The sequence below is a fragment of the Cimex lectularius genome, unplaced genomic scaffold (genome assembly GCF_000648675.2).
Source record: "Cimex lectularius strain Harlan isolate CLEC.00 unplaced genomic scaffold, Clec_2.1 scaffold14, whole genome shotgun sequence".
Classification (NCBI taxonomy): domain Eukaryota; kingdom Metazoa; phylum Arthropoda; class Insecta; order Hemiptera; family Cimicidae; genus Cimex; species Cimex lectularius.
Window position 1 is genome coordinate 2,512,027 of NW_019392637.1, and position 144,179 is coordinate 2,656,205.

A 144,179-nucleotide genomic window follows, 5' to 3' on the forward strand; every position below is an offset into this window, starting at 1 on the left:
TTAATATTCTTTGATTTTTTTACGGCGCAATAATTGTCAAAACGGAAATGTGAATGCGTTTTATATCGGAAATATGGTTTAGCATTCATTTATGCTGATATACAGGGTGTTGCAAGTAATTATTCCTAAATAACTTGATTAACTTAACCAGGATCAACAAGGACAGTTCCAGAATAAAATACTGTGTTTTCCATCGGTCGATAATCTAATTAAAAAAAAAAAAAAATCAAAGAATGAGAGGTTTTTATCTGTATGTATATGATGTACAGGGTATAGCAAGTAAATTCTTTTTGAAAAGCTTGATCAATTGAAAATCTGCAAGTGCACCCATCCAGGATGAAAGCAAGCTTTCTTTGATTATCTTAGAGCTTAATTATTGGCAAAATTGAAACAGCGAACGCATTTTTATATTAAATATATGGTTTTGCATTCATTTATGCCAATATGCAGGGTGCTGCAAGTAAATTTAAAAAAACTTAATTAACTCAAATCTCAGTCCTCATAGCTAAAGTAAAAATCAGCGTTTGTTAATTTTTTTACAAATTAATTTTTAGAAAATTTAAAAGTTTGTCGGTTTTAATTTTCTAAAATACGCTTTTTTATACGTTTATGTCGATATACAGGGTGTTGCAGATGAAATATTCTTAAAGCTTGATTAACTGGACTTTTTTACATCCAAGGTGAAAATCAGAAATAGTTAATTTTCTTAGGTCTTAATTATTAGAGAAGTTTAAAAATTACCTTTCCTTATTTTTTAAATTCATTTTTGTATGCAATTATACCAATGTACAGGGTGTTACGGGTAAATTCTTCCTAAAATGCTCGGTTAACTGGAAAATGTCACTTTCAGGATGACGTCCAATGTTTTTTGATTTTCTTTCGTCTTAATTTTTGTATAAATTTGCAAGATTTTCGGTTTACTTTATTGCAAATACGATTTTCTGTTTATCCCTGCCGATGTACAGGATGTTGCAAGTGAATTCATTCTGTAAAAGCTATATATCATACCAAAAAACCTTGTCAAATCTAGAGATTCCGTGTTCGGTTTAAAAAATATTCAGTTTTACCTCTTGATTATTAGAAATACTCGAAACTTTGACGGTTTATTAGACGATTAATACGATTTGGACAGTTATACTTGAGTATACAGGGTGTTGCCGATGAATTATTTCTAAATCAACTTGACTAACTGGAAGCTCTCACACCAGGGTGAAAATCAGTCTTTTTCGATTTTCTTCCGCATTAAAAATTGGCAAAATTAAAACGTTTACCGGTTTGCTTTATGGCAAATATGTTTTTGCATGAATTTACGTTAACATACAGAGTGATGCAAGTGAACTTTTACGACAAAGACCGATTCAAATCGACACCCGAGTCCTGGTTACTACGACAATTACTTAGTTATACCATGGTCTGACCTTATAAATTTTAGCCAGAAATGAGGTATGAAAGATTTACATTATAGCAAATACGGTTTTGTATTAATTTAGGCCGATATACAGAGTGTAGCAGGTGCAATCTTCCCATAAAGCCCCATAACTGGGCGTGAACTTTTCTGAAGACAAATCTGTTTTTTGTTGATTTTCTTGCGTCTTAATTATTGGTAAAAGTTAAAATATTATAAGTTTATCTTACACAAAATACGGTTTTGTATATATTTATACTATTATATAGGGTGTTGCAGGTGCATTTGTCCTATAAAACTTGTAATTATTCCGAATAACTCAAAATAACTAAATTTCTTCAAGTGATGGGAAAAAATTGCCAGTTTTTTGCAAATTTGTCTTACAAATATTGACTAAAATTTAAATATCGGGCGGGTTTCTGATGTTGGAAATAGTTTGGAACTTTTACTGGTATACAGCTGTTTTACTATGTAACCCTGTAACTACCTACGACGTCATTGTCTACCCAGGATTATACAACTGTTAAGAGCCAAAAAACTATGAATTGTTATTAACTATAAACCAAGGAGGATTAAAATTCCGAGGCAATTTGTTAATAAGGATTCTACCTGGGTTTCCTTGTGAGCTGGGCCCTTAATTGACAGTCTTGACAGTCGTTAAAGCGCTGAGTGACGCTTAAAAGGGCCAAACGATCGACTTCGCAGATAGCCAGGTCTTTCCTCCTAGGACTTTGTAAGTCTTCGAAGTTCGATGCTTGATTGGTCCTAGAATAAACCTGTGCGGGTGGGGGGCACCTGTTGCGCCTTCAAACTAGGAAAAACCGCATAAAAAAACCAGGAAGTACCCGAAGTCCCTTGTGTAAATATTGGTACCGTTGGCTTCGCTTTATTTGCCTCTCACACCTTCCGCCCCTGGGATAACAAACCAGGTCTAAAGGGCCCCGGGGGAGAAAGTCAAGTGCTTATTTTGAAGCCCGGGCCCTCGTCCTAATCCGCCCTTAATGGCGTGCTGTTTGGCACCTGGGCTGGAAGAAACATAGGCTGATCACAGAAATTTGTTACAGACTAGGATTGTGGGAGTGTGGAAGAAAAACGGACTTAAGATGTTATTATTTTTTTGTGCGCAAAACACAATACAAGACATTATTTCAATTAAAAAATTAATTTTTCAATAATGGATTAACAAATAAGCACTAGAAGCTGTACACGTTGTGACGTTTGATCAAATATTCAACCAATTAAATTGATTTTAATCCTTTCTTCAATAACAGCTAATTGACCTGTGAGGTCTAACGTTTAAAATGATATATCGCACTAGGTCATACGATGATGTTCATGTTGTCGCTACTTTTGATGTTACGTGCTTTCTGGGCCATAAAACAACTATTTGCCTATAATTAACGAAAAAATGAGCATATTCGCGTCTTATTATTTTTTATTGCTAGAAACTTCGAATCAAAGATTTTTTATTAAAATTAATACAATAATATAATAATAATTAATAATGCAATAGAACAATAAATTTTGTTACAGAAGTAAAAACAGTAAAACCTCCTAGAATTGTATTCTGAGAATATTCGAGTTTTTCTGTCTTGTAATATTTGATTTGTTTAGTACTTTCTTCTTCAGATATTGTGTTTTCTGCTACAAAAAAAACAGGTGTTTGTTAAAAACCAATGTATAAAGAAGTGAAAAATTTCGATTTTTGCTATTTTTTTCTTTTAGAAAATCTCAAAATGAAGGCATTTCCATAAAAGTAAAATTTATATTTTAACCTTAATAAAAACAATAAACTCCAGCACTTGTAATCTGAGAATATTCGATTCAATTTTTTTTCGGTTCTACATTATTTTAACCTGTCTTGAATACTGGATAATTAACCCCTTTTGTCTCAAGTTTCAAACGACATATCACACTTGGTGATACTGCTATGTTCATGTTGTCGTCATTTTTGCTGTTCTGGGCTTTCTGCTCCAAAGACAAGTATGTGCTCAAAATTAACCTATAAAAAAGTGAAAAAAATAATAATTGTTTTGAAAATCTCAAATTCATTACTATTTAATAAAAATGAAATTTACTTTATGACAGCAATAAAAGTAACAAATCTCCAAGATGTGTAATACGAAAATATTTGATATTTAACATTTTTCTGCCCTGCAATGTTTTATCTTTTCTTTAATATTGGAAATTGATCTCTTTTGCTCTCGTATAAAACGGCATGTCGCACTTAGTCATACGGTGAAGTTCATGTTGTCGTTACTTTTCACGTTTTGTGCTATCTGCATAAAAAAAATCAGGTATTTACCCAAAATCAATAGAAAAATGCGGTGTTTGTAATTTTTTAACCACGGAAATTTCAAATTAATTATTTTTTAAAATTTACTTTATGACAACAATAAAAATAATAAGCCTCTAGGAAGTGTAATCCGGGAATATTCGATTGGACATTTTTCTGTCCTAAAATGTTTTATACTTTCTTTAATATGGAAAAATTGATGTCTTTTGTCTACCGTTTAAAACGACATATTGTGCTTGGTAGAACAATGACGTTCATGTTGTTGTTACTTTTCACGTACTGTGCTTTCTGCATCAAAGATCAGGTATTTGCCCAAAATCAATAGAAAAAATTCGGTTTTTTTAAATATTTTATCCATAGAAATCTTAAATTCATTACTTTTTAATAAAATTAAATTTACTTTTTGACAGCAATAAAAATAATAAGCCTCCAGGAAGTGGAATCCGGGAATATTCGATTGACCATTTTCTGTGCTGTAATGTTTTATCCTTTGTTTAATGTTAGAAAATTGATCTCTTTTGTCTCCCGTTTAAAACGACATATCATGCTTGCTCGAACGATGATGTTCATGTGGTCATTACATTTGATGTTCTGTGCTTTTACCGATCATAGATGGGCTTGAACGATTAACGTTTTAGGCAATTTTTTAAGAAGAAAATGTTCAATTCTTAGATAGAGATAGCAATCGAACCCTTGCGGCGAATTAGGCCAAAAAGGCGGCCCGAGATGTGGGTGTAGAGGATAAAAAAGTTGTGTAGAGGATGACGACGCGGAATCCGCTCATTTTGCCGATCGCGATAAGGGGAAAAGGCGGCCCTTTTTTCTTCTCCACCTCCCGTAAAAGAAAAAAGCTTTCACGCTAAGCCCCCGAGCATCACCTGGGGGCTTGGATTCCACCGCGCGCTTTTCCGCAGGCGCAATTTACGCCCGACATCAACTGCCGAGCCCTCTCTCCCTTTGTTTCCCTTGAAACACTTTGATTATTGGGATGACGTGAAAGAGGGCTGTCAAGCGCGTCCCGGTTTCCGAGACCGGCGCGAATGACATCTCTCAGCCGAGAGAGAATGGGCCGAACAGAGAGATCTCCGGAGAGATAGGCCCGGGACAGATGTACTTTATCTTGAATCTATCACCGCCCCGCCGCCCCTCACCACGGTCCCACTACCCTCTTCAAGCCCCGGCCCCTTTATTTTACAAGGGTTGCAAGGACTTCAGTGTAAACACGGCCTTATCCGACTATCTACGGTGAGTGTTCGCTTTTTTTGAACGACGTTTCGTCGAACTGTCCCAGGCACGTCGGTTCGATGGATCGACAAAGCGAGACCACTCTGAGCACGTGAAGCATGAACAAAACAAAACAAACCTAAAGCGTAAAGCCCTAAAATGTAACATGGCATCTCAAAACAATGTCTGTATACTCCAAACCCGCCTCAAAAACATTTTAAATCTTCTTGTCTGCCAAAAACCCACACTAGATTATCCTCAAACAAATAAATAAACCATTAGTACAAGAAAAAGCCACAACACAACCATAATCCACTACTAAAACCATGTAACAAAACCAACGAAGACATCAATTACAATATTAATTTTAAAAACCCAACCTCACTAGTACAAAACCGACCGGACCTTAACCAAAGTTGTGGTATAGCAGAGTTAGATTGAAGCTATTCATTTTATGTGGAATTAAAATATTTCCAAAACCACTTGTCAATATACCGTCGTCTATGTTCATGCCAAATGATATCAGTATTTTATTGGCGATCCTTTTGGATAATTCGTATTCCAACGGAAAAATTTTCCTGAAACCTCCTGTTCATATACCATCGACTATGTCCATACTAAATGAATAGCAGTATTTTATTGTCGATCCTTTTGGTATACCAATTTGTCCATCTTATGGTACAAAAGGGTTAGGTTGAAAATTGTTCGTATTCCAACGGAAAAAAGTTTCCCGAAACCTCCTGCCCATATACCGTCGACTATGTCAATACTAAATGGATGCCGGTATTTTATTGTCGTTCCTTTTGGTATACAAATTTGTCCATCTTCTGGTACAAAAGGGTTAGGTTGAAAAATTTTCGTATTACAGCGGAAAAAAGTTTCCTGAAACCTCCTGTTCATATACCATCGACTATGTCCATACTAAATGAATTGCAGTATTTTATTGTCGTTCCTTTTGGTATACCAATTTGTCCATCTTCTGGTACAAAAGGGTTAGGTTGAAAATTGTTCGTATTCCAACGGAAAAAAGTTTCCCGAAACCTCCTTTCCATATACTGTCGACTATGTCCATACCAAATGGATATCAGTATTTTATTGTCGTTCCTTTTGGTATACCAATTTTTCCATCTTCTGGTACAAAAGGGTTAGGTTGAAAATTGTTCGTATTCCAACGGAAAAACGTTTCCCGAAACCTCCTGTCCATATACCGTCGACTATGTCCATACTAAATAGATGCCAGTATTTTATTGTCGTTCCTTTTGGTATACCAATCTGTCCATCTTCTGGTACAAAAGGGTTAGATTGAAAATTGTTCGTATTCCAACGGAAAAAAGTTTCCCGAAATATCCTGTTCATATACCATCGACTATGTCCATACTAAATGAATAGCAGTATTTTATTGTCGTTCCTTTTGGTATACCAATTTGTCCATCTTCTGGAACAAAAGGGTGAGGTTGAAAATTGTTCGTATTCTAACGGAAAAAGTTCCTCGAAACCTCCTGTCCATATACCGTCGACTAGTCCATACCAAATGGATGTCAGTATTTTATTGTCGTTCCTTTTGATATACCAATTTGTCCATCTTCTGGTACAAAAGGGTTAGGTTGAAAAATTTTCGTATTCCAGCGGAAAAAGGTTTCCTGAAACCTCCTGTTCATATACCATCGACTATGTCCATACTAAATGAATAGCAGTATTTTATTGTAGTTCCTTTTGGTATACCAATCTGTCCATCTTCTGGTACAAAAGGGTTAGGTTGAAAATTGTTCGTATTCCAACGGAAAAAAGTTCCTCGAAACCTCCTGTTCATAAATCATCGACTAAGTCCATACTAAATGAAAAGCAGTATTTTATTGTCGATCCTTTCGGTATACCAATTTGTCCATCTTCTGGTACAAAAGGGTAGGTTGAAAATTGTTCTATTCCAACGGAAAAAAGTTTCCTGAAACCTCCTGTTCATATACCATCGACTATGTCCATACTAAATGAATAGCATTATTTTATTGTCGATCCTTTTGGTATACCAATTTGTCCATCCGAATCCATAATTATCCATTGATTTCTGTGAATATTATCGATTCTTTTGGTATACTAATCAGTCCAGGTCGGGATTTGATAGCTTGGATAAAATAGTTATTGTACGATCGAATAGAAACTTGTGTAAACCTGTTGTCCATGTATTGGCGACTATGTCCGTACCAAATCGATTTCAGTGTATTATTGGTCATCCTTTTGGTATACCAACTGATCCTTATCAAAAGTTAGTTTTGAAATTGAAAGTGATCATAATCGTCCTTGCGACAGTTTTCGCAACTTCTTAATGACCGTATATGAACGGGTATGAAGTGCTTACCATATGGACATGTCTTGCTATAATCTTTCTGGTTCAGTTATAATGGGGTAATGTTGTTAGTTGTTTCTAGTTGATATTCATCCCATCTGGTATACAATCATGACTATATTTATGGAATGGTTGTAAAGCGGAGCCGACGGTCTCCGATACGGGAAACGTTAGCAGCGGGGGGGCAATTAACCGGTCGCTAATCTCCCGCAAAATACCCGTCGCCCCCCCAAATCCGCCGTTAATTGATTCGCCCAGATTGGCGCGAATTAACCGGGAAAATGGAGATTATCTTTCGGCCGGCTGTGTGCCTCGGATCGGGGGCCGTTTTATGGAAATAGCGCGGGGCGATAAATCCGGTCGGTAGTTTTTGACGTGGACATTTGTCATAATTAGCTTCTGCCGGGTGAGGAGGGGGGCAAATTGTTTCGATAAACCGGCCGGCGATTTACGCCCGGCTGTTTTATCGCGGGTGACAGCGAGCAGATACGAGCCCTAGATGCGCCAATTAGAAAAAGATTTATAGTTGTTGTCCTTTCTACGGCCGGCTTGAAAGTGAAACGGAAAACAACGAGTCAATAGCGTAAATTAGTAAACTATATACGCCGATACCCTATGACCCGAGCAGTCACACAATATCGTCCAAATAATGTTCCTTATCAAAAAAAACCGATATTTCCCTCGGTGATAAAATCAAATCAAGGAAGCATAGCAAATCAAGACGGTCCGACAAAGAAAACCACACTCCTAGTACGTAAAACTGGGAAGGTGTAGTACAGGTCATAAGAAGAAGGTTGAAATCAGATCATTCCACGGAACGATCAATTTCAAAATAATTCATCGATATATTTCATAATTTGATATAACGAAAAAAATTGTCTCTAAAACACAAATATCCTTTCGATATGAATTCGACGGTATGTGAACGGGAGGTTTCGGGACACTTTTATCCAGTGGGATATGAACATTTCTCTACCTAACCCTTTTATACCATAAGATGGACAAAAGGATCGACAATAAAATACTGATATCCATATGGGCAGCATATTTCAAGAAATTTTTATTTGATGTTACATGATCAGTTAACAAATAACGATCATTGTATATGAAAACTAAGACAAATTGGTATGCCAAAAGGATCGACAATAAAAATACTGATATCCATTTGTCAAGTCCAGTCGTCAGTACCTGGGCAAAAGATTTTGGGAACTTTTTTATTTGGTCGAATACGAACGTATTCGCTTTTACATTACAACGGGGAGAAGTTGGCGTATAAAAACCGGATCAACAATGAACCATATTTTGTTATTAGCGTTTTTTTCTAGACTTTTCTTATGTTGTTCTTTGGTTTTGAGCAGAGTTAAATTGTAATGTGTTTTTAGAGTTGTATAATTGACTTTGGTTGTATGCGTTCCGCCGTTCGACGGTCATGTGTGCCAACGGTTGCGCACGTTGGGGCGCGTTTTTCTCTCCGTGCCGTTGCTTTTTTGTCATCAAGGCTGTCTACTTTGTGCCTTGAAAGTCACGCTAGACAGTTTAAGATATATCTTGTGTAGATAACGCATGTTTCTTAAATGCTGTAAGTTTTTTTTTGCTTTTGGTTTGATTTTTGAATATTATACTTTTATTGTAATTGTTTTGTATGTACAGGGCAGATTGTGATTAAAACGGATTAAACGTTTCCATGAGCCGTGTTAATAGAGTCACTAATCCCCCCGCGACGAGGAGTGGGTATACAACCGTCGTCAAAGCACCATATTCGCCGTGGTGGGGCGGAGGGGGTGTGGCGCTGGGCGGAGCGCCTGTGCAGGGTCCCCCGTCATCATCGGTGGCCGGGGATCCAGCATTGATCGATGTCCTTTACATCGCAAACGTGGTCGACTCTGCTTTAACTCCTCACGGTGACTGGCTCTCCTTCGGGAGTGGGCGAGGGAGTGGAGTCAATCCTCGACGGTGGCCCGGCTGTTTTACGCCGAAACGGGTTAATCGAGATCGCGTAGATACACGGCGTGCTCAGTAGGGGTGGGTTTACGGCCGAAACGTAAACAAAACCGCTTTACGAACCCTCCGGCCCACGTTCGAAATAAATGCAACCCTTTATATCTCACGATCGAACAATTACAGACGTCAATCGATCACTTCTTTTATACAATTAATTTTCAAGGATTAGTGTCAATTGATTTACATAGGAAATTAATGAGTCAATAATTTTACTTTGGCAGATTTAATTTTTCCTGCGATTTTTGAATTAGAATTAATTGACTTTAATTTGACAGCAAAAGAACTCAACTCTACTAAAAAAAATATTGACTCCATAATTTTCATATTCTTCCCATCAAAATTGTTGTATTCCCTCTTCCAAGAATTATAGAAAATAACTGCCTAAAAAAATATTGACTCGATAATCATTCCAATATTACCTTCAAAATCAATTGACTCTATGCCGAGAATTACAGGGAATAAGACAACTCCCTAAAAAAATATTGTCTCGATAATCATTCTAGCCTTCCCTTTAATATCCATTGACTCTAATCCACAAACCAAGGCAAAAATATTGGCTCGATAATCATTCCAATCTTCCCCTTAAAATCAATTGATTCTAATCCAAGAATTACAGCGGGAAAAAACAACTACCTAAAAAATGTTGACTAGATAATCCTTCCAATTTTCACTTTAATATCAATTGACTCTAATCCAAAAGACAAGGCAAAAATATTGACTCGATAATCATTCTCATCTTCTCCTTAAAATCAATTGACTCTAATCCAAGAATTACAGCGGGGAAAAAGACAACTGCCTAAAAATATTGATTAGATAATCATTTTAATCTTCCCTTTAATATCAATTGACTCTAATCCAAAAATCAAGGCAAATATATTGGCTCGATAATCATGCTAATCTTCCCCTTAAAATCAATTGACTCTACAGCGGGGAAAAACAACTGCCTAAAAAATATTGACTAGATTATCATTCTAATCTTCCCTTTAATATCAGTTGACTGATCAATCCAAAAATATTTGCTCGACAATCACTTTAATCTTCCCCTTAAAATTTACTGACTCTAATCCACTAAAAGTGAATCTTGGGTTAAGTGAATTGATTTTGTCGTGAAGATTAGGGAGATTATCGAGTCAATATGTTGTTTTTCCCCCATAAGAATGAAAAGATCTTAATCGATAGTTAGTGGAATGTTGGATTATCCTCTTTATAGTTCTTATCTGTGAAGATTAAGATAACAGGTAATCACACGATTAAGCTCAATGCCAAATGGGTCGGTGGGTAAATTGACCGGCCCTGCGAGCCGCGCGTGTCAATTTGAGAATTTACGACCGGGTTCAGGTGTTCGTAGCAGGTAAAAGGACATGAACCACACACATGAGAAGATAGCGATGGGGTGGAAAAAAAGAAGCCACCTTCTCGTTTTAAATTTTTACAAGTCTACTCCGGTAGTTTCGGGGTCACCTGCCCACTTAGCCGAGGGACGGCAGTTCGAACAGCTCCGGTAATTTATTAATTTCCGTCTCGTCGCTACCTCGAATCCAGCGCCTCGTAGATAAGACAAAAGGCGAAACAAGATGACTGATAAGACGGTTACACGAGAGAGGGCGAGTGGGAAACACGCAGGCCTCCACCCGCCTTCAGAGGGTGGCCAGGATCCACTTACAACCCTCCAACAACCCTCCCTTTTCCGGATTTGAAAAACCGCCTCCGGCCTAAGGGGCATAGGTCCAAGTGATTTTTTTTAAATTCAATCTAAAACCATCTCAAGTCTTAATCCCTTTCGATAAAGTCCTGATATTTACTCACAACTTCAAAATATCAAAGCAGGAAGAAAGTGGGCAGAGGTTATCTGAAAGTAAAAGTAAATTTGGGGAAAAACATATACCAAAAAGAAAAAAATAACATATATAATGAAAGCTCAAACAAAAATAGAAGAAATTGCTGTTTTTTCTGCTTCTTAACAAGTGGGAGTTATAAGGAAAAAGAAGAATAAGAAGATGGAAAAAAACAGTTTAAAAAAAGAAAATTGGAAGAAATTGTTTTCCTGATTCTGAGGGAAGGTGGTTATAAGGACAAAGAAGAAGAAGAAGAAGATGGAAAACAACAAAAATACTGACTTTTATAAGGGTTTGAGTAGATACAAACATTCACTGAAAAAAAGAAGACGAGAAAGTTTAAAAAAAATTAAAATAGGAAGAAACTGTTTTTCTGATTCTGAGGGAAGGTGGTTAGAAGGAAAAAGAAGAATAAGAAGATGGAAAAAACACAGATTAAAAAAAAAATTAAAATAGGAAGAAATTGTTTTTCTGATTCCAAGGGAAGGTGGTTATAAAGAAAAAGAAGAAGTGGACAATTGAAAACAACAAAAAATACTGACTTTTTTAAGGGCTTGAGTACATAAAAATATTTACTTAAAAAAAGAAGACGAAAAGTAAAAAAAAAATTTAAAATAGGAAGAAACTGTTTTTCTGATTCTGAGGGAAGGTGGTTATAAGGAAAAAGAAGAAGAGGAAGATTGAAAACAACAAAAAATTCTGACTTTTTAAGGGTTTGAGTAGATACAAATATTTACTAAATAAAGAAGACGAAAAGGTTAAAAAAAATTAAAATAGGAAGAAACTGTTTTTCTGATTCTTAGAGAAGGTAGTTATAAGGAAAAAATGAATAAGAAAGTGGAAAAATACCCACTTTTTTAAAATTCTGACAAGATAAAAATATAAAAAAAGAAAAGAAAATTGAAGCAAATAAAAATAGCGGAAATTTTTGTTTCTGGGGCTTTGTGAGGAGGGGTATAAAGAAACAGAAGAACATGGACAAAACGTTAATTATTAGTGGAAGAACCTTTTTTTCTTGAACACAGATGATAAAAATATTTAAAAAATATTATTAAAAGTAGAAGAAATTGTTCTTTTGGGACTTGGGCGAGAGGTTTAAAAAAGACAAAAAGGAACATGATAAAAGCGTTAATTATTAGTAGAAGAAATTTTTATTCTAGATAGCACTTTTTATAAAAGACCAAAATATTAAAAAAGAAGATAAAAAATAATAAAAGGTAAAGAAACTATTAGTTTTCTACGACTGAAGAGGTGAAATGTTAGGAAAAAATGAAACTAAAGATTAGTTAAAAGTAGAAGAAACATGGATTTTCTGTGTTTTATCAGAGGGCAGAAAAATATTTATAAGAAACAAAAAGAAAGTTAAAAAAATTCAATTAAAGGTAGTAAAAACTATTTTTTCTGTTCCCTTACAGGAAAAATATGTAAGAAAAATAGAAGAAAAATGGAAGCAAAGGTAGAAGAAACGTATGAGTGTATTATTTTGTCAAAAAAAGAAAAGTTTATTCTTAACACCTCTCAAGATAATAGTTTTTTGTCTACGCTTGAATAATCTTTGTTGCCCTTTCCTTCTCATTTCATCGTAGAAAAAAAAACCAGTTTCTGCTAATTTTAATTAAACCTGCTATTTGTTTTGTTCTTTTTTTTATATATACTTTTCCACCTAAAATGTTTTTCTTCTACTTTTTATACAGGTATATTTTTTCATCTAAGACATCGAAAAATAACAGTTTCTAATATTTTTAATTGAGCCTTGTTATGGTTTTTCTTCTAGTTTTTTTAAAAATAATTTTGTCTTCTAAGACATGGAAAATCAACAGTTCCTTCTACTTATATTTAAGCCTTGTTATTCTTGTACTTTTTAAACACTTTTCCTTCTAAAATGACTTCCTTCTAGTTTTTATATTTTTTCGTCTAAGACTTGGAAAAACAACAGTTCCTTCTACTTTTAATTGATCCTATTTTTTCGTTTTTCTTCACTTTTCTCATATTTTTCCTACATTTGATTATTCTTGCCTTGTTATTCGTTTTTATTCTACTATTTATATAAACATTTCCTCCATAAACGTAGAAAAAGCACAATTTCTTCCATTTTTAATTAACATTTGTTTTTGTGTTTCTTCTACTTTTTATATATTCCTCCTCTGACGAAAAAAAAAAAAGGTTTTTCTGTTATTAATTAAGCCTACTTTTTACATACAATTTTCCCCTAAAGATGTAGAAAAGATACAGTTCCTTCTACTTTTAATTGTTCCTATTTTTCGTTTTTCTTCTAATTTGCACATAAACGTATCTTCAAAGGCGTAGAAAAAATACTGTTTCTTCTACTTTTAATTACGCCTACTTTTCGTTTTTCGTTTTTCTTCTATTTTCTATATATACATTTACATTTCCACTCAAGACGACGTAAAAGCAGAGTTTCTTCTATTTTTAATTAAGATTTTTGTTTTTCTTCTAATTTTATATACTTTTTCTAAAGACCTAGAAAACCCACAGTTCCTTCTACTTCTAATTAAACCAACTTTTCATTTTTCTACTAGTTTTTGTATAAACATTTCCTCTAAAGGCGGTGAAAAAGCACAGTTTCTTCTATTTTTAAATAACATTTTTGTTTTTCTTTTACTTTTTTATGCCTTTCTCCCCTCAGACTTAAAAAAACGACGGTTTCTTGTGATTTTAATTACGCCTATTTTTCCGTTTTTTTCTCTCTACTTTTTATACTTTTCCCTCTGAATCGAAAAAAAAAAAAAAAACACGTTTTGTTCAGCTTTTAATTACGCCTACTTTTTCGTTTTACTTCTACTTATACTCCAAAGATGTAGAAAAACTATTGTTTTTTCTATTTTTTATTAATTGGGTTTTTCTTCTCCTTTTTATATATTTTTCCCCCTCAGACATAAAAAAGACATTTTCATTTGTTTTAATTACGCTTACTTTTTCGTTTTTCTTCTACTTTTTATATACTTTTCCCCCCTCAGACATAAAAAAGACGTTTTCTTCTGTTTTTAATTACTTTACTTTTTCGTTTTTCTTCTACTTTTTATATACTTTTTCCTACTTAGACATAAAAAAAGACGTTTTCTTCTGTTTTTAATTATGCTTACTTTTTCGTTTTTCTTCTACTTTTTATATACTTTTTCCTACTTAGACATAAAAAAGACGTTTTCTTCTGTTTTTAATTATGCTTATTTTTTCGTTTTTCTTCTACTTGTTATATACTTTTTCCTACTTAGACATAAAAAAAAGACGTTTTCTTCTGTTTTTAATTACGCTTACATTTTCGCTTTTTTTTACATTTTATATACTTTTCCCCCCTCAGACATAAAAAAGACGTTTTCTTCTGTTTTTAATTACACTTACTTTTTCGTTTTTCTTCAACTTTTTATATACTTTTTCCCCCTTAGACATGAAACAAGACGTTTTCTTCTTTTTTTAATTACACGTACTTTTTCGTTTTTCTTCTACTTTTTATATACTTTTCCCCCTCAGACATAACAAAAAAAAGTTTTCTTCTGTTTTTAACTACGCTTACTTTTTCGTTTTTCTTCTACTTTTTATATACTTTTTCCCTTGAGTCGAAATAAACACAAAAAACGACGTTTTGTTCAGCTTTTAATTGCGCCTACTTTTTCGTTTTACTTTCACTTGTACCAAAGACGTAAAAAAAGTATTTTGTCTTCGATTTTTAATAAAATTAAACTTTGCTTTTCTTCTACTTTTTATATATATTTTTGAATATATTTTCCCTTCAGACCTAAAAAAACGACAGGTTCATTTGCTTTAAATTAAAGCCCCCTTTTATATGTACTTTTCTCTAAATGCTTAGAAAACCCACAGTTTCTTCTACTTTTAATTGATCCTATTTTCGTTTTTCTTCTACTTTTCATATACAATTATCCTCCAAAGATGTAGAAAAAGTATTACTTATTTCTTCAGTTTTTAGTTAAACTTTGTTATTGTTTTTCTTCTATATTTTATATATACATTACTTTAAAAGACGATGAAAAAGGACAGTTCGTTCCATTTTCAATTAACATTTTTGTTTTTCTTCTACTTCTTATATATTTCCCCTCCAGACGTAAAAAAACGAAGGTTTCTTCTGATTTCAATTATGCCTACTTTTTCGTTTTTCTTCTACTTTTTATGTATACTTTTCTCTAAAGACTTAGAAAACCCACAGTTTCAGGTTTTCTTCTACTTTTAATTGAGAATACTCTTATTTATTTTCTTTCCATATTGGGGTCGCGAACCGTTAATAAAAATAGAGAAAAAAATCGGTCCGCTCAGTCTCGCCATTCCCTCTTCAATCTTTCACATCCAAGAGCCATTTTAAGGGCCAAGAGATTAAAAGGAAATATCCTATAGATAATCTTGTTGCTGATCCCGAGCCAGGGAATGGTTTTTCGAGATCCGGCCTCAGAGATTCCGATCCTTTTTGAAGGCTTGGAGACTTGACAAAATCTCCGTCGTTTTATCTCGATCTGAGCCCAAGCGAGACGAGGCGGACCGCGTCGAAGAATTTAGAAATTTATATTTTACCTGCGGTTTTAAACGATACACATTTTAAGTAGGACCGTTTAAAAAGGTTTTGTTGTTATGATTAGTGTTTTTTTGTATGTAATGAGGAAGCTCTGCGGGGGCTCGAGTAGGACGGATGTTTCGCGGATCCTTGACCGGGGATTGGATGACGAAGGGAGAGATCCTTTTAGGGGTTAATCGCCCTCCGATTGGCCACGCCGGCGCGAGTGGGCGAGACTGAGCGGACCAATCACCGTCCCACCGGCTGGAACGCGATCCTAGCCGAGCCTTGCCGAGGGGTCCGCCAAGCCAGGCGAGGTGCTTTAGTCACGTCCAGGCCTCGTCGCGGGCAGGGTACAGGTTTCGTCCGTGTGGATTAGGTACACAAAAAGAAAAGAAGAACCAAAGGAGAAGAAGAAAGAAGAAACCCGTTCTTCCCCGATTTTCCGTTCCGTTTCTCTTGCCTACGCCGTGCGCGCCCGCGGAGGAGTGTACCGCGGTCCGACCGCGAGACGAGGGACACGGGCCGACCCCGAATTATGGAGCCCCATGTCGACAAATTTGACAAAGTGAACGGTGGTGTGCCATTCCAGTTTCATACTCAGGAGCCCAAGTCGTCAGAAAGGAAGTACGAGTCATATTCGAGGATAAAAGGTGAGTCGTTTTAGTCCAGTTCGATTTGAAATGCTCCCTTGAAAGTAGAAGAAATCACAAAGAGAAGAAAGAACGGGGTCTAGTTTGACAAGTTTTCTAGGAAAATAGAAGAAAACGGGCGAAAAAATTTGCATATTTTGAACATTAGAGATAACTCAAGAGGTCAAAAGTAGAAGAAATCGTTTTTCATCGCTATAGAGATATGTGATCGGGATGAGCTGAAAATAGAAGAAATTGTTTTTCTAGCAGAGATTTGTACTAAGAACGTGATATGTTTGAATGGGTTTAGTAAAAAAGTAGAAGAAAACGGACGAAAAAATTTGCATATGCTGAACAGAAGGGATAATTCAGTAGGTCATAAGTAGAAGAAATTATCGTTTTCCATCGCTATGGAGATATGTAATCGTGATCAGCTGAACGTAAAAGAAACTTATTCCTGGCAAAGATTTGTACAAAGAACGGGGTCGAATTTGACAAGTTTTCTAAGAAAGTAGAAGAAAACGAGCAAAAAAATTTCAATATTTTGAACATTAGAGATAATTTAATAGGTGAAAAGTAGAAGAAATTATCGTTTTCCATAGCTATAGAGATATGTAATCAGCATCAGCTCAAAGTAAAAGAAACTTTAATTCCTGGCAAAGATTGTACAAAGAACGGGGTCGAATTTGACAAGTTTTCTAAGAAAGTAGAAGAAAACGGGCGAAAAAATTTCAATATTTTGAACATTAGAGATAATTTAATAGGTGAAAAGTAGAAGAAATTATCGTTTTCCATAGCTATAGAGATATGTAATCACCATCAGCTCAAAGTAAAAGAAACTTTTATTCCTGGCAAAGATTTGTACAAAGAACCGGGTCGAATTTGACAAGTTTTCTAAGAAAGTAGAAGAAAACGGGCGAAAAAATTTCAATATTTTGAACATTAGATATAATTTAATAAGTCAAAAGAAGAAATTACCTTTTCCATCGCTATAGAGATATGTCATCGGTATCAGCTGAAAGTAGAAGAAACTGTTATTCTGGCAAAGATTTGTTCAAAGAACGGGGTCGATTTTGACAAGGTTTGGTAGAAAAGTAGAAGAAAAAGGGCGAAAAAATTTCCACATTTTGAACATTAGAGATAACTCAATAACTCAAATGTAGAAGAAATGATCGTTTTCCATCGCTGTAAAGATATGTGATCGGGATCAGCTGAAAGTAGAAGAAACTGTTATTCTGGAAAAAAAATTTTTAAAGAACGAGGTCTATTTGGACAAGATTTGGTGGAAAAGTAGAAGAAAACAGGCGAAAAAATTGCATACTTTGAATATTAGAGATAATTTAATAGATGAAAAGAAGAAATTATCGTTTTCCATCGCTATTGAGATATGTGACCGGAATCAGCTGAAAGTAGAAGAAACTGTTATTCCTGGCAATGATTTGTACAAAGAACGGGGTCGATTTTGACAAGGTTTAATAGAAAAGTAGAAGAAAAAGAGCGAAAAAAATGTGCATATGTTGAACATTAGAGATAACTCAATGAGTCAAAAGTAGAAGAATTATCTTTTCCATCGCTTTAGAGATATGTGATCGGGATGAGCTGAAACTAGAAGAAACTGTTATTCTAGCAATGATTTGTACAAAGAACGGTTTCGAGTTTGACAAGTTTTCTAGGAACATAGAAGAAATCGGGCGAAAAAATTTGCATATTTTGAATATTAGGGATAATTTAATAGATGAAAAGTAGAAGAAATTATCGTTTTCCATCGCTATAGATATATGTAATCGGGATCAGCTGAAAGTAGAAGAAACTGTTATTCCTGTCAAAGATTTGTTCAAAGAACGGGGTCGATTTTGACAAGGTTTGATAGAAAAGTAGAAGAAAAAGAGCGAAAAAAATTTACATATGTTGAACATTAGAGATAACTCAATGAGTCAAAAGTAAAAGAAATAATCGTTTTCCATCGCTATAGAGATATGTGTTCGGGATCAGCTGAAAGTAGAATAAATAATAAAAATGTGGAAGAACTCGGTTCAAATTCAACTATTTTTGGTCCTAAAAATAGGAAAATTTTTAATAATCAGGCTTATTTAAAAGTAGAAGAAACGGCCGCTTTTCATGATTTTACAGGCAAAAATATACACGATAGGTTTAAGATAATTTAATAGGAGAAGAGAATAGATTTGCGATTGTTTTCTTATTGTAAAAGTAGAAGAAACTTTTTTTTCATGATATTGCAGGAGGAAAAATAGAAGAACGCGAAAATATTTGATTGGGTTCAATTAAAAGTAGAATAAAGTTTTTTTTCATGATTTTGCGAACAAAAAGTATACAAGATGGAAGATTAGTTTTACAGGGTTTAGTTAAAAGTAGCAGAGAGTGGTTTTTTTAAGATATTCCCGAGAAAATGTAAAAAAGTACGGAAAATAATTTAATAAGGCTTTAATGAAAAGTAGAAGAAATTGTTGTTTTTCGGGATATAGCGGAAAGGTAATATAGAAGAAAGGGAAATTATGTGACAGGTGTGTTAATTGAAAGTAGAAGAAACGGTATTTTGCGGGAGGAAAATATAGAACATAACTTGATAAGGATTGGGTACAAATAGAAGAAACGGTTTTTTTATGGCATCATGAAACAGAAATTGTAGAAGAACTAGAGTATATTTGACATGGTTCAACTGGAAGTAGAAGCAAGGGGAAAATATATGATTTGATAGAGCTTAGTTTAAATAAGAAGAAGCCGCGGTTTGCGGAAGAACGAGAGAATATTTGACACGGTTCAATTAAACCGAAGAAAGAGAAGTGGATTTGCTAAGGTTTAGTAAAAAGTACAACAAACAATTTCATGATATTACGTTCGGAAAATATAGAAGAAAGGGAGAGTGTATGACAGCTTTCAATCCAAAGTAGAAGAAAGAGATTTTTTCACGACAGAGCGCAGAAAATGTAGAAGACAGAGAATAGGATTTGATAGGGCTTAGTTAAAAGCATAAAAAAACTCGCGGTTTCTCATGATTTTGCGGGCAGAAAAATATAGAAGAACGGGATTATTTGACAGGGCAAAAAGAAAAAAAAAAGTCTTGTTTTTTCATGACATTCCTGGCAGAAAATGTGTAAGAAAGGGAAGAGAATTTGCTAGAGCTTAGTAAAAGTAGAAGAAACCGCAAAGCTAAAAGTATAAGAAACTGGCAAACAATATGAAAAGAACAGGAGAAAGAATGGGACAAATAAGACTTAGGTTAAAAAGCAGAAAAAAATTCCGGAGCAGGTAAATGTGAAAGATCTCAAGTTTCAATCATTTTTTAGTCATAAAGATAGAAGAAACTGTTTACATAATTATACATAAGATTAGATTAGAATTTAATCGGGCTTATTTAAAAGTAGAAGAAACGGCCGCTTTTCATGATTTTGCAATTTGAATGAAAAGGTTTGTTAATATTTGGCAAGGTTTTGTTACGGTACAAGTAGAAGAATCTGTTTTTTTCTTCATGGTATTGCCGGCTGAAAAATAGAAGAAAATGAAATTATTTGGCAGGCTTCAATTTAAAGTAGAAGTAAGCGGATTTTTTCATTACATTACTGGCGGAAAAGGTAGAAGAAAGGGAAAATAATTTGATAGGGCTTAGTTAAAAGCAGAAGAAACTTTTGTTTGCTGTTATATTGCCGGTGAAAATATAGAAGAACGGGAGATATATTTAAAAGAAATTCTTTGTTCGTTTTTTTACTGATTTTACGGGCAAAAAGGTAAAAGAAGAGCTTATAATTGTAACCAGTCTTTCATACAAGTAGAAGAAAGTGTTTATTATATATATATGAGAGAGATGGAATAAAATAAGTCTTAATTAAAATTAGAAGAAACCCAGTTCTTTCTTGATATCATCGTGCAGAAAATGTAGAAGACCAGGACAAAATTTGATAGGGTTGTAATTAAAGTAGAAGAGAATGGTTTTATAATTAGCAGCAATTATACAGTCATTATGTATACAAGAATAGAAGAACAGATGATAATTTAATCTGGCTGCATTTAAAAGAAGAAAAAACTGTTTATTTTTCATATCGGAGGCAGAAATTATATAAGAACGGGACATTATGATGATGAGGGTTAGTTAAAATTGAACTGTTGTTTTTCATGATATTGCCGGAAGAAAATTTAGAAGAACGGGGTTGAATTTTAACAATGTTTATAGAAGGAGATTCATCTGAAAATGTTGTTGTTATAATTGGTACCAATTATACGTTCTTAATGAATACAACAATTGAAGAATAGAAGAGAATTTAATAAGTCTTTATTTAAAAGTAGAAGAAACGGTTTGTTTGCCATGATATTACGGGTAGAAAATATAGCATAAGGGATTTGATAGGGTTTCAAAGTAGAAGAAGCGGCTTTTTTCCTGATTTTTTTTCCGGAGAAGAAAATTCAGAAGAACGGGTTCGAATTTTAAACCCTGCTTAGATGTACAAGTAGAAGAAACTTGTTTTTGTATAATTAAACGGTAGTAATTTATTCAAGATTAGTATAGAATTTAATCGGGATGATTTTAAAAGTAGAAGAAACGGACGTTTGTTCGGGATTTTACAGGGCGAAAAATTATAGAAGAAAGTAAGATAATTTAATGGATCGACAGTAAAAGAAACTTTTTTTATTTCACCACGGGAGATTCTATAACCAGTTAAAAGTAGAAGATTTTTTTTTTGTACAAGAATGAAAGATAATTTAATAGAATCAGGCCAAAAGTAAAACAAATTTATTTTTTCCATGATTTCTTTGGATAGATTTTGGTTGGGTTCAGTTTAAAAGTAGAAGAAATTTTTTATTTGACGGTCAAAAAATATAAAAAAAGGAAGATAATTTTCGTAGGTATCAATTAAAAGAAACTTTGGCTTTTTTATGAAATCACTGTAGAGGATCTGGTGAGGCTTAGTTAAAAGTAGAAGAAATGTGTTTTTCATGCTATTGCGGGAAAATATAATAAGAACGGAAGAGTACTTTATACTCTAAAAAATAGAAGAAAGTTTTTGTTTTTAATATTTGAAATAAAAAGTACACAAGGTCAAGATTGAATTTAATAACAAAAGTAGAAGTATTGTTGATTTTTCATAATATTTCGGGTAGAAAAATATAGAACAAACAGGCTAGAATAGGATAGGGTCAAACATAATAATTATAAAATGTACAAGAACGGGCGGATGGTAATTTAGTAGAGTCCCGTCAAAAGTAGAAGAAACATTGGTTTTTCATTGTCTGAAAGGCAGAAAAAAAATAGAAGAAAACGATATGACTTGATAGGTTTAAAGTAAATGAGTCATTTTTTACTGATTTTTTTTCGGAGCAGAAACAGAAGAACCTGGTAGAATTTGAATCATGTTTGGATATTAAAGTAGAAGAAATTCCTTGTTTTTTACAATCAATTACACGGTCTTAACGTAATATAGAACATATGATAATTTAATCGGGCTCGTTTAAAATGAGAAGAAATTGCTGTTTGCTGGATATCCCGGGAGGGGATTCGATAGGCTCCGGTTAAAAGTAGAAGAAATTTTTTTAAAACACATTATTGATAAAATGTAAAAGAACGGTGAAATGGAAATTCAATAATGCTTAACTGAAACTGTTGAGGGAAGGGTAGAAAAAATAGAAGAAAAGGATATTATTTGGTGAGTTCAAAGTAAATGAGCCATTTTTCCTGACTTTTTTCGGAGCAGAAACAGAAGCACCTGGTTCTTTTTGAATCATGCTTATGATATAAAAGAAGAAGAAATTTCATTTTTTTTAAATCAATTATACGGTCATAATGTTATACAGAATGTATGATCATTTAATCGGGCTCATTTAAAAGTAGAAGAAACAGCTGTTTGTCCTGATATCCCGGGAGGAAATTTGATAGGCATCAGTTAAAGTTAGAAGAATTTTTTTTTTAAAGATGTTATTGGTAAAATGTGAAAGAAGTGCGAAATTGAAATTTGATAAGGCTTAATTACAATTAGAAGAAACTGTTGTTTTTTGTTGAGTGAAGTGTAGAAAAAATAGAAGAAAAGGATATTATTTGGTGAGGTTTAGTTCAAACTAAATGAGCCATTTTTTTTTTTTTCGGAGCAGAAACAGAAGAACTTGGTAGAATTTGAATCATGCTTGGATATAAAAGTAGAAGAAATTCTTTTTTCAAGGTATTATTGATAAAATGTAAAATAAGGGCGAAATGGGAATTTAATAAGGCTTAATTAAAATTGGAAGAAACTGTTGTTGTTCGTTGAGTGAAGGCTAGAAAAAATAGAAGAAAAAGATATTATTTGGTGAGGTTTAGTTCAAACTAAATGGGCCATTTTTTTTTATTTTTTCGGAGCAGAAACAGAAGAACTTGGTAGAATTTGAATCATGCTTGGATATAAAAGTAGAAGAATTTTTAAAAAAATTATGCGGTCATTATGTAATATATACTAGATGATAATTTAATCGGGCTCATTTAAAAGTAGAAGAAACTGCTGTTTGCCTTTGGAAGAAATTTGATAGGCATCAATTAAAAGTAGAAGAAATTCTTTTTTGAAGGTATTATTGATAAAATGTAAAATAAGGGCGAAATGGGAATTTAATAAGGATTAATTAAAATTGGAAGATACTGTTGTTTTTCGTTGAGTGAAGGCTAGAAAAAATAGAAGAAAAAGATATTATTTGGTGAGGTTTAGTTCAAAGGAAATGAGCCATTTTTTATTATTTTTTTCGGAGCAGAAAGAGAAGAACCTGGTAGAATTTGAATCATGCTTGGATATGTAAGTAAAAGAAATTTTTTCTCTTTTTTCAGTCAATTATAAGGACATAATGTAATATATGAGAATCTAATAATGCTTAATTAAAAGTAGAAGAAACTGTTCATTTCTTCATGTTATTGCGAGAATAAAATTTAGAAGAACGGGGTCAAATTTGATGTACAATTAGAAGAAAATGTTGTTTTAATAGTTAGTAGCAATTATAAGTCCATTACGTATTACAAAAATAGAAGAGTAGAAAATAATTTAATCGGAATTATTTAAAAGTAGAAGAAACGTTTTGTTTGCGATGATATTCTTTACGGAAAATATGTCGTATAGTCAAAGTAAATGTATAGAATGGGACAATAAGGTTTAGTTAAAATTTAGAAGAAACATCCGGAGGAGAAAAATCTGGAAGAACCGGGTTCGAATTTCAACCATGCTTAGTCATCCAAGTTGAAGAAACTGTTTATATAATTATACATAACGTCTACAAGATTAGAATATATTACGGCCTATTTAAAAGTAGAAGAAACGTCTGTCTTTCGCGATTTTACCGGAGAAAATTCTACAAGAAAGAAAGATATTTCAATAAGACAAAAGTAAAAGAAACTTTGTATTTTTTCACATCACAGAAAAGGATTTGATAGGGTTAAAAGTAGAAGAAAGTTGTTTTTTTTTTGTGATTTTACAGGCAAAATAAATTTACAACAATTTAATTGAATTACAAGAACGGAAGGTTATTAATAGTTTGGTTATAAACAGAAGAAACTTTGGTTTGCAATGATAATCAGAAGAAGTACAATTTAAAGAGGATTGGTTAAAAGAAAGAGAATTTTTTTATGATTTTACAGGCAACAAATAGAATTATGGGATTAATTTTCTTTTTATTTTTCTTAGATCAGATAAAAATAGAAGATATTTTTCTTGTTGCTGCTGTTTCTAATAACGGAAAATCCTATAGGGCTAAGTGAAAAGTAGAAGAAGAAACTTTGTTTTTTATCAAAACATTTTGGGCAAAGAATATAATAAGATAATTGGGTAGAGTTTAGTCAAAAGTAGAAGAAGCTGTCTTGATACTAAGGAAACAAACAAAAAAGTAGAAAAATAGAATGTAGAAGAAAATATTTTTCAATGTCTTATAAGAATTTTTGTTTAAGAAAAAGGTCGTCTTGATTAAAGTTAGAAAAAGCATGAAAATATTGTGAGAATTAATTTCAGATAAAAGTAGAAGAAACTTGTTTTTCATGATATTGCGGACAACACATATAGAAGAACGGAAGATGATTTGATGTAGGCTAGCAAAAAGTAGAAGGGATTTGTCAAAAGAAGAAGATCAGTCTGTCAGTCTGGACATTACAGGAACATAAAAAAGTAGAATGTAGAAGAAAATATTTTTCAATGTCTTATAAGAATTTTTGTTTAAAAAAACGTCTAAAATGTCTTGATTAAAATTAGAAGAAACATGAAAAAATTGTGGGAATTAATTTAAGATAAAAGTAGAAGAAACTTTTTGTTTTTTCACGATATTTCGGATAACACATATAGAAGACCAGGACATGATTTGATTTAGGCTAGTAAAATGTAGAAGGGATTTGTCAAAAGAAGAAGATCAGTCTGTCAGTCTGGACATTACAGGAACATAAAAAAGTAGAAGAACGGAATATAGAAGAAAATATTTGTCAATGTCTTATACGAATTTTTGTTTTAAAAAAACGTCTAAAAGGTCTAGATTAAAATTAGAAGAAACATGAAAAAAAATTGTGGGAATTAATTTAAGATAAAAGTAGAAGAAACTTTTTGTTTTTTCACGATATTTCGGATAACATATATAGAAGACCGGGACATGATTTGATTTAGGCTAGTAAAATGTAGAAGGGCTTTCGAAAGAAGAAAATCAGTCTGTCAGTCTTGACATTACAGGAACATAAAAAAAGTAGAATAACGGAAAAAAATTGTGAGAATTAATTTTAGATAAAAGTAGAAGAAAATGTTATTCACCGATGAAATGTATAAAAGGGATTTTTTCAACAAAACTTTTTCAACATTTCTGAGTTGGAAGTAAAAGAAACTCTTCTGTTTACCTCTTCGGTCGGCAGACAATTAGCTGAAAGTAGAAGAAACTGATTGTTTTACATGATATCTTCGTCGAAGACAAAAATCTTAACTTTTTTTTCATAAACGTAAAGGAAGCTTTTGATCGCAGGAAAGGTAGAACAAGGCTGTTAAAAGTAGAAGAAGATAACAAAAAGTGAAAAATCGAACTGAGTTCGTTGAAAATAGAAGAAAATCCTGTTTTTTCGTTCTAATAAAAAAGAAAAAATCGTTATATTTTGGATTTAAAAAAATAGAAGAATGGAAACGTTTTTAAGAAAGCTAAATTAAAAAGTAAAAGAAAGTTTGGTCCTTTCATTACGAATTAACAAATATAGAAGAACGAGGAAGAATTAAAAGTAGTTAGCCTTAGTTAAAAGTAGAAGAAACTATTGTTTTTGTAAGATTGTTTGATATGTGGAAGTTTATTCTACTTTTAACACTAACAAAAGAAGATAACTAAAGTGCTAAGTTGAAAAAAAAGTATATATGTAAGAAAGGGAAACAATTTAAGGGGTTTGTCCAAAGGTAGAAGATAATTCGGGTTTTCCCTTGAATTTCGAACCGACAAATCTAACAAGGCTTGACTGAAATTAAAAGAAACTTTGGTTTTCCCTTGTGCAAATGCACAATAATTGAACCGGGTTTGGTTGAAAGTAGAAGAAATGGTTGTTTCTCTTACTTTAGGCAGAAAAAACGTCGAATTTTGTTTGTAATTTTGGTCGGGGGAAAAATAGAAGAACGATAAAGAATCTAATTTTGGTGGAAAAAAAATATAGAAGAACCAAAAAAAGTAGAAGAAACTTTGGTTGCATCAATTTTGGAAAAACAAATGCAGAAGAAAGATAAATAATTAAACTGGGTACAATTAAAAATAGAATAATTCCGGGATTTTTCCTTTATATCCCCCCCCCAAAAAAAAGAGTTTTTTTCGCAAGAATTTCGGATTTTTCTTCTAGTTTTAGTTTTGTCTTAAATGCATTATTCTGCAGTTTTTCTTCTACTTACAGTTTTATCACAAGCATGCAAGATTTCCTTCTACTTCATTTTGTATAATAATTGCATTCTTCTTTTGGGGGTTTTTCGTTTTCCACTGCCATTTCTACCATAATTGATTTCTTCCACATATAGTTTTATTCTTCTACTTGCAATTTTTAATATAAATGCACTCTACTTCAAACATTTTTCTTCTATTTCCATTTTTTAACACTGCATTTTTTTCAAACAGACATTTCTTCTACTTCCATTTGAATCATAATCGATTTCTTCTACTTACAGTTTTGTCATAATTGATTTCTTCTGCCATATAGTCATTTTTCTGCAGTTATGCTTTTTCTTCTACTTTCATTTGTATCATAATCGATTTCTTCTAATTCCAGTTTTGTCATAATTGATTTCTTCTACTTGCATTTTTGTTATACCCGCGTTCTTCTACGTACGGTTATTTCTTCTATTTCTGTTTTGTCATAATTGCATTCTTCTGCAGGCGGAATTTTCTTCTATTTACTTTCTTTGCTATAAATTCTACAAACAAATATTTCTTCTACTCCCAGGCTTTTAATAACTGCATTCTTCTGCTGACGGTTTCTTTTCTTCTACTTCCATTTTGATTATTTTCGTAGATAGTTTTTCTTCTATTTTCAAGTTTTGTCATAAATTCATTCTTCTAAAGGCATTTTTTCTTCTACTTCCAGTTTTTTCATAAATTCATTTTTGTACAGGCATGTTTTTCTTCTACTTTCATGTTTTTAAAAATAATTTTATTTTTTTGCGGGCGGTATTTGTTTTTCCGCTTCCATTTCTTTCATAATTGGATTCCTCTTCAAATAGATTTTTCTTCGACTTTCATTTGTTCATAAATTGGATCATTCTGCAGTCATTTTTTTCGTCTACTTCCATTGTTCTCATAATTGATTTTATCTACAAACAGACATTTTTTTAACTTCCAGTTTTCTCATAAATCTATTCATTTTTTCTTATATATATATTTTTAAATAACTGCAATCTCTTGCCGGCAGTTTTTCTTTTTCTACTTCTATTTCTGCCATAATTGTTTCCTTCTAAACATGTTTTAATATTATTTCGATTTTGTCGTAACGGCATTCTTCTACATTTTTTCTTTTACTTCGTTCTTTATCATAATTGATTCGTTCAACCGTCAGACATTTCTTCTACTTACAGATTCATTCTTCTGCAGATAAATTTTTCTTCCACTTAAATTTTTTAATTAATTGTATTCTTATGGGGACTTTTTTCCTTTTTCCACTTTCAGTTTTTTCATAATTGATTTCTTCTGAGGTTAGTTTTTCTTTTACTTTGATTTTGTCATAATGGTATACTTTGGCAGATTTTTTCTTCTACTTTAATTTTTGTTATAATTGATTTCTTGTACTTCCAGTTTTGTCGTAAATTCATTCTTTGCAGGCAGTTTTTTCTCCTTCTACTTTATCATAATTGGATTATTTTTTAACCCTTTTTTTCGTGTACTTCTAATTGGCCAGAAAAGGATTTCTCCATAAACAGTTTTTTCCTATATCCAGTTTTGTTATAAATTCGTTGTTTTTATAGGAATATTTTTCTTCTACTTCTATTTTTGTTCATATAATTGCGTTCTTCTGTAAGCAGTTTTCTTCTACTTCCAGTTTTGTCAGTTTTTTGCAGCTTCCTTGTGGTTCAATTTTTTGTCATATGTGCGTTCTTTTAGACATGGTTTTTTTCTTCTACTTCCATTTTTGTTCATATAATTGCGTTCTTCTGTAGGCAGTTTTCTTCTACTTCCAGTTTTGTCATTTTTCTGCAGGTTCCTTGTGCTTCAATTTTTAGTCATATGTGAGTTCTTTTTTTTAGACATGGTTTTTTCTTCTATTTCCATTTTTGACACAGTTCCATTCTCTCACAAGCAGTTTGTCATCTGCTTCCAGTTTCGTCATAACTTCTCCTGCAGATGGTTTTTTCTTTCTACTTTTCCCCAAGCGTTTGTAATTTTTGTTTTTTACACACACACACAAACACGCTCGCGCGCGTCAACTGGACACCCCCATTGAGGTCAATTATCGTCGGGTGTCAATAATTGTCCTGCCTCCGTGCCGAAGTCAAGGGGGAAAATGAGAAATAGATTTCAATTGAAATCAAAAGTCGAATCGTAACACCGATAGGTAATTGTTATAAAACACCCGTTGGATTAATTAATTGGGTTAAACGGTCTCGTTGAAATTAACTTTCCAGTTTTTTGTTTTTATTTATTGTTTTAAATTAAAATTAATTTAATGATAATAATAGTTCATCACGGTTGCTTAACTAATTCCTCTACCACTTGTTTGTTTTGTTAGTTCAATTAATTATTCACCGACACTGAATGGTATATATATTTTTTTGTTTTAACTGTATCCTGATAAGGCAAAAGTTGAGATTTTTGAGGAAAAATCACCAGAGAACGCGAAAAATCGGTTTTTCGCTTGTGCTGAAAAGCACAGAAGATTGAATGAAACACAAAGTGAACCTGGTCAAATTTCAAAAATCGAGACGCCGTTTTAAGCTGATCCGATAAGGACTAATCGTCAAGCATTTAGGACAAGAAAAACGTTCATTTTATATATTAAAAATGGGCGAAAAAAAATCTCTATACTTTAGGCTTTCAATTGTACAAAACGTCAAAGGATGGTTATTTTGGGAAGGATTTGAGATAGGTGAAAGAGCGAGACGAGACGGACCGTGAATTTTTATAAACAAACGGCAGACAGAGAGAAAAAAAAGGGAAAACAAATTATCTCATAAACCAGTCAATTGAATAATAATGATAAGGCGCGGGGGGATTCCGTTACGTGTTTATTTCCATAAATTAATATTTAATCGGGAGATAATTAACAATTACATATCCACCTGCTTACCGGAGAAAAATTGGTCAGGCGACGGTTGCCTGGGAGAGGGGTAAAGGAGAGAATTAGCGAGAGATAGCGATGCCGCATATCGCCACTTCCAATTTGTTCCATCTCCGTATTTTTTCTTTATAGTTAGACCTTGTAATTTCTCTAAAAGAGTATGAAAAACCTTTTAAGAAAAAAAAATCCACGCGCGCATTCGAAAAAATCCCAACCCCGCCTCCAGCCCACGCCGTGCAGAAAGGCGCAGAACATGAAATGTATCGTGGACATGAACCGAGGGCTATTTGAAATTTCGAAACGCCGTTTTAAACGTGAGACGGCACACTGTAATTATCAACTATTAAAGAAAGGATAAACGATAAACCGGCTGGGGGAGGGGGATTGACTTTGTTGGAAAGTCCCCCCTCGGTCTGGGGGCCCCCTAAGGGACTTATGGGCTTTTAACGATAATATTTTTTTACAAAAAAGTTCTTTCTTCAGCAAATTGAAAATTAAAAGAAAAGAAAACAGGAATAATGGAAATTTTATTACAGTCTCTCTCTCTAACTCTCTTTCACTCTGTCTCTCTCTCTCTCTCTCTCTCTCTCTCTCTCTCTCTCTCTCTCTCTCTCTCTCTCTCTCTCTCTCTCTCTCTCTACCGCTTACTTTTTCCCTTTCAATCAGGAACAATTTTCAATTAGTCAGCCCTTTTACGGATGGAATTACGCCTTTTCCGGGTGAAAATCGTACATAGTTCGTTATTCAAAAACACAGAACATAAGGACAAGATAGAACATGAACATAGGAATTTCGGGGATCAGGTGGCACCGTTTTAAACGTGAGACGGCCCATGTTAATAATCAAAAGTGAAAGACAGGATTGGTGACGTTCTAAAGGGTTGATCAAAGTTTTTCAGGTAGTGATTCGTGATTTTTTAAGTCGTTTTTTCCATTTTGCTTTCTGGGGTTGGGTGTTTGGAAATTGCTCAGTGCTCTGTTTTTCCGGTTGGCTTTTCCCGCTCGTTTGGCTAATACCGTCACCGCTAGATCCTCGGTCGAGATAAAGTTTCGAAAATCTGGGCCGGAAAAATAGTTTTCACCTGAGCCCTCCCCCCAGTCTTGGACGGATTTAGAATCCTTTCACACCCCTCGAGCCGTTGCGGGGTTTTTCCAGCCGGGACGTAACCCCTTGGGCCCTTTCCCCGACCACCCCCCTGGTCGAAAAACGGAAACAAAGCCCCAAATTGGGAAAGTGGCAATTTCCCCCCGGTGGACGGAAATTTTCTCACACGGCTCGAACAAATTAATCCGGCCCGGTTTCCGAAGGGTTTCGGGGCAGAAAGTACAAATTTTCCCCGAGATTGTCGTAGTTAGTAGTTTTGTGAGGGAACACGACGAGGCTGCGCGGACCAGAAAGATACCCGTGGGTGATTAAAACGGAACGCCAAATCACGTGATGTTTCCCATTATAAAAAGCAGACCGAAACAAACACCGATATTAATCAAAGCAATTAGACACCAGGTATGTGTATGAATCTATACATGGAATAAATAATAATAATAGTTATTTTGTTTATGGATTTTTATTTAGGAAAGTCTCATGTTTAAAAAGACGTTTTGGTGTAGAAATCAAACGAGGTTCTTTTTGTCTTTTGTATGATGATTCTATGTTTTTTCCGCGAAAATTAACTTTAATATCGATATTTAACACGGATAATTATTGTTATTTGTTTCCTTGATTATTGTTTGTTATACTGGACTGTCTCAGGTTTAAAAATACTTTTTTACTTTTGAAATCTGACTAGGTTCTCGTAGTCGTGTTATTTGATGTTCTGTGCTTTTCTTTGAAAATCAAGTTTAATATCAATATTTAACATGGATAATTATATTTTTTTATTTTATTCTTTTTTACAAGGGTTCGCAACAGCGGAAGTTATATAAACCCTCAGGGTGCCGGTGTTTTTGAAAAAAAGCCCATTTGTAAGTATTTCGGGTTAGAATGCAGGGCTACTGGATTCGAACCCGGGACTTTTACCTTACAATGATGAGCGCCGTGTCAACGCTTAAACTTTAAGGCCATCGACGCACCATGGATTAATTGTTGTAATCTGTTTCTTTGATTATTGTTTGTTATTCTAGATTGTCTCATCTTTAAGAAGTTGGTTTTGGTTTTGATATTAGATGAGGTTCATTTTTGGTTTTATTTCATTTTCTGGGCTTTCTCTCGAAAAATCAAATTTTAAAACAGTTTTTTTCCATTTGTATAAATTGATTTGTTTCTTTGATTATTGTTTGTTATTTTGGACTGTCTCAGGTTTAAAAAGACATTTTTCATTTTGAAATCTGTCGAGTTTCATTTTGTCGTTTCATTTCATGCCTTGTGCTTTCTCCTGAAAAATCAAACTTACCATCAGTTTTTGACGTGTACAATTATTATAATTTGTTTATTTGAATACTGATTATTCCTCTGAACAGTCTGTCGTTTCAGATGGCGTTTTTAACTTTCAAATCTGACGAGTTTCTTGTAGTCGTTTTATTTGATATTCTATGTATGTTTTCCCTGCAAAACGGCCTTTTTATCAATTTTTAAGACGGATAACTATTTTTATTTATTTCATTGATTGCTGTTTGTTATTCTGGACTTTCTCATGTTAAAAAGTTATTTTTCATTTTGAAATCTGACGAAATTCATTTTTAATTTTATTTCATGTTCTGTGCTTTTTTATTCTAAAAAATAAATCTTTATAACGATTTTTTAAATGAGTTATTATTTTTATTTGTTTCTTTGATTATTCTTTGTTATTATGGACTGCACCAGGTTTTAGAAATTGTTTTTGGTTTGAAATCTGACTAGGTTCTCGTAGTAGTTTCATTTGTAATTCTGTGCTTTTTCCTTAAAAATCAAACATAACAACGATTGTTAACATGGATAATTGTGTTATTTGATTCTTTTATTATTGATTGTTATTCTGGATTGTCTCGTATTTAAAAAGTTGGTTTTGATATTCGAAGAGGTTCATTTTTCGTTTTATTTCATGTTCTGTGCTTTCTCTCGAAAAATCGAACCTTAAAACAGTTTTTCCCCATATATAATTTGATTTGTTTCTTTGATTATTGTTTGTTATTCTGGAATATCTCAAGTTTAAAAAGATGTTTTTCCTTTTGAAATCCGTTGAGGTTCGCTTAGTCGTTTTGTTCAATGTACTGCGACTCATGTTCCACATTGTCCAATCTCATCAATTTGTTTTAAATATTTTTTGTTTACAGAAATGATGGAGCTCTCCTCGGGGGCGGAGAGGACCTGGTACACGCCCGCGGAGCCTCTCAGGTCCGACGAACAGGGCGACGTCGGCATCCTCGAGACACCCCAGTACCACGGCGTACCGGCACCGTACTACCACCACATACCACACTACGCGCCCCAACAAAACAGTAAGTAGAACCAAAAAAATTAAAAAATGGTGAAATTTGAGAGAATTTGGCGGTTGTTTTGTTTGGACCCAGCTGATATGGCCACCAGCCGGGTTTGGCTAATCCGATTAGGGCTGATCCCACACCCTCTCTTCCGAGACTCGTCGTTTAGCTCACAGAGGAGGGTCCAACTAACCGCATTCACCCTCCATAACCCCCGAAATTTAATAACACTCACAGTAGATCAACGATCATTGATCATTAACCTATGATCAATTGGATCATGAATCTTAAAAGCTCGCAAAACAAATGATCCAAATTTTCTCCAAAAAATGGTGCCACCTTTAATTTTCCTACTGGTTTCAGACCGACTTCAATTGTTTTGTTATAAGCATTAGGACTAACAGAAGTACGTTGAAACATGACAGGTTTATTACGAAAATCACACCAGGTCGAGAATAAATTCGATGGACATTAAATTCAGACTATGACCTGTGTTTATTTAGCACGATTTTTTATTCCTTGCTGGCATTTTGTTTTGATTTTTGTATGTACCTAATGATGTTGCGTCAGGTCTGACGATAAGTACTCGAAAAATGGATGTGTAAGGATGTGGAGTGATTTGGTGACACTAGGTTATCTCCTTGAAAAATCCCTTGACCCTAAAAAAACATACTAATATATTTAGTACTAATACTAACAAGTTGCAACGTAATAGGTTCAATCTTGATTTTTTCCCTAAACCATGGATAAAATTGATTATTTACCCGTGCTATGTTTTCTGAGTGACAGTTTATCCTAGCCGACGGTTATAATTTTTGCCATGTTTCTTTTCTTTTATCAGATATGATGTTAGTGAGGATGATTCGTCAAGTCACGATAATTAATCGAAAAATCGCAATGTAAGGTTGAAAACAATTGTGAAGTGATTTGGTGACACTAGGTTATCTCCTTGTAAAATCCCTTGTCCTTGAAAAAACTTAGTAATATATTTAGTACTAATATTAACAAGTTGCAAAGCAATAGGTTCGATGGCCTGGCCTGCTGGGTTTCGATCTGGTCTCAACCTTCCTTCTGCAGTGTCATCACTCACCTTCAATTTCGAAGATAAACGGTATATTTTTTGAATATTTGCCGTGCGTTTTCTGGGCCAGATGTCTGCCCGATTCGGCCGGGGAGGATTCGATCCTTATCGCCCCGTCCTCGGGTTAAGCGGGCGTGACAAATCTGAAATTATAAACTGGCGAGATGGACCGCGGCTGCAATTCGGCCAATGTCTTTTTTTGTTGCGTTTCGGTTCTTCTTCGAGCTACCTTGGCCATGGAAATACACGGTTTGAAGTGCCCACTGGTAAGTCGAGGAGGACGCTCAATTAAAGTCCCCCGGAAAAAAATCATCTAGAAACGATATTTTTCTACTTAGCAAAGTGCCGGTGGGATAACAGAAATTATCCTTTTAATAAACCCCTTTAAGGATACCGCGTCCTGTCGACCTGGCGGGGGGTGGACCGGGTCGGGGCCCCTCTCAGGTGTTTGGGAACGTAGAATCATCCCGGGGCGAGACCGGTAATTTCGGGATTAGGGACCGTGGTAACGGCCACGGAAAGTTTGTGTTTATAGGAAAATAAAGAAAGGAGGAGGGAAGAAGGGGAAAAAAAGGCCCGAGAGAGCTATCCTTGTAATGACATGGTTACAGGCTCTCGGGGTTACTGTAATTTTCGGAATCCCCCTCCCCCCTCTTCCAGGTCCAAAAAATCGTTTTTGAAATTATAGTTTGTGTATGTAAAACAGCCCGGGCGGCTCTGCCCTTCGGGTGGCTTACCAACTCGGCCGGAACGACTCGCCGGTAGAAGACGAGAAATCTTCTTTCCCTCTGTAACAAAACCGAAATCAAATTTGCAGAATCTCCTTACAAAACACCCTATTTGTACCATTAAAAAAACCAGCTATAAAGAAACCCCAAAACTCCCAGCAAGTTAAGCCAAAAATTGTGACGGTACAAATTCTGTTTTTCACGATAAATATTTAAACAAACCTCTTAATATTAAACAAGATAGCTTTTGTCCCGTTTCATTCCGCCATGGACCACTTTGTGCTTTCGTACTGCGTTTTTTCCTAATTTTACATTCTTGTGCGTCTCACTCGAACAATTTTTATTTAATATCTCCTGTTCTACGCGAGACGGCTTAATATTTCAGATGTCGCGGTCAAGAAAAAAATAACGTAGCAAACTTTCTTAAATCCATGTTCATTTACCAGCAAAATTTACATGGACGACTTTTATCCATCCAAAAAAACATCAAGGTATTGAGTACTCTTACTTTCTCTAGCTTATCCAAAAATGTTAATAAATCGGACGAACTTTCTCATTTCTTTTGATCCAAAATGTAACGTAAATCTTTTTTAATCCATGTTCATCCAAAGCGCCCAAAATGTAAAAGAAGGACGACCTCTGTCCGTCCAAAACACGTCAAGACATTGAATAGTCGTACTTTTTCTCGCCATATCCAAAACTGTTTACAAAACGGCCATAATTTCCCATCTATTCTGTCCAAAATGGCGGGGAATCATGTCACAACCCATGTCTTTCCAAAACGTCCAAAATAGTAAGGTAGACGACTTTCTCTCATCCAAAAAATTCAAGACATTGAATAATAGCACTTTTTCTAGTTGTATGCAAAACTGTTCACAAATATCATGTACTTTCTCATCTCTGTCTGTCCAAAATGGCGGTGAAATCATTTCTCAATCCATGTTTATCCAAAACGATCAAAATTCACGAGGAGGCTGACCTCTGTCCATAAAAAAAGTCAAAGTAATCGTACTTTGTCACATCCTATCCTCAAAATATAAAATAAATATTTTCTCAATCCATGCCCATCCAAAATTTTCAAAATTTCAAGGAAGGGAGAATTCAGTCTATCCAAAAAACGATAAGACATTGAGCAACTTTACGTTTCGTCCAATCCAAAACTGTTCACAAATGGCTAATACCTTTTCATTTCATTTGGGACAAAATATAAGTTAAATCTTGTCTCAATCCATGCCTGGCCAAAACGACCAAAATGTACAAGAAGGGTGCCCTCTGTCCGTCCAGAAAACGACAAGACATGGTAAATCATACTTTGTCTCGTCCTTTCCAAAACCGTGCACAAATGGACCACACTTTCTCATTTCGTTTAGTCCAAAATGTAAGATGAATTTTTTCTTAATTCGTTTCTATCCACAACGACCAAAATTTGCAAGAAGGACGACTTGTCTATTGAAACGACGTGAAAACATTGAGTAATCGTACTTTGACTCGTCCTATCCAAAACCGATCACAAATCTCCCGTACTTTCTCATCTATCTCTCTGCCCAAAATGATCTTTTAGTAAATCTTTTCACGTCCAATGTCTATACAAATGTTAAAAGAGGCCAAAAAACGATTAACACGACCCATATTGCTCTAACCAAAAAGAAAAAAAATCTAAAAATCACACGTACTCTTTAATTTATTTTGGTCCACAATGGCGTGAAATTTTTTCTCATCCTTTGCTTATTAAAAATGATCTAAAAGTTATAGGATAGCCGACCTGGGTCACCTTTCATCTAATCATTATATTTCTCTCATCTTTCTCGATTCTAAACACGCCATCAATCCACAAATACTTTCACGTCCATGTCGCTACTATTTTTTAAAATAAAAAAACTCTTATAATCTCTAGATAAGAAGTTTATATTGTACAAACACATATTTTTGGTTAGGTCGATTTATGATAATGATCAAGCATGATTCTATGCTGTATTTTTTTTGTCCTGAGTGATAGTTTTCTATTAGTATTATGACGCTGGATATTATGAACTTTGTTCCATTCGATTATGCCTAGGTCCACTACGTGCTTTCCTTCTGCGTTTTTTCCTCATTTTACATTATTGTACGTCCTATGTGAACTGTTTTTATTTAATATCTTTTGTTCTAGTGGTGCTAGAAGGTCGGGGGGCGGCTTAAAGTTTTCCTCTCATCGGTCCGGACCCAAAAAACCCTATTTTGTGTCAAACGGCCAAAACAGATAGCTTTGAGATCCCAAACGGGAGATAGCCGGCCCTAATACATTAGTAGCGCTTTTTGAATGATCAAAAGAGGCGCCTTTCGCTATCGAATGGTCCTTTTTCAAAAGCGATGTAGGGCTCAATTTGGCCGAAAGCCCTTCACTCCCTTCTCGCAGAATTGAAAGGATGGGCCCAATAAAATGAGATAAGGGCCTTCAATGACACGCCCTGAATGCATATCAAGATGGACGGACAAAGTGTCAAACAGGAATAATCTTCTTGAAAGGATTTTTTTTAAAGGGGGGGGGGGTTGCGTGTAAAGCAAATGGATGAAAGTGTAAAGCCTCGTCAAGTCTGACCTCTGATCTGACAAAGTGTTTTCCATGACAATCGCAAGAGGAGAAGCTTTTTTTAAGTTTAATAAACCATCCATTTCGAACCAGTTCAAAACCAGAAAATTTTTATGGCAAAGTCTGTTTTGTGGTTTCAATTCTGATATGCCCATGGTATTTCCACAGCATGAGTCCGTCGTGCTTCGAAGTGCTTAAACAATACATTCTGTCGCATTGAATAGTCTAAATTGTTGAGGATTTTTCATGAATTACCGACGGTCATGAAAAACGAGCGGTGCCACCCTATAGACCGAAAATTTTGGCAACGGTTCTCAACCCTTTGGGTTAACTTTCCTGGCGGAACTTTTGTAAATGCTTATAGCCTTGATCGGCTTCTAATTACATACTGGACATATAAAAGTTTTTCATGAGTGTTCCATTGAAAATTTCATATGGACATGGATATTTCCAATGCCAAACTGGTTATTTTTGAATTTTTTCTCCTAGTGTAGTTTTTTTAAAAGTTCATATTTTTAAATGATATTTTTCTCATGATAGTTGGTCATAGAGCACAAGTGAGTCATCGTTTAAAAACGCACCGGTGTAGTAGGGAAAAAAAGGGACACACCGCGTGGATCAGAAGAAAAATTCCTATATCGATTCCTATTAGGACACGGTTTACTGGATTTCAAAAGGATTCACCGCCTACCAGGGCAAAAGGATTTATAAAAAACTAACCAGGATTAGAAGAGAAAAAACAACAACCTTATATCCCGACGATTTTTAAAACCTTATATGTATTGCATCGATTGGTCGAATAAATTGGATTTTTCGGTTTAATAATTTTATTTAAGGAAAAAATAGCCCAACTGGTTTTTCTTTCTTTTGTGGAAATCTTGGGAAACAGGGGTTGCGCAGCGAGGTGTCGAAACGGTCCCGCTAATGAGTCTCCCCGGTTTTTACTGCCGTGTGAATTTTATAATTGTGCGTTATTGCAACTCTCCGAAATGCCGAAACGTTCCGGGCCGGTTTTGAAAATGCATTGGGTTCGTGCGGTCTCGCCTTGATTGAATTTGACTCGGCCCAACTGCACTCCTTGTACAAAATCGGGGTTTTCTTTAGAATTTAAAAAGGTTTCAAAAAGGTTTTCTTTTTTGATATTGACTTTTGAAATTTTCTTTCGATTTAAGACAAAATGGTTTTTGTCCCGTTTCATTCCGCGTTGGACCACTTTGTGCTTTCGTACTGCGTTTTTTCCTAATCTTACATTCTTTTACCTCATGCTCAGACAGATTTTATTTAATATCTCCTGTTCTAGTTGTGCTAGAGAGGCGTGGGACGGCTTAAAATTTCTTTCTCGATGTCGCGGAAAAGAAAAAATACATATATACATACAGTGATACGTACATATATACAACAGATACAGTGATACATAAGCAGGGTGTTAAACATTTTTCGGTTTGATTTTTCGTTTGGGTCCGTTTGATTTTTTTGATATACCCTTGTATTCCCACGTAGTAAGGGTTTGAAAATTAAAAAAAACTCTTTTCTTTTCGGTTAGGAGGAAATGAAGTACCAACTGTTGTTTTATTCACCATCTCGGTCGAAAAATCCTCTCGTCCTCTTTCTCTCTCACTCTCCGCCTCCTCCACATTAATAATTACCCAGAATGTCCGCGATACGGATCTCGTTCCGGTGTGATTCCTATCTCAACAGGAAGCGGGCACATCCTCCCGCCATTTCGGTCTCTGGCCACTTCCTCCGGTGTTATTAGAGCGTCCAAGGTGCTCCCCCTCCATGGATTTTTCGTTGTTGTTTTTTTTCCTTTTTCTTTTTCTTAATTTTCCCTACTCGACCCGGTATCTCTTTCTTTCACCGGGGTGTACGAGCCGTTCCCAATGTACCGTTCTGTGGGAACAAAATGAAAGGGGAGTCCGTTCAAAAGTGGTGATTTTTCCTCTTAACGATCACAATCGGCTGTAGCTCAAACAAAATAAAAAACAGCGAAGCCAGGCTATAAACTCAACCCGACACCCCTCCCCCGAAAGAAAATCCATCAAATGCAACCTTTAAAAAACAAATTTATCAACCGAAACATTCTTTAATCAAGAAAAAATCAAATCCCCCTCGCCATTATTTTTTTTCAACTGATAACAGATCTGATAAACGCAAGTCTTGCGTGATTGATAAAGATCCGTCGGGTTGCGTTCCTGCGCCGAAAGCTCACGCACGGGAACGTTAAACGAGTGTCTCTTTGGCACGGAAGGCTAACGAAACAAAAAGACCAAAATATCCAAAAGTTTAACAATAGCCTTTAATATCCAATGGTTGGGTCGTTCTCTGGCATAACATTTTGTCAATCCAACATGGCAGCGTTAACTCGTACTTGCTCATTTGTTTTGCCCCAAAAGGTCGGGGAATCTTTTCACGATCCATCTCTATCCAAAACGTCCAAAAATTACGAGATGGTCTAGTTATTTCTGTCCAAAAAACGTCGGGACATTGAGTAATCGTACGTTGGCACCTCCTATCCGAAAACTGTTCACAAATCGAAGATAATTTTACATCTCGTTTGTCCAAAATGGTGTAAATTCTTTTCTCAATACATCTCTATCCAAAACGTCCAAAACTAAAAGATGCTCAAGTTATTCCCGTCAAAAAAAATGTCAGGACATTGAGTAATCGTATGCTGTAAAGTCCTATCCAAAATTGTTCACAAATCGGAGGTAATTTTACATCTCTTTTGTCCAAAATGGTGTAGAATCTTTTCTCAATACACCTCTATCCAAAACGTCCAAAACTACGAGATGGCCCTAGTTATTTCCGTCCAAAAAACGACAGAACGTTGAGTAATCGTATGCTGTAAAGTCCTATCCGAAAACGTTCACAAATCGGAGGTAGTTTTACAACTCTTTTGCCCAAAATGGTGTAGAATCTTTTCTCAATACATCTCCATCCAAAATGTTCAAAACTACGTGATGGCCCTAGTTATTTCCGTCCAAAAAACGACAGAACGTTGAGTAATCGTATGCTGTAAAGTCCTATCCGAAAACGTTCACAAATCGGAGGTAATTTTACATCTCTTTTGTCCAAAATGGTTTAGAATCTTTTCTCAATACATCTCCATCCAAAACGTCCAAAACTACGTGATGGCCCTAGTTATTTCCTTCCAAAAAACGTCAGCACATTGAGTAATCGTACGTTGTCGCCCCTTATCCGAAAATGTTCACAAATCGGAGGTAATTTTACATTTCTTTTGTCCAAAATGGTGTAAAATCTTTTCTCAATACGCCTCTATCCAAAACGTCCAAAAATTACGAGATGGTCTAGTTATTTCTGTCCAAAAAACGTCGGGACATTGAGTAATCGGACGTTGTCACCTCCTATCCGAAAACTGTTCACAAATCGGAAGTAATTTTACATGTCTTTTGTCCAAAATGTTGTAGATTCTTTTCTCAATACATCTCTATCCAAAACGTCCAAAAATACGAGATGCCCAGTTATTTCCGTCCAAAAAACGTCAGAACATTGAGTAATCGTACGCTGTAACGTCCTATCAAAAACTGTTCACAAACAGCACGTACATTTAATTTATTTTGATCTGCAATGAAGGGTAAATCTTTTTTACATCCTTGCCTATCCAAAATATCTAAAATTTACAAAATGGACGACCTGTGACTGTCCAAAAAACGTCAAGCCATTGAGCAATCGTACTTTGTGACGTCCTGTCCAAAATTGTTCACAAACAGCAAATACTTTTGATTGATTTTGGTCTAAAATGGAAGGTGAATCTTTTATACAAACGCCTATCAAAAACGTACAAAATTTACAAGAAGAACGACCTCTGTTTATCCACAAAACGTCGACTCTGAGTAATCGTATTTTGTCACATCTTATCCAAAAATATCTCACATATCGCACGTACTTTCTCATTTCTTACAGCGCAAAATAGCGTGCCAATCTTTGCCAAAATCATGTCCATCCAAAACTACAAAAATTTACAAGAAGGACGACCTCTGTTTATCCACAAAACGTCAAGACTCTGAGTAATCGTATTTTGTCACATCTTATCCAAAAATATCTCACATATCGCACCTACTTTCTCATTTCTTACAGCTCAAAATAGCATGGCAATCTTTGCTAAAATCATGTCCATCCAAAACTACAAAAATTTACAAAAAGGACTCTCTGTCTACTCTGTCTAACGAAAAAAAAATCAACACATAGATCAATTATACTTTGCCTCGTCTAATCCAAAACTTTTCACAAATGGTACGTTACTTTTGGTGCAAAATTTAAGATGGATCTTTTCCCGATTCATGTGTATCCAAAACATCCAAAACTTACTAGAAGGAGGAGTTCTATCCATCCAAAAAACGTCAAGACATTTAATGATCGTACTTGTTAACGTCCTATCCAAAACTATTCACAAATCGGATGTAATTTTACATCTCTTTTGTCCAAAATGGAGTTGAATCTTTTCTCAGTACATCTGTATCCAAAACGACCAAAATTTTCAAGAAGAACACCTCTCGTTATTGAAAAAACTTCAAGACATTGAGTAATCATACTTTTTCTCGTCCAATTGGCTCATACTTTCTCATTTTTTGGCTCAAAATAGCCTGGCAAACTTTCCTAAATCTATGTCCATCCAAAACGACCAAAATGTATAAGAAGGACGACTTCTAGTCGTCCAAAAACGTCAAGGCGTTGTATTGAATACTTATCTCCTTTTATCCACAACTGTTAACAAATCGCAGATACTTTCTCATTTTTTTTAGTCGAAATAAAATGAAAACCTTTTCACCATCCATGTCTGTCAAAAAGACAAAAAATTTCCAAAAGGACGAACTCTTTTCATCCAAAAACGCCTGTATTTTACACAACCGTCCGTACACCTTTTTCCATTCAAAACAGGCCACAAATCCAGGCGTACTTTCTCATGTATTTTCAACATAAATGACGGATATCTTTCTCAACTCTGTCCAACACCGACCTAAAATTCACTTCTTCCTTCCACGTGGTCCAAAATCGTCATTTCTGACTTTTGTCTATCCAAAATTGGCCACAAAAATGTAGAATATTTCTCAAATACGTTTGAGGTCTGGATGTCCTTACTTTTCAATCAAAACGACAAAAAATAACAATTTGAGAACGATGAGAAAGGTCTGTAATCTTAGAGATTTGAACGGTCGATTTGATCCTGTCAAGGGATGAGGCCGGGTGGCCAGTATCGACGGGAGTTAGGCCCAATCGAAACGAGATCCCTCGTGACGATTAATCTCCCTTTTGTTGTCGTTTTTCTTGTTTTCTAGTTTTTTATTTCATTTTACGACGGTAGACCGAGTGTAAACAGCAATTACGCTCGTTTGCCGTTGCTCCGGGCTTTAGGGTGGGAGAGGCGGTTCCAGGAGTGGGGTGGGCCATTCGATTTGTCGACCCGTGGCCCCCTCTTTTTCCACGCCCAGGCGATGGGCGATCCTCGGATCGGAGCTTTGCACGGCTTCGAATGCTTTACGCCATCGCTGCTTTTTAACCCTCTTTTAACCCTTGAAACAAAAATGTAAACAATAAAAAATATATATATACATAAGAAGACTAATTTTTAAACGAAGTATCTGGAAAATTTTCCACCTTTAATGTAATATTACGCTTCAACTTCAATAGATTTTCTTTTTTTCGGTATTATTTTATTTTCGCCCTGTCGTCTTCTTCACGATGGTTTTTTTCCTGTTCGATTTGGCTTAGGTTCACTGTGTGCCTTCGTTATGCGTTTAATCCTGATTTTGTATTCTTAACCTTCATTCCGACGTTTTTGTTGAATATCTCCCGTACTATTTGTCGTACGGGGACGCGCGGCGGCTTAAAAGTTTCGTCTCATCAGCGCGGTTTTGACAAAAATTGAACCCAACCAATATCATTATGGGAAAGTCTTAAAAAAAGAAAAAAAGTCAACCGGCTTGGCACTGGCATATCCAGGATTCCTCCTCGTCCACCCACGTTTCCCGGGCGCCTAGCGTTTCCTTCCGTTCGACTTTCCAGGAACCGCCGGCCACTGAGGTCGGCCCGGCTGCTACCTGTGTTCCACGGGACGTCTACCGAATAACAAAACCTCTAATGACGCGGAGAATGAATGGGCCCCGGGCTCATTGTCATTCACGGTCGAAAATGAGGAATGATTTTATAATGCCGGCTCACATCAATTTCCAGGATATTATGCCGGTTCGGTCACGGAATCGCCAAGTGGCTTTGGAAAAGGCGGGAATTTTTTTTTACTTCTTTGCAACCCTGTCCATCCCAGATTATTCACTCCTGATCAGTCCTGACAATATTTATCGAACCCATGATACTTATGCCGAAAATGTTTTTCTCCGGTTAATCGACAAGGAACCATATTAAAACACAAGCTAAATATTTAATATTATTTATTCCTGATAATTTCTTAAAATGTCCTTAATATTTTTGGCCTCCTCTTGTTTTATCTCGGAGAATTTTTAAACTGAAAGCTCATAGTATTATCATTTCTTAATATCATCTAATCTGGCGAGCAGCAAACTAACAGGAGCAGATGTTTTCGCAAGAGTAGTCGGCGGATAACAAGCGCCCGATAGATTTCTTAGGATTTATCAAGAGTAAAAAATATTGAATCCTTTGTCTTGTTTCGTAGGAGCTCAAGTTTTATTATGATTACTTATCGAATAACAGGAACAGGAGTGTTTTTTGATAGAGTACCAGGTGCTCGATAAATATTTTAAAATTGACCAGGAGGAAAAAATTTTGATTCTTTTGCCTTGATTCATAGGAGCTCACAGTATCATCATTTCTTAATATTGTCTAATCTGGCAAGTAGCAAACTAACAGGAGTAGATGTTTTCGCAGAGTAGTCGTCGGATATCAGGAACTCGATAGATTTTTCGGATTTATCAGGAGTAAAAATATTGAATCTTTTGCTTTGATTCGCAGGTGCTCGTGTTTGATGATGTTTTTTATCGAATAACAGGAGTAAGAGGTCTTTTGGCAAAAACATCAGGAGTCGGCGAGTATCAAAAGCTTGTTATATATCTTAGGATTGATCAGTAAAAAACAAAATTGAAACTTTTAGGTTTTCGCTAGAGTATCAGGAGCTCGATCAATATTTTAAAATTGATCAGGAGGAAATTTTTTTTAATCGCATGCTTTCATAGAAGCTCGAGTTTTAATACTTTTTTCGAATAACAGGAGCAAGAGGTTGTTTTAGCTAAAATATTAGGAGCCTGAGTTTTAATGTTGTTCCCTATCGAATAACAGGAGCAGGAGGTTTTTTTGTTAAAAAATATCAGGAGCTCGATAGTTCCAGCGATTTATCAGGAGTTAACTAAATTGAATCTTGAGCTTGACTTTGAAGTAGCTCCAGATTTAGTATGGTTTATTGTCGAATAACTGGAGCTTATGATTTGGTTAGAGTATCAGGAGCCGACGGATATTAGGAGCTCGATAAATATCAGGAGCTGGAAAATTCCAGCGATTTATCAGGAGTAAATAATATTGAATCTTTTGCCTTGATTCGTAAGAGCTCCAGTTTTATTATGATTCCTTATGGAATAACAGGAGGAAGAGGTTTTTGGCTAAAATATCAGGAGCCGACGAATATCCGGAGCGCGAGTTTTAATATTGTTCCCTATCGAATAACAGTACCAGGAGGTTTTTTGGTAAAAAATATATCAGGAGCCCGAAAGTCCCAGCGATTTATCAGGAGTAAATTAAATTGAATATTGAGCTTGACTTTGAGGTAGCTCGAGATTTAGTATGGTTTAGTGACGAATAACTGAAGCTTATGATTTGACTAGAGTATCAGGAGCCGACGAATATCAGGAGCTCGAAAACTCCAGCGATTTATCAGGAGTAAAGACTTAAATCTTTTGCCTTGATTCGTAGCAGCTCCAGTTTTATTATGATTGCTTACGGAATAACAGGAGGAAGAGGTTTTTGACTAAAATATCAGGTGCCGACGAATATCCAGAGAGCGAGTTTTAATATTGTTCCCTATCGAATAACAGGAGCATGAGGTTTTTTTTGTTAAAAAATATCATGAGCTCAAATAGTCCAACGATTTGCCAGGAGTAAATCAAATTGAATCTTGAACTTGAATTTGAAGTAACTCCAGATTTAGTATGTGTTATTATCGAATAACAGGAGCTTATGTTTTGGCCGACGGATATCAGGGGCTCGATTGATTTTTCGGGTTTATCAGGAGTAAAAAAATATTGAATATTTTGCTTTGAATCGCAGGTGCTCGAGTTTTGTTATGGTTTCTTATCGAATAACAGTAGAAAGAGGTTTTTGGTAAAAGTATCAGGAGACGACTGATATCAGGGTCTCGATGCGGGCAGTTATTGTTTGCGTAATTTAAAGTCCTCTACTCGTACTTGCCTTTTCTTTAAACGTATCCACCTACATGGCTAAATTTAATCCGCCGGTATGATCTTGACCCTCGTAATAAGAGCGGAAGGGCCCGGGGCAGATGGGTCGAAGATTGGTTCCACCTGCGGAAGCCGAGGCTGCAGGTGGATTCGGCGGGGCTTCACCTGCACGCGGGCTCGTCTCCGGGAAGAAGTTAAGACGGTGAAAAAAAAGCCCGAAGTAGCCTTCTGGACCGTTAATCGCTAATTAGGGTGGAGATGATCCTTCGCAAGGGAGAATCATCGCGTGGGATCGGGCCGTTCAAGGGTCCGTTTTGTCTCGCTCCCCCTCTCTTGGAAATCTGCTTTTAAGAGAGGCGTTGAAAGAAAATGCGTGCCCAAGAGGGGCCCGCTTTATCCGATCTTTATTGAAGATGACAAGAGAAAGGAGAAGATTCTGAACGGGCAATTAGTCTGCCCACATGTTTTACCATCTCGAACTAATTAAAAACAAAACATATTTTAAAAAAAGTGAGACCGAGGAAAAGAAGACTTCAAAAACTTTGGCGGATTTTGAAGGTGGGTTTCAAAATAACCCCTTCCTCAACAGTCAAGCTCGCGGGTTTCGAACCGGGCCGTAATTATCGATAGATTGAATCGATAAGGGCCGAAGACCGGGGCTCGATTGTAATGAATACGACTGGTAAACAAATTACAAGATTGGGATCTAATAGCATATGGTCCGACGGGGTGAACTACTGTAACGGCGTACCATAAGGCCGGGCCCTTTTCCTTTCAAATTAAAAAAAAAAAATCTAATAACAATAATCGAAGGATAGAAATAAAATAAATACGACAGTTTTTTTTAAATTTCCCGTTCATCGTACAAAATAAATCCTGATTCTCTGCTGTAAATTTTAATTTTTTTCTGTTTTGATTTGTAGGGTTTTATTGGTTTCATAGCCACGGAAATTATGCAGTTTGTCCCATTTGATTACGCATTGGTCCACGTTGTGCTTTCGTACTACGTTTTTTCTTAATGTTATATTTTTGTACGTCACACATGAACGGTTTTGAATTAATATCTCCTGTTGGAATTGAGCTATCGGGTCGCGAGGCGGCTTAAAATTTTTGTCTCTCCAGCCCGGTTAAGAAAAAATATGTAAAGACCTTCGGATTGTTAGAACAGCGTGAAATTCAGCAGAAAAGTAAGACATCAAATTTTCGTAAATCCGATACTGATCGGGAATAACGTTGAAAATTGTACGTAAAAGGGTTGTGAAGGGATGAAAAACACCCAGGGCTTTGGAGTGTCTATATATTTTGGAGATCGGCGGCTCGTGAATTCCAGCGCCTTGTCGGACATGGTGGAGGGGAAAAAGTCATGGAATTCCAGGGCCGGCCCGTGGAAATGCGGCGGATCTGTCACCGTGGTGCGTGCCTCGGATTCTAATCGGCGTGCGGCAAATTGTGTCTTTTTTTTAAAGTATTAAGTTTGACTGATTAGGCGGTCCGCTCGGTCTCGCTGGGTCGATTATTTTTTCCCGTTTTTAAATCCCACGACGTCTCTGGGCGTGGCGCGCTCGCGAGACGAAAAAAACCCTTTCCCACGAAAATAAAAATGACCAAAGAGAAGAGAGAGAGAGAGAAAAAAAAGGCACATATAGGAAAGAAGTTATAAAAGTCACCCGATGCATAATTCATGGGCTAATTAATCCGGTGATTTTTGCTTTCGTCGCCCCTCCCCGCACCCTCGGCCCCTATCAATTTTAAACTGTGAAATCTTCGTAGATCGGCCGTGTAATCGGCATTTTTCGCCCCGTTCGACCTGCCCCCATCAGCGATGATCACTGACACATTTAATGATCCTCGGGACCCGGCTTTTTTTTTCTTTCTCCTTATACCTCCTTGCCCCCCTTCCCATCTCCTACGTGACGCTATTAACCCCTGGGCGGATTGTAATGATCTCACCGGGCTGCTATTGCATACGAACCGACGTAATTACATCCCGGTATCAATGGATGGGTCCGTACGGTCTCGCCGGCGCGGCGGTCTTGGACGGAAGAGGACGGACGGCAACAACGCCGGATACAATACGCTATTCGTGTAAACAGTTCAACGAGGTTAAACCCTTTTGTATTGGCTTCAACATCTAACAATTGACCTGGGTCCGTCCGGCTACGCTTTTATCCATTCATAAGTAAACAAGAAAAGAGAGAATAAAATTAAAAGGAGAATTAACACATTCACCATCGTTACTATTTATAATTAATAGTAAGAATCAGGAGCAAACTCCATTTTTGACTGATAAACAACAAACGAACAACAGTAGTATCGGGAGCAAAAAACCAATTTTTATCGATAACTAAGAAACGGATCAAAAAGTTACAATACAATAGCTACAGGAGCTAAAGTTAATTTTAACCGATAAATGATAAAACTTTCAGCGATAGATGCCCAGTTTTATCAACAAATCATAAAGTATCAGTCCAAACTGGATGTATGCTCCTGATACTTGAGCTATTTATCTATATAAAATGGATATCAGCTCCTGACAATTTTTTTTTTAAATTCACAAATGGATATTCATGCCTGATCGTTTATTAATCTTAGATTAAAAGTGATATCTGCTCTTGATATTATTGTTGTTTATAAATAAAAAATGGATATCAGTCCCTGATGAGTTTTCTTATTTTTATTCAAGAATAGATCTTCATTTCTTATCGTTTATTATCCCCTAGATAAAAAGAGTCATCTGCTCTCGATACTAGTGTTCAAAAATCAAAAGTGGATATCAGTCCCAGATGAGTTTTATTATTTTTTATTCAAGAATACATGTTTAATTCTGATCGTTTATTATCCCTAGATAAAAAAAGGCATATCTGCTCTTGATACTATTGTTGTTTAAAAATCAAAAAATGTGANGGGGCATACCTGCTATTGATATTATTGTTGTTTAAAAATCAATATTGCTCTTGATATTATTTTTGATTATAAATCAAATGGTTATCAGCTCCTGATAATATTAGTTATTTTTTTATTCAATATGGATATTCAGGTCCAATCGTTTATTATTCCTAGATAAAAAAAGGCATATCTGCTCTCGATAATATTGTTGTTTATAAACCAAAAATGGACATCAGTCCCTGATAGGTTTTGTTATTTTTTTATTCAATAATAGATGTTTATTTCTGATCGTTTATTAATCCTAGATCAAAAAGGTCGTCTGCTCTCTATGCTATTGTTGTTTAAAAATCAAAAATGGATATCAGCTCCTGAGAATTTTTAGTTGTTCGTTTATACAAAAATTCATATCTGATCGTTCATCATCCCTAGATGAAATAGGAATATTTGCTCTTGATGATATTGTTGTTTATAAATCACAAAACAGTCCCTACTGAGTTTTGTTATTTTTTATTATTCAAGAATAGATGCTTATTTTTTATCCCCTAGATAAAAAAAGTCATCTGCTCCCGATACTATCGTTGTTCAAAAATCAAAAGTGGAAATCAGCTCCTGAGAATTTTTAGTTGTTTGTTTATCCAAAAATTCATGTCTGAACGTTCATTATCCCTAGATAAAATAGGAATATTTGCTCTTGATGATATTTTGTTTATAAATCACAAAACGGATATCAGTCCCTAATGAGTTTTGTTATTTTTTATTCAAGAATAGATGTTTATTTTTTATCCCCTAGATAAAAAGAGTCATCTGCTCCCGATACTATCGTTGTTCAAAAATCAAAAATGGAAATCAGCTCCTGAGAATTTTTAGTTGTTTGTTTATACAAAAATTCATATCTGATCGTTCATCATCCCTAGATAAAATAGCAATATCTGCTCTTGATATTATTGATGTTTATATATCAAAAATGGAAATCGGCTCCTGATGAGTTTTGTTATTTTTTTATTCAAGAATAGATATTTATTTCTGATCGTTTATCACTAGATAAGAAAGGAATAATATCTACTCTTTATATTATTGTTGTTCGTAAATCAAAAATGGATACCAGTTCCTGATAATATTGTTTTTTCCCTTCAGAAATGGATATTCAATAGTTTATTATCCCTAGATAAAAAAGGCATATCTGCTCTGGATATTATTGCTGTTTATAAATCAAAAATGGATATCAGTCCGTGGTGAATTTTTTTATTTTTTGATTCAATTATAGATGTTTATTTCTGATCGTTTATTATCCCTAGATCAAAAAGGTCATCTGCTCTCGATGCTATTGTTGTTTAAAACTCAAAAATGGAAATCAGCTCCTGAGAATTTTTAGTTATTTGTTTATTAAAAAATGGTTACTCATTTTCGATCGTGCATTATCCCCTAGATGAAAAAACAATATCTGCTCGATATTATTGGTTTTTTTTTATAAATAAGAAATGGATATCAGCTCCTGATAATATTGGTGACTTTTTGGATATCAGCTCGTGATATGTTTTGGTTATTTTTTTTTAATCCAAAATGGATACTCATGTCCAATCGTTTATTATCCCTACATAAAAAATACATATCTGCTCTTGATACTATTGTTGTTCAAAAATCAAAACTGGATATAAGTCCCTGATGAGTTTTGTTATTTTTTTATTCAAGAACACAATTATACATAAAACATTATACACACTTCTGATCGTTCATTATCCCTAGATAAAAAAGGAATATCTGCTCTTGATATTATTGCTGTTAAATAAATAAATCAGTAATTGACATCAACTCCTGATAATATTGGTCATTTTTTTGGATATCAGCTCCTGATAATATTGGTCATTTTTTTGGATAACAGTTCCTGATAATATTGGTCATTTTTTGGATATCAGTTCCTGAAGTTTTGGTCATTTTTTGGATATCAGCTCCTGATAATATTGGTCATTTTTTGGATATCAGTTCCTGAAGTTTTGGTCATTTTTTGGATATCAGCTCCTGATAAGTTTTTGTTATCTTTTAATGTTAATTATAAATGATTTTTCATTTCTGATCTTTTCTTATCCTCAGATGAAAAAGGAATAGCTTGTATATAAATCAAAAATAGATCCATCGATTAAAAGTGGATAGTAACTTTTGATACATTCTTTATTTATCAGTCAAAAATGGATATTTCGTCCAAATACTTTCTTATTCGTTGAACATAAACGGATGTCAGTTTCTAAAGATATTATTTATCAGTCAATAATTGACGTCACCTTCTGGCCATTTTTGTTACGTATTGTTCAGCATTGGGTAGATCTTTTTGTTATTTACCGATCAAAATAGATATTTGTTAGTATTCATTGGTGAAAAATGAATCCTTGTACAGCCATTTATACCATTCTAATTTAAAGGCAATATCGATCGTTTTTGAAGGTTTTTAATCTGTTTTTCTTCTTTGTCTCTGTAATCGTCGTGTGTGTGTCTGTGAGCTCATCTTTGCGGGACGAGCTTTTTGAACACTGCTCCGGCTGGCAGATAGAGCACAAAAGGCCCTCTCTTCACCGTGTGAACCTCGCCGGGACCGGCTTATCTTGATTTCTCTACGTACGCTAGGCAGCTGCTCATGAATAGGCAAATGTTCCTCCACCACCGGCCTCGAGGATTTTTCTTTCCCGGGGAAAAATGAGGAAAACCCCTTTTCGTCGTTCCGTTGCGATTGTTCCGGTGTGCAAGCGGGCCGAGTTCCTGTTGGGCCAGTTCCGTCTCGCTTCTTATCGATCCCCCCCGCCTAGGCGTGCGGTGCCGTTCTCCTCAGACCGCGTTTGTGAAATCCGTGTCAAGGGGAGTCGGGTCGGATTTTCCCGCGGGGTTTTGCGAAACTGGCGAGAAAACAACGCCTCTTGCAGAAATAACCATTTTTCTTTTCTTTTTCCCCTCCCTGGTCCGGAAGGAAGGAGGATTTTCACAATGGGAATGAAAAGATACTAAGAGACGGACTTGGCGGGCGGTTTCGGGCTGATTGCGATAAAATACCGCCCACCATTTGCTGTTGATTCAAGCTTGCCTTTCTTCGTCGAGTTTTCTACAACAAGAATACAATTTGAGTGTAAAAAAGCGAATTTTAGCGGGCCAGATATGATAATTTCAGATGAAACTTGGATTATTTGGCACAATTCTGGTTATTGGCAGAGTTTGGCCCTTTTTTGGTCCGTCCATTTACGCCTTTTGTTTTTCTATTTGCCGTGTATTACCTTGCTTACAAGTAGAATTCAACTCCTTAGTAAAACCGTGAAATTAAGGTAACCAGATATGTCAAATTTAGAAGAAACGCGGACCATTTGGTTCAATTCTGGTTATTGTCAGATTTTGACCATTTTTGGTCCATCCATCTACTCTTTTCGCCTTTCCATCGTACCTGTATTGTTTTACCAACATGTAGAATTTAATTCGATAGTAAAAAAAGTGAAATCAATGGGGCCAAATATGACAATTTCAGATGAAACTCGGATCATTTGGCACAATTCTGGTTAATGGCAGAGTTTGGCCATTTTTGGTCCGTGGCTTTTTGGTGGCTTTTTTTCCATCGTACCTGGATTATCTTAATTACAAGTAGAATTCAATTCCGTAGAAAAACAATGAAATTAAGCTAGTCAGGTATGTCAAATTTAGGAGAAAATCCTATCATTTGGCACAATCCTGGTTATTGTCATATTTTGACAATTTTTGGTCCTACTATTCATGATTTTTGTTTTTATATCGTACCTGTATTGTCGAATTCAATTCTGCAGTAAAAAAAGTGAAATGAAGGTGGCCTGATATGATAATTTCAGATGAAACTTGGATTATTTGGCACAATTCTGGTTATTGGCAGAGTTTGGCTCTTTTTTTGGTCCGTCTGTCCACGACTTTTGCTTTTCTTATCGTGCCTGAATTGTCTTAGCTAAAAGAAGAAGTCAATNGTGAAATTAAGCTAATCAGATATGTCAAATTTAGAAGAAACTCTTTTCATTTGGCGCAATTCTGGTTCTTGTCAGTTTGATAACTTTTGGTCCGTCCATCTACGCTTTTTATTTTTTTGTCATACCTGCATTGCCTTAACCACAGGTTGAAGACAATTTTATTTAAAACAAGTTTCAATAAACGGACCAGGATACAGGGGAATCATCGATCTCATGATGAGCTTCTTGTTATTGTCCGATTTTGATCATTTTTGATCCGTCTGTTCTCGCTCTTTTATTTAGTCAGAAGTGATTTGTAGTGTAAAAGAGCGAAAATAAGCGGATCGGACATGACAAACTTCGAAGAAACTCGGCTCATTTTAAATTTTAGTAATTCACACATTTTGACCATTTTTGGTTCGTTTACTCTTGTTTATTTCTTCCATAATTATATCTATAACAATATATTCCATAATTATATCTATTGTTCGCTGACCAATTAGAAGTCAATTAAAATTTAAAATAGCGAGAATAACCGAACCAGATATGACAAATTTACAACAAACTGGGCATGTTGGCAAAATTCTTGTTATTCTCAGATTTGGTTCATTTTTGGTACGTTTATCCTCGCTCTTTCTTCATCTGCCGTACCTGTAAGATCTGGCCAACGATTAAAAATCAATTCCAGTTTAAAATACGAAAATAGATAAAGCAAATAAATCCAAACCAATATAGATCAACTCAAACTTTCATCATTTAACCTTTCTTCTCATTCCAACTTAGCTGCCGCATGAGTGGACATGAACTAACCATCTTATCCTCTGTACAAATTCTTTAACGCTATACAGCGAGGCTAGAAGAACCAGATCTGGCAAATAAAAAAGAAATCACTATGGAAATCGACCTACTTTCACACATAGTCAATTTGATCATCTCTGATCATTCTAACCTCGCTGGTTGCCCTCAGAAACGTGACTAGTGCCAATCCCTTCTAGACACTTCTTCTTTAACCAAATACAGCGAGACTAGGCGGACCAGATCTAGCAAATAAAGAAGAAATCACTGAAGAAATCAACCTACTTTCATACACAGGTAATTTGATCATCTCTAGTCTTTCTAACCTCGCTGGTTGTCCTCAGAAACGTCACTATTGCCAATAACTTCTAGACACTTCTTTTTGCCCAAATACAACGAGACTAGAAGGACCAGATCTGGAAAATAAAGAAGAAATCACTGAGGAAATCGACCTAATTTCATACACAGTCAATTTGATCATCTCTGGTCATTCTAACCTCGCTGGTTGCTCTCAGAAACGTGACTAGTGCCAGTAACTTCTAGACACTTCTTCTTTGACCAAACACAGCCAGACTAGGCGGACCAGATCTGGCAAAGAAAAAGCAATTAGCTGTTGAATATCCACAGACTTCCATTACAAGCAATTTGACCATTTCTGGTCTTTCTAACCTCGCAGGTCGCCTTCAGAATTGTGATTAGTGGAATACCTTCTAGACGGGCAATTCTATTCTTTGGCCAAATACAGCGAGACTGGACGGACGAAATCTAGCAAATAAAGATGAAATCATTGAGGAAATCGACCTACTTTCATATATAGGCAATTTGATCATCATCTTACTAACTTCGCTGCTTATCCTCAGAACCGTGACTAGCGCCAATACCTTCTAGATACGTCTTCTTTGACCAAATACAATGAGATAGATTGACCAGATGTGGCAAATAAAAAAGAAATCATTCAGGAAATCCACCTCCATTCATACACAGGCAATTTGATCATCTCTGGTCACTCTACCTCACAGGTTGCCAATAGAAGTGTGACTTATGTCCATACCTTCTACACACGATTTCTTTGGCCAAATAAAGGGAGGCTAGAGTACAAGTCTGGCATTTAAAGAACAGCTTTTATTAGAATGTCCACCTACTTTTTGACACAAGCAGTACCTGCACCTCTTACAGTCCATCAACTTTTTTTAAGATTTTCAAGATGTGGGCATATTTTCCGCTTATCCTCCGGGTGTTTTGTGAAGGTACGGACAACAGATGACGCGTGGCCAGTTTCCGAGGGGTGGCGTGTTGCAGGGGGAAGGGTAAAAAACTAGTGGGAAAAATTTTCATGTCTTCTCCTGACTAAAACGTTATCTGTTTGTCCGCAGGTTCCAGTCGGTGCATGAGCCACAACCCCCTTCACCCCTGGCTGAGCAGCAAAAGGCACGAGGGAGGCTGGGGCGAGTCCAAGTCACCCCTGCAGGCCGCCGGCTCGGCCGGGGCCGGGGGTGCAGCCCCGTTCACCTTCCCCCCGACGCCCCCGACGGACGGGGTGCCGGAGCAGACAGGTCACGAGTACAACATGGCCGTCTTCCTCCACCCGGACTCCTCGTCCGCCGGGGTGCCGGACATGAAGCCGGTCATCTCCTCCCAACAAAAGCCCAGGGAAGGTTCGTATCTTTTAAAAAAGATGAGAAATTTCTCTTTTCAGGCCGCGCCATACTCCCAGCCACCATCCCCTTTGAACACTTGAAATTTGGTTTTCAGAAAAAACAGCCCAAATCCTCAAAATTTCACCTTTATTATTCGTTATTATTTCACCTTTTTTTAATTTATTTTTTTAGTTTTCATTTCTAAAATTTTATTTTATTTTATTTCTGTTCATTTTATTTTGCCCCTTTCCTTTTATTTACTTTTTTCTCCTAGCAGGTCACGGCTACTACAACCAGGAGTACAACCACTTCAATTCCTACCACCAACTGATGTTCTCGGAAAAGCAATATTCGAGTAAAGAACCCTCACAAGCGTCCACGTCACAGAATCGTGCCAAGTCGAGGACGAGCGCCGGTAAGAGACTATTAAGCGAGACACTAACCCAAGGAGAACACCGGCACTGGTGTTTTTTCAGCACGATTTGAGCACGTTTTGGGTGTTGGTTTTTTGGCTCATAACACGGCTTTATCTTGTCTAAACTGCTTGGTTTGACGGAACACTCCATGTCTCGGACGAGACGTAGATGTGGAAAACGTCCTAAGATCGTGGCGGTTTTCATCTAGAATCCACCAAATATATCAACCTTCCAATATGTAAATCGATAGCATAATGAATCATCTTTAACGAAATACCAAATTAAGTAGGATTAAGCTGGAATTAAAAAACAAATCTATATGGACATAAAATCCCTCTATACCTTGAGAATAATGAAATTTTGTTCGATCATGTCGTATACGTGTCCAGTTTGGCCAAATCCAGCCATATTCTCCAGATTGTTATAACAACCAAATACCTTTAATTACATAAAATTCGAAAATCCTGCATCTACAAGTTAATGGTAGAGGTGGTTTTGAATTTGGAAAGGGACATGGCGTTTTTTCCCTTTGGAAACGGTTTTCACTATGAACTCAGCAAATATTTTAATTTTTCAATTTGGAAATCGATAGCATAATATACATCTGTCAACCCAAAATATAAAATTGATAAGGGTTCAGCTAAAATTAAAGAAATATCCATATGGATATAAAATCCTTCTAAAACACAAGAATTTTTCGGTTGTGTTCGAATGTGTCATACACGTGCCCAGTTTGACCAAATACAGCCAAATTCTTCACGTTGTTATAACATCAAAATATCTTTATTTGACTAGAAATTGAGAATCCTCCATCGACAGTTTAAAGGTGGAGGTGGTTTTGAATTTAGACAAGGGCTATAACGGTTTTTCCGTTTGGAAATGGCTTTTACCAGGAACCCACGAAATATTTTAATTTCTCAAAGTGCATATCGATAACATAATAAATAATCGTCAACCCAATTCATAAAACTAATACGGGTTATGCTAAATTTAAATAAATATCCATATGGAGATCAAATCCCCTCATAACCCGCGAATCTTTCAATTTTGTTCGAATGTGACATACACGCGCCCAGTTTGACCCAATACAGCCAAATTCTCCAGGTTGTTATACCAACCCAATATCTTTATTTCTCTAGAAATGGAGAATCCTCCATCTACGGGTTAATAGTAGAGGTAGTTTTGAATTTGGTCAAGGGCCATGGCGTTTTTTACATTTGGAAACGGTTTTCACTATGAACTCAGCAAATATTTTAATTTTTCAATGTGCAAATCGATAACATAATAAATGCTCGACAACCCAATACATAAAATTGATAAGGGTTCCGATGAAATTAAAGAAATATCCATATGAACATAAAATCCTTCTAAAACAAAAACAAAAAAAAAATCGATTTAGTTCGAACGTATCATACAAGTGCCCAGTTTGACCAAATCCAGCCAAATTCTCCAGGTTGTTATATCAACCAATTATCTTTATTTGTCTAGAAATGGAGAATCCTCCATCTATGGGTTAATGGTAGAGGTTGTTTTAAATTTGGACAAGGGCCATGGCGTTTTTTTCATTTGAAAACGGTTTTTACCAGGAACCCACGAAATATTTTACGTTCTCGATGTTCCAATCGATAGCATAATAAACAACCGTCAACTCAATATATAAAATTGAAAAGAGTTCAACTAAAATTAATGAAATATCCATATGAACATAAAATCCTTCTAAAACACGAGAATTTTTAAATTTTGTTCGAATGAATGGTACAGGTGTCCAGTTTTCCGGCCAATTTCTCCAGAATATGTTATCAACGAAATATCTTTATTTGTCCAAAATGTGAGAATCCTACATACTCGAGTTAAAGGTGGATGGCAATTTGAATTTAGACAAGCATCTGAAGGTTATTCCCTTTGGGGAATGTTTTCACCCGAAACCCATCAAATATTACAACTTCCCAATAAGCCTATAGTTATATGAGCCGGTTATCTTGATAACTTTCAAAAGTTAACGACGGATGGAGGCTTTTAACGTCAAACTTTTATGACATTTTTTTCCAGAATGCCGTGTCGTTTCTTCATAATGGCATGTAAGACATTGCGGATCCTTCTTGTCTCCGAAAGGGGTTTCTTTTTTTGTTTCAATCCGAGAAAAACTGGTCGGACCAGTTTGTAAATTTACGGGCGGAAACGACTGGGTGTTTTATCGATTGCGAACAGGTGTCCGGGCTGATTGAACGTTCGAAACAGTTAGTGACACACGTAAACGACCGAGGGGGGTGGAGTAGGTGAAAAAACAAGGGACATGAACAACGACATGATTGAAGGGGGCACGTCTTAAACGTGCGTTTACCGACATTAGTCCCACGTGGTGGCTTTCACGTCTAAGTGCCCTCTTGCCGTTTGATTGTTTTTCGATCCGGGCACGTGTCCGCTCGGTCTCGCCCCTTGGGCCGTTTTCTAAATCCGTCTACGGTGGAAAACGAATATTTTCCCATGGGCCGAAGGACGTTCGTCTTTTTCTCTGTCTCCCTCGCACGCTCACAACGGTGAGAAACGCCCTTGACGCCCATGGGATCCTGCTCGGGGCACGGTCTTTTGAAACGGGCGCTTTCCTGCCTTTGGCAACCGGCTAGGAAATTGCGGCCGTTCCATCCGGTGAGTGTTCACCTTGGATTACATCCATCCCTAATGAGACTTGGTCGCAAGAATTGCAAAAAGATCGAGCCGAGATATCCCACAACAATTAGCCCATAACTGTACCGTCAACCGTTCAAACAGCTCAATTTTCCATCTCGGACAATCGATAATCAACCATGAAATCATCGGGATGCAAATGGTTTTTGAATTTTTCAAATACACCTGGGCTCTTTTTCATGCTCACTTCATGTTCTGTGCTTTTTTCATGAGACATCCTTTACAACTATCCTTTCCGAAAATTTTCCCCCAATAAAAGCCATGGAATCCTTTTCAAAATCCGGTAATTTCTTCAAACCCACTAATTTGATTAAAAGTTTTTTTTATTGTTAACCAGCTTAATTTTAATTTAACCCTTTCTTAATCACTCAATAATTGTTCCTGAGCATCTCCAGTTTCATTAAGATTTTGAATTTGCAAAATACGCCCAGGTTCACTTTGTCGTCACTTTTGTATGTTCTGTGTGCTCTCGAAAAACCGCGCGCTTTCCAGACCGCCAAAACCGATTCCAATTTTAACCCTCTCTACAGGTGGCGTGATAATGTAGTAATCGATAGTTCAAAAAAAAGTTCGTGGTTACCTCAGCAGAACCTATGACCTGAGTTGACCTGCGGATAATCTCATCTTAAAAAAGATCATCCTGATAATGATCATTTAAGATTAACCCTAATCCAACTAATCTTCTTTATAAATAAGTAGGTACAACCGTTTTAAACGACCAACAAGTAAAATCTGTAATAAGTGGTCTTCTGATTAAAACTTTTCTTTATTGTTATATATATTATATTATTAATTTTTCACTTAGTCCTTTCTTCAACAGTTAATAATTGTCCCTGATAGTTTGAAGTATCATAAAGTCTTTGAATTTGTCAAGTAAGCCCAGCTTCAATTATCCGTCATTTTTGTACGTTCTGTGTTCTCTTAAAAGAAAACCTTCTACACTCAATTTTTTCCCATTCTGATGATTTTGTTTCGGTATAGAGGTTCAGCGTCACTTTGAACAAAACCAACCATGATTACCTACGCAGAACCCATTTCATCTTTTTAAAAAAAGATCATACTGATAATGATACAAAACTTATCTTTTTCAATAATAATTAGTTCCAACCATTAACTAACAAGTCAAATCTGTAGTACATATGGCCTCCTGATTAGAATTTTCTCTTATTGTTCAACCTGTTTAATTTTGACTTAACCCTTTCTTCAACAGTCAATAATTGTCCCTGACCGTCTGATGTTTCATAAAGTCTTTGAATTTTTCAAGTTTGCCCAGGTTCTCTTAGCTGTCACTTTTGTACTTTCTGTGTTCTCAACGAAAACCTCCGCTTTTGATACGTTCAAGACCATCCAAGCCGACCAGAGGGGTCTCGCAAAAAAATTGCCAACAAAAAACCGTTCATAACTACGCGAGTAGACCTCGGGCTCTGTGATGACCTGCAGATAAACACGCTTGAAGAAAAGATCATTCTGATAATAATCTTTAAAGATTAACCCTAATCTAACTAATCTTCTTGATAAACAAGTATTTACAACCATTATAAACTGCTAACAAGTAAATCTGTAACAGATGGTCTTCTGGTTTAGAAATTTTCTTTATGGTTTAACATATTTCATTTTGACTTAACCCTTTCTTCAACAGTCAAGTCCCTGACAGTCATAAGTTTCATAGGTCTTTGAATTTTTAAGTACGCCCAGGTTCACCTAGATATCACTTTTATATATTCTGTGTTCTCACGAATGAAAACCTCTTTTTGACGCGTACCAGACCGTCCCAACCGGCCCTAAAAAAATTGTCTATTCTCCCCTAGTGTATAAGTCGAGTCCGAACCAACCCAAATTTTTTTTACATTCAGACGATGTCGTGATAGTGTACAAATCGAGTTTTTTCGCCAAAAAGCAAAAATTCAATAATGATTATCTCAGTTGACCTCAGGCCTATGATGTTAATCTAGCTTAAAAAACTGTCAATTCTCCTGAGGACGTGTTGATGTAGAAGTTCTGTTTCTTAAAAATAAACCCGTCGATGATTACTCCAGCAGACTAACTAATCAAATCTGTTTTAGATGGTCTCCCGGTTAGAATTTTCCGTTATGATTTAACTTGTTTCATTTTGACTTAAGCCTTTCCTCAACAGTCAATATTTGGTCCTAGCGGTCTGATGATTTATAATGTCTTTAAATTTTTCAACTACGCGTAGGTTCACTATGTCGTCACTTTTGTATCGTCTGTGTTCTCTCGAAAGAAAACCTCCGCTTTCGACGCGTTTCAGGCCGTCCGGACGTAAAAAAATATTCCATTCTGCTGACGACGTGTGGTTGTAGAAGTACGGTGTTTCTTAAAAACATAGCCTTCGATTATTATTCCATCAGACTAACAGGACCAATCTGTAACACATGGCCTCCCGATTGAAATTTTTCTTTATTGTTAACCAGTTTTGGTGTTGTTCTTTCTTTAATACTCAATATTTGTTCCTGACCTTCTGATGATTTATAAAGTTTTTGAATTTTTCAAGTATGCCTAGGTTCACTATGTCATCACTATTGTATATTCTGTGTTCTTTGAAGATGAAAAGCTTGTTTTTAATGGTTTGTGCGGTTTAGACGGTGCGGATTTTGCGGGAGTGGTTTAATTAATTAATATTGAGTTTTTTACAATGATTTTTTTTTTTAATTTTTGAATTGAATCTTGGCCAGCAACAAAGAGAGAGAGAGAGAAAGAGAGAGAGAGAGAGAGAGAGAGAGAGAGAGAGAGAGAAAAAACTATTCCTTAAAGGTTTACCTTTCTTTTTTTGTACGTAGTAGCCAAGGGATTATTGTTGGTTGTCAATTAGCGTCCAGATTAGGCTTTTAGAAGCCCCGGGTTTTACACTGCTTTTAAACAGGCCGGTCGTTATAATTATTTTTTAAAAGGGGGCCCAGGTAGCGAGAAAAAGGGCGCCCTGGGGGCGTAATTTCACACCCGGGGGATTCGTAGTAAAAAAAAAGGTTTGTCTTTCTTCTGATTCAATTCGCGTTTTAACGAGAGGGTGGCTATTCGGTTGCCGTTTGATTGATCGAGGGTCGATTAAGGGTTCTGTCGATTTTCCACCCTGGATTGTTTTTATGGATCAGCCCTCGAGTTTTCGATAGGATTCGATTTGGACTCTCTCTCTCTCTCTCTCTCTCTCTCTCTCTCTCTCTCTCTCTCTCTCTCATTTTCGTAGCCAGAATTCATTCGAAAGTCAAACAGGGTGTCGTGACCGTTTCATCTCTGATTACCGTCTTTCCGCTGCCCCTGGGTTATTAACAGGGAAGGAAAAAGATCGTGAGGGGCAACGGCGGATTAATTCCGGAGCCAAACCGTTGTGAAATATCCGTACAACGGGCCCACCCATGCCATTAGGCTAATAACGTTCCTGGTTATAATTTTTTTCCTTTCCACTCTGGGCCTGGAAATGTACCTCTCTTGGTTCTAACTAGATTTAAATTTCAGAAGGACGGGAGTGCGTCAACTGCGGGGCCACCTCGACGCCCCTGTGGAGGCGGGACGGCACGGGCCACTACCTCTGCAACGCCTGCGGACTCTACTATAAGATGAACGGTCAGAACCGGCCGTTGATCAAACCCAAAAGAAGACTGGTATGTACACAACAAACATTCAACTATAGTTCAATAAGCGAAAAAACGAAATTCATAAACGCCTGAAGTGGGTTTTTGAAGTTGTCCGAAACTCCTAGGTGTATTGTGTTCTGATCTAATTTTTCCTCCGTGGAAATGAGGTTAACATATCACCAGGAGACCTAAAAAAACACGATTTAAATTTTTTATATATTTTACGGTCTAGGCTTCGGAAGAAAACCCGCGGTTTACTATTTTTTCACGAAAACACAGAACATTGAAAGAAATCAGCAAGTGAACCTCGTCCAAAATCAACGCGAGAAACACCATATTGTCCAGCAAGCAATCCAGAACAACAATTAACCACTAAAGAAACAATAAAAACAACTAACAATAAAATAATTAAGACTTAAAATAATATAACCTTAATAATAATTAATTTAAGTAAAAAGGGTTATCATTAACAAATATAAAAAATGGATGATTTCATAATTTCATAAACTGTATTTCGGGTCAGATCTAAAAAAACAGCACTTTCTAACGTTTTCCGAATTGTGCGGTCATTATTTCCAGAGAAAATAGTGTTTTTATATTAGCAAATAGCACAGAACATGTAAAGAACCTGAAAGTGAACCTCACCAGAAGTCAAAGTGAAAAACGTTCGCTTGTCCAGAATACTAACCAGAACAACAATCAACCATCAAAAACAAAAAATATTAATTAACCCATAAAATATTGATTTTATGTTTAAACCAACAGAGAATTTATGGCTTTTACTTGTTTAACTAAAATTACCGATTAGTTAATTAAAATGTCATCAACAGACTTAAAAATATATTGTTTGGAAAAATTTACATATTGGACGGGCGAAATTTTTGGAGAGAACATGGTTTCTTCTCTTTTTACAAGAGCACAGAACATTGGAAGAAACCAGAAAGTGAACCTCATCAGACGTCAAAGTGAAAAACGTCCTCTTATCCAGAATACTAACCCCAACAAAAATCAATCATCAAAGACAAAAAAACATTAATTAAACCATGTCTAATATTGATTTTATGAATTCACTATTTTTCGTGGTCGCTTGACCAATTAATAACATTCAATTAATTAAGGTTTTAAGTTGAGATAAAAAAAAGTTGAGCTATCGTGACTTCGATCCCCTCGGGCACTAACTTCCCATCTCAACCCCACCTTTTGAAATTTCCCTCCTTGAATTTAATGAATTGATTTTATGTTTAAACCAACAGAGTATTTACGGCTTTTACTTTTTTTAAACTAAAATGATCAATTAGGTGGTTAAAATATCATCAGACTTAAAAAATATATTTAAACAAAATTACATATGAATAGACGAAATTTTTGGAGAGAACATGGTTTCTTCTCTACTTACAAGAGCACAGATCATGGGAAGAAACCAGGAAGTGACCCGAGTCGGAAATCGACGGGAAAAACGCCAAATGGTCCAAAAGGCGATCAGAACAAGAATCAAATTTCAAAAAAATAATTAAGACCTGTTCAAACTTGATTTTCACGTTTGAAAATACCTTGAGGTTTTGGGTCTTTTTGATTATTTCTTGAACGATTGTGCAAATTATTTATATTATTGCGAGAGAAAAGCGTTAAATTGTCATTAAAATGTATACAAGCAGTATATTAAAGTTTTTCCTAATTGCTAAAACGCCGCGTTTTACCACTTTTCACGAAAACGCAGGATATTTAGAAAAAAAGTTCGTGAACGCCGTAAATTTTCGTATCGTGTGGCACCGTTTTAAACGTCGATTAAACAGCGATAATGCAAAGGATAAGAATGGATTAACAAAGAGCAAAGCTGTTTAAAGTCACCTAGCAGGATTTTTATTGGCAGCGCCCGACCCAGGAAGTGTGCGATGACAAATGTGAAATTTAAACCGGCGAACCGGCCCAAGAACGTTAAATAACAGACTAGGAAAGACAAAATAACGATTCTCCCGTACAAAAAGCCTACGTGTCAAAATCTTAGAACAAGTCAAATGGGCAAAAGTTGGAGATTTCTTTCCCCGCCTCGGCCCCGGGACCGGCCCGTTTTCGAAAGGGCGCTCGTACATCACCCGGGGCCCAATATTGAATTTGGTCCATTCAATTATCGAGGGGCATAACTTATCCGGGAGTGGCACCGGGGCAACGGTGAAACGGGCCCCTTGGTGAAAGCACGCTCCTCGTTAAACGGGTGATTTAACCGAAGAGGCTCTCAGCGTTGACTTTTAGCCACGTGACGGAGGGAATAATATACGGCCTAGGCATTCGTTGTTTCATTTTATAGGTCAAACGGCTCTTTGTTTTTTCTCGTATGCGAGGTGCCGCAGTGCCGAAACAATTATCGACACGATCTACGGGCCGTTGATCATTGGACGAAGTAAATCGTCGACAGCTGGATCGTGTCACACCAATACACAGCATACGTAATGAAATTTGATAAGAAATAAATGTCTCAATTTAATTGAACAAGAAAAACACGAGTTCCTCAATTACCTACCAGGAACTTTTAACGTAGCAATATTATTTAAATAATAAACAAAAGCTCATAAATCCTCAGAGCGTGTCAGTGTTTTAAACGCAAGATCAATTTTTAACACGTTTAATTATTTTCTTTTGTTTCGTTGATGGTTTATTGTTTGTCTGGATTGTCTCCCGGACATGATGACTTTTTTCGCATTAACCACAGACGAGGTTCACTTTCTGGTTCTTCTAATGTTCTGTGTTTTTGTGAAAAGTGTAAAAGTCAGAGTTTTGTTCCAGAAATATCGACCGTACAATATGTCAAACCTTCAAATAATCTATTTCGCGCATCTGCTTATTACAAACTAACCATTATAACACAGAAAAAAATTCATAAAGCTTCAGGTTGTTCTTCAGTGTAAGACTGGTTTTTTATATGTCATCTATCTTTTTGTTTCTTTGATGGTTGATTCTTTTACTGGATCGTCTGCCGGGCATGATGACATTTTTCGCGTTGATCAATGACGAGGTTCACTTTCTAGTTTCTTTTAATGTTCTGTGTTTTCATGAAAAGATAGCAAACGCTGGTTTTCCTAAAAAATCTCAACCGTAAAATATATAAATCTTTCCAATAATGGGTTTTGCATGTTTGTTGATAACAATTTAACGCTTTTTTTCTACGGGGAAAAAATCGTACAGTTAAAAACCTAAAAGCCATAAATACTCTGTTGGTTTAAATATAAGATCAATATTTAGCACGGTTTAATTAATGTTTTTTATCTTCCATGGTTGATTGTTGTTCTGGATGGTATTCTAAGAGGACGTTTTCTCCTTGTCGTTTTACGAGGTTCACTTTCTGGTTTCCCTCAATGTTCTATGCCCTTAGAAAATAGAAAATCACTAGTTTCACTGAAAATACTGACCGCACAATATGGCAAAAGTTAAAAATGCTGTTTTTCAGATCTCGCAGTGAAAATTTTAGCCGTTTATTTTTTTTAGTTTTTTAAAAGCTAGTTTAGTTAAAGCAAAAGAAATATAACTTCATATTTGATTGATTTTTTAGATTTTTGTGTTTTTGATGTTTGATTGTTGTTCTGATTAGTATTCTGGATAAGAGGAAGTTTTTCACTTTGACGTTTGATGAGGTTCACTTTCTGGTTCTTTACATGTTCTGTGCTCTTTGCAAGTATAAAACGCTATTTTCTCAGGAAATACTAGCCTCATAATGTGGGAAACGTTAGAAATTGGTGTTTTTTTAGATCTGACGCCGAAAATATTAGCCTTTTTTTAAGTAAAATTTTTTGAAAGTCTTATGCAGTTAAAGCAAAAGACATAAAACTTTTTATTTGATTGATTTTTAAGATATGTTAATTGAGTTTTTGTATGTCTTTGATGGTTGATTGTTATCCTGGATTTTATTCTGGATGAGCAGACGTTTTTTGCCTTGACTTCTGATGAGGTACACTTTCTGGTTTCACTCAATGTTCTGTGCTTTTCCGACGTTGGCCGATGCATTACGGCCCCAACAAGCCGTATTTGCGAAATCGTGTATCCTTATATATTGATCCAAGGGGGCATATTGCCCCGGTCGTGACGGGCATGCGCCCCCTCCCCCTCTCCAACAAAACCCCGGGGGGTAACGATTTTCCACCCCCTGGCACCTGGGGTGGCCATTTTGGCCCCCTTTTATGTAAGCGGATCGATTGGGGCGTGTTTTACCGAATGGAGGCCGGAATGACACCGGAATGGTATTTGCATGTAAAAGCCACCCCCCTCGCACCAAAAAGGGGTAAGTTTTTACACCGTTGCCGGCTGTAATGCGTATTAAATACATGCTGATCCTATTCGCTTTTGAATCATCTTCAGTCTCCGAAAACTCGGGCCAAGCTGAACTCAGTAAGGGGGAAAAGCGAGAGTTGGCGTGACATTGACCGTATAATGGAAACAAACAAAGCCGACGCTTTACATTTTTTCTACTAACCCCCTCTATTAAAATAACGAATCCTCCAGCCAAGGGAAAAAAATAACACACAAGACATCACCAAAGACAAATTCATAAGGGCGTAATCAACTCATGAATAAATCATGAAAAAAGGTGAAATGAGAAAACATGAAATGGTTTATCAAAGATCACTTTGTTAGCAATCCGGTTTTTTTCAAAACAAAATCTTTTAATAAAAGTGCTCATTCTGTTATCGGCCGATCTACAAGGAATTAATCAACTAATAGCAGAATTACAAAAAAATACTAGTTTCTTGTTTAATTCTTTGGTACTGTATTTTATTATGTTTTTTCTTTCTTTGAACATTGATCAATGATCACGATGTGCTTAAAAGCTAAACAGACTTTTTCACGTTGCAATCCGTCGATGTTCATGCTCAAGCCAAATCTCACTATCTGTGTTCTTGATCGAAAACCGTTTCCCTCTGATCTGAACAAAACAAACGGATTTTCTTTAACATCCGCTCGTCCAAAGATCACCAAAAACAACAGACGTCATAAAAAAGTGAAAAACATTCTAATTTTTTTAAAAAAGAATCTTACAATAAACAACACTAAACAGAAAAATGACATACATAGTTACGAGGCCTTTGTGACATTGAATTAATTTTTCTTAAATTAACTACAGCATTTAATATCAAGTTTTAAACATACTTTCTCATCTAAGATTCACCTATTTTTTATCACATCTTCCTTGCTGTAGAAAAAAAAAACTGTAGGCTTATTTTGATAATTTTTTATATTGATTTGTTATTTCTCTTGGTTTCCTTTTATTTTTATAATCAGTTAGTATTCATTGGCTTGATCTTGTTTTAAACTGTACTTTCTCATTTTCAGATCCGCCAGCGTGATCTCCCTTCCTGTGTAATCATTTTTTAGTTCAATTTTCCCATGTGGTCGCGTTCGTCGATGTGTCGAATTTTTTTTGGCTCAACTATTGTTTGTGTTAGTTTGTTTATTGACGGTTTTGTTTCTCTGTAAATCAATGATCAACCTGCATCGGTTAACAAGCGGAATGGCATTTTTTAAATTAAATCGGACGATGTTTATATTCATGTTTGTGTCTTGCATTCTGTGATGGAAAATCAAGCTGACGAGTATTCTTCCTGAAAATCATTCTTTATATTTTTTTTTGCCGCTCTATAATTGCAAATCACATTTTCTAACTTACACATTTATCATTCTATGAACAGATAAGATCAAGCATAAGAATAAAAAAACAATAAAACCACACAAAGAAACAAAATTTGATTAATATTTTTCCAAATTATTTTTAAAACCTGTTTAATTGTCTTTATTTTCTGTCTTAGATTGTTGATCATTCTTCCCTATCGGTTTTTGAGTTTAACAATGTCTTTTGTGATAAAATCCGCTCATGTTCATGTTTGTGTGTTATCTGTGTTCTTGTTAGAAAAAATATAGAGTATTCTTTCTCAAAATCATTTTTATATTTTTATCGCTTTGTCACTCCTAATCATTGTTTCTCATTTGTATACTTATGAATCAATCGACGGATAAAAACAAAAATCTATTAAACCACACAAGTAGACAAAAAGTTACGAATATTTTGTTTTGATTTTTTTTAACCTGCTTAAATAACTTTAAGGCTTGTCTTTGATTATTAATCTTTGTTCTATATTGGTATCTGAGTGGAACGGTGTTTTTTACGTTAAAATCCGTCGATGTTCATTTTTATTCTTTATCTTGTTTACTGTGTCCTTGGACCTTGAATAAGCGGATTTTAATTCAGTTCCAGGTGAACAATGGTAGATTTTTTTCTCAAATCATCCGTCCATCTATTTACCCCCTCTGGGATGCCATCTATAATGTATTTTGTGAATTTTGAACCTGTGAATGTTGAATCGTCATCCCTCTTTCTGCGATCCTTGTGATGATTGTGTTGTTTTTTTCTCCGTCAAATTGATTAGGAGAAGTGGAGCCAAATGGAACACACGACTTTTACGTCGTGGCATTGTGAGAATATAATAGCAATAATAACAACAACCACCGGTGCCTCGTGTGTTGTTGTGTGTTTCTACTTAGCGCTAATGGATCCACCGGACAAAGAATGTTCGCCCTACATCAAAACTGGCAGCCTCTTATTACGTCCAATGACAGCGCTACCGCGTATAATTGTGCTCTCGTATTGAGACGATAACTCTTCTTTCCATCCACGGATTCTTTTTTTCCCTCTCGCCTCCTCCCTTCCCCCTCACCCTTTTACCAGGCGGGTTCCCTTTCACCGATTCACGCGGGGAGGAATGCGCAAGACTGGGCCGTTATCTCCACCCACCTCGACGGAAGAAGGAAAAAAAGGGAAAAAATTTTGGAAAAAAGAAAGGGAATGAGGCAAAAACAAGGAAAATTCGGGTAAAGCGGAACCAAAGTACCGAGAAAATAAGACCACCATGAACATGAACATCTACGTGTTTTAACGTAAAAAACACCTTTTAACCCATAAACCACTAAAGAAAAAAAATTAAAGACAGAAAATAAAAATAATTAAATACGTTAAAATATTTTAAACAATACATTCGTCAATTTTTGTATTTTTCTAAATTCTTATACTTTATTTTTTCTGTTGCAAGAATGATAAGTATTTAACTGAAAAAGAATGATTTGGAGAGATAGATGAATAAAAAAATATAAACACTGATTTTGAGGAAGAATACGCGATAGCTTTTTTCAACAAGAACACAGATAACAAGACACAAACATGAACATGAACATTAGCCGATTTTAACATAAAAAACGTTGTTAAACTCAAAAACCAATAGGGAAGAAAGATCATCAAAGACAGAAAATAATGACAATTAATCAGGTTTTAAAAATAATTTTAAAAAATATTCATCAAATTTTATCTCTTTGTGTGGTTTCATTGTTTTTTATTCTTATGCTTGATCTTATCTGTTCATACTTTGATAAATGTGTAAGTTAGAACATGTGGTATGGAATGATAGACCGGCAAAAAAAAAAATCATAATCATATATATATATATATATATATATATATATATATATAATGATTTTGAGGAAGAATACTCCATTTTCCGTTTTCCAACAAGAACATAGAATGTTTGTTCCTTACATTAACATGAACATCGTCCGATTTGAATGTAAAAAATGCCATTTCGTTTGTTAACCGATGATTGATTATTGATTTACAAAGAAAGAAAACCCGTAAACAAACAAATATAAACAATAATTAAACTAAAAACCCTCGACGAACGCGACCACGTGGGAGTATTAACGAAAAAATGATTACACAGGAAGGTTGACAGATTGACAATGAGAAAGTACAGTTGAAAACTAGAAATAATAATTGATAATAAAGATAAATATAACAATTGAAATCGACAAAAAGTCAAAATTTCTGTGCTTCTTAACCATAGAAAACATGACATATTTTATATGAGCACAACGTTTTTGATATCACTATAAAAAATGTACGGCAGGGGAAACGTAGATGAGAAAGTACTGCTTAAAACCTGACTTTCAACGTAAATTTTTTTAAAAATTAAATCAATGTCTCAAAGGCCCCGTAACAATGTATGTCTTTTTTCTGTTTAATATTGTGTATTATAAGTTTCTTTTTTTTAATTAGAACGTTTTCACATTTTTATTATGTATGTTGTTTTTGGTTATCTTTGGACGAGCAGATTTGAAAGAAAATCCGTTTGATTCATTCAGATAGGGGATAATCGGTTTTCGATCAAGAACACAGATAATGAGATTTGTCTTGAACATGAACGTCACCGGATTGCAACGCGGAAAATCCCGTTTCATTCTTAGGCACGTCGTGATCATTTGCCAATGTCCACAGAAAAAATATTGAATACTGCTAAACGTGTAAAAATTGTTTGGTTGAGGAATGAGTGAATTTTTTTTGTATTTTGGGGGATGAAAGGATCTCTACCCTTGGAAGAGGGGTAATGTAAGCGTCCTTACCGTTAAATTGCCGGGGTGGAGTTTACAAAAGGATTCTAAACAATGAAGCTTTTAAGTTGCCAGTCGTGAGAGAAGGGTGGCGATCTTATGAAAGGGGGGAGGATTTAACGGCCATGTACAAGCGCCATTTTTGAAAAGAGAGGGATGTAGATGTATTTTAGAGATAATAAATAGACAAAAGGTGAAAGAGGAGTGGCGTTGTGATAAAAACGGCAGATGGGTCCGGGGTGGGACGCGCTTTTCCACAGGATTGAGCCGTCTCGGTGGAAAACGAGGCGTGGAAGTACGATGTAGACGAAATGGGCCGCGGTGGCAACCGGCGTCCATCAGGGCCTGGCAGCCGGCAATTATTCCGGCCCGGGCGGACTGCTACCAACTAAACACAGGGCCCGGGGACGTGGCGTGGTTGATGGATCGCTCTTCGGGCTTCCGTACATCATCCGGACGACCGGGGAGACGGATCACGATCCGGCGTTTTTTTCCCTTTCTTTCCCCGAAATGTTCTTGGAAGGCCGTGGGAGAAATACAGCCAATTCGGACGGACAGACGGAAAAGTTGAGTGGATGAAAGAAGAAATCAAAAGAACCAAAAATTAACGCAGAGAGACCAGTGATTATGGACGTTTTTCAAGATTTGCCAGTAAAGCACAGATAACAAGATCATAGAGAACCTCATTGGAGCGAAACGAGACAAATAGCATTTTATCAATTAAGCCATCAGATTTGACGATTTGCCAATAAGGACAGAAAAAAGCTCACAAAACAGGCCAAATTGTACCCTTTCCACCCGGACATTCCACCTAACCATACTGGAAAAATCATTCCTATCCAAAATTAACAAGAAAACCGTAGCCCAAAAATTGAAAGAAGAAAAAATCATGCAAAAACCCAACGATTTGAGGGTGTTTTTCGTGTTTTATGGAAAAGCTCAGATAACAAGAACATAGAGAACCTCAACGGAGTGAAATGCGACAAAATTCATTTTATCAATTAATCCTTCAGGTTTGTCGATTTGCCAATAAGGACAGAAAAACCTCATAAAACAGGCCAAATTGTACTCCTTCCACCCGGAGATTCCACCTATCCATATTGGAAAAATCATTCCTATTCAAACTTAACAAGAAACCAAGAACTACAAAATTGATAGAAGAAAAATTAGAAAAAATTCACGCAAAAAAGTCCAGCGATTTACGGTTGTGTTTCATATTTTGCAAAAAGCACACGTAACAAGAACATAGAGAACTTCAAGGGAGAAAACGAGACTAAAAGCATTTATCAATTAAGCTATCAGGTTTGACAGTCTGCCAATAATAACAGGAAAAAACCAAATAAAACAGGCCAAATTGTACACTTTCCACCCGGAAATTCCATCTATCCTTACTGGAAAATTAGTCTTGTCCAAAATTAACAACAAAACCTAGGACTTAAAAATTGAAAAAAAATTGTGAAAAAAGTGGCAAAAAGAAAAAAAATCATGCCAAAAACGAGCGATTTTGAAGTTTTGACGAAAAGCATAGATAACAAGAACATAGAGCCATCAGGTTTGTGAGTTTGCCTGTAAGGACAGAAAAACCTCATAAAACTGGCCAAATTGTACACTTTTCACCCACCCGGAAATGCCATCTATTCATACTGGAAAAATCTTTCTTGCCCAAAATTTAACAGAAAACTGTAGACTAAAAAATTGAAAGAAGAAAACATTCGTGCAAAAAAATCAGCGATTTGCGGCTGTTTTTTATGTTTTAAGGAAAATCACAGATAACAAGAACATAGAGAACCTCAACGGAGTGAAATGCGACAAAATGCATTTTATCAATTAATCCTTCAGGTTTGTCAATTTTCTAATAAGGACAGAAAAAAGCGTCTAAAAACAGACCAAATTTTACACTTTTCACCCAGGAATTCCACCAATCCATACTGGAATGTTTGTCTTGATCAAAATAAAAAAACAATATCGACTAAAAAAAATGAAAAAAGGAAAAATTCATGCAAAATGACCAATGATTTATAGTTTTTTTTAACGATTTAGCCAAATACACATATAACAGGAACATAGATAACCTCAAGAGAGCGAAACGATTTATAAAGCATTTTATCAATTCATCCTTCAGGTTTGACGATTTGCCAATAAGGACAGAAAAAACCTCACAAAACAGGCAAAATTATACAATTTTCACTCGGGCATTTTCCCTAACCTGTCCAAAACCTTAGTACACAATTGAAAGAAGGCGAAAATGAAAAATTCTGTATTACAAAACCGGCGATTTATGGCTGTTATACCGGATTGGGCAGAAACCACAGATAATAAGGAAATAGGGAACCTCAACGTAGAGTAATGGAACAAAGCACTTTGTTTGAACCTATCCAAATACTTTCAAAACCTGAACAGGAAGGCAGAAATAAAGAGAAAGAATTACGTAAAACTAGAAAAATTTCAAAACGTTTCAGAAGGAAAATTGACCAATTGCGATTGTTTCTGACTACCGTCTTCGGGATCAGCGGTACCGGGCGGGTCCCAAACGGTACTGCCAGGCTCCATGAATCACCGTCCGCTAACAAGCCATATGCAAAGTAACTCGTCCACCGGATTGTTTCTGCTCAACCGGGCCAATTACCGCGAGTCCTAGGTGACCTATGATGTTTAAAAGTAAGTCTGATGATAGACAAGTTGGAATCCGATTCGTGTGGTCTCAGACTTGTATCCTCACGGGCCCAATTAATGTCCCACGGGACACACGTCATGGCACAATGCACTAATTAGACGTTTCGGTTAAGGGGGGAGAAGAAAGAAAAAAAAGGAAATTTTTTTCCACGGGCGACAATCTGTATTCTGTCCCCTCGTCGGTTTGAATCATGCCCTCGCTAAGACAATAAACTGCTTCGGTCCGGCTTACCTGAGAAGGGCCCCTCTTCGCTTATTTATTGCCCGTCTTCCTCTCTCTTACTCGGCCCGGTGGCTCTGGGCCATATTTCCCCACCCTTTCTAAAAACGGACAGGCCAGCAATTATTTCTTACGTGTTCATCCCTCATGCCTCCTGTTATCGTCCGGCCCTGATGGAATTATATTCGGCTCGCGCTGAAAAAACAAATAACGGCCGGTCTACCCGTGGCCCGATTTGAGGATAATTTAGCAATCGGAATTGTTGACCTTTGGCCGTTGGAGGATATACGGACTTATCTGACAGCCGTGCTTTCCTTTTTTGCCAAACTGCTTATGATCCCGATGAAGATTTTTGTTTTAACACACCTCGGTCGTGCTTATAATTTTCAAAACTACATGTCAAAGTATGGCCCATTTTCAGACCGATTTGATCATAAAATGTGAGATAGAAAATTAAAAAAAAAGTGGAATAAATTAAGTCCACCTGTCAGTACCATCGAAGGCCCAGGCAGGATGAACATATCGGGAATTAAATACATTATGCATACTGACACAGTCGAGAGAAAGATTTAAAAAAAAAGAAGACCAAAGAGAAACAATTACACGTCGGGTTGAATTTACACGGATCATCCTACCAGAAAAAAATCCTAGTGAATTCTTCGGATTATCAGGATACCAAGGCTATCCTTTAATTTTTTTTCTTCCATATTTTCCTTGGTTTGTTTATCCTGTTTTTAAAATAAAGAGATACAGTATAACAAGACACAACGGACAGAATCCCTGCGGTGCGGATTAATGAGAAAAGGCCCTTAAAAAAAACCTTTTGTCCCCCTTTTTGTCACGAAAGCACCCAGGAGGACAAAAGGCCAAGGGGCCCTCCCGCCCCCGCCCTTGCCCTTGGCCCAAAGGGCGTGAAAAAGCCCCCCAGGAATAGAAAGACAGACAAACACTGTCAGAAAGCCACTCGAGGATAATCGATCGAACAAAAGTACAAAAGATTTTAAATTGCCTTTGTGCATTTTTCGAAACGACAATCCGACCTTTTATTGTGTAAGATTTGTTTGTTTACCTTACACAATCCGTCAATAAATGTACCATAAATACCACTTGTACCATTGATTTTTCTCTATAGGAGCTTGTTTTTTTTTTAGGAACAATTATGCTCCTTACAGTTTAATCCTAATAATTCGAAATTGTACTCTTCATAAGAGCTCGTATTTCATTCTCCTAATGCTACTCGTCCTGTGATAATCTAAAAATAGAAGAAACTACGGTATTTTCTTCTTATTTGAAGAGATTAGGCTGAGAAAGTGACTTCTAGTAGATCTGATCCTATTTTTCAAGAATTAAAGGAGCTCCTCTTAATTTTCCAAATCAAAATTACTCCTTATACATCTTTCTTGTGCTATGAAAATCTTAAAGTAGGAGAAACTGGAATATTTTCTTCTAGGACGATGAAATTAGGGTGAGAAAGCAGCTCCCGACGGTTTGCTCCTGATAGAAAGAGCTCCTATAAATTTGACCAAAATCGATGGAGCTCCTGAAAATATTTACGGATAAAAGTTACTCCTGATGATTTGTTCTTGTTCTATGATAATCTAAAAATAAAAGAAACTCCGATATTTTCTTCTTATTTGAAGAGATTCGGCTGAGGAAGTAACTTCTGGTAGTTCTGAGCCTATTTTTCAAGAATCAAATCAAAGTCCTCCTATATATCTTTCTTGTTCTATGATACTCTAAAAGTAGAAGAAACTCGAATATTTTCTTCTAGGTTGATACAATTAGGGTGAGAAAGCAACTCCCGACGGTTTGCTCCTGATAAAAGAGCTCCTATCAATTTATTCAAAATCGACGCAGCTCCTGAAAACATTTACAAATCAACGTTACTCCTGATGGTTTGTTCTTGTTCTGTGATAATCTAAAAATAAAAGAAACTCCGATATTTTCATCTTATTTGAAGAAATTAGGCTGGCAGAGAGACTCCTGATAGAACTGAGCATATTTTTCAAGAATCGAGCTCCTGTCAATTTTTTTAAAGCGAAGTTACTCCTGATGGTTCTTTATTATTCCTCTATATATTAAAAAAGAAGAAACTCCGATTTTATATTATATTTCGAAGAAATTAATTCTGAGACGCCACTCCTGACGTTTGCTCCTGATAGAACGAACTCAATTTCCAATCCAAAATCGAAGGCGCTCCTGCCAATTTTTCCAAACAAAAGTTAGTCATGATATTTCCTCTTGTCTTGTGAGAATAAAAAATAGAGAAAGCCCTCATATTTTGTTCTTAGTTAAAGAATTTGATTGGAAAAGCAACTCCTCGTACAATGAGCAAACTTGTCAAGAATCAACGCAGCTCCTGCCAATTTTTCCAAATGAAACTTTCTCCTGGTTGTTCGTCCTTGTTTTACGGTAAAGAAAACTAGAAGAAATTCAGTTATATATTCTTTTTATTTGAAGAAATCGGGCAGGGAATACAACTCCTTTCGGTTTGCTCTAGATGTCTGCTGGTGTTGCTAAATTTCAATTTATTTAAAACCCAAGGGGCTCCTGTTAATTTCTCTCAATCTAAATTACTCCTGATAGTTCTTCCTTTTCTATGAGAATTAAACAGAAGAAACGCTAAAATTTTCTTCTTAGTTAGACTGGGAATGCCAGTCTTGGTACTTCGAGCCAGTTTCTCAATAATCAAAGTAGCTCCTGTCAATTTTTCTAGATGGAACTTATTCCGAGAGTGTTCGTTCTTGTTTTGTGATAAAGACAACATAGAAAAAATTACGATATTATTTTGTGAATTAAGTAATTTGGAAGAGGAAAGCAACTCCTGACAGTTTGCTCTTGATAGAAAAAACTCCTGCCAATTTCCCCTTATCAGAGTTACTCCTGATATTTTTTAGTTGAATAATTATGCTGGGAATGCAATTCTTGTCGGTTTGCTCTTGATGGAAAGCTGTCCTGATGTCATGAAAATTTATCCAAAATCGAAAAAGCTTCTGAAAACAACTCCAAATCAAAGTTACTCCTGATTGTTTTTTCCTCTGTGACAATTAAAAAATAGGAGAAACCTTTATATTTTTCTTAGTTGAAGAATTACGCTGGGAAAGCAATTCTTGTCGGTTTGCTCCTGATTGAAAGAGGTCCTGTCAATGTATCCAAAATCCAAGTGGCTCCTGCAAACGTCTCCGAATCAAAGTTACTCCTGACTGTTCTTTATTGTTCTAAGTGAATTAAAAATTTGAAGAAGTCCTCATATTAAAAAATTGTAAAAAAATTGTCTGGACAACAAATGAGCATATTTCTCAAGAATCCCGGGAGGTCGGTAAATTTCTCTAAATCAGTGATGCTACTGATCATTTGTTCTTGTTCTGTAATAATTTCAAATAGAATACACTTTCATATTATCGTGTTAGTTTAAAGTAATTTGGCTAGGAGTACTGCTGGGAGGACTCCGGACGTATGCTCCTGATAAAAGGAGCTCCTGTCAATGTATCCAAAATCTTCGGAAATGTGCAAATATCTCTGAATCAGAGTTACTCATGATGTTTTTGTTCTGTAATAATGAAAAAATACTTTCCGATATTTTCTTTTTATTTTGAAGAAATTAACATAGAAAAAGTGCTCCTGACGTTTGCTCTTGATAGAAAGAGCTCGTTTATTTTCTGAAAAATTGATGTTTTTCATGAATGTTTTCTTGGTTTTGGATGAACTTCAAATGGAGGAAAAAAGAATATTGTATTCTTAAAGGAACTTGAAGAAAAACTGGTTTTATTTGCTTCTAGACAAAATAGAAGAAAGTTATCAGGTTTTTTAAGGATTTAAAGATTTTTAAGGTAATGTTCACACCGGTTTCTTAATTGACCGTTTACACGATTCGGCAGCATCTGGAGTCCTTGTCAACCGTCGATAAACGATAACGCCGACTACAACCACTCGAAGACACCGTTTCCGTGGCGGGGGGAAAGATTCCAGGATAACAGGGAACAATCAGGAGCCCCAATTAGGCCGGACATAAATTCCACCTGGTGGCATGTTTCGTCGGAGTTTTTACTTGAAAACTAAACGAAATTGACCGGAATTTTACTCTTTTCTTTAATTTATAATGATTATATCGCTTTGAGATTCTTGGTAGGATCTAGCAAGAGGTTTCGCGAGGGACAAATTTGTGCGTTTTTTCTGTGGTGCACCGTCGGACCAGAAACCGTCTAAGGGTCGATGGTTATGCTTTTAAGTAGGTTTCGAAATACTTTTCTGTCCCCTGTTGCGGTTGAGAATGGGAGTGGGGGAAAAAAAGGACGAAGGTAAACAAAAGACACTGTCCCGAGGGGTATTAATTGCCTGGAACATTGTACCGTCGTGTTCTAATGGAATTTGATGCATGGGCTCAATTAAACGCTGGATGGCCGGGGGTACGCCGGGTACACCGTCTGCCTGTCAGACGCATACGTCAATGTGGACCCGTGGCCTCCTCGGGCGGGAAAGACTCCTCCAATTAGCTCTGAAAGGTTGACAGAGATTGGACAGGATCGGTGGTAAAGTCCAAGGTACAGTCGGTACGGTTTTCTACAATACAAGGTACAATTAAACACGAAGGCAGAAAAATTGCTTGTCCACCTCTCCAACATGGAATACCAGTCCATATTCAGAAGCAAATAATTGTTTTTCTTATTCCTCTATAAATACAAAAAGTGTTTCTTATTTGTAATTCACACCAAAATAGAATTATTAAATCAAATCCAATTCAATAAAAAAAAAACAAAAAACAGGAGCTCCTTTTACCAGGAGCAACCCACCTAATCTTCAACTAAGAAAATTCTTATATTTTTTTCAATAACAACTTCAAATGTATCTTTGGTTCTGAGAAATTTGTAGAAGCTCCTTTCATTTTGGATAAATTGACGGGAGCTCCTTCTAACAGGGGAGCAAACCGTCAGGAGTAGGGCTCCAAGCCTAATTCCTTCAAATAAAAATGTAACATCAGAGTTTCTTCTATTTGTAGGTTCTAGTAGAACCCGTAAAACCTTTAGGATTAACTGTGATTAGTAAATATATTCAGGAGCTGTTTCGATTTTGAATAATTTGATAGGAGTTTCTTCCATCCAGAGCAAACCCTCTCTTTCTCAGGCTAATGTCTTCACAACATATCCAAAAACCGTGATTGTAGAAAAATGGGGTCGATTCCAAAACAATTGGTACTACCAGGAGTAACCGAGTTTTCTTAAAAAAAAATTTTAAAAAAAATTCGCGTTTCTTAATATTTTTTCATGAACGAACCATCAGGAATAACTTCGACTTAAACACCGAAGAAGAGAGATCAGGAGTAACTTTGATTTGGATAAATTGGCAGGAGATCCTCATTTCAGGAGTAACTTTAATTGGATAAATTGGCAGGAGATCCTCACATCAGGAGTAACTTTAAAGGAATAAATTGGCAGGAGATCCTCTTATCAGGAGTAACTCTAATTGGTTAAATTGGAAAGAGATCCTCCAATCAGGAGTAACTTTAATTGGATAAATTGGCAGGAGATCCTCCTATCAGGAGAAACTTTAATTGATAAANAATTGGCAGGAAATCCTCCTCTCAGGAGTAACTTTAATTTGGTAAATTGGCAGAAGATCTTCCTATCAGGAGTAATTTTAATTGATAAATTGGCAGGAGATCCTCATTTCAGGAGTAATTTTAATTGATAAATTGGCAGGTTAACCTCCTATCAGGAGTAACTTCAATTAACCATTTTTTCAACGTTTTTCTTCAAATTTTTAATTAATACAAATCAAGAAAAAATTATCATGCTCGTTTTATTCTTCAGAAAATAAAGGTAAAATCGGATTTTTTTTTAACTCAAAAGGAGGACGTATGATAAAGACTAACTTTGATTCGTACAAAATTTGTAAGAGCACCTTCAATTTAGGATAAATCGACGGGAGCTCCTTCTTTCAGAAGCAAACTGACAGGAGTCGCTGTCCTGGTCAATTTTCTTTAAACTGGAAGATAATATCGGAATTTCTTCTATCCTTACATTATATACAAAACATGAATTAACCATCAGGATTTATTATTTACAACTGCTGACGGTTTGCTCCTGGTAGAAAGAGCTTCTATGTATTTATCCAAAATCGGTGCTGTTAGTGAACAAATTTACAGGAGCTAATTCGGTTTAAGAGATCAGGAGTTGCTTTTCCCATCTTCGATTTTTAATTAACTCAAAACTGGAAGAAATTTTGTAGAAATCTAGCAGCTCGTTGTACTGAGGATTCGCCTAATTTGTGACCCTACGAAACCCGAATATGTCATGACTTTTTTACGGTCCAATCGGTTAATCAACCTCAACGAGCCGATCCTCCGGTACAAATTGACGATAGATGATCAATTATCTGTGTGTATTATTAGAACCGTAGTTTTTTTTCTCTTCTCCTTTCCACAATCAATAAAGGCTGTCGCAATTTCGAGACCAGTTTTAACACACGAATTTCAAACGTCTCTCTGCCAAATTAAATTGGAAAGCCCCCCCCCCTGTTTTGCTTAAAGGGCGAACTTGATTGGGAACCGTGGCTTGTAATTATCGCCGACTATAATAATAATAATAATAATAAAACAAGAGAGAGGGCGAGAGGGCGAAAGGGGGGCGGATCGAGACGGAAAACACATATTGGAGGCGATCCGATCCCACGGCTCGACTTTTAATTACACCTCGTTCCCATTAATAGAGAGCCGGGTCGGATCGTCGGGGAATTATTTATCGCCGGACGTGCACCTATGTGCCCGGGGCCGATCAGTGACAGTGCTTTCCATGGGAAAGGTTCGAAGACGCGGGATTTCGGGCCGATTTTCCCGTCCACCAATTCGTTTTGACCTCTGTAATCGGATTGTTTCCACCCGGTTGTTCAACGTGTCCACCGGCCGTAAAAGGATAATCCTGTTTGCAGAAAAGGAGGGGTCCCCTGCCGGCTAACGATTGTTCGGCCCAGCCGCAAAAATCGAGTCGGGATTAACGTCCCCTCTAGGAAGCAGAAAAAGGGAGAAGAAAAATCACACAATCGTGATGTAGGAAAGGCAGAGACGAAGATCACTGCAGGAACTCTCAATTTTCCAACTAACAAAATTGTTCCAGTTCCAGTTGCGCTTGTATTGAAAGTAATGTTACAAATAAAAAAAATCCTGATCTTTTCATCCCAGAACCAGAAATCAAGCTTAAAAAGCAAATTATTAGATGGTTTGCTCCTGACAGAAAGAGATCCTATTAATTTATCCAAAATCGAAACAGCTCCTTAATAGTGTTCAAGATGAAGTTACTCCTGATAAAAAGATCGTCTGTCAATTTATCCAATTGAAGTTACTCCTGATAGGAAGATCTCTTGCCAATATATCAAATTAAAGTTACTCCTAATATGAGGATCTCATGCCAATTTATCAATTAAAGTTACTCCTGATAAGAGGATCTCGTGCCAATTTATCCAATTAAAGTTACTCCTGAGAAGAGGATCTCATGCCAATTTATCCAATTAAAGTTACTCCTGATAAGAGGATCTCCTGCCGATTTATTAATTAAAGTTACCCATAATAAGAGGGTCTCTTGCCAATATATCAAATTAAAGTTACTCCTGATATGAGGGTCTCTTGCCAATTTATCAATTAAAGTTACTCCTGATATGAGGGTCTCTTGCCAATTTATCCAATTAAAGTTACTCCTGATAGGAAGATCTCCTGTCAATTTATCCAATTAAAGTTACTCCTGACAAGAGGATCTCCTGACAATTTATCCAATTAAAGTTATTCCTGTTAGGAAGATCTCCTGCCAATTTATCTAATTAAAGTTACTCCTGACAAGAGGATCAGCTGTCAATTTTATTCAATTAAAGTTATTCCTGATAAGAGGATCTCCCGTCAATTTATCCAATTAAAGTTACTCCTGATAGGAAGATCTCCTGTCAATTTATCCAATTAAAGTTACTCCTGATAGGAAGATCTCCTGTCAATTTATCCTAATTAAAGTTACTTCTGATGGCACTTTCTTCTTCCGTGTTCAAATTGAAGGTACACCTGATGGGTCGTTCATGAAAAAAAATATTAAGAGACGCGGATAATTCTTTTTGTTTAATGAAATTCGGTTAGAAAAGTTACTTCTCACAGAATTTGCCCTGGGATCGATCCCATGTCTCAAAAATCACGGTGCTTGCCAATTTTTCCTAGTGAAACTAACTCCCGATTGTTTGTTCTTGTTTTTTTGCTAAGATGTGAAGTCATTAGGCTGAGAGAGAGAGAGGGTTCGCTCTTGATGGAAGGAAGTTCTATCAATTTATCCAAAATAGATGCAGCTGCGAAATTATTTACGAATTAACGTTACTTCTGATGGTTTGTACTTATTCTGTGATAGTCGAGAAATAGAAGAAACTCCTATATTTTCTTCTTATTTGAAGAAATTAACCTGGGAGAGTGACTTCTTGCATATCTTAGCCTATTTTTCAAGAACCAAAGGAGTTCCTGTTAATTTCTGTGAATCAAAGTTACTCCTCATGGTTCGTTATTGTTCTGCTCTGATGTAAAAATAGAAGTAACTCCGATTTTATCTATTATTTCGAAGAAATTAATCTGGGAAAGCCAATCCTGACGGATTGCTCCTGATGAAAAAGCATCAGAGAATAAATAAAATAAGATTCGATATTTTCTTGTCATTTAAAGCCATCAACTGGGAAAGCAGCTCCTGGTACAACTGATTTTTTAAGAATCAAAGGAGCTTCTGACAAACAGTCCTAATCAAATTTATTCCTGATAATTCTTTCCTGTAGTGTTGTAATGGAAAACTCAGAATTTTTATTTTTCTCTGAAGAAATTAGGCTAGGAAAGCGATTCTTGACGTTTGCTCCTGATAGAAGGAGCTCGTGTCAAATTATCCAAAATCTAAGGAGCTCCACTCAAATTTATCCGAATTAAAGTTACTACTGAGAGTTTTTCTTGTACTGTAATAATGAAGGAATAAAAGAAACTTGAATATTTTCTTGTCAATTGAATAAATTAGGCTATAAATTAGGGAACGATCTCTTCTCATCTGAAAGGATTTTCTCGCATTTTACATCCAAAATATTTTTTGGGCCTGTTCGTCTGAAAAAGAGGTAAGAAGAAGAAAAAAACAGTTTTTTGTTTGTTTTCCCACGGGCTTAATTGTCACAGGATAAGGATCAAGTCCCATGGGCCCGGTTGGGACAGAGACCGTCCGTCCTCGAATTCAAATGAGTACCGTTGTACTTTCGATCCTCCGACTCCTCATAACAAGTATTAACTTTTATGTCGTCATTAAATCCACGACGTCATCAAATCATTGCATTTACCGTCAGGTCCTACGAAGCGGTTTTTTTGTTTGTCGAACCGTTCCTTGATTAAAAAACCGATCGCGACTCGCAATCCTAGGCCAATTAATTAGCATTAAGCCAAGTAAAAGTGGCGGGCGGTCTTCTCTTCGTTTGAGGCCGCCGCGCGTCCAAGTGAAAACATGATGGGCACCTGCCAAAGGTCATAAATAATTTAAAAAACCGAAGGTGAAATTTATATGATCCCTGGGCGTAGGGTTTTCGGCTCTGACACCCAGTTATCCACTCGTTGATCGGGAGGTGGAAAGGCACTCGTTTGATTACCGATCAGTAGGAGGATTTCCATCAGTTTTTTCTTCCTTCATTTTTTGTTAATCTTCCTCACCGAGTAAACCTCATTTCCATAGTCGCCCCTTCAAAATCGGATGCTACGCAGACGCCGGAGAAAAGGAGGAAGCTAATCCCGGCGGATAGAGGCAGGTTGAAGGAAATTGGCTTTTTCCCCCCTTGCTTCTTCCTTCTCTTTTTCTGCTTATTTTTTTTAATAACAACAAATTTGATATATAGCCTCAGGGAAGGCAGGTACAGTGATTTCTTATTCCGCCCCTACAACCCATCCCCACCGCCAACAGACCGTCATGCATACGCGTATGCTGATTTGTACATTTCTTCTGTTATAACGGTCATTACATTCTTTGACGTCATCAAATCTGGGAGAACAATTTGTGCATCTCCTTAAAGAAAAATATCAGTAGTCCATTTGAGCTTTACTTCATGACTTCCCTGACGTCATCAAATCTGGGGAGGATTAGTCCAGCTCTTTAACGGAAGTTATCAGGAGTCCTTTTCAGTTTGTCGTTATGTATAATCTGTGACGTCATCCAATATGGGCGAAATTGCCGAGATCCTTATTGAAAATAATTAGAAGTCTTTTTCAACTCAACATTCTCTGACGTCACCAAATCTGGGAGAACAAATTTGTGCATCTCCTTAAAGAAAGATATCAGGAGTCCATTTGAGCATAACTTCATGACTTCCCTGACGTCGTAAATCTGGGGAAGATTATTCCAGCTCTTTATCGGAAGTTATCAGGAGTCCTTTTCGGTTTGTCGTTATGTATAATCTGTGACGTCACAAATATGTGTAAAAGTTGGTCGAGGTCCTTGTTGGAAATAATCAGGAGTCCTTTTGATTGAGACGTCATTATCACGTGACGTCATTGAACCTCGGTAAAACTTTGTTGTGCTCCTTATTGAAAGATTTCAGGAGTCATTTATAATTAGTTTGATGTCATTTATAATCCGTGACGTCATCCAATGTGGGCAAAATTGCCGAGATCCTTATTGAAAATAATCAGAAGTCTTTTTCAACTCAACATTCTCTGACGTCATCAAATCTGGGAGAACAAATTTGTGCATCCCTTTAAAGAAAGATATCAGGAGTACATTTGAGCGTAACTTCAGTACTTCCGTGACGTCATCAAATCTGGGGAGGATTATTCCAGCTCTGTATCGGAAGTTATCAGGAGTCCTTTTCAGTTTGTCTTTATGTATAATCTGTGACGTCATCAAATTTGTGTAAAAATTGATCGATGTCCTTATTGGATATAATCAGGAGTCCTTTTGATTGAGACGTCATTATCACGTGACGTCATTGAACCTCGGTGAAACTTTGTTGTGCTCCTTATTGAAAAATTTCAGGAGTCATTCTTAGCTGGATGCTACTACTTTCTGTGACGTCATAAAAGAAATTGTGGATCACCTTATTGAATGTTATCAGGAGTCTTTATCAGTATGATGTCATTTATAATCTGTGACGTCATCCAATATGGGTGAAATTTCCGAGATTCTTCGTGAAAATAATCTGAAATCTTTTTCAGCTCAACATCATTCTTCAATGACGTCATCAAATAGATAGTTTGTCGAGTTTCTTATACAATGTTATGGGGAATTATTTTTCAGTTTGTAGTCATTTACTACCTGTGACGTCATCAAATTTGTGTAAAAATTGATCGAGGTCCTTATTGGATATAATCAGGAGTCCTTTTGATTGAGACGTCATTATCACGTGACGTCATTTAACTTGTGTAAAAATTGATCGAGGTCCTTATTGGATATAATCAGGAGTCCTTTTGATTGAGACGTCATTATCACGTGACGTCATTTAACCTCGCTAAAACTTTGTCGGGCTCCTTATTGAAAGATTTCAGGAGTCATTCTTAGCTGGATGCTACTACTGTGACGTCATAAAAGAAATTGTCGATCTCCTTATTGAATGTTATCAGGAATGTTGATGTCAGTTTGATGTCATTTATAAATTGTGACGTCATAAAATATGGGAGAAATTGTCCAACCTTATTTAAAATCATAAGAAGTAGTTTTTAACTCAACGCCCTTCTTCAATGTCGTCATCAAATATATACTTTGTCGGGTTCTTTATGCAATGTTATCGGGAGTGCTTTTTCAGTTTGCAGTCATTTATAATCTGTGACCTCTTCAAATCTGTGGGAAATGGTCGAGCTTCTTATTTGGAAATCATCAGGAGTCTTTATTTTTCTGCCGGACGTTATTACATTCTGTGATGTCATCAAATCAAAGCTCTTTATCGAATTTCATGAGGAGTCATTTTTCAGTTTGACGTCATTTATAATCTATGACGTCTAGTTAAAAATTTGTCCAGCTCCTAATTGAAAAGAAATTTGGGGTCTTTTTTTCCAGTTTGGCGTCATTACAATTCCGTGACGTTAGCAAATGTTGAAAAAAAATTTGTCGAGATCTTTATTGAAAGATATCAGGAGTCTTTTTTTCCCATTTTGAGTCATTACAATTCGTGACTTTAGCAAATGTTGAAAAGATTTTGTCGAGATCTTATTGCAAGATAGCAGGATGAGTCCTATTCAGCTTGACATCATTACTTTCTTTAAGTTGTCAAATCTAGAACATAAATCTATTGGAAATTATCAGGGTTTTTTCTTTGTTTGGAAGGAAAGGAGCTGCGATTCTTTTTTTACGTTATTACTTTCTGTGACGTCAACAAATATAGAACAAAAATTTATTGGACGTTATCAGGGGTTTTTCTTCGTTTGGAAGATAAGGAGCTGCGAGTCTTTTTTGACGTCATTACTTTCTGTGACGTCAACAAATATAGAACAAAAATTTATTGGACGTTATCAGGGGTTTTTCTTTGTTTGGAAGATAAGGAGCTGCGATTCTTTTTTGACGTCATTACATTTAGTGACGTCAATAAATCTAGAACAATAATTTATTGGACGTTATCAGGGGTTTTTCTTTGTTTGAAAGATAAGGAGCAGCGATTCTTTTTTGACGTTATTACTTTCTTTTACGTCATCAAATCTAGAACAAAAATTTATTGGACGTTATCAGGGGTTTTTCTTTGTTTGAAAGATAAGGAGCAGCGATTCTTTTTTGACGTCATTACTTTCTTTTACGTTATCAAATCTATAAGAACAATTTATCGGACGTTATCAGGGTTTTTTCTTTGTTTGGAAGATAAGGAACTGTGATTCTTTTTTGACGTCATTACTTCTTTAACGTCTTCAAATCTAGAAAAAAAATTGGTTGGACATTACCAGGGGTTTTTCTTTTTTTGGAACATCAAGGGCTCCGACACGTTTTTGACGTAATTTCTTTCTGAGACGTCATCAAATCTAGATTTTTAAAAATATTCCACCTCCTTATTGGAAGTAATTAGAAGTTGGAAAAGGTAAATAGAAAAAATCAGCCAAATTTTGAACAGACCTTATTTGAAATTGTCTGTGCATTACTTGTGTTCAGTAGCGCGTTTTATTTGACGTGATTATATCATGACGTCATATCGTTTATTGAAGCCTCCTATTACGTCGTTTTGTTCGAGCTAGTCAAGACATTTTCACCGCGTGTTTTTTTTTATTTATTTATTTTTTTTTTTTGCGAAACTGCATCTTTTCTGACATCTCATCCTCTCCTGGGAGGTAATCGCGCCCCGGGGCGCACCCCCGGACACCCCGTCCCGCGGTTCATTAATACATCACCCAGGTATTTGGGTCCAAGTCTCAGGCCACCATGAGGCCATAGATCAACCCCCTGGACGTCACGGCGTGCTCGAAACGTTCCACGGGACACAACACAAACAGGCTTAAAAACCATTTTCACTTTCGACCTGATTAATCGTCGGTGGGATTGGACACTTTTGTGTCCGTTGGTTTTTTGTTTGCCACGTGGGGTATTCCGAGGCTGCCGATATATCTTGATATGTCAATAAGGACAGGGCCGTTCATATTTTTTCTTCCATTTCGCCTCCCGGCCTCGGGGGCGGGTCCTGGCACGTCCCGAAGCCCTCGGAGGCGGCGTGGAATCGAAGGAGAAAAAAAAACGATTAAAAAAAACCTTCACGGTATTCGATTTCACTCCGTTATTAAAAATCGTCGACGGTGGGGGACAGACAACCGGCTTCTATTATTCGATCACGACGCATCGATAAATTACCTGGGAAATTGAAGGGTCCGCTAATACATATGGTTAGAGGGGCCTCGTAGCTCGATCACCGCGAGGCAAAAGGTTCTCGCCTTTTACTTTTTTTTACATCTATTTATGCTTTTTTTTATTATTATTAACCCTATCGGCGTACGCTCCACGGGAGGATGCACCGTGCATGTTAACTTATGCGCCTTTATGAACGCAACGTTATGATTATCCGGGCAAAAAAAGGACGACCCCTTGGGCGCTTTATCGAAACCGGCGAAAACTTTTTTTTTCTTGTCCTTTTTAATAATAAAACCACCCTCGTATTATGTTAACAGCGTTAAGTATATTAAATATATTGAAAAAACAATGGGTAATCGGTCCCACCCCCGGGCTCCGACGAGGAGGAAGTCGTCCAGGGACATTTAATCATAGATATTTTTTGTCCTCGACCTAGAATGATTATTCAGGACGACGTCTAGTTTCAAAAAGTGCTTTCGATTTTCAATTTCGCCTAGAGACCCTTCGCTCTTAGTTCATTCTTATCTGTGCTTCACAAACAAAAAACATGTCCTATCTCATGTAATATGGCGACTTTTTAAAAATAAATCGCGGTAAATTTTTTCTCTCCTCGATCCATGATGAAAAATAAAAAGATTAAAAAAATATTGACACAAACGAACATCAACTTTTAAACATAAAATACGTTAAGTTTGTTCTTAAGTCAGGCCATTTTTTATATTTTCTTTTCTCAACGTAGGATAATTATTGAAGACGACGTCTAGTTTCAAAAGGCGCTTTCGATTTTCAATTTCGCCTAGAGACCCTTTGCTGTTAGTTCATTCTTTTCTGTGTTTCACAAACACAAGATATGTCCTATCTCGTGTAATATGACCACTTTTTTAAAATAAATCTAGTACATTTTTATCTTATCGATCCATTATAAAAAACCGATAAAGAAAAAGACAAAAAAATTATATTGACACAAACACAAATGAAGTTTTGAAAGATCAATCACGCTAAGACAGATCCAAACTTATTTATTTGCCATTCAATATTTTCTGTCCTCGGCCTAGGATGATTATTCAGGACGTCGTCTAGTTTCATAATGCTTTTAGTTTTCAATTTCGCCTAGGGTCCTTTCGCTCTTAGTTCATTATTATCTGTGCTTTGCAAACAAAAAGACTGTTTATTGCTTAATTAAACTGTTTTATTTTTTTATAATTGTTCTAGGACGTGTTTGTATTGAGATAAAAAAATTGTTTTGTCTTTCATTTCTTCTTCCATCGAGTGTTTTTTTATTATTCAACTCTCTCTGCATATAAATATGAGAAATGTAAATAATGAAGACGTCGAGGTGTAATTCCGGGGGAGTGGGACACGTTTTGAAATTGGCCGGTGCTACCTCATTGGGCATTCAAAAGGCGTCAAGGGCATTATAGGCCGTCTAACGTTTGTACACGACTTTTGAAACATACATGCGAGCCGGACTAATTTGCTTCTCATATTTCGTACGATTTATCGCCCCGACGGCCCCCCCACCCTAGCCCTTGAACATTTCCAAGTCCGTAAAGTACCGGGTGGTGATAGACGATTCTCCTCGGTTTGATGACGTCACATTAGTCTATGGACCAAATAGAAATGGGCTTGTATGACGCGTTTCTACCTAAGGATGGGTATTGCAAGTTACCCGGAATTGATATATAGGGTGACGCAGATTTTTTTTTGTGGAATTTTGAGGTTCTTGTGGCTAATTTTATAACGGAAATGCGCGAATGCTTCGTTATTCATGAAACTGCCGCCGGTCGCCTTGACTGGGGAAATAAACAGAATAAACATCAAGAAAGAGAGAGAGAGAGAGAGAGAGAAAAAAAGAAATATTCGTGGGACCTAGATTTTTTTTGTGGTCTTGGCCTGTGTGTCCGAGGGATCGCATCCCCCAATGCCAGCATGTATTTATGGCCCGGTGACAATCCTCACCATTTTACTCATTAGACAGCCAAAGAAGGGAAAAGACAGAAGGGTTTATTCTCCGTTGTCTTTCCTTTTTTTACCCTTCATGGGACACACGGATATATGTTGGCTGTTACGTTTTTTTTTTGGTTTTTGTAGCGTCCCTCCTCGTTTCCACCGTGTTTTACGACTGATCTTGTTAGGGGCCCCGTGCATTCCGGGCGTGCCTTCGGATCCCGACGGGAACATAAACGCGAGCCGGGGGGGGGAGGGGGACGTGAATCAAAACCCTTTTTCCTATTCAACCCGGACGGCACATACCTTAAAACCGTAGGATATTATTTAATTTATAAAAATAAAACTCAGGAACCCCCCTCACCACCTCGCGAGAACAGATAAATCGGCTTGTTTTACTAACCGGCTGCACCCCCACCCTCAGATGCTTTAAAATGGCATTATCAAGTCCGACCGGAAGAAAAAACAACAAATAAGGTAAACAATTGGACTAACGTGACGTCATCAAATCGAATTGGAAAACTTCACGAACAAAACTCTTTAAACAGTTAGTTGCCTTTGAAAACTGCTATATGTAGATTATTATGACACCACCTCCCCCCCCCCACAAAAAAACTCAAATTTTTATTTTCCATCCTCATGTTTTTTTTACTGTTCTGACATTTAAATTGTACAATTATGAAAATAATACTATGTACAGGGTGATTAAATATTTGTTTCTTGTTAAGCCTGACTATTGTGACGTCACGTTAGTTCAAGCACCCCTTAAAATAAATTTAAAAAAAAATGCGCATTGAATCGCCAAATTTTATTTTTCGTTTGCATAATTTTTGTAAACGTTTAAGCCGAAAAATTATTCGATATGCAGGGTGTTTCAATATTTGTTTCCCGCTAAGCTTGGACTATCGTGATGCCGGTCCATGCCCCCACTCCCCCAAAAAAATCTGAGTATTCAGTCATTAATTTATTTTTATTTCGTATGATTTTTTTATTTGCTGACTTTTAAGATGGTAAAGAATACGATATACAGGGTTTTGCCAAAATTTTCTCGCTAGGTCTGTACTATTGTGACATCATGTTAATCCCAGTTTGAAAAAAAAATTGGTGGGTTCAACATCCCGAATAAAACGTGGAGTCATTTGTTTTCCTCGTCAGTTTTCATATTTCATCTGTCTTGTTTATGAAATTTCATAACACTGTAGCAGTGATATGACACGATATACCGGATGTTGCCTTTGTTCCTCGCTAAATCTGGACTATTGGGTCGTCGCGTAATTCCAACCTTCGAAAAAATTGGCTAGTACAGTCGTCGAGTTTTGTTTTGGCTTATCACGATTTTTCCCTTTTAACTTTCTTACATTAAAGCCGGTAAAACACACGATATATTGGGTGTTGCTAATTTTTCTCTCTTAATATGGACTATTGTGACGTTACGTTAGTCCTAGGTGAAAATAATTCGTCACTTTTCTTGTCGATTTTTATTTTCGCACCTTGTGTTTTCATTTTTTTTTCAAACCTAAGCCATGAAATATAGAGTTTTTGATTTTTTTTCTCATAAAGCTAAGACTTTTGTGACGTCACGTTAGTCAAAACAAAAAAATTGGCCGGTTCAGTTTTCACTTTTTGTTTACACTTATCGGGATTTTTCACTTTTATTTTTCTGACTCTTGAGCCGGTACATGGCACGGTATAGTATACAGGGTGTTTCAAATTTTTCCCCTGAAGTCTGGATTTATGTGACGCCATGTTAGTCCAAGCTTGGAAAAATCAGGCTTGTTGTTTCTTCTCGTCACGAGCTGTTTTTCTGTATTTTTAAGCCGTGAAACACGATGTCCAGGGTGTCAACGGATATATCCCCGCATTATTCAAAAACTGTGGACTATCGTGACGTCACTATAGTCCAAGGTTGCAATAAATTCGGATTTTATAGATGGGTTTCGAACAGTTTTCACCCTCGCATCGTTCATTTCCTTCGTTTACCCGTGAAGACAGTTCGGTTCGGTTGGTTTCAAGTATCATCATGGACATAGAGACAATATTCTGAGTCTATTTATGCGTTTCCCCTCGTCGCACTGTCGTAATATGAGCATAATGAGGCATTGGCGAACTAAGAGACTATGGTAATTCTCCTTCTTGCCCCGGGGATGAGGCATGAGTCAGCAGGGGTCAACCTGTCACGGGGATCATGTTTTATAAATAGGGGCCCCGTTGAAGAGGGAACAAGAAAGGCGTTTAATTTTTAATAGCCTTCGCGTCAATTTGTACTTTTTGATCGATCGTTTTTTTTTTTCTATATCTTATCTTCTTTTTTGTGTTTTTAGTCGCTCCAGTCGGCTGCGCGGCGTGCCGGTACGAGCTGCGCGAACTGCAAGACGACGACGACGACGCTATGGAGGCGAAACCAGAACGGCGAGCCTGTCTGCAACGCCTGCGGCCTCTACTACAAGCTGCACAACGTGAGTTTTTTAAAAAATTTATTTTATGTTTTCCTCCTTGGGAAATTTTCCCAAACCCCCTCGAAGGCCGCGTGGAAAAGGGAAGAAGGCCTGGAAGACAGCCCGTCTGGAGCCTACGGCTGCGCCCTTCCGTCCTTACGACAAAGAGGCCCTTTGACTCGTGGAATCTTTCGGGAAAAAGGGCTGGGTGAAAGGGCCCTTTTTCCCCGCTCAATGAGGCTCGTTGAAAGAATTTCTAAATGAATTTACAAAAAAAAAAAGACCAACAAGCTGACAAAACAAGAACACAGAGCGACAATAAAAACATAAACAATCATACACATAAAAAAACAATAACCACATCTCCCCCTAGGTTCTTTATTTAACAATAGGTCTTTTGTGAATCAGCGCGAAGCTGAACGGACCCAGAAAGGAAACATATTCTAAAGATTTTTCCAACATCACGAACGAGAAGTCGCGTTTCGTCGTTTATATTTTCGTATAAACATCGCGAAAGATTCATTACAATATTTAGAACCAGTAAGGCTAATATTTTCGACCAAGCGAGGCTCAGCGGACCCAGAAACTAAACTAATACAGTCATTTTCCGCCATAAATCACATTCGGTCAATTTCTCCCCTCTTTCTGGCTAGATTTTAACCTTCAAGATTTTTCCACGCATTTTCATGGCGTGTTTTACGGTTTAAGCAAACAATTGTGAACCAATACAGGTTGATTTTGTGACAGCGAGGCTGAACGGACCCCGGATACGAGATCCCTTGGAAAATTTCAATTCTGTTCAACGTTCAGCCATACTTGCGTGTTTATCGTTAGATTATAATTATCCAGAATTTTTCACGCCTTGTGCCCGCATGTTCAAGGCTTAAGCGAGCTATCTTGAACCTACACATGTTGAATGAGTGGCACCGCGAGGCTCAACGGACCCAGGATACGAGATCTCTTGGAAAAATTCAATTCATTACACCATTTGGCCATACTTGCATTTCATCGTTTGATTATAATCATCCAGAATTTTTCACCCCTTTTTCTGGCATGTTTAGAGGCTAGGGGAAGAATTTCTAACCAATATAAGCAGTATTAGTGACAAAGCGAGGCTGAACGGACCCAGGAGACGAGATCTCGTAGACCATTTCAATTCAGAACATCATTTGGCCATACTTGCGTTTTATCGTTTGATTATAATCATCCAGAATTTTTCACCCCTTTTTCTGGCATGTGTAGGGTTTAAACAAACAATGTTGAACCTTTACAACCAGAATTTGTGATAAAGCGAGACCAAACAACCCAGAAAACGAGATCCCTTGGAAAATTTCAATTTTGTCAACGTTCGGCTATTATCGTCTGTTTATCGTTAGATTATAATTTTCCAAAAATTTTCACCCCTTTTTGTGGCATGTTTAGAGGTTAAGGAAACAATTTGTAACCAATATAGGCAGAATTAGTGACAAAACGAGGTTGAGCGGATCCAGGATACGAGATTTTCGGCAAATTTCAACTTTTTGCAACATTCGGCCGTGTTTATCGTTAGATTATGATCTTCCAGAATTATTCTCGCATTGTCCTCGTATGTTTAGCACTTAAGCAAACTATATTGAACCCGTGCTGGTTGAATTTGTAACAATGCGAGGCCGAACGGACCAGAAAGATATTTTGGAAAAGCTCAACTCTGCATGAGTGGAAAATTCCTTGATTACTTCGTCCCAGAGTCAGTTCAGCCTCTTTTTGTCAAAAAATAGAAGCTAAAACTGTTAAACATAGTTTATTTAAACGCTCAAGTGGCATTAGAAGTCGATTGAAAATGCCTGAAAGTTTTGGAAGTTTATTTTCTGTGATAAAAATTGACTTTGCCTGCGACTCTATTATTGTTGTACAAAGTTGAAACTTACAACTCAAACTCGTGTCCTAGGTCCGTCCGGTCTCGATTTGTCAAAAAACTTAATGTAATCTTACAATTTATAGATTGTGAGGTTTATTCATGGCTTATTGTTTTCTTTAAAGTACGAAAGTAAATATGAAAGGGGAAATATGGGTGCAAATTTTTTAGTGTGGTGGTATTTCCAGTGTCCAGGGTCCGTTTAGCCTCGCTTAATCAAAAATGCAAGATAAATATGCTCAATATGTCTGGACGTAACCCTCAAGAAGTTTATACATTGATTATTTTGACCAAACATTTTAAGATAAAGACAAAACTTAAGAAATATGGACCCACATGTTTCATGGTAGAAAATTCCGAAATGTTTTTAGTACCTGGGTCCGTTTGGCTTTGCTTTGTAGGAAATAAAAGTGAAATTGTTCAATATGTTTAACTCAAACCATAAAAAACATAATATATAGATTCTTTAGCCGAAAAGTGAAAAATTAACGTCAAAACATGAGAAATAGCAAAATCAGTTGTTTCGGGTGAAAAATTCTTGTATTATTTTAGTTCTTGGCTCGTTTTGCTTCGCTATGCCAAAACTGTAACGTGTTCTTGTTGAATTTGTATGGATAAAACGCTGAAGAAGTGAATTATTTCGGTTTTAAAGTGAGAAATTAACGACAAAACCTAGAAAATGTGGGCTCTTGTTTATCAGAATAAAAGATTCCAGCATTATCTCAGTTTCTGGGTCCGTTTAGCATCGCTTTTTCAAAAATGTTTGCTGGAATTGTGCAGTATGCTTGGATTAAAACGGCCAGAAGTCTGTGATTTGATTATTTNATCAGAATCAAAGATTCCGGTATTATATCAGTTTCTGGGTCCGTTTAGCATCGCTTTTTCAAAAATGCATGATAAAATTGTGCAATATGCTTGGATTAAAACGGCCAGAAGTCTGTGATTTGACTATTTTGACTTTAAAGTGAGAAATTAATGACAAAACCTAGGAAATGTGGGTTCTTGTGCGTCAAAATGAAAGATTTTGGAATTATCTCAGTTTCTGGGTCCTTTTAGCATCGCTAATCCATCAACTGAAATTTTCAAATGTCCTGGGACCTTTGGGCCTTCTTTGGAAGGCTGATTTGATACAGGAAAGTCAGGATTGAATTTTTCACGATCAACTTTTCTAAGGTGGTTGTCCTGTTTACCGGACGGATAAATGCAAATCCTCCAGGTTGTCCAGCAATGTCAGCCTGTCAGAGGGCCCACGGGGAACGGGAGGAGGCCAATTTGTAAACACGTCCATTCAGGACCGGATAAAAAAACAAACAAATAAAAATGTAAAAAAAAAGGAGCGGCGCCCACATCGTTTCTGTGTCGCCCGGGATTGAAAAATTGAAAAGTAAAAAGGCTCCTTTTTCATTGCCGGGGCAAAAGGAAGACTCGGATGACCAGGCGGGCCCGCCCCGCCCTCGGCCCATTTAAATAAACCGACCGACTCTGGTGAGATGATGAATGGAGTGTCACTCCGGGACAGGGGCATCGTTTACGAAGGCTCAGGGGACTTTTATGATTTAAATTCCACGAGATGTTTTAATAATGGGCGGATGGGCTTGGAGGAGAACACTCGGAATAGTCGTCAAGAGACAGGAATGACGTCTCTCGGAGATCCAGGAAGTCCATCTGCGACTGGACTCTTGAACTTGCCAGCGAGGCTTTACGGACCCAAGGGTAAAAAGACTACTAAAAAAAATTCAAAACTTTCACATTGCTACACAACAAGTTGTATTTCACACTCGCGAGGATAACTGGACCCAAAAACGAAGACAATCCAGAAATATTCTATCCTGAAGATCATGACTCCCACGTTCCTTAAGTGGTGGCGTTAATTTTTCACCTTCAAGTCCAAAAACTCGATGAAACTTCCTCAGGGTTTGATCTAAACATATTGAACGAGAATGGCTTATCTTTTTGACAAAAGGAAGTTGAACGGGCCCAGGAACAACGATAATCCAAGAATTTTGCACTCAGAGTAGTGAATGAACATATTTTTCTTAGTTTCGTCGTAACTTTCACATTTTTTCATCAAAATAATCAACTCATCAACTCCTTAATGGGTTAAGCCAAGTGTTTGGATTAATTTTAACTTGTATTTTTGAAAAGCGAGGCTAAACGGACCCAGGAAAAAAAGATAATCAAGGAATTTTTCATTCTAACAAACATCAATCCACATTTTTTAGGTTACCAAAAATATCAACGCATTAACTCCTTAATTTTTTGTTCCAAATTTATTAAATCAAAACAGCTTATATTTTGAACAAAACGAAGCTGAACGGACCCAAGAACAAAGATCATCCATGCATTTTTCAACCAGAAAAACAGGAGTCCACAAGTCTTTTGTTTTGTCATTAATTTCTTATTTACAACCAAAAATATCGACGTATGGACTCCTTGATAGTTTGATCAAAACTTATTAAATCAAACAGTTTATATTTTCAACAGAACGAGGCTAAACGGACCCAGGAAAAAAAGATAATCAAGGAATTTTTCACCCTAAAAAACATCAATCCACATTTTTGAGGTTACCGAAAATATCAACGCATTAACTCCTTATTTTTTTTTGTTCTAAATTTATTAACTCAAAACAGCTTATGTTTTTGACAAAACGAAGCTGAACGGTCCCAAGAACAAAGATCATCCATGCATTTTTCAACCAGAAAAACAGGGGTCCACAATTCTTTTGTTTTGTCATTAATTTCTCACATTAAATATGAAATAATCAACTCATCGACTCGTCACTGCTTTAACCCAAGCATATTAAACTATTTTAACTTGTATTTTTGAAAAGCGAAGCTAAACGGACCACGAAACGAATATAATTCAGAAATTTCCCACCAAGAAAAATTTGACTCCACATTTTTTACGTTTTACCTTTTATTTCTCACGAAAAAAATAAGATATTCAAAACCTGAACTTTGTCAGGGTTTGCTTTAAACAAAGAGAAAGAAAACAGCATATAATTTGACAAAGCGAGGTTGAACGGACCCAAGAACAATGATAATCCAGGAATCATCCACCAAGTAACATTTGCCTCCACAATTTTCACGTTTTCCGGTTATTTCTCATTTTAACGCCAAAAATATCAACGTACGAACTTGTTAAGAAGTTATGTTAAACAATTTTAGGTAGTATTTTTGACAAAGCGAGGCTAAACGGACCCCGAACGAAGTATGAATGAATCGTACGCCCAGAAAATCATTTCTCAAGGTTTCTTAGGTTCTGTCGCGGATTTCTCTGTAATAAGCGAAATTAATTAACGCATTAACTTTCTGAAAATTTGAGACAAACATATTGATCAATTTTAGCTTCTATTTTTGACAAATCGAAGCTGAACGGGCCCAGGAAGGATGACAATCCCAAAATTAACCGCCCAAAAAAATCTCAACATTTCTTAAGTTTTGACGTTAATTTTCAAAATTATGAGCTAAAGTATTGAACTTACAAAGTTTTTCCAGTCCAAACAGTCTAAATAAGTTTAGATGCTATTTTTGACAAAGCGAGACTAAACGGACCCAAGGATGAAGGTAACCACGATCTAGGCTTGGCCAGAATATCTTCTGGGTCCGTTTGAATTCGCTTTGTCGAAAATAAAAGGTAAAATTGTTTACAATTAGCTTAAAGCTTCAAGTGGTATCTTTGCGTTGATTATTTTGACCGAAGAGTATGAAAATAACGATCAAACTTAAGAAATATCGGTTCATACTTCTCTGCGCGGAAAATTCTTGGATTATCTTTGTCCCTGGATCCGTTCATTCACGCTTTGTCAAAAATACAAGCTGTTCTGATTCAATATGTTTAGATCCAACACTGAAGAAGTTAATGTTGGGATATTTTTTGTTTTAAAGTGGGAAATCAACAACAAAACATAAAAAAATGTGGAGTTAAGTTGTTCGAGATGGACGATTCCTGTATTATCTTGGTTTCGAGGTCCGTAAAGCCTCGCTTTGTCTATGTTACAAGTCAAAATTGGTCAATATACTTAGCTCAAAGTATAAAGGAGTCTATGCGTTTAATATTGACCGTAAAGTGAGAATGTTTGAACAAAATCTAAGAAATAGGGGTTCAAACATATCAGGTGGCAATTTCTTGGATTAACTTTTGCCCTGGGTCCGTTCAGCCACGCTTTGTCAAAAATATAAGCTGTTCTGGATCAATATGTTTAGATCAAATCCTGAATAAGTTCAGGTGTTGATTATTTTATATTTATTGTGAGAAGTTAATGACAAAACAAAAGAATTCCGGAATCCTGTTGTTCTCGATCAAAATGCTTGGATTATCTTCGTTCTTGGGCCCGTTTAGCCTCGTTCTGTTGAAAATATAAACTTTTTTGATTTAATAAATTTAGATCAGACTATCGAGGAGTTCATGCGTTGATATTTCTGTTATTAAAGAAGAAATTAATGGCAAAACCTTAAAAATGTGGAATGATGTTTTTGAGAGAAAAATTCCTCCATTATCTGGGCTTCTCGGTCCGTCAATCCTCGCTCTGTCTTAAATATGAGTTTAGATCAGACTATCAAGGAGTTCATGCGTTGATTTTTTCTGGTTTTAAATAAGAAATTATTGGCAAAATCTTAAAAATGTGAGGTTCTTTGAGTGAAAAATGCCTTGATTAACTTGGTTTCGTGGGTCCGTTCAGTCTTGCTTTGGCAAAAATATAAACCGTTCTGGTTTTATATGCTACATCAAACCCTAAAAAAATTCATGCGTTGATATTTTTGTTTTTAAATAAGAAATTAATGGCATAATCTCAAATAATTGGAGTGATGTTTTTTAGGATGAAAAATTTCTTGATAAACTTTTTCCTGGGTCCGTTCAGCGTCGCTTTGTCAAAAATATAAGCTGTCCTGGTTCAACATGTTTAGATCAAACCCGGAATAAGCTCAAGTTGATATTTTTGGTTTTAAATAAGAAATTAATGGCAAAACCTTAAAAATGTGGAGTGATGTTTTTTAGTATGAAAATTTCCTTGATTATTTTTCCCTGGGTCCGTTCAGCGTCGCTTTGTCAAAAATTAAGCAAACCTGCGTCAATATGTTTAGATCAAAGCCTGAAGAGGTTCATGTGTTGATTATTTTATCCTTAATGTGAGAAATTAACGACAAAACAAAAGAATTGTGGAGTCCTGTTGTTCTCGATCAAAATGCTGGATTATCTTCGTTCTTGTGCCAGTTTAGCCTCGTTCTGTTGAAAATATAAACTTTTTCATTTAATAAGTTTAGATCAGACTATCAAGGAGTTCATGCGTTGATATTTTTGGTTTTAAATTAGAAATTAATGGCAAAATCTTAAAAATGTGTAGTGATGTTTTTTAGCGTGAAAATTTCCTTGATTATTTTTCCCTGGGCCCGTTCAGCTTCGATTTGTCAAAAATATAAGCTAAAATTGATCAATATGTTTGTCTCAAATTTTCAGAAAGTTAATGCGTTAATTAATTTCGCTCATTACAGAGAAATCCGCGACAGAACCTAAGAAACCTTGAGTCATGATTTTCTGGGCGTACGATTCATTCATACTTCGTTCGGGGTCCGTTTAGCCTCGCTTTGTCAAAAATACTACCGAAAATTGTTTAAAATAACTTCTTAAAAAGTTCATACGTCGATATTTTTGATGTTAAAATGAGAAATAACCGGAAAACGAGGAAATTGTGGAGGCAAAAGTTTCTTGGTGGATGATTCCTGGATTATCATTGTTCTTGGGTCCGTTTAGCCTCGCTTTGTCAAATTATATGCTGTTTTCTTTCTCTCTGTTTAAAGCAAACCCTGACAAAGTTCAGGTTTTGAATATTTTAACTATTTCGTGAGAAATAAAAGGTAAAACTTAAAAAATGTGGAGTCAAAGTTTTCTTGGTGGGAAATTTCTGAATTATATTCGTTTCGTGGTCCGTTTAGCTTCGCTTTTCAAAAATACAAGTTAAGATTGTTCCATATGCTTGGCTTAAAGCATTAACGAGTCGATGAGTTGATTATTTTATATTTAATGTGAGAAATTAATGACAGAACAAAAGAACTGTGGATTCCTGTTGTTCTGGTAGAAAAATGCTTGGATTGTCTTTGTTCTTGGGTCCATTTAGCCCCGTTTTGTTGAAAATATTAGTTGTTTTGATTTAATAAGCTTTGTTCAAACTGTCAAGGAGTTCATGCGTTGATATTTTTGGTTTTAAATAAGAAATTAATGGCAAAACCGTAAAAATGTAGAGTGATATTTTTAGGTTAAAAAATTTTTCTACATTAACTTGGTTTCTTGGGTCCGTTTAGTCTCGCCACGTCGAATATAGAAGCGGTCCCTTCTGTACGAATTCAAATCATCCTATTTTCGACGTTTCCAGCTCCAGTTTGCCACGTTCGCCGTCCGTAATCCGATTTGACACCGTTTCTCCTGATTTTTCCGCGTCCTTTGGCATCGAAGGTCCCAGGACCGGTGGTTCTTTTTTTGTCTTCACCGTCCAAGGAGTCCTTTCGTCCTTTAAACAGTATAAAAGAAGGGTCCTTTGTCCCGACCGGTCAATAGGGCCGTGGAAATCTGCTAATCCCACCTCGCCGATACGGATCGCACACGCCCCATTGGGTATCGATTTCGTTTTTGTACACGACGACAAACTTCCGCCCCGAAGGGCTTTTGTCGCACCGGGACTTACCCATCCCCCGGGGGCACCCGTAATTGTCCCTTAAATGCCGCCCTTCACCGGCCCATTGTTGGTTTACGAGAAACTCAAGTGGCCCGATTGAAACAGATGTTTACTTTTTTAGTTTTTTTCCTCACCCTCTATACATACATAATAACGAACACAGGTATATAATTGTGTCGTTCGGACTGGATTTGAATGGGAGTAGGATTTACAAAAGGGGGACGCCGGTACAAAAGGTCCACCGACTCCGTTGGCTTGAACGACAGTTTCATCCCCCATCGGGACTACAACACAAATTGAAATATACTATAAAGAACACAGTCAACTCATCATCATCAATATTCTAAAAAAAAACTCACGGCCAGCTTTACCAGCTATGTAATACCAAAATCGCTATACCAAATCATCAACACGGCATTTCAAGACAGTCCATAAAACAAAAAAATCCATAAAGAATTTCGATAAACTGTATCAACCCACCTTCAATACATCATCATCAATATATAAAAACCTTCGATTGATTTTTACGAGCGACGTATCCCACCTATCCAACGAAACCCTATGACCTACGGTACGTTCCAAGACGGCCCAAGACAATATAAGTTAAAATTTCATCAAGATGACAATAACACAGGACAAATCTAGCTTCAAATCTTCATCATCAATACAGAAAATTTCACGCCTTCTTATACCAGCGTTGTATTTCATAAATTCCCAAAACCAAATAGTCTACACGATTTTACAAGAACGTTCAAACCTACAAAACTTAGATTTTCCCAATGAAGCTAAATTTTATGAATCAATACGTCTATAAATCACCATCATCAATATTTAAAAACTTCGGCCATTCTGCACGACCGATGTATCAAATTTAATCCTTAAACCAGAAGACTTAAGCCATGTCCCAAAACTATTCTGGCTGATAAAACGCGATTTTAACCCTTTATCTTGATAATTATGACAACGCAATATAAAAACAGTTTCAATCGTCATCATTATCAATATGTAAACCCTTCGAGTTAACTGTACAGCGGCTATCTAAACTATCAGATGAAACCCGATGACCTAATGACCTATGAGAATCCTAGTTTGTAAAACGACTGATTATGATATCACAATATAAAAACTGTTTCATATCACCATCATCATCAATGAAAGTGCGATGGACTTAACTTTAGAGCTGGTAGCCACTTAAATCCGGTTAAACCCGATGACCTAATGACCCATGAGAGTCCAGGATTGTAAAACGTCAATTTTACCCCTTTACGAGATGATTATGATATCGAAATATAAAAGCAGTTTAAAATCAACATCCACAAAAAAAAGCCATGGACTTAACTGTACAGCTGGTATGTCGAATATACCTCGTGAAACCCGATGACCTAACGACCCGTGACAGTCCAGTCTTGAAAAACGTCGATTTACCCCTTAAGCTTGATGATTATGATATCGCAATATCAAAACAGTTTCAATCATCATCAAAACGAAGACCTCTCGTGCTACCTGCAAATGAGTTACATCCAAATTATCTGATGAAACCCGATGACCTAATGTCCAATGATTGTCCGGGCTTGTAAAACGTTAATTTCCATCTTTACGGTGATCATTATTACATCGAAATATAAAAACAGTGTCAAACCACAATCATCATCATCCTTAATGAAAAAAGCCATGGACTTAACTGTACAGCTGGTATGTCAAATAAATCTCGTGAAATCCGATGACCTAACCACCCATGACTGTTCAATCAACGTCGATTTACCCCTTAAACTTGATGATTGTGATATCACAATATTAAAAACGTTTCATTCATCAACATCAACGAGAAAAACTCTACCATGAACTGTACTTTAGCTTTATCTAATCTATCAGATGAAACCCGATGACTTAATGACCTATGAGAGTCCTGGTTTGTAAAACGTCAGATTATGATATCACAATATAAAAACTGTTTCATATCATCATCATTAATGAACGTGCGAAGGACTTAACTTTAGAGCTGGTATGCCACTTAAATCCGGTTAAACGCGATGACCTAATGACCCATGAGAGTCCAGGATTGTAAAACGTCAATTTTACCCCTTTACGAGATGATTATGATATCGAAATATAAAAGCAGTTTAAAATCAACATCCACAAAAAAAAGCCATGGACTTAACTGTACAGCTGGTATGTCGAATATGTCTCATGAAACCCGATGACCTAACGACCCATGACAGTCTTGAAAAACGTCGATACCCCTTAAGCTTGATGATTATGATATCGACATATAAAAACAGTCTAAAATCATCATCATCATCAAAACGAAGACCTCTCGTACTACCTGCAAAGGAGTTACATCCAAACTATCTGATGAAACCCAATGACCAAATGTCCAATGATTGTCCAGGCTTGCAAAACGTTAATTTTCATCTTTACCGTGATCATTATTACATCGAAATATAAAAACAGTTTCAAACCATCATCATCATCATCTTTAATGAAAAAAGCAATGGACTTAACTGTACAGCTGGTATGTCAAATAAATCTCATTAAACCCGATGACCTAACCACCCAAAACTGTCCAATCTTGGAAGACGTCGATTTACCCCTTAAACTTGATGATTGTGATATCACAATATTAAAAACGTTTCATTCATCAACATCAATGAGAAAAACTCTACCATGAACTGTACTTTAGCTTTATCTAATCTATCAGATGAAACCCGATGACCTAACCACCCATGACAGTCAAGTCTTCAAAAACGTTGATTTACCCTTTAACTTGATGATTATGATAGCGCATATAAAATTATTTTCAAATCATCATCATAAATGAGAATGCGGTATTGTACCTCAGCTTTGTCTGATTTATCAGATGAAACCCGATGACACCAAATATTGTACTGACTTATTGAAATGCCCCGTATTCAAATGTTATCAGGAAAGCGTGTTATTGTGGATCTGTTCATCAAATGCGACGATATTTTTCAGCATATGTTGACCCTTACTCCACAACCGAAACTTCCCATTGACCTTACTAAGCAGATCAATCAGGAGGTTGAACTTATTGACCCGCAGTACTATTGGTTCTAGATTGGATGTCACACAACTTGTTTATGTTTAAGCAATGTATCCAGGGGGTTGAAACGGGGAAAGGCAATTTGCCGGCGCCTTTGCTCTTACGGAACGCCGTTCCGCCGGGGTTGACAGAAGGAAGTCATCAACTGCCATTAACCTCATTAGCCTCGGGTGCTTAACCACGGATGAAACGTTTCCCTCTTGTATTATCCTGTTTGTTTTTGCCTCTTCTCCCCGGTGGAAAATCCGTTTTTCCCAGTGTGTCCCGTGTTCTTTCTAAATTTAAAAAGTCCCGTTAATTGGCCCCTTTCCGCCCCGTTTGACGCCATCCCTCATCCCGTCCTCGGTGGAAGAGGAGAAAAAAGATCGCGGGCTAAACGTTCCTTAATGAACCGGGCCCTAATCTACCCCGGACGATCGCCAAGGAGATGAAAGGGGTCTTTCAACAGACGGCAGACTATAAAGGGTGGCCCTATTGCGGCCGCTGGCGCCTCGCCCGATGGATTTTGAACGCTGCCCTCACGGGATCGACGGGACAGCTGGCCGACAAGTGAAAAACGCGCCGTTTAAATTTATTTGACAACAAAAAATTAAAAAATAACCAAGCATGACGAACATGCAAAACCGCACACAGACATGACCTACAACCTAGTCCCATGAAATACTCACAAAGAATCAAGCTTAAACCATCATCAGTTGTTACTAACCAAGGCTAAACGAAAAGAAGAAAAGATCAAAAATTATATTTAACATTGCCACATAGGTTCAACACATGACACCAAATATCGGGAAGCATCGGTTTCTTAGTTATTTCATTACAACAAATAATTTTTCAAAACTGATGATGATGGTATAAAACTATGATTATTTTATGATATCCTCATCACCATTTAGGGGAAAATTCGACTTATTATAAGTTAGGACAGTCATGGATCATTAGATTATCAGGCTTCATCGGACAGAATAGGTTTACAAGGGGTTCAGTTAAGCTTTGGTGTTTTCTCATTGATGTTGATGATGATTTGAGTCCCTTTCATCAAGGTAGAGGCGTATAATAGACTTTCTTCAAGACTGGTCTTGAATCGTAAGGTCATCGGATTTATTTTACGTACCAGCAGGTACGTACCTAAGCCTGGGTGTTGATGATGATGATGATTTGATACTGTTTTTATATTGTGATATCATAATCTTCAAGGTAAAGGGAATGACGTTTTATCCAGTCAGGACCGACTAGAATCGTAAGGTCATCAGATTTATTTGAGATTTATTTTCTCATTGATGATGATTATAATTATCAAACTGGTTTTATACTGTTAATAATCTAATCATTAAGGTAAAGTTGAAAAAATGACATTTTAAAAGTCTGGACTGTCATGGGTCATTAGATCATCGGGTTTCATCAGACAGTTGGATATACCTGCTGTACAGATAACACAGATAGGTTTTCGTATTGATGATGATATGATGATGATTTGAAACAGTTTTTACATTGAGATATCGTAGATCAAAGTAAAGGAAATTGACGTTTTTCTAGTCCGACCGTCTAGAATCGTAAGGTCATCGGATTTATTTGACGTAGCAGCTGTACAGTAAAACCTAGGTGTTTTCTCATTGATGATGATTATGATTACGAAACTGCTTTTATACTGTTATATCAACGTAAAGATGAAAAATTGACGTTTTACAAGCCTTGACAGTCATGTGTCATTGGGTTCCATCAGATAGTTTGGACACATACCAGTTGTACATTTAACTCGAAGGGTTTGCACATTAATTATGATGATGATGATGAGTTGAAACGATTTTTATATTGAGATATCGTAAGCAGACCTTTCACAAGCCAGGACTCTAATAGGTCATTAGGTCATCGGGTTTCATCAGATAGTTTAGATATACTTGCGGTACAATTAACCTGAACAATTTTCGTATTGATGATGTTGATGATTGAAACTGGTTGTACAGTGTGATGTCATAATCATCCAGGTAAATCGGTTATATTGACGTTTTACAAGCCTGGGCAACCATGGGCCATTAGGTCATCGGGTTTCATCAGAAAGTTTGGATATACCAGCTGTACAGTTAACTCGAAAGGTTTGCATAGTGTTGATGATGATGATTGAAACGGCTTTTATATTGCGATATCATAATTATCAAGATAAAGGATTAGATGCGGCGTTTTATTAGCCAGAAAGATTAGGACATGGCTTAATCCTTCTGGTTTAACGATTAAACTGGAGACGTCGGTCGTGCAGAATGGCCGAAGTTTTTAAATATTGATGATGGTGATTTATATCCGTATTGATTCATAAAATTTAGCTTCATTGTGAAAATTTAAGTTTTGTAGGCTTGGACGTTCTTGAAAAATCGTGTAGATTATTTGGTTTTGGAAATTTATGGAATACAACGTTGGTATAAATAGGCGGGAAATTTTCTGTATTGATGATGATGATTTGAAGCTAGAATTGTCCTGTGTTATTGTCATCTTGACGAAATTTTAACTTATATTGACTTGGGCCGTCTTGGAACGTACCGTAGGTCACAGGGTTTCATTGGGTAGGTTGGATACATCGCTCGTAAAAATTAATCGAAGGCTTTTATATATTGATGATGATGTGTTGAAGGTGCGTTGATACAGTTTATCGAAATTCTTTATGGATTTTGTTTTTGTTTTATGGACTGTCTTCAAATGCCGTGTTGATGATTTGGTGTAGCGATTTTGGTATTACATAGCTGGTAACGCTGGCCGTGAGTTTTTTTAAAATATTGATGATGATGATGATTTGAAGCTAGATTTGTCCTGTGTTATTGTCATCTTGATGAAGTTTTAACTGATATTGGCTTGGGCTGTCTTGGCATGTACCGTAGGTCATAGGGTTTCAACGGATTGGTTGGATACATCGCTCGTAAAAATTAACCGGAGTTTTTTATATATTGATGATGATGATTTGATGATTATATGGTCGTACTCGCGCGAAGGTGGGCTTTTGTCCCTGTAGAGAACGTCGACGAGGCTCATCCGCATAGGGGTCAAAGTTGACTTCTATTGTTCCCTCCCACGCTGCATTTTTTAAAGCTGTTCCGCATTATCTGCCGTTGATCTGTTCCGCTACTGATTTTTTTTTTCATAGTTATTTTTAAAATAACAGGCATATTTTAATTTGCTTAGGTCTACCCTCGTTTTTGTTTATATCAAAGAGTTTTTTTTTGTTTTTTTTAATTCGGCGTTATTGTTTGAAGGTGAACCGACCGCTCACGATGAAGAAAGAAGGCATACAGACTCGCAACCGCAAGCTTAGCTCCAAGTCGAAAAAGAAGAAGGGCTCCGTCGGCGGGCCCGGTTGCCTTTCCCTCTCCGGCGTCATGTCGGACATGATGAAGCCTCTGGACGGGGTCACGCCGTCGACCGGATGCTACCAGCAGAGCCCCGTCGTTCACGGCCACCACGCCGGCTGGTACCAACACCAGCAGGGTATCCACCAACACGGGATCCATCCCTTGATCTCATTACCACACACCTCCTCACATTTGGTGAGTGTTGACCTCTGATTACTTTTATACTTGTGATGGAACGGACTAACCACGTGTCAATCCAACACATCCGTGGGATTAAACATTGGATCGATCCAAAACTTCGTCCATCAACCAACATCCATTAGTACCAATAAATTTGTCGTCCATTTGTCTAACCATCCCTTAACAACATCCATTGGTTTGCCCAACAAACCGACATCCAACATGAAATCCATTTGTCTATCCATCTCCACCATCCAACCATAACCATTCATTAGTATCAACCAATTTGCCAAGTAATACCATCACACATCAAACTTGCTCCGTTTTTCTATCTACCATCCAACTTTCTATCCATTAGTCTATTGACCTTCCGCTATGGACGAACCATCCCATTTTGTATCCAACATTCAACTTGCCCTCCATTTGTCTATCCACCATCCACTATCAAACATGCCATCCATTTTGCATCCAACATTCAACTTGCCCTCCATTTGTCTATCCACCATTAACTGTTGAACATGACGTCTATTTGACCATCCACCATCTAATGTCCAACTTACCGTCCATTTGTCAATTATCATGTACCATCCAACCACCTATAAACCCACTTGTCAGTCCACCTTCCATTGGTACTAACCAATCTGTTATCCATTAGTCTATCCATCATCCACCATGCGCTTTTACAAATGTTTCTTGATCGAAAAAAAACAACCCAACAACTGACAAAGTCTTCTTTTCTATTTCAGGCGTCGACATGGCGCGGGGACTACAGTTGGCCCGACAAATACAACAATTAGAAGAAAAAGAAAAATGTACAACTGTCTGTACATTAAGCTTAAGGAGGGAAAAGTGGGAATAGAAGTTTTTTTCTTTGTTATCCGTTTGTGCCGTACCTACGGCGAAGAGAATTTCCCGGGTAAAGCGCGGAAAGGAAAAATGTCACTGAAAGACTTTTTTTATACAAAGCAGACGGAGAAATTTATGTAAACGATTTAAAAAAAGAAAGAAAAAGAATGACATTTGTGTACCATAAGCGAGGGTCATAAAAAGAGAAGACAGAAGGGGAAAGAAGAGAAGAAAAACAGCGCTGGACAGTGCAATAAAAAAGTGAATTTGAAAAAAAATCTCACTTTTTTCTTTTATTATTAATTAATTTATATTTAAAAATATAAAATTTTTTTGAGATTTTTATTTTGTAAATAGTTCCTAGTTCTGTTTTTTAATTATGTGGATATTTGAATAAACTGAGCGCTGTTTTTTTTATTGTAAAAATTTTTGTTTTAAACATTTGTGTTCCTATTATTTTTCTTTCGTTTTTTCTGAACATAATGGAAAATCGTGGTAAAATAATTTAAAATAATTAAAATTAAAAAAATAAGAATCATGTTGAGAGCACCTTGATTGTAAATACGAACACCCCGTTCCTTGTTCTCCGATTAATCATTAATTGTTATATATATATGAACAGATTTAAGAATATATAAAATAAAAAAGTGAAAATATATATTTAAATAAAAATAATTTTTTGTGAGAAAACAACCGATAAAAATGTGTATATAAAGAAAAGAAAGAGAAAATAGAGGGAGGGGTGGGGCCTACCACGCCCCGGAGCGAGAGTGGGGAGTGAGGACACGCCTACATTGCGACGCAAGCCACGCCCCCACTTTTTAAATCGTCCTATTGCGCCTATTTATTCGAGAAAGTTTATTTTATTTTTATTTTATGCAATAAGGAAAAAAGTTTTAATAAAAAAACTCCTCTCTCTATTTTCTCTTTTCTTTTTTTTTAAGGTTTATGTTTTGTTTATGTTGTAACAATTTTCCGTTCTTTTTTTAAATGAAAACCTATGTCTGTATATCCCCATCATAATTTATTTAATTTTAAAAACCAAAATCATTTTAAACATAAAAACACTTCGGCTTATATTTGTTTTGTTTTTCTTTCGTTTGCGTGTGTCTCTCCAGAAAAAGAAGACGAAATGTAAATAAGTGTATAGTTTTATTTGTGATATCCTTACAAGATATATAAATGTATAAATTAACTTGGAAAGTGAGAGAGAAAGAGAGAAAGAAAAAATGTGAAAATAAGAGAGAATGCTCTAGTGCAATTTAACCCCCCTCCCTTGTCCGCGTTTTGAGAATGACAAACCCCACCCGCACCATCTCATACTTTAATTTTTGTCAATTAGTTCTCCAAAGAAAAAAAATCAAAACCAAAAAAAAAATCAAAACAAATTTTTTCTCTTCACAAGGACCAAAGCCAGGCGTTTTTCTTCTGTTGGTGGAATGTAATTTGTAAACACAAAATATAAAAAAATAGAAGAAATGAGTGAAAATATTGTAAATTTTAACGAGTAAAAGGAAATTTTAAGAAAGCATGTAAAAAACTATACTCGATGAAATCCACACGAAATTTTTTGCAAAAAGCGTAAAAACTGAAAAAGAATGTAAAATACAATCTTGTGATTTATCCGTCCGTCCTCTCTTACAGGGGAGGGGCGGGTTTGGAAAATGAAAAACGTGTAAAAAAAACTTCAAAAAAGCAAAAAAATATAAAAAATAAATAAATGTGAAAAACGTTGTGTAATTTTACAAAAATGTTTTCTGTTCGCCTTTTCCTCCACGTCTTATTACCTAACCCATGGCAAAAAGTCGAACTGACCTCGCCTACATGCGATTAGCCACGCCCAGACTTAAAAAAGCAACGCATTATGGATCGAAAACAAACTTAATGACCACCAAAGAATAAAGGTTAAAGTTAATAATTTCCGTAACTTTGTTCTAAAATACTAAAAAGACCTATTAAAAAAACATCGACCATCAGGGAATTACCATAAACCACGCCTCCTTTCGATAAGTCACGCCCTCTGATCAAAAATACCACTGAATTTCTAAGACAGGACATGTAATAACAAACTGAAACAAAATTTCCAAAACAAAGGAAAAAGATTAACATTAAGTCTGAAATGCGAGACTTACCGGGCTCCCTACACAAAAAGACTTTCTGCCAAATCGCGATTCAGTTCGATCGTCCAAAATCTAAAAAGGTACAAGTTTAACCACACGGACGTAAAAAACAGCAATTATATAGTAAACCACGCTCATTGATTCTAATCCACGTCCTTCTAATTTCACACTTACAAACAACCTAATAAAATGTACTACTTTTCCCAAATATTAAATTGAAAATGAAAATATTTCAATTTGAAAAACGAGAAAGTTTATTTTCAAAAAACAACCCAATTGGGGTAGTCACGCCTACTAGAAATAAGCCACGCCCACTTACCTTAAGGCACGCATATTTGTGATGTACCATGCCTACTGTTAAACACAGAGATGTTAGCAAAGATTATAAAAATATAATCTTATAAAAACCTTCATAAAAATACCAGTTTCTATCAAACCACGCCTACTTTCAATACGCTATGCCTCCCCATCTTAAAACACGCCTCCATATAAATTAATAAAACTAGCCAAATGTTAAAAATGGGTTATTAGGTTTTCAGAAAAGCCTAGTTGACAAGTCAAATACGTTAAAAATAAACCACGCTCGTTCGTGATTTACCTGTAAAAATAACGCGTCATAAAAAATACGACAATAAAACCAAAGTTACTATGAAAAATGTCTACTTCCAATAGGCTAGACCCATAAAAATAAGCCACGCCCACTAAGATAAACCACGCTTATTTGTGTAGTGTTGGTACCTGTAAAAATAAGTCGTTTTGGAAACGTCAATAAAACCAGTTCGCATAAAAATAAAGATACGCTATATCCAATAAAACAGTTATCCATGCCCACTTAAAATAAACCACGCCTACTTGCGATAGGCCTTATTTACTATAAGTTAAAAACCAGCCAACCCACTTACAATTATCAAAGCCCCTCTGCGAAGTACTTGTAATTATAACTCGTTATAGAAGCATTACAATAAAACCAGTTGCAAAACACCACTTTTCATAAAAACTCGCCTTCTTGTGATAAACCACACCCATTCCGAATAAGCCACGCCCATCATAAATATGCCACACCCCTTATATTAGCCTACACTTTTTAACAAAACCATATTTCTACGACATTTCAGTCTGATAAAACAGAAAAATGATTAAATTTTAATAGAACCATAAATAGACCATCAGTCTATTCCATTTTAAGCCGCCCTCAATGTCAAAAGAAAGATTTTTACATCGTCAAAGGCTTGTCACTAAATAAATATGACAGCTTATGATCAATCCCTTGTTTATATTACACATGAACATTGGACATACCAGACTGAAAAGTTCAACTAGTTTGTTGTAAATTTTTTTTATTGTTGTAAAGGCCAAAGAGGAAAAATCTTTCTATGGCCCGCCAAGTATTGCTGTTATATGATATTTTCCAATTTGTTTAGACATAGATAAATAAACATTTCTTTTAATAGCTAAACGATGTTGTCAAGGTTTAAACATTCCGAAAAGTCAAAGAAGGATGAAAAACCTCGAGCCATCCTAGCCGAGGGAACCAGTTTTTCGAAACGAGCCTTGTAATGGGAAACTCGGTTCGGACGGGCTGGCCGTAAAACTCGTACCGCCGGATTCCTCGGTTGACAAAATCGGGCAAAATGAAAAGACCGTAAATTCACTCAACAAACGGCGGCAGGAACGAGGAGGAGAGCGAAACCGGGCGGACGCAAAAAAAGTTGAACAAAAACAGCGTGAATTTCAATTCACACTGAATAGTCGCAAGCAGCTTCAAGCTTTAAATCTCCAAGCCCCGCCCACTATGAACTAAGCCACGCCTATTTGTAAAAATAATTTTAAAACTTAAAACAAAAATATATTGAAATTAAATTGGTTCCTATAAATTCTTCTTTGAACAATACCCACAGCGAGACAGTGCGGATCCATCCATGGATTGCCCATAAAGCAAAAAAAATTACGATAAACCGACTAAATTTACACTAACAATAACTTACAATAAAACAGACTTCTGGAGAAACTGAAAGAGAAATTTTAACAAAGTTTAAAGATTCATTTAAATGACACTGTGAAATGCTGCTTCAATCAGTCGTAAGTCACGCCGAGAAACTTTAGGCCACACCTACCTGCAAGTACCTACCGTAAGCCACGCCTACAAAAATAACCGAGGCCGCGAGATACACTAAAAGAAAAATTGTAGTTAAAATTAAAATAGTGAATTTAGTAAAAATTAAATTTAAGGTTATACAAATAAAAGATCAGACTTTACATTCGCCCACATTCGATAAGCCACACCCACTATTTTCTTGCTAATTGACCATTTGACTTTTGAAATGCGTTAATAAAACAAAGGCAATAAATTGTCTGAAAATGAGTTTCACAGGGTCAGCCGAGTATGGCCTATACTCAGTAACAGATCGTTAGCACAGGAATTGTTCACGGTTTTATTCAACTTTTGGCAATGTTTTCTTTTTTTTGCAACAAGCCACGCCCAGTTACGATAGATATGCCACGCCTGCTGACAAAAGTAAAGAAAAAGTGAGCTTTAGTTTAAAAATAGTTTGATTTAAATAAGCCACGCCCATATACAATAAGCCACACCCACTTAAACTAAAAGAGAGATTTTATCAAAGATTAGTAATTGATTTTCTTTCTAATTGACTATTTGACTTTTGACATGCGTTAAAGATCGTCAATGCAATAAACTGTCAGAAAAATGGGGTTTCGCAGGGTCAGCCAAGTATGGCCTATACTTCCAACAGATCGTTTGTGACGTAAACAGGGAATCGTTCACTTTTTTAATTAACTTTTGGCAAACGTACCATTTGGCATAGTTTTCTCATTTTGCAACAAGCCACGCCCAATTTTAAAAAAAATAACAAAAATAAGTGAGCTTTAGTTTGAAAATCCATTTTTTTAAATAAGCCACGCCAAATTACGATAGGACACGCCCACTTATAAGTTAAGAAAAAGTGGTATTAGTGGGTTCATCAGTTTGTTTGTTTTTTTAAAGAAAGCCTGTGATCATTAATCTTGGAGAGGTTGTAGATTTGACTGGCCACGCCCCTTTTGCTAAAGTACCCCTATTCATCAAAAAAAGAAAGAAAAATTAAATTAAATTTAAAAGTAAAAAATCTTGCAGATGTTCAACTTTTGGCAATGTTTTCTTTTTTTGCAACAAGCCACGCCCAATTACGATATGCCTGGATGGACATCGTGACTTTTTCAAGAAACTGTTGATCGTTCATGTCTCATCATAATGATACATCGATAGCTAATAAATTGCCACGAATTGGACAATAAGGACGTTGTTTATCTGGCAGAAGGAGCCGGGCCGGAGGGAATGGGCCGTAAAAGGCCGACCGGATCGTCCTAATCATCGTCGGGCAGGTCTGAGTCACACGGATTGACTCTCTCCGAGTCTGTTATCGGTGGTAAATTGAGCGTAGATAAACCCGCTTATCCGATGAGGAGGATGGCAATCCATTCAGAGCTGACCCACCCCCGGGGGCGTCGTATTTATACACCGTGGTGGAAGCGTTTGAGGCGAAATAGATCCATTGGGGTGGCATTGCAGAGGGGTGCCGGCTTTTAGGGGATGGTGTGGCGCCGCCACCCCTCGTACAAATGTAATCGTGGATGTTTATGCATTCATTGCATCCGGGGACGGGAGATAAGCGAGACGGGGGCGGCCGCTGAGATTATAATTGAAGAGTAAATTAGAGAGATGAGTATAATTTTTTCTCCCTCTGAAAAGCCTTTTAAATCAGTTTTAAGTGTTAGGCGATAGCTATTAGATTGTTTATCAACTTTAACTGCAACAGAGGGTCCGTCAAGTTTCGTTTTTCGAAACTCCTACCAGAACAAGACTGAATCATCGTTCTTCAAATAGAAAGCCAATTTATTTACATTAACACAATAAAGCCACGCTTTCCTGGTTAATAAACCAGGATTTTTGGTATTAAGCTCCGCCTTTTTCTGATAAACCACGCCTTTATTTTAATAAGCCACGCCCACTAATTACATTCCACGCCATTTTGACACACATAAATAGCAAAACCAATCAAATATTTCTTACAAAAATTGATTTAGGCCCCTTTCGTAATTTCGTAATGTAGAATATAATTACCAGGCTTACGTAAACAAAGCACAATCCACGCCCCCTCATAACACACATACACCACGACACTTCTTTCTTTTCGATGGCACATTCTCTCTTCCATCAACAGAAAGTGATAAGATATAAAACTTTTTTTATATGTTTCTGAATGCTGTTAATTAGAAGTGGCATGGTTTGAGGCCAGAGGGCGTGTCTCATTACAAGACCAAACAAGTCACAAACCACGCCCCCGTAAATAAGCCACGCCTCTTCTACACACGTTTTCATACAAAAATAACACATCAAATATATTTGCCTTAATAAAAAAAATGAACATTTTCTGATTATTTGACATTTCATCCTTTCTGCGAATACGACTTACTAGGATGGCCTAAAGAGCCTGAACACAAACCACGCCCCCTTGAAATAAGCCACGCCTTTCTATAAACGTTTATATACAAAGATAAAGAAAATCATGTTAACTACTTGGTAAAAAAATAAGTGCAAGTGGCAACAAAGCCTTTTTATGTGTCGAAGATCCTCGACTGCGAATAAGCTAACTAGGCTGACCTAAAGAACGTGAACTCACACCACACCCCCTTGAAATAAGCCACGCCCTTTCTATTAACTGTTATACAGAAAAATAAAGAAAAACATGTCACATATTTGGTTAAAAAAAATTGGTACAAATTGTAAACAAAGCCTGTTTACGTGTAAAAGATCCTCGACTGCGAATGGGCCTTACTAGGCCGAACTTGTGTAACTAACCACCCTATTATACTTGCCTTGATGATCTTTAACTCAAATCAAAAGTCTTATAATAAGTGACGCCCTCTGACCTCAAAACACGCCCATTTTAATTAACTTAGAAGGCATAAACATGTAAAAAAAGGTTGGAAAGTTAATTTAAGTTTTCAACACAGCCTGCTCACTATCGATCCTTGATGGGGAATAGGCCTGACTTGGCTGACTCTGTTGCCTTAGTTTTAATGTAAATTGATGATATCAATGTTACAGTTTGGAATCGGAAACTTTTTGCCGTGACAAAGAGGCTTTTTTTTCTGTTGGCGTCTTGATGAAGAGTAATAAACAGGGTATCTCGAATTACCGACCGGGTGAAGAAGAAGGCGAAGGAAAAAAACAGCAGGTGCCTCGGACGCACGTGCCGGGCAAATTGACCCGTCCCCGGGCCGGTCCGTCGGGTCAATAAGAGCGGCGGGGCGATCCGGCCGCATTACACGGGCGGACGCCCTCCCGCCCCTGGAGGCGGTCATCTGGGAAATTGGAGGATCAAAAAGGGAAATCCCCAAATCCTAGAGGAAGGTCCAATTCCGTCTGTCTCAACCGTGGTCAATCCTCCGTAAACGATCGAAAAGAAAAGGACAAAAACCTATATATAAGGAAATTGTCAAATATGCCATTTTCTAGGATGGGGCGGGGGTCTGATTAGGCTGGAAATCACGGGCGATCATGTGGGCCGATTAGGACATGCGGGCCCTAAGGATAAAAAGGACTCCCGTTAATAGAATGGGCCTCCCTCTCTCGTCCTTCCACCCCCCGCCGCCCCTTTGCCTTTTACAGGTCGTGTCGAATTATCGGATTTGTACCCACAGGGAAAAAGTCCATTATGATAATAGTATTTACCCACACTTTTTTTTCTGGATAACTCATTGGTCTTTAAACTTTATAATTACCCATGAAGGCTTAATATGTACTTTTTTGATACTTCGCCTGATCTAAATAATAGTTCAATAACAAAAGCTTAATGGGATTTCGTGTCAGACCGGCCGTACCTTGTCCTTTTAAGGTCGATGCGCAGACACTAAACCGAAGATGAAGACAATACGGCCGGATTGTTCTTCAATTTCAAACCGTGGTCCGCCCGTTATCGCTGTCTTTTGACATGTCATGATCGGTTTTGGACGTTATTCCGCCCACGAGGTCATCGGATTACGCGCGGACGTGTGATTGTGATGGTAGAAATTGAACGAAAATTAACTGCCAGCCAAGGAAAGCGCATTCTGGGATTCAACATGTGTTTTCACCTCTGGTCCGCTTGGTCTCGCCGTTTTTTCCTGTTCCCTAAGGCTTTACAATCAAGGGCAATCACAATATTTGTAAACATTTAATGATTGTATTCCAAGATTTATTCCTGATTCTTCCGATCATTCTTAACAGGTTATAATATAAATAAAGAAGAATATCACACAATAAAAAAAACACTGTAATGTACTGGTGAGGTCTTAAATTTTGAAAAAATTCATGGCTCAAATCTGGGACTGCTTTTTGCTGTTTTATTACTGCCCGAAATATTAGATTTTACTAATAAAAAAATGTAGAAACTTTCCAGAGGGATAATTCCTTGGATAGATTTGCGATTTTTACATCTCTGGTCCGTCCGTTCTCGCTGTTTTGTCTCGTATTTAAGTGAATACTTTTCAAAAAATTCTTAGAAAATAACCCATATATATTTGTTTTTACTGCTAGTAAATTAACAAATACAAACATTGTTCAACGCGATTAGGTCCAGGGATTAATTTTTGTTTTTCAACTCTGGTCCGCCTGTTCTCGCTGTTTTCACTGTTGTTTAAGTGAACAGAATACAACCCAACTTGAATCTCACAAAACAACTTGAAATATTGGATTTTATTGTTAAAAATGTCAGCAAATCCAGACTGTACAACGCGATTGGATCCTGGGAGTTTTGTGTTTTTCATCTCCTGTCCGCGGGTTATCGCAACCAACCAACAAACCATAATCTTAAAAAATAATCCCAAAAGAACCAAGAAATGTATTATTTTGGTGCTAAAAATTCAAGAATTTCGTGCAATCGCAAATGCGATTGGGTCCTGATATAAAATAAGGTGTTTTTCCTTATTTGGTCCGTCTGTTTTCGCTATTTTCACTCTTTTGTAGCCGAACAGACTCAAAACGAAATCTAAAAAAAAACAACCCTGAAATACTAGATTGTCAAGATGAAAAATAAATAAATTTACCCATTCACAAACGTGATGGGGTCCTTAGATTAATATGACCATTTTTGTACTGTGGTCCGCCTGTTCTCGCTGTTTTTCACCAGATTCAAAGAGGGTGAAATCATCTGGCAGGTTAGAAAATTCGGTCAGAGCTTTGTGTTTTGGAATTAAAAAAAGTGGAAATGAGTCATGAAATTTTTGCAATTTTGTTTTTAACCGGAGGTCCGCCCGTTCTCGCTGTTTTTACGCATCATTAACCGGTTAAAATCAAAACAAATCGGAAGATATTGTAAAGTCATAAAAACAAGAGTAAAACGTATGGTGTAGGTTAAACATTTCAAAAAAATAAATGCTCAGGCCTGAGAGATGGGATCCCAAAATTTTTCCCCATCTCTGGTCCGCTTCGTCTCGCTTTTTTTACGCATCAATTAACGGTTAAACTCAAAACAAATCGGACAATATCCTAACGTCATAAAAACAAGATTCAAACATATAGTTTAGGTTAAAACGTTTTTAAAAAATCCATGGCTCAGGCCTGAGATATGGGATCCCAAAATTTTTTCCCATCTCTGGTCCGCCTGTTCTCGCCGTTTTTCACCAAATTCAAAGAGGGTGGATTCGAAATCATCTGGCAGGTTAGAAAATTCGGTCAGAGCTTTGTGTTTTGGAATTAAAAATGGAAATATGTAGTGAATCGCATCCAAAGTTTTGCCATTTTGTTTTTAACTCGAGGTCCGCCTGTTTCTCCTGTTTTTATGCATCAATCTTCTTAAGGCTCTGGCCTGAGTGATGGGATCCCAAAATTTTTTTCCCACCTCTGGTCCGGCTGGTCTCGTTGTTTTTCACCGGATCCAAAGAATTTGGAGGAAGAAAGAGACTGGATCCGAAATCATTTGGCAGGTTAGTTAGTAGGACCTAAGTTCGGTTTTGTGCGTTGACACTTAATGAAAAAAGAAGGAAATAAGTCATGAAACGTTATCATTTTCTTTTTAATAAGAGGTCCGGCTGGTCTCGCTTCTTTTAAATCAAACTTGACATAGTGCTGATGTTAAGTAGGGGTTGCTTGACCCTTTTGACCCTAGTTTCGCACTCAAAATCCCTGTTAACCCAAGTGATAAGGGGCAACTGGCGAGAGCAGCCGACCCAAAAGCCGAAATAGCCGTCGGTCAGTACAAAAAAAAATGGAATGGAAAAAAGGCGCAATTAATTTTAAATTCAAATCGACACGAGCACGAGTTCCGGCCCGTGGGGTACACCTGCTGGGACAGATGCCTCCTTCCGTTACAGGATCGACAATTTGATTTTTTTCTTTCTCTCCCCGCAACCAGGCCACGAGACTTTTTGTCTTTCGAGGTGGGTGTAATCGCCGTTTTATTCACTCTCGTTATATATTTTAATATAAACGACCCCCCCGGCTCCGGCTCGTCTCGTACGAAAGGCCTGCAAGCCCCTCGACTCGGCCATCGCCTCGGGGACTTAAACGACTTCCCTTAAAGAACAATATAGAATTAAGGGGGAGAAAACCCCATGAATATGGATAAGAGCGTGTTACCATATGTTTTTAATGGTCGAGAGCAGAAATAATTAGTGGAATTAATTTTTTTTATGTAGCATATTTCTCGAGACCAACTATACGTGAAATCCGGCGAACCTGGTGATAAATTATCTGTATAACGTTTTTTTTTTTCGATAAGTGCAGCCATCGGACATTTAGAAAAAATTTAAAGAAGAAATAGCGACAACAGGCGGGCCAAGGTGCAAAAACACAGAAATTAATCTAAGGATGCAATCGCGTTAAGAAAAGCTCGGATTTGTTGATTTTCTGGCACAAAAAAAAACAGACATCCCAGTCTATTCCCCCAAATATGATCAAAAATGGCGAGAACCGACGGACCAAAGAGGCAAAAAACACAATTTAATCCCAGGCTCCAATCGCGTTGTACAGTGTCTGGATTTGTTGACGTTTTTAAGTATAAAATCCACTATTTCAGAATGATTACGGTTGGTTTGTAATCTTTCCAGTTATATACGAGTAAAAACAGCGAGAACCTACGGACCAAACCCATAAATTAATATCAGGATCCAATCATGTTGGATAGAGTGTCTGGATTTGTTGACATTTTTAAAAATAAAATCCAACATTCCAGAGATTTTTTGCAGGATATAGCTTGGTTGGTTATCGTTCTTCTTATTTACGAGTAAAAACAGCGAGAATGACGGACCAAATAGGCAAAAATACAAATTAATCCCCGGATCCAATCGCGTTGTACAGTGTCTGGATTTGTTGATTTTTTGACAATAAAATCCAATATTTCATAGCTTTTTCTATGAGTTAGGATGGTTTGTATTCTTTCCAGTGATTTGCGAGTAAATACAGCGAGAACCTACGGACCAAAGAGCCAGAAACCCATAAATTAATATCAGGATCCAATAATTTTGGATAGTGTCTGGCTTTGTTGATTTTTTAACAGTAAAATCCAATATTTTAGCACTTTTTTGAATGATTTTCCTTGGTTTGTAATCTTTCCCCCAATTTACGAGAAAAAACAGCGAGTACCTACGCATGAAAGAGCCAGAAACCCACTAATTAATATCAGGATCCAATCATGTTGGATAGTGTGCCTGGATTTGTTCATTTTTTAACAATAAAATCCAATTTTTCACAGCTTTTTTGCAGGATATAGCTTGGTTAGTTATCGTTCTTCTTATTTACGAGTAAAAACAGCGAGAACCTACGGACCAAAGAACCAGAAACCCATAAATTAATATCAGGATCCAATCATATTGGATAGTGGCTGGATTTGTTTCCATTTTTAACAATAAAATCCAACAATTCGGTGATTTTTAGCTTGGCTTGTAATCTTTCCAGTTATTTAGGAGTAAAAACAGCGAAAACCTACGGACCAAAGAGGCAAAAACACAAATTAATCCCACGATCCAGTCGCATTGTACAGTGTCTGGATTTGTTCACGTTTCTAACAATAAGATTCAATATTTCAGAGCTGTTTTGTACGATTCAGGTTGGTTTGTAATATTTCCATTAATTTACCAGTAAAAACAGCGAGAACCGACGGACCAAAGAGGGAAAAACACAAACGAAACTCAGAAACTAATCGCTGTGGGTATTCTCTGGATTTGTTAATTTTTGGCAATAAAAGCAAATATTTCTGAGATCTTTTTGTAAAGGTGAAGTTGGTTTAGAATCTATTCACTTTCAAGTGAACAGAAATAGCGCGAATGTGCGGACCAGTGATGGGAAAACACTCAAATTAATCCCAGGGTCCAATTGCGTTGTACAGTGTTTGGATTTGTTGACGTTTTTAGCAATAAAATCCAATATTTCAATATTTTTTGGAAGATACAGCTTGGTTTAGTATCGTTCCACTTATTTACGAGTAAAAACAGCGAAAACCGACGGACCAAATAGGCAAAAACACTCAAATTAACCTCAGAAACCAATCGCGCTGAGTATTCTCTGGATTTGTTCATTTTTGGCAATAAAAGCAAATATTCTGAGATGTCTTTGTAAAGGTGAGGTTATTTTAGAATCTATTCACTTTTAAACGACCAGAAATAACGAGAACAAGCAGACCAAAGGTGAGAAAACACAAACTCAATCTAAGGATTCAACAGCGTTGGGTAGTGTATAGATTTTTGCATTTTTCAGGACCTAAAGTAAATATTTCCGGGTTGTTTTTGTAAAATCCTAATTGGTGAAGACATAATTCACTTTTATACGAGAAGTACGGCTGGAATAGGCGGACCAAAGATGGTAAAAATGCGCCAATTAATCTCAGAATCCATTCGCCTTCCATAGTTTCCTGATTGGTCGATTTTGTTGCGAATTTCAGGGTTGTTTTTTAATATTATGGTTGGTTTAGTGTCTATTTTCTAACAAACGAATATATGTAGCGAGAATAAGCGGACCAGAGGTGGGAAAACATCCAAATTCTTCTCATGATCCAATATTGGTGGACAGTGTTTGGGTTTGTTGATATTTTTGCAGTAATAGAAAATATTTTTGACAATTCGAATAACAGGAATGTGCTTTTATTATTGGCAATTTCTCTTCGTTAAACTATAAATCGGGAATAAAACTAATGATTTGTGATGATTTCAAGCAATTATCTGATGTTACAAGTCAAAAACAGGAACAAATTAACCATTCACGAACTCCTGCCGATTAATGTTACAAATTTGACCTCCTGTTTTTTCTCTCCAAATCTGTCTAATTATTAGTGAAAATTAGTTTTGAAAAATCTCCATCGTCAGCAAAACTACTGGTTTATAAACATTTCAACAAATTATCTGATGTTAAAAGTTTAATAACAGGAGCAACTCCAACAGGCTCGAGCTTACCAGTTAATTCACAAATTCGTGCTCTTGTTTTTTTACAAATCTGAGCTATTGAAAAGTAAAATTTTTTTAAATCCATCGATAGAGAACCTAATGTTTTCAATAAAGATTTGAAAAATTATCTGATGTTACAAGTCTAATAACAGGAGCAACTCGAACAGGCTTGAGCTTTACCAGTAAATTCACAAATTCGAGATCCTTTTTTTTCCTACAAATGTGAGTGAGTGATCATTATTGACAATTTAAATTTACAAAACATTCATCGATAGAGCATCTAATGGTTTATGAAGATTTTAACAAATTGTATGGTTTTACAAGTCGAATAACAGGAGCAACTCGAACAGACTCAAGCTCTTACCAGTTACTTCATAAATTCGAGCTCCGGCTATTTTTTTCTTCAAATCCGAGGGATCATTATTGACAATTTAAATTAAAAAACCATCCATCGATATAAAAACTATTGCTTTATAAATATTTGAATAAATTATTTGATGTTACAAGCCTAATAACAGGAGCAAACTCGAGCTCTTACCAGTAAATTCCACAAATATTAAATTCTGCTTTTTTCTCCAAATTTGTTCAATTATTATTAACAATTGCTATAAGAAAAACTTCCATTCATTGTACGACCAATGATTTATGACGATTCGAACCAAATATCTGATGTTACAAGTCGAATAACAGGAGCAACTCGAACTACCGTGAGCTCCTATCAGCTAATTTTAGATAACTTGAACTCTAACTTTGCATTTATTATTTGCATTTTCTGTTCGATAAACTATGAAACGAGAGTAAAACTAATGATTTATGATGGTTTGAAACAATTGTCTGATGTTATGAGTCAATAACAGGAGAAAAAGAGAAATGTTTTGAGCTCCTGCCATGTTCATAGTCAAATCTAACTAAATATTATTAATGATTTCCATAAAAGTACTACAGGATCTTTAACTAGATTTGACAAAATTTTAACTTTCATGTAAAGGTAATAGGAGAAAATAGAAAATCCTTGAGCTCCAGTCTGCCCATTGCATAAATAAGCAAGTCCTGCCTTAATTTCAAAATTTGTTCGATTACTAATTGCGATTTCTACTAGAAAAAAAAACAGCAATAGTTAGAAAAACTAATGGTTCACAAATATTTGAACAAATTATTTGATATTAAAAGTCTAATAACAAAAGCAACTCGAACATACTCGAATTCTTACCAGTAAATTCACAAATTCGAGCTCCTGTTTTTTTTCGAATCTGAGCGATCATTACTGAAAATTGAAATTTTAAAAAATCTATGGATATAAAAATTAATTGTCTAAAAATATTTGAACAAAATTATCTGACGTTACAAGTCTAATAACAGGAGCAAGCCTTACTGTTTTGAGCTCCTACCAATTAATTCCACAAATTCGAGCTCCTGTTTTTTTCGAATCTGAGCGATCATTATTGAAAATTGAAATTAAATTTTTTTTTGGATATAAAAATTAATTGTCCAAAAATATTTGAACAAAATTATCTGACATTACAAATCTAATAACAGGAGCAAGTCTTACGGTTTTGAGCTCCTACCAATTAATTCCACAAATTCGAGCTCCTGTCTTTTTCTCCAAATGAGTGCGATTATTATTGAAAATTTCTATAAGAAAAACATCCAGTGATAGAAAGACTGATGGTTTTTGAGGATTTTACAATGTTATCTGTCGATACGAACCAAAAACAGGCCTGAATTTTACTACTAAATAATCGACAAATTTTGACATTTTACTTTCATCTTTCCTGGGACAGATTGTACTTTTACAACTCTGGTCCGTCTGTGCTCGTTGTTTTCGTCGTGTGTACGTGAATAGGTTCTCTACCAACCTGAATTCAATAAAAACAACCCTGGGATATTTGCTTTTCGTGCAAAAATAATCCAAAACATCCATATACCGTCCATCGCAACTGGATCCTGAGATTAATCTGGGTTTTTTACATCTCTGGTCCGCTTGTTCTCGCTGCTTTACCGAGCAGGTATAACCTTTATAATAGGTTATACTATAAGCAAATAAGAATTATATTTAAAAAGAAAAAACATCGTGGAAATATTTACTTTAGGTGCTAAAATATCAACTAATGCGAGACTGACTTAAAGTGATTGGATCGTGGAATTTGTGCTATTCTGCACCGCTGGTCCGCCAGTTCTCGCTGTTTTTACGCTTCCTTCACTTGGTAAAGTCTAATCAAACCTGAATATTACATATTAATTGTGTTTTTTTTGAAAAATTCGCTCAGATTTGGAAATGAAGACGAGAGATCATTACTTGGTAAATTGGGTGACAGGAGCTCAAAGTTGATTTTCGTCCTATTTTTCCAGTGTATGACGAGGAAATTTTGCTTTATTTTACTATATTCGACTGTCATTTCATCACGTACGAAATTCCTTCTCGGGTCTCCTTCGACCCAGGCGCGTCATCCTCGTTGATGGATGGGCCCCGTCGTGATTACCGCACGGACCGGCAATGGATAACGTGATTAGGGGCGTAGTGGATGGGAATGGAAATGGGTCCAGTCATTGTTTGGCTAATTGGCTGAGGGACGAGCCTTGAATGACTTTCAGAACTGGTAATCCATTTGTGGGACCGGCGGGGGGCCCGGCCACACCTGGCCCGGGCTATCGTACTCTCTTAAAGCCCTTGTAACAATAACACCCACCGGCTAATGCCTCGGCGGGTGCCCCGTGAGCTAAACAACAACTTAAAAAAACAACGAGGAAGATGAAAGGAGTATAATATTGGCCAAATTTGTCCCAGCGTGGGCAGTGCTTAAAAAAAAGCGCCTAACACCTAAGCTTCATATCAAAACATTTCACGATATTCCATCCAAGTGATTCACGAAGTCAATAAAGCAAAACGATTCGGACCACACAACACCTAGTTACAACTATTAGCCAAGCGGCTTTGATAATTCATGGGACCCGGCGGTTTTTCACCGTTGAAACCGCGCGTTCACGTGTTGCCCTATGACCTTCCTTTTCGCACAGTATCGACACCCTTGCAAAACCGTATAAAAAACAGCGAAAACATGCAGACCACTGTTAGAAATTAGAGAACAACCTCGAGATTCCATCTTGCAAGGTAGATTTTTTGGGAAAAAAGACGTTTATGGGAAGGACGTTCAGTGAACCGTGAGATCAAAGTGGATGTAATGCAGCATTAAGAAATACCTAGATCTAGAGGACCATGAAAATGTATGTGTATTTATGTGGTGAATACATTCATTGATTATTCACCGTAAAAATAAAAAATATTCCACTGAAGTTCGATGACCTTGTGGTTGTGATTTTGTAGATAAATCACAGGAAGAACTCAAAAACATCAAGAACTAGCGGATCACTATTTTAAAATAAAGAACAATATGAAGAATTTTGCCTGTTGGATTTATTCTTTGAAAAATCTTTACAGAATGTGACCTTTGAGATCGAAGGTTAGTTATAGACGTGTTTAGGTTCCGCACAGTATCGCTCGATCCGCGTCCATTTCTCTTTTTTATGCAGAGATTTGTTTTATTCACTGATCAGATTTACCGATTTTTACTTCTTAAAATTTCATATTTCAGTCGTGTATGATGACCTTATCGTTGTGATTTTGTGTAAAGATTATAGGACGAAGTAAAAAACAGCGAGAACGTGCGGACCACAGTTGGAAAATAGGGAACAACCTTGAGATTCCATCTTGCCAGGTAGGCAAGAGGTCTAAGGGAAGGACGTTCAGTGAACCGTGAGATCAAAGTGGATGATACTGCAGCATTAAGAAAACACAAGATCTGGAGGGCCGTGAAAATGTAACAACTTTATCTGGTGAATACATTCGTTGATAAGAATAAACCACCATTGAAATGACCTTATGGTTGTCAATTTGTGTATGCAATCCCAGGAAGAACTCCAAAACAGCAAGAACTATCGGATCACTATTTTAAAATAAAGAACAATATGAAGAATTTTGCCTGTTGGATTTGTTCTTTGAAATTTTTTTACAGAATGTGACCTTTGAGGTCGAAGGTTGGTTATAGTCGTGTCTAGGTTCCCCAAAGTTTCGCTCTATCCGCGCCTATTTCTCTCACTTTTAAGCACAGATCAGATTTGTCGATTTTTATTTCTTAAAAATTTCACATTTCAGTCGTGTATGATGACCTTATGGTTGTGATTTTGTGTATAAAATTCCAGGACGAAGTAAAAAACAGCGTGAACAGACGGACCACTATGCTAAATTAAAGAACGATATGAAAAATTTTGCCTACTAAATTTGCTCATTGGAAATCTTTACTGATAATTAACTTATGAGGTCGAAAGTTGGTCATGGTCATGTCTTGGCTCCGAACCGTTTGGCTTTGTTGTTATAGGCTATTTCTCTCATTTTTATGCGCTGATTAAATTTATTATATTTTCTTTAAAAAAACTGCATATTTCAGTAGTGTAAGATGACCTTATGGTTATGATTTTGTATGTGCGATGTCAGGACAGAGTAAAAAAACAGCGTGAACGAGCGAACCAATGTTTAAAATGAAAGAACGACTTGAAGATTTTTGCCAAACTGGTGATAGAGTTTCGATAAAGCGATATTTCTAAGAAGGGCAGTTCGACGACAGATGAAGATCTTTGGGACATGGTGGATGCCTTGTAAAAGAGCGAAACTGCACGTACCCCGTTCTGTGCCAGGAGACGGGGACGCATTTTTCCAGTGAAAAACCCCCGGGAAAACCTGCCCCGGAATGCCGTCCTCGGCCATATCGTCCTCCTAGCGAAGAATAAGAACAAGAGCCATAAGAAAAAAATTAATTTATCGCCCTATAAAAATTAAGGCGAAACAAGATCCTCGACCGATAACCGGCCGGCATGTAAATATGCCATTAAAAAATCCAGGAGGGGTCCGTTCTAAACGGCCTGGAAAAAGTGCCCAAACAATACCCGTCCCTCGCCCGGAGCGGGCTGAATAAGGATGTCTTGTTATTAGATGCTACGAGTTCGATACCGGTTGCCCTCGGGCGGTGGAATTCCAGACACGACGACACCCAAAATAAAAAGGCCTCATTTTTCCCCTTGCCAGTTTTTTATATGTATATATACAATTCTTTTCGACACTAGTTTGTGCAGTTCACCAGGCCGTTAAATACAAAAGAAAAGAGCAAAACAGAAACGAAACATGTAAAATTAGTTCCAACAGAGAAGGGCCGTTTAGAAGACCTCGCATACTTGAAATCCGGCGTGTCGATCTTATCGAAGCATCTTAATACAGGCCCAGAGGAGAAAAAAGGATTGAGCGAGACTGTGCGGCACCAAGGCACGACCTTAACCAACCTTCGACCTCGTGAGTTACAAGAGTTAGGATTTTCCAAGGAGCAAATATAGTAGGCAAAAATCTGTATATCGTTCTTTATTTTAGAATAGCGGTCCGCTAGTTCACGCTGTTTTTTACTTCGTCCTGAGATTGTACTCACAAAATCACATACATAAGTGTACAAATACATACACCATTGAAATATGTGGTTTTCAATATGTAAAAAACAAAAACAAAATTAATCAATACATAAACACAAGTGAAATGGACATTGACCAAGCGAGACTTAGCGAAAACATAGCACGACCTTTACTAACCTTCGACTCATAGGTTAAAATTCAGTTAAGATTTTCCAAAGAGCAGATCTAGTTCGCAAAAATCTTGATACTGTTCTTTATGTCAGAATAGTGATCCGCTAGTTCACGCGGTTTTTTACTTCGTCCTGTGATTGTACACACAAAATCACAACCATAAGGTCATCATACACCACTGAAATATGTAGTTTTCAATAAATTAAAAACAAAAAATTTAATAAGTACATAAACCCAAGGGAAATTGACATAGACCAAGCGAGACTGTGCGAAACCATGTCACGATATAACCCAACTTCGACTCTATAGGTTACACGTCAGTAGGAATTTTCCTTCAGAAAAACCTGACAGGCAAAAATCTTCATATCGTTCTTTATTTTAGAATAGCAGTCTGCTAGTTCAGGCGGTTTTTTACTTAATCTTGTAATTAGGAACATAAAATCACAATCATGAGGTCATCATACACCACTGATATATGTAGTTTTCAATAAATAAGAAACAAAACATCTAATCAGTACATAAACACAAGGGAAATGGACACAGACCAAGCGAGATTGTGCGAAACATTGGCACGACATTAACCCAACTTCGACAGTACAGATTACACGTCAGCACATTTTCCTTCAGAAAAACCTGTTAGGGATGGTCGAAAAACCTGTTAGGTTAAAATCTTCATATCGTTCTTTAATTTGGAATAGTGGTCCACCTGTTCACGCTGTTTTTAGTTTCGTCTTGGGATCTTTTGTACAAAATTACGATCATAAGGTCATCATGCATTATGGAAATAGATGCTTTCGAGGTCGAATAATTAACAAATGGAACTGTACTCGGCTAAGTTAACAATTGTGCAATTTGTGACTCTGGGATTTGTGAAAAATCCATCGCCCTTGGGCCGAAACGGGCTTTTCGTTCGTGTCTTCAAAAAAAAGCACAAAAGCTGCAATAAAATGTCCCTCCATGTCCTTGGCTAATTAAAAATTCACCTTTGCGCGTCTATTTTTTATAATTTACCCCCGGCCCCGTCCCGCCTCCTCGCCGCCGTCGTTCGTCGTATAAAAATGACGGAATTGTGAACATGTAAGCTGGCGTGAGGTAGTCGATAAGGATCTGACTTCCGGCCCGGGCCTCTAATTTATGAGCTTCCGGCTGATTTATATTTTCTCATTAGTCGGGGCACCGGTGGCCAGACGCGAGGGTGCGGGGGCAATGGCAACATAACCCAGATTCTTCAATTTCCCGGGCATTGTTGAACTCGAAATTATGGCAGGTCTGTTTTTTTCGGAAAAGATAAATCGTCTTTTATAAGTCGACACCGCATGAAATCGCCATAGCGGTTCCATAGCACAAATCCTATGAAATAACCATCAAAATCGTTAGTTTTCAGAGATCTTATCGTGATCTAAACCGGATCAGAGTCGGAAAGGAAGACGGGAGCTCATGGATGTCGAATTGCTCCTGTTATTTAATTTCTAAAACAATTATTTTCTATCTGTAGATGTTTTTACTAATGGAAATTGTCAATAAAAATCGTTTAACTTTGGAAAAAAGCAAGAGCTTGTATTTGTGAAATTCACTGGCAGGAGCTCATGGATGCTCTTTATGCATTCGTACTTCAGCTTAGAAGTTAAGATTTTATCAAATATTCTTAAAATAACTTATTCTTTTTGAGCTTTGATAAATATGATTAATAACAACTGGTCAGATTTGAATATAGACGAAACAGGAGTGTATTTGTGAGATAAGCAGTCAGGGGGTCAAAAGATGTTCATATTACTCGCTAAAATCATTAGTCTTTCTATCAATTGATGTTTTTCTTATAAAAATTGTCAATAACAATTGCACAGATCTGGAGAAAAAAAGGCTCAAGCTTTTATTTGGGTAACTAATTGACAGGAGCTCAAATCTTTCGAGTTGCTCCTGTTATTAGGCTTGTAACAACAGATAATTTTTTCAAATATGTATAACCCAATATTTGTTATATCGATGGATGGTTTTTTAATTTAATTTGTCCATAATGATCGCTCAGATTTGAAGAAAAAAATATCCAGAGCTCGAATTTGTGAAATAACTGGTAACAGCTTGAGTCTGTTCGAGTTGCTCCTGTTATTAGGCTTGTAACATCAGATAATTTGTTCAAATATTTATAAACCAATAGTTTTTATATCGATGGGTGTTTTTTAAATTTAAATTGTCATTAAAGATCGCTCAGATTTGAAGAAAAAAATAGCCGGAGCTCGAATTGGTGAAATAACTGGTAAGAGTTTGAGTCTGATCGAATTGCTCCTGTTATTCGACTTGTAACATCAGATATTTGGTTCGAATTCTCATAAATTATTAGTAGTACAATGAATGGATGTTTTCTTATAGCAATTGTTAATAATAATTGCACAAATTTGGAGAAAAAAGCGGAATTTAATATTTGTGGAATTTACTGGTAAGAGCTCAAGTTTGCTCCTGTTATTAGGCTTGTAACATCAGATAATTTGTTCAAATATTTATAACCCAATAGGTTTTATATCGATGGATGTTTTTTAAATTTAAATTAAATTGTCAATAATGATGACTCACATTTGTAGGAAAGAAAAGGATCTCGAATTTGTGAATTTACTAGTAAAGCTCAAGCCTGTTCAAGTTGCTCCTGTTATTAGACTTGTAACATCAGATAATTTTTCAAATCTTTATAAACCATTAGGTTCTCTATCGATGGATTTAAAAAAATTTAACTTATCAATAATGATAGATTTGTAAAAAAAAAAAAAAAACGGGCTCGAATTTGTGAATTAACTGGTAAAGCTGGAGCCTGTGGGAGTTGCTCCTGTTATTAGACTTGTAAAATCGTATAATTTGTTCGAATCTTCATAAACCATTACGTGCTCTATCGATGGATGGTTTTTAAATTTAAATTGTCAATAACGACCATTCAGATTTGTAGAAAAAAATATGAGCTCAAATTTGTGAAATTAACTGGCAAGAGCTGGAGTCTGTCCGAGTAGGTGCTCTTATTAGACTTGTAACATCAGATAATTTGTCAAATCTTTATAAACCATTAGTTTTTCTAACGATTGATGATTTTTGTAATAAAAATTGTCAATAACAATCGATCAGATTTGGAAATTAGTACAGAGCTCCTTATTTATGAAATGTGGTGGCATGTGCTCACGGATTTTCTATTTGGTACTCTTACCTTTACTTCGATGTTAAAATTTTGTCAAATCTTGTTAAATCCTGCAGTATATTTATGGGAATCATTAATAATAATTGGTTAAATTGAAGAACATAGCAGGAGCTCGAAATTGTAGAACAGGCTGGCAGGATCTCAAAACTGTCCGCGTTGCTCCTGTTATTTGACTTGAAAAACAGACACACCATTTTTAAAATCCTTATAATCCCTTAGTTTTAGCCTGGATGAATCCTTTTCAATAGAAATTATCAATAAAAATCGCTCACGTGTTGGAGGACTGAACAGTAACTCGGATTTGTGAAGTTGGCTGGTATGAGCTCTAAACTGCCCATCTAGCTCCTGTTATTCGACTTGTCACAGGAGACAATTAGTTCGAATCCTAATAAATCATTAATATATGTACTGATGTATGGTTTTTCTAGTAGAAAACTCGCTTAGATTTTAAGAAAAAAACAGGAGCTGCTATTTATAAAAATTTACTGACAGGAGCTCATGAATGTTCAATCTGCTCCTGTTAAACGACTTGTATCAACAGATAATTAGTTCAAGTCCTAATAAACAATACAATTTTTTATTTAAAAATTTATATATCATTATTTTACTATCGATAGGTTGTTTTTATAATAGAAAATTATTAAATTCCTCAGAATTGAGAAAATTATTCTCAGACAGTCTGTTTGACTTGCCCCTGTTTTTCGAAATGAAACAAAAGATAATTGCTCAATCTTCATAAATCATAAGTTTTCTACAGATGGAAGGTGAACATTTTTTAAAACAATTTCTTTATTTCAAGCTTTAATTGAAATTAACAATATTAATCGGTCATATTTGAATATAGAAAAGGCAAGAGCTCGTATATTTGACATTTGCTGACACGAGCACATTAATTTAGTGGAATATTATAAAAATATTTTCTTTGTTTCAAGATTCAAATTTGAATATAACCATGCCAGGAGCTCATATTTTAAAAATTAGCCGGCAGGAGTTAAAAACTATCCCTCAGAAAAATGTATAATTTCTTAGTATATGAACTAATTATCTGTTGATACAAGCCGAATAAACAGGAGCAAAGAGGACAGTTTTGAACTCGTGCCAGCCAATTTCACCAATTCAAACATTATTATCGACAATTTCTATAATAAAAAAAAAACTATTCCTTAGAAAAATGAATGGTTTGTTACTATTTGAACTAATTATCTGTTGATTCAAGTCGTATAACAGGAGCAGATTTAACATCCATGAACTCATGTCAGTACATTTTTAAAGCTAAGCTCCGGTTTTTTCTTCGAATCTTATGGACATTCTATTAAAAATCCTTGAGCTCCTGTCAGTAAATTTATGAAAAAGAGCTTCTGTTTTTTTCTTCGGATGTGAGTGATTATAATTGATAATTTCTATTATAAACATCCAACTATAGAAAAACTAATGATTTATTCGATTTTTAAAAATACCTATATGTCGATACATGTCGTATAACGGGATCAGATTGAACATCCATGAGCTCCTGTCAACAAATTTCATGAAAAGGAGCTCCTGTTTGTTTTTCTCCGAAACTGAGTGATCATTATTGATAATTTCTATTACAACAAACGTGTAGAGATTAGTGACCGTTAATCGATAGTTATTCAGATATCGTGAGATGCGGTACCTGCACCCGACCGCATCTCACGATTTCTGAATAATTATAAAAAACATCCAACTATAGAAAAACTAATGATTTATTAGGATTTCAAATAGCTATCTGTCGATACAGGATGTATAACAGGAGCTGATTGAAAATCCATGAGTTCCTATCAGTAAATTTCATGAAAAGAAGCTCCTGTCAGTTAATTTTATAAATAGAAGCTTCTATTTTTTTGTAAGTCGAATCTGAGTGATTTTTATTAATCATTTTTATTTGACAAACCATGCAACTACAGAAAACTCATTATTTATTAGGATTTGAAATAACATCTGTTGATACAGATCGTATAATAGGAGGAGATGGAACATACTTGAATTCCAGTCAGCAAATTTCATGAAAAGGAGCTCCTGTTTTTTTTTCTCCGAAACTGAGTGATTATTATTTATAATTTCTATTATAAAAAACATCCAACTATAGAAAAACTAATGATTTATTAGGATTTGAAATAGATATCTGTCGATACAGGTCGTATAACAGGAGGATATGGAACATCCATGAGCTCCTGTCAACAAATTTCATGAAAAGGAGCTCCTGTTTTTTTTTCTCTCCAAAACTGAGTGATTATTATTAATAATTTCTATTATAAAAAACATCCAACTATGGAAAAACTAATGATTTATTAGGATTTGAAATAGATATCTATCGATACAGGTCGTATAACAGGAGGAGATGGAACATCCATGAGCTCCTCTCAACAAATTTCATGAAAAGGAGCTCCTGTTTTTTTTTTCTCTCCAAAACTGAGTGATTATTATTAATAATTTCTATTATAAAAAACATCCAACTATAGAAAAACTAATGATTTATTAGGATTTGAAATAGATATCTGTCGATACAGGTCGTATAACAGGAGGATATGGAACATCCATGAGCTCCTGTCAACAAATTTCATGAAAAGGAGCTCCTGTTTTTTTTCTCCGAAACTGAGTGATTATTATTGATAATTTCTAGTATAAAAAACATCCAACTATAGAAAAACTAATGATTTATTAGGATTTGAAATAGATATCTGTCGATACAGGTCGTATAACAGGAGGATATGGAACATCCATGAGCTCCTCTCAACAAATTTCATGAAAAGGAGCTCCTGTTTTTTTTCTCCGAAACTGAGTGATTATTATTGATAATTTCTAGTATAAAAAACATCCAACTATAGAAAAACTAATGATTTATTAGGATTTGAAATAGTTATCTGTCGATAAAGGTCGTTTAACTGTTTAAGATTGAACATCCTTGAGCTCCTGTCAGTTAATTTTATAAATAGAAGCTTCTATTTTTTTGTAACTCGAATCTGAGTGATTATTATTAATCATTTTTATTTGACAAACCATGCAACTACAGAAAAACTCATTATTTATTAGGATTTGAAATAGCATGTGTTGATACAGGTCGTATAACAGGAGGAGATTGAATATCCATGAGCTCCTGTTAGTTAATTTTATAAATAGAAGCTTCTATTTTTTTGTAAGTCGAATCTGAGTGATTATTATTAATCATTTTTGTTTGACAAACCATGCAACTACAGAAAAACTCATTATTTATTAGGATTTGAAATATCATCTGTTGATATAGGTCGTATAACAGGAGGAGATGGAACATCCTTGAACTCCAGTCAGCAAATTTCATGAAATGGAGCTCCTGTATTTTTTTCTTCGAATCTGAGTGATTATTATTGATAATTTCTATTATAAAAACATCCAACTATAGAAAAACTAATGATTTATTAGGATTTCAAATAACTATCTGTCAATACAGGTTGTATAACAGGAGCTGATTGAACATCCATGAGCTCCTATCAGTAAATTTCATGAAAAGGAGCTCCTGTCTTTTTTTCTTCCAATCTGAGCTTATTGATAATATCTATTACAAAAACCATCCAAATCATATAAGAACTAATAATTTATTAGAATTTGAACTAATTATCTGATGATCAAGACGAATATTCAGAGGCTAAGTGGTCAGTTTTGAGATACTGCCAGCTAATTTTCCCATTTCTTGCTGCCCCAAATCTTTTGCGATTATTATTGACAATTTCTATTATAAAAAAGACATCCCTCAGAAAAATGACTGGTCTATTAATAATTGAACTAATTATCTCTCGATACAGTCGAATAAACAAGAGCAAAGTGGACAGTTTTGAGGTCTTGCCAGCTAATTATTCGGATTTTAACTGGTTATCTGTAGATACAAGACGAATATCAGGAGCAGATTGAACAGCAAAAAAAAAATCCTGTCCTTATCTTTGTATCATTTGTCCCGCGAAGTTTTGCCAGCCGAAATGCCTGCAGGAAACGACCCGGGACGTCGTCCGAAATAGGATACAAATCGACAAGGCCTCCCCAATAATAAAAGGTGCCCCTCGTAATTATCGGTTAATAACAAACGTCTGAGTTTTTTCCCTTGTTGTTCTTCGTCTCTCTTCTTCGCATTCGGTCATTTTTTAATGTCTTGGCAGGTGGCAGGACGGCGTGCTCCGGGGCTCGGGGCGACTCACGACGTGAAATGTGTCTTGCCCTGGGTGCGAGGGGAGGCGTGGCAGACAGGGAGCCCAATGAAACATAGTGTCTAATGACAATGCTCGGCCAACCTCTAATGACACACCACGCATGCAAAACTCCTACATATTCATGGGGACTGGAAACACATTAACAAATGTGAGAATACGATTCGTATTTATGCTTTGACACCTGTTTATTTACGGCATTCCTGCGTCTGAGGGGGGTTCTCGGGCCTCGTGCCCGGAGGGGCGTCTGGGATAAAAGGCGGCCCCGCGGGATTCGAGGGACTTTGGTTCGTGCGGGGGCGGACGGCCGGGTACTCGTGTAAATCCAATAAACCGGAGCCCAAAGCCCCGCCTACCAGGCGTCCGCATTCGAAAAACCGTGCACCATACTTCCACCATTCGGAATTTGTTAAAATGGCCGCTCCGCGAAGAAAAAACCGACGCACATTCACATGTGGACAATTAAGTTGGTTGCCAGTCTCATAGACACAACATAAACAATGTCCTTAGAAAAGAAAAAAAAAACGAAAAGACAGATGACAGGAACTTCATTTACATGAGCTCCTGGCCCCCTAATCTTGTTCTCACCTATTAATTATTTCAACATAACATAACAAATCTCCATGATTTTTGCCATATTTAACTAAATTTTAACTTATAGGTTAAAGTTACAGGAGAAAACAAGTCATCCACGGAGAAACTTGTGAAATTTACTGCGAGGAGAGGAAATTTCACAAATTCGAGCTCCTGTTTTTTTTTTTCTTTTTTTTCTTTTTTTCTGCAAATCTGAGTGAACAATATCGACAATTTAAAATTAAAGAAGAACCATCAATTGAGAAAATAATGGTTTATTTATAACTGATGTTACAAATCTAATAACAGGAGCAACTCGAACAGACTCGAGATTTTACCAGTTAATTTGCAAATTCGAGCTCCTGTTTATTTATTTTTTTTAACCTGCAAATCAGTGTGATCATTATTGATTAAATTAGAAAACCATCCATCGATAGAGAACCTAATGATTTATAAGATTTGAACAAATTATTTGATTTTACAAGTCTAACAACAGGAGCAATTCGAACAGACTCGAGCTCTTACCAGTTAATTCACAAATTCGAGCTCTTATTTTTTTTATTCAAATCTGAGTGATCATTATTGACAATTTAAATTTAGAAAACATCCATCGATAGAAAATTTAATGGTTTATAAAGATTTGAACAAATTATTTTATTTTACAAGCCTAATAACAGGAGCAACATGAACAAGTTATTGTCAACAAAGAATAAGTTATTTTAAAAATATTTGAAAAAATCTTAACTTTTGTTCTGTTCCAGTTAATTTCACAAATAGAAGCTCCTGCTTTTTTTCCAAAACTGAGCGATTTTTATTGATAATTTCCATTAGAAAAAACATCTATAGATTAACAAAAATGTTTATAAGATTTTGAACAAACAATCTCATTTAAGAAATTAAATAATTGGAGCATTTCATTCAGCCATGAGCTCCTGTCTCCTTTTGCGAATCTGATCCGGTTTAGATCATGAAAGATCTTATCTCCAAATCTGTGATATAATTGTTGCCAATTTCTTTAAAGATGAAGAAAAAAAGAGGAGCTCCTATTTTTGCAATTTACTGACAGGAGCTCATGAATGTTCAATCTGATCCTGTTAAACGATTTGTATCGACAGATTATTAGTTCATATCCTAATAAACCATACATTTTTTATTTAAAAAATGATAAATGATAATTTTACTATCGATAGATTGTTTTTCTAATAGAAAATTATTTAATTGCTCAGAATTGAGACACTTATTCTCTGACAGGTTGTTTGACTCGCTCCTATTTTTCGAAATGAAAAGATAATTTGCTCAAATCTTCATAAATCATAACTTTCCTACAGATGGATGTTTCTCTAATAGAAATTGCGAATAATAAACACAATGGTTTGGAGAAAAAAAACAGGTGCTTAATTCGATAGCAGGAGCTCAACAATTTTTGACTTACTCGTGTTGTTTGTCTTATACGTTCATGTTCTTTCTTCAAATTCTAATAAACCAATATTTTACTAATATATGAATAGTTTTTGTAATAGCAAATGTAAATAGTAATATCAAAGATTAAAAGGAAAAAAGGTGGAGCTCCTGTTTGCGAAATTTGATGGTAGGAGCTCAAAACTCTCTACCTACTCCTGTTACTAATCAGCCAAATTTGTACATAGTCATGGCAGGAGCTCCTTATTAATGAAATTTTATGGCAAGAGCTCAAAACTTTCCGCTTTGTTCCTGTTACTAATCGGCCAAATTTGAATATAGACAAGGCAGGGGTTCCTTATTAATGAAATTTGATGGCAGGAGCTCAAAACTTTCCATTTTGCTCCTGTTAGTAATCCTCCTAACTCGAAACTTTCTATCTTGCTCCTCTTATTCGACTTGGAACAAAATATGTTGAATTCACCATAAATCATTAGTAAACATTAGTTTACTGGATGGATGTTTTAAAAATTACTTGGCAATATAATCACACAGGAATCTGTCGATTGTTTTTATAAGTGGGATACTCCAACTTATTTTCATTTTCGTGTATAACAGCTCAATTAGGCCGGTAAATGACTTTTTTTTTTATTGTCGCATTTTAATGTCTCTTATCCGGCCCAATGATTGATTTACTGGATGATCCATCATAAAACCCAGCCGGAGGGAAGACTTTAAAAGGACGTTGTGGTCGTTTATTCATACGCGTCCTCTCCTAATTGAAAACGAGCCCCTTTTCGACAGGGCATCGGAGTAAATGGCGCTAATAGACCGCAGGGTCGTAAAAACCGTCGAAAGCCCATGAACATCTCATTAGAGGCGAGACGTTACGCACCGCGGGTGGGAAAGGATTGGTGAAGGATTAGACCACGGGGCAGAAGGTGGCTGCTTAAGATTTCGAAAAAAAATAAAACTCGTTTTACGACGTTACGCCGTAAATCTTTCGCGCACCAGCCACTTGACTTTCAACGTATTAATTCCCCAGTATGACCTGCGCGTCTAATTAGGCTTGGAAAAAGTTACGACAGACAATAAAATGACGTGACGATTGATAAAGATGACCAATATTACATCCACTAGGAAGGAATAAAATTACAAAATCAGATCATGCTTGGAAACCGTTTAAAACGAAAAATTAAACTTTGCCAATCGATTTCCCCTACCACGGAACAGAATTAACATCATGTTACCCCCACCACAACCATTATTACCCCTACTATCAATCATTGACTCCCCACTCTCGCTTATTCACCCCTACCATAGTTTGCATTTACCACAACTACCTGTCAAGTAGTTGGATCAGATTTTACTCCCACCACGGAGAGAAATCCCCACTCTTGCTTTTTGACCCCCACCAGTGTTTACATTTACCTCCTACTCCCTCATTTCCCCCCACCAAAAAAAGTTCTCCCCACTCTTGCCTATTTATCCCTCATCAATCATTTACTCCCACCAAAAAAGGAATCTCTCCACACTTTCACCTTTTTCCACCACCACAATGCATATTTTTCTATACTACCACTCATTTACTCCCAGTAAAAACAAAATATCTCCTCACTCGGTTATTTATCCCTTCATAGTTTATATTTACCCTTTCTACCAGGCATTTACTTCCACCAAAAAAGGAATCTCTCCCCACCTCCACCTATTTCAACTAACCACACTGCATATTTTTCTATAATACCATTCATTTACTCCTAGTAAAAATAAAATATCTCCACAAACTCGGTTATTTACCCCATCAGAGGTTATATTTACCCTTGCTACCACACATTTTCTCTTACCAAAAAGAAATCTCCCCACTCCAGTCTATATATCACTACTGCAGTGTACATTTTACTTACTTCCACTTTACTTCCAACACAAGCAAAATATCTCCTCACACTCGATTATTTACCTCATCAGAGTTTTACCCATATTCCCACTCATTTCCCACCAAAAAAAATCTTCCTATATAAACTGACAGGAGTGGGGAAAGGTTTCTTTTTTCGATAGATGAAAATGAGTGTTAGTAAGGGAAAATATAAACTCTGATGTAGTAAATAGGCAAGAGTGAGGTATATTATCTCCGCGGTGGGAGTAAAGGAGAGGTAGTTGTGGTATATGCAAGCTATGGTAGGGGTATATAAGTGATAGTGGGAGTCAACGATTGATAGTAGGGGTAATAATGGCTGTGGTGGGGATAAAAACGTTAAAGTGATGATAATTCTGTTCCGTGGAAGGGGAAATCGATTGGCAAAATTTAATTTCTCGTTTTAAACGGTTTCAAAGCATGATCTTATTTTGTAATTTTATTCCTTCCTAGTGGATCAAATATTGATCATCTTTTTTATTGTCTGTCCTAACTTTTTCCAAGCCTAATTAGACGCGCAAGAGTGTGGACATAGTTCATCTGTGCTGGGAGTAAATGGGTGGTAGCATAGAAAAATTAAAAAATAAAATCATCTCCCCACTATCGCTTATGAACAACACCACAATTAATTTTCTCCGAAAGCAGTCATCTACCCCCACCATAGCCGGAATGTCCCCACTCTTGAAATTTTAACCCTCACCAAGGTTATATTTACCCCTACTTTAACCCCAGGCAGAATATCCGTATTATCGCTTAAATAAGCCTTAGCTAGGTTTTTTGATTATTTACCAACAAATTTATCTCTACTCCCACTTGATGTTACTACCCCCACCACAGATATCATTTACCCGTACAATTATTTTTTCTAACCCCCCACTACAAACCCCTACATCCACTTTCCCCCACTGTAGTCTTTATTTCCCCAACACCTAATTATTTAAATCCCAACCACAGCTTATTTTTGCCCCTTCTGCCGATCATTTATTCCACCACAGCCTACGTCTACCCATATTCTTACTTATTCCACATTTACCTGTTATGTTATTTACAACGCTAAATTACCTCTGCTTCGATTTATTTAGCACTTCCTTCAAATTTTCAATCCTTTTAAAATTATTAAAGTACCACAAATTTGCTTCTGCTGATCATTGGTCACCCCTTGCTTGTTTTCTTGTACAAAATCATATCCAAGAGAGGAGAACAAGCGAGAACAAGCGGATCCGGAGGAGATTTTCGAATTTGGGCCCGTTTATCATATGACACGTGATTTAAGCCACGCTTATGGTAATTCCGAGTCGGAGGTTTTTATTTTCTCATGAGTGCGAGGTACTTTTTTCCTAATTTTCGTCTTTTTTTCTGCTTCGTTTTTGCAAGCGGCTTTTCCCCTCGGGTGGCTCGTGAATAATTCAAGGTTCCGCTTTCTTGGCCGACCGTTGCCCGGGTCCAAAAGGCGCGCTTTTGAAACATGGGAAGCGCTTTTGAAATCGTCTGGAAAACGGGCCGCCATTTGCGAAAGGACGGAAAGTTGCGAGAGGCGAGTGAGGTACCGGGCCCCCAAGGACCGACGGACTTTTACACACACGAAGAGGTACAATGGCCGAATGGGGACCAAAACTCCTCGACACTATTCGAATTTGAGCTTATTCCAGTAACAAAAGTTTAATCTGACAAAAATAAGAGCTCCTTCTGTCCAAAAAATTATCTTCCCATGAGCTTAACTTAGCGAAATACGAACTCCCAGGAACGCCCACAAAAAAAGCTCATGTTTTTTGGAAAGTTAAGCTTCTGTAACCAGAAAAAGCTTCTATGTTGGATACTTTACTTCCTCTTATTCAAAGGAGCTGATATTTTTTTCACTGATGAAGCGCGTGTTTTTTGCAGGCAGAGTTACTAAAGGAATTTTGTTTAAGGACGGTTTTGCCTCCTGTTACTCGAAATAATGTTATATTTGCCAATCTTACGAGCTCTTTATGGTAAGAAAACTCAAAACTCAAAAACAGAACTCCTTCAAGCAATAGGATCAAAACATGGCCAAATTTGTGAGCTTCTTTGTGTGCCTGAGGTAAAAGTACCAACCCCTTCATGTAAAAGTAGCGAAAAGATCCAAGCTAGGAGCTTTTTCCAAGAACGGTAACAAATACTAGCAAAGGAGCTCTTTCTATTCAAGTAAAAGTAGCGGAAGGAACCAAGGTAGTTGTTTTTTCTAAAAGCAGGAGCAATTACAGGCAGAGCTCGTTCTATCTGGCAAATCTGTGAACTTCTTCGTGTGACTGATTTAAAATTAGCGAAAGGATCCAAGCTAGGAGCTTTTTCTAAGAAGAGGAGTAATTACTGCCAAAAAGAGCTCGTTCTATCTGGCAAATTCTGTGAATTTCTTCGTGTGACTGAGTTAAAATTAGCGAAAGGATCCAAGCTAGGAGCTTTTTCTAAGAAGAGGAATAATTACTGACAAAAAGAGCTCGTTCTATCTGGCAAAATAAGCCAAAACGGACCGACTTAGTAACAGAGCTTCTTGTTAACATTTCTCCCAAACAACAATGTCCTACTATTTTTGTCAGTTTTTATTTTTCGGTTCACTTTTTCGACGTTTATCCTGTTTAATTTGATAATTCAATTTAAATTGTCTCGTGAAGCATGTGCGTGTCGGACGGGGAAATCACGACATTGTTCGATCGTCCGGTTTTCCACGTTCTCCTCTCTTTATTTTTATCAATTAAAGCACTTAATTTGCATCCCCTTGTAAGGGACAAAGGACCTCGGAACAGGAGTAAGGACACGGGCTAATTAAGGGGAACTCGGTCCGTCCAGAGATTCCTATCTGGTGAGGACGGGTTCGGAGAAATGTCGTGACACGGACGCCATATTGTACCCGTGGTACGCGTGTAAAAGAGAACGACTCGCGGGACGGTCGAACCCTCGGACCGTCGGTATTTGAAGAGACGGCGTTATCTCTGTCATCTGATCTGATTCGGCCCAGCCAGACGGAATCCAGATCGTCCGCTTTAAAAGATAAAATGTATGTTTATTTTATTTTTTTAACGGGCTTGATTTTAAAAAATATATCTCGGCGACAGATCTGCGAGCCCGGCTCCCCAGAGACGTGTGTTATGACAGTCGGGACCGAATTTGAACGGAGGATCCACGAAAGATTAATGCTCAGGCCCAAAGGATAAACAAGTGCAAATATAATCAGTTGCAAAAGTATTTTTTAAAAATAAATAAGGTCTTATTTCACCGCACAACAGGTAGAAAGGGCAGAAAATACCTAACACCGAAAGCTCCTGTCAAAACCTTCCTGATATTCGAACACTTGAGGCTTTTTTTATAGGAGAAACAGCATAGGATGGCAGATTTGTCTGGTTTGAACTCCTGCTAGAAAAAAGTCTCTACATGAATCCTTACAAAAACGAAAACATGTCTTTTCAATTGAACCGTGCCAGTTTTTTTTGGGTTGTGGAGAATAACATGGGCTTCTCCTCCAGTAACAGGAGCAAAATGCCAAACGCTTCAATTAACAGGAGCCAAAGCATCCAAACGTAGAAGCCCTTATAGTAACAGAAGCATAAACTGCAAAAAAATCTAATTTCTTTTGTAACAGTAATAAGAGCTTCTTCAAAGGACCTTCCTAAAACACGACCTCCTTTGCTTGCTGAATCCTTCTAATTTTTAAGCTCCTTTAAACAACAGGAGCCGAAAAATACATGCGTCTTTACGACCTCCTTTAGCAAAAAACTATTACTTTTGTAATGGGAACCTAGTCGGCAATATACGAGTTCATTCGAATAACAGGAGTCAAAACATGCATAGAAGCTTCTTCAAGTTTCATGAGCTTAATTTGCCAAAAACACGAGCTCCTTTCATCAAAAGAGGGTAAAATTGCCACGACATAATGGGAGTCAAAAATGCAAAAATTGCGGGCTCCTTTCTTAGTAGGAGCCTGAATTCCAAAAATACTTACCTTTAAGTAACAGGAGCTTAACCTGCCAAAATCACAGACTCCTACTAAAGCAGGAGCTTTGCATGCCAAAACCCAAGCTCCTTTTGTGACAGGAGCCTAAAGCTAGCGAAATACGAGCTCCTTCTTTTTAAAAAAAGTATAATTTGCACACAAAACAATTCATTAAATAACGGATGCCAAAAAATGCCGAAATACAGCTCTTTCATACAGCAGGAGCAAAACTGACAAAAAGAGCTCTATGAAGTAACAGAAGACAAAACCGTCAATAAATAAACTCTTTTAAATAACAGGAGCTTAACCTGACAAAATCACAGACTCCTACTAAAACAGGAGCTTTGCTAGCCAAAACCGGAGCTCCTTTTGTGACAGGAGCCTAAAGCTAGCGAAATACGAGCTCCTCCTTTTTAAAAAAAGTATAATTTGCACACAAAAAATTCATCAAGTAACGAGTGCCTAAAAATGCCGAAATACAGCTCTTTGTTATATCAGGAGCAAAACTGCGCACAAAGAGCTCTATGAATTCACAGGAGACAAAACCGTCAATATGTAAACTCTTTTAAGGAACAGGAGCTTAACCTGCCAAAATCACAGACTCCTACTAAAACAGGAGCCTTACATTTCAAAACCCGAGCTCCTTTTGTGTCAGGAGCCTAGACCTGGCGACATACGAGCTCCTTCAAGTAAAAAAGCTAAATCCTCACGAAACACGAGCACTTTACTAAAACAGGTGTCATGTCGTTAAAAAAAATCACATACACGATATATAACACGATAAAATATGTGACTAAACTAATCTATTTTTCAATTAAAAGAAATTAAAACTGCCAACCCTTACGAGTAAAATGTAAGTAATGTTATGTGAAAAAAAGTAAAGTAAATTTTCGTTGACTAAGTTCAAAATTAGCTTCTTTTACAGTGGTAGAGCGCAAAAATATGTATTATACAATGGTGAAACAAAACTAAGAAGCAAGTTGTTTGTTAGTATTTTCGAAAGAATAACAGGAGTCACAAATGCGACAGGAGCTTTTTGTTTGTGTTGGCCCTCTTAAGCAAAATAGCTCGAAATTTAGACACAAAAAGAAGATCGGATTTTGAAGGGTTTAGCTCGTGTCAAAAAAACGTTAGTTCTTTCTTGCCGATTGTGGCAATTTTTCCACGTTTAACAAGCATCCAGCGTAGCTCCTGTAACAAGAGGGGTTCTTAGCAGATTTGCTTCTTTTACTTTTTAAGATGCTCGTACGTCGCCAGGTTTAGGCTCCTGTCACGAAAGGAGCTCGGATTTTGGCAAGGGCAATAAGCTCCCGTTACAAAAGTAACTCGATTTTTTGGCAGATTAAGTTTCTATCAAATAAGAAGCTCGTGTTTTGCCAGTGTTTGCATCCTGTTACTGGAAAGAACTCAGTTTTGTTCCGTTGTGCCTGGTGTTGCTAAAAGGACGACATAGCCGGATTTCGCCTATGTGGCAAGAGGAGCTCATACTTTTATGCTGTACTAGAATAACTGTATCTTTGACAGGTTTAGCTCGAATTACTAGAAAAATAAAATGTTTGGCCCCTGTAACAAAAGGAACTCAATTTTTCAATCTGATTAACATCCTTTGTAATAAGAGTTTTGCCTTCTATTACGGTTGCAAGCTTTGGTTTCTGTTGCTTGATTGTGCTCGTATTTTATCCAGTTAAGCTACTTTTACAAAATTATCTTGATTTTTTTGCAGTTTACGCTTCTCTTTCTAGAAATTAGGCAAACAGGCAGATTAGATGATGTTATAGTGTATATATTTTGACATTTTTGCCACCGGATAATAATAAAAAGAAATCATTTTGTGCAGTATTACTCCTGTTATAAGAAAGAGTTGTATTTTCGCACTTTTTAATTTCTCACGAAAGTATCCGCGTGTTTTGGCCTTTTTAGCTTCTAGTACGAAAGGAGCACGTATTTTGAAGGTTTCCCTTCTGTTACTACAAGGAGTACCTATGGTTGAATTCATTCTCCTGTTACTTGGAAAAGCTTGAAGTTTTGGCCCGTGATGGAGCTCGTACTTTCCACGGTTTGGCTCATGTTACAAAAAGAACTCAATTTATCTGTGGTAGTTTAGATTCCTGTTAATATAAACAGCTTATAATCTCCGGCAATACTGCTCCTGTTAAAATAGGAGCACGTGTGTTTTGACAGCCTAAGCTCCTGTTACTAGAAATATCTTCTATGATGACATGCTGTGGCTCCTGTTACTTTAAGGACTTTGGTTTTTTGACCAGTTTAACATCTGTCAAAAACAGAGCTCGTCCTCGTGGTAGTTTCGACTCCTGTTAATATAAACAGCTTATAATCTTCGGCAGTATTGCTCCTATTAAAATAGTAGCACGTTTTTTGACAGGTTAAGCTCCTATTACTGGAATAACCTTCTATGGTGTCATGCTGAGGCTCCTGTTACTTTAAGAACCTCGGTATTTTGGTTAGTTTAGCATTTCTTAAAAAAAGAGCTTGTTTTCCTGGTAGTTTAGGCTACAGTTAATATAAAGAGCTTATATCTTCGGCAATATTGCTCCGGTTACAAAAGGAGCTCGTGTTTTTGAAAGATTAAGCTCCTGTTATTCGTCCTCTGGCGATCTCTATCGCAATTTTGTTTTATACTTTTCAGGTAGGCTCCTGGTAATAGAAGAAATTGGTGATTTCGTGTTAATTAAAATCAGATTGCTTTATGAACTTTTTTTTAGATGGGGAGGCTCGTGTTTTTTGCGGTTTTCGCTTATGTTACTAGTCTGAGCTCGTATTTGTTCTGGCTCCAGTTAATTACAATTCCTTTTTTTTGCCTGGTTAGACTTCCATTGTTGGATGGCGATTTCGTATCCTGATACAAATGGAGTCATGTTTTTTCAATTCTGCTCCTGTATCGTATAAAGAGTTGTTAGGTTTGGTAGAAGAGTAGAGCATTTTTCACATTTTCCAGTCTTTTTGACTGGAATCCATGTACAACGCTAAGTGACTTCTTGTGAAATGAAATATGTCCGTTAGGTGGTGTCAGTCGTGCAAGGAACCACCCTCGTGTACGAAACCCCTGCCAATAAACGCCAAATGGAAAATCTCTCTCTCTCCCTCTCTCGTGATTATCCGTCCTGTGAGGGAATCCATCATGTAGATTCGGGATCGGCTGTTTATCTCGGCATACCCGGGGGAATTGTATTTCGAGAGGAGGGCGTGCGCTGAGCTCTTTCACTCTTCACAAAGATGGCCGCGTACGCCTTTTTAGCTCGGGGTGCCTTCTTCCTTCTTCCCGAAAGGCATCAATT

At 36.5% G+C, this 144,179-nt stretch overlaps 1 protein-coding gene across 6 annotated transcripts; it reads left to right on the forward strand.

Annotated features, from left to right (window-relative positions):
• Window positions 1–15,916: 15,916 nt before the first annotated feature.
• LOC106671965 (GATA-binding factor C-like) lies at window positions 15,917–106,485 on the forward strand. 6 transcript variants are annotated; one of them, XM_014402987.2, is made up of 8 exons: window positions 15,917–16,274; window positions 32,217–32,381; window positions 54,118–54,399; window positions 54,656–54,796; window positions 60,954–61,099; window positions 90,436–90,570; window positions 105,411–105,701; window positions 106,433–106,485. In XM_014402987.2, the coding sequence occupies exons 1-8, from the start codon at window positions 16,160–16,162 to the stop codon at window positions 106,481–106,483; spliced, it is 1,326 nt and encodes a 441-aa protein (XP_014258473.1). In that variant the 5' UTR covers window positions 15,917–16,159; the 3' UTR covers window positions 106,484–106,485. The 6 variants fall into 6 exon arrangements, with proteins under 6 accessions (XP_014258473.1, XP_014258476.1, XP_014258474.1 ...); XM_014402988.2 differs by having other exon boundaries at window positions 15,918–16,274; window positions 54,659–54,796; XM_014402989.2 differs by lacking the exon at window positions 15,917–16,274 and adding an exon at window positions 29,784–30,471.
• The last annotated feature ends 37,694 nt before the right edge of the window (window positions 106,486–144,179 follow it).

Bases quoted from the DNA above. Each gene is read 5' to 3' on its own strand.
- LOC106671965 (XM_014402987.2), top strand. From the start codon at position 16,160: ATGGAGCCCCATGTCGACAAATTTGACAAAGTGAACGGTGGTGTGCCA. The intron at 16,275-32,216 runs GTGAGTCGTTTT...TTTTGTTTACAG, and splicing joins GTCATATTCGAGGATAAAAG to AAATGATGGAGCTCTCCTCG. The intron at 32,382-54,117 runs GTAAGTAGAACC...GTTTGTCCGCAG, and splicing joins CTACGCGCCCCAACAAAACA to GTTCCAGTCGGTGCATGAGC.